This window comes from Miniopterus natalensis, chromosome 2 (genome assembly GCF_054644295.1).
Source record: "Miniopterus natalensis isolate mMinNat1 chromosome 2, mMinNat1.hap1, whole genome shotgun sequence".
Taxonomy (NCBI): Eukaryota; Metazoa; Chordata; class Mammalia; order Chiroptera; family Miniopteridae; genus Miniopterus; species Miniopterus natalensis.
Window position 1 is genome coordinate 178,465,768 of NC_142082.1, and position 140,214 is coordinate 178,605,981.

Consider the following 140,214-nt stretch of genomic DNA (forward strand, 5'->3'; position numbering starts at 1 on the left):
GAACTCAACCCCATGGTTCAGTCACTATGGGACATCTGCTAAGTAAGGGGTACAGCATCACATCATAATACAATAAATAAACTTGTGCCTGGCTGGGCGTGGCTCAGCGGTTGAGCATTGACCTAGAATCCAGGAGATCGAGGTTCGATTTCTGGTCAGGGCACATGCCCGGGTTGCAGGAGGCAGCTGATCAATGACACTCTCATCATTAATGTTTCTATCTCTCTCTCTCTCCCCCTCCTTTCCTCTCTCTGAAATCAATAAAGATATGTTTTAAAAATAAATAAATAAACAAACAAACAAACTTGTGAGGCTTAATAGTCAGACAGGTGAGGAGGGCTGGGGAGGTCCTAGGTGAAGCACAGGGTATCCCGATGATAATAATAGCCACCACTGCAAATGGAATCATAGAAAGCGCAAGTATGCAAGAAATGTAACTTATTTTGCCATCACTGAATTTAATTCCTGTCTTAAGCTTCATTCTGTTGGGTGGCAGAAACTAAACCTCACTTGGTTTCTGGCCTACTCTCCTACTGGGTAGTACCCATATTCACCAGAGCTTAAATAATGTCAAAGCACAGGTATAAAGAACAGAATCTGCTCTTCAGACATGTAACCACGTGGCATCTTCAGAGAGTCTGCACGGCTGTGTGTCCTTGTCCCAGCAGCAAAGCCTCAGGGTCTCTAGCAGCTAAATTCTACTTGGAGCCTTCAGAAAACCTGCTGGGAATGACTAAGGTTTATAGTGACTTCTGTGATACAATTGGGGTCCAGAAAAGTTATTCTCTGCTCCCCAGGAAACTTATGAGACTCACCTAGTAATCTCTACCTGAAAAACACCTAGATACATTTCTACTGAATTTCACAAGCCAAATGGGGCTCAGAAGAATCATGGGGTGTTTTCATTTTCCCAAGGCTTTTGCAGGAAAAGGGGCACATGTTCCCTCTGTTATCAGATACCAACATTAATTGGAAAATTCTGTCATCTCTCCCTTATTTTTCCCTGGAAAGAAAGGACAAGCAGAGAGCTCTTTCTAAGGAGTAAGCATCCAAGCTCCAATTTTCACTGACTATTCTTTCTCTCTTTCTTAATTCCAGAAGATTTGTATCTCCTCCTTGGGGGAAATTTTGAAAGCAAAATGCATTCTTGAGTAGGGTAGAGATTTTATGTGGTGAGTTAATCAAAGCTTCAATTTTTAAAAACTTTGTTCTAAACTTCATCTCTATACGAAATTCAATTTTTTATTTTAGAGCCACATATCCGATAAGAACAGTGAACCCCAAGCAGGATAAATACAAATAAATCCTCACCTAAGCACATCATAGTCAAACTGCTGAAAAGATAAAGAGAATATCTATAGAGGATCAAGAGAAAAATGCTACATCATGTATGGAAGAGACAATAATAAGAATGACGGCTGATGTCTCAGTGGAAACAAAGGTGGACAGAAAGCAATGGAACAGCATCTTTGAAGTGCTGGGGGCGGGGGGAGGGCAAGCTGTCAACCAAGATGTTTATATCCAATGAAAATATCCTTCAAAAGTGAAAGTGGGAAACATTTTCAGACAGATCAAAAAAGCTAAGAGAATTTTTCTCTAGCAGACTTTCACTATAAGAAATGCTCTACTAAGTTCTTCAAGCTAACGGGGAATAAAATCAGATGGAAGCATAAGTCTGTGGGAAGAAATAGAGAAATAAGATGATAATGATAAATATGAGGGTAAATATATATGTCATTTTGGTTATCTTTGTTTTATATATGATATATTTTTTTAAAGATTATTGAAAGCAAAATAAATACAATTTATTGTGGGGTTTAGAACATATATAGAAAGATAATATGTAACAACAAAAGTATGCAAGGCAAGAAGGGGGTAAAAGGAAAGCCATTGTTTCAAGTTTCTTGCATTGTGAAAGAGTATAATGTTATTTGAAGTATAGTGACAAGATATACATATTGTAATCTCTAGAACAATCACTAAAGAAACACAAAATACAGCTAAAAATAATAAAAGAGATTCAATTGAATGCTAAAAATTACTTGACTCACCCAAAAAACAGTCAAGAAAGGAGGAACAGAGTAACAAAGAATAGATGAGACAAAGAAAAAGCATATACCAAGATGGAAGATCAATACTTTCACTAAATGCCAATGGACTAAGAATTGCAATTCTAAACCAGAAAGTTTTGAGTAAATTTGTTAAAAGACCTAACTGCATGGTATCTGTAACAAAAACACTTTCAGTATCAAAACTGACAGATTAAAAGTAAAAGAAAAAAAAAAAATTTTTTTAAAACAAAGCCCATAAACACTAAGCACAGAAAGCTGGTATATGTGTATTAATATCAGACAAAGTGAAAAAAAAGTACAGAAGAGAAATTTCTTGAAAAACGTAACTTACCAAAACCAACTCAAGAAGACATGGAAAGTCCAAATAACATATCTGTCAAAGAAATTGAATTCTTAGTCAATAACCTTCCCAGAGGATGATTCCAGGTCAAGATGGTTTAACTAATGAATTATAACACTTAAAAAATAAATTAAACCAATTTTACATAAACTCTGTCATCAGCTTCAGCTCTCCAAGAAATAGGCTTTGAGATAGAGTTTTAGTGAAGTGGTTCGTTGGAGGATGTTCTTGGGAACAACACCTACAACGAAGCAAAGGAAGAGAGATTGAGAAGGAGAAGTTGAACAAGGATGGAATTGCAACAGAGGCTGCAGCCTCCTTAAAGTTGTCCCAAACAGAGGAGGGGCCCAGACCCTTTATAGTCCTGCATCAACCTAGTCATTGGGTGTAGACCAGGCAAGGGGGCTGCATCAGTCCAAGGGCAATTTCTGGGCAGGAATCATCAGCAGGCACCATCCCCAGAAGCCAGAAAATGAATCCTTCATTTCTGAAAAGGGGTATCTGGACTGATGGGGGTACCACAGGGTCTATTACAAACTTTTTCAGAAAGTTGGAAAAGAAGAAACATTTTGCAACTCAGTCTGAGGCCAGCAGAAATTCAATAACAAAAACTGAAAAATATATGACAAGAAAGAGAATTACAGGCCAATAGGCCCCTTGAGCATAAATGCAAGATTCTTTAATAAAAGGTTAGCTACTTGAATTGGCACTATAGTAAAAGGATAATACATCATGACCAAGCGCTGTTTATTCCAGGCATTTGAAATTGATTTAATATAAAAAAGAAAGCAATGCCATTCACCCTGCTAGAAGAATAAAAAATGAAAATCACATAATCATCGCAAAAGATGCACAAAAGGCATTTGACAAAACTCAATCCCCATTCATAATTTTTTAAATCCCCAGAAAAATAGAAATAGAAAGGAGCTTCTTCAATCTAATAAAGGGCATCTGTGAAAAATCTACAGCTAACATCCCACTTAATAGGGAAACATTCACTGTTTTCTCCCCAAGATCAGAAACAAGTCCAGAGTGTCTACTCTTGCTACTCCCATTTAGCGTTGGGGGGACTTCATTGTGCTGGAAGTCCTATCCAGTGCAATAAAGCAATAAAAGGAAATAAAAAGCACAAAGATTGGAAAGGAAGCATAAAGTTATCTTTATACACAAATAAAATTATTGTTTATATAGAAAACTCCAAGGAATCTACAAAAAAAACACTAATAAAACCAATGAATGGAACAAGTTCACAGGATACAGACTGGTACATAAAAATTAATTGTATTTCTATGTACTAAAAAGGAACAACTGGCATATTAAATTTTTTTAAAACAACCTAATTAAAAACAGCATCAAAAATTAATTACCAAAGAAAGAATCTAACAAAAGATGTGCAAGACCTCTCTATTAAAAATTAAAGATCTAAATAAATGAAGAGACACCATGTCCATTCTCTTAAATTTATTTATAATTCAATGCAATCTTAATTAAAACCCCAGCAGGCTTCTTTGAAGAAACTGCTATGCTGATTCTAAAATATATGGGCATGTAAAAGACCTAAGATGGATAGAAAAGTCTTGAAAAAGAACAAAGTGAAGGACTTTCAGTACACGATTCCAAGGTTTACCAAGACATCATGGCATCAGTGTAAGGCAAAGGTAGAGGGAACTTAAAGAATGAAGAGAAATAAGAGATGATCAGGATTACCAGGCATATTTTTTAAACAGAATTATAGAAATAAAAATATAATTAAAATTTAAAACTCAGTGGATGAATTAAATTAGAAACAGCTAAAGAGATGATCAGTGAAACAGAAAACAGACTTGAAGGAAATGTCCCAAAATGCCCATGAGATAGAAATGGAGGTAAGAAAAACAAAAAGGAACAGTGAAGAGTAATAGAGAATAGAGTGAAAATGTTGAACATATGTCTAGTTAGAATTCAAAGTGAGAGAATAGAGTAAATGATGAGGAGGCTATATTTGAAGAGATAAAAAGAAAAAGGCGAAGATTTTACCAAAACTGATGAAAGAAATAAAACTAAAAATTCAAGAAAGCCCCAAGCAGGATAATTTTTTAAAAATCTCTCTCTTGATATATCAAAGGCAAACTTCAGAATACTGAAGATCCTAGAATGTAGGCTCCATGACAGGAGGGAGCACCACCCACATAATAACCATCAACAAATACTTTTGCAGTGAATGAACTAAACAGGAAATGTTAAAAGAAGTCAGAGAAAACGGGTCTATTACCTACAAAGAACTATTTAGATTGACAACTGTCTTTGTAGCAACAATAGAAACCGCACAGAAGCGAATTAATATTTTCAGAGTGCTGAAAGTAACTGCCAACCTAGAAATCTGTACCAAGAAAAAAAAACAAAAAACTATACTTAAATAAATAAAGGTAAATTAAAGGCATTTGTGGAGGGAGCAAGGCAATCAAGACAGTGTGGTATCAGTGTAAGGCAAGGATAGAGGGAACTTAAAGAAGGACAGAGAAATAAGAGAGAGAGAAAGGGGGAGAGAGAGAGAAAGGGAAACTATGAACCAACAAATTTTCACAAAGTAAACTTTCAAAGGATGTACTTCACAAGAAAAGAAAACGGTTCCAGAAGAAGGTTTCAGATGCAAGAAGACACAGGAACAAATAAATGGTAAATATATGGGTAAATCTAAACAAAAACTGATTTTATTAAACACATTAATGTCTACTATATCATATATTTTTTAAATGTATACACACTTTTAACCCATTCTTAATTCCAATGGGTCAACTCTGAAAAGAAAGAAACAGCAACTAAGCTATCAGCTATGAAAGTGCATATACATTATTTGAAACACCCTGTGGGTGTAGTAAAGGAAGAGTCGAAAATGTCAGACCCATTTGATGGAAGGGGCCAGGGGAGGAAGAGTTCAATCTCGGTCGCCGTGGGCACACTGCCTTCTTCTTCGGTCCCCGGCCTCCCCACGCGTAGAGCAAGGGCCGACTCTGATTCTCTGCGAGCTGGCACGTGGGCCCAGCAGCTGCAATGGTGGGTGATGCTCTACTGTGCATGTTGATTGATTTAAATGGATGCCCCTGAGGTGCTCCGGGGCCGTCTGAGCAGAGGAAAAATTCAATTACAGCCACTGCAGCTTTGGTCTTGGGTGTCATTTCTTCATTGGTCCAGAAGTTTCAGAAAGGCTACCAGGTGCCATACGCTAAGCCGGAGACCCTGAGATAAGAGACAGAGCTCCTAGCCTGGAAGAGCACCCCCGTCCGCAGCCCCCAAACTCTGGGATGAAGCCTCCCCTCCAGATGCTCAAAGTCTTGCCCAGGGGACAGAAGCATAAAGAACCAGGGAGGCTGACGGGAGCGCGCTGCCTGGGAACCCGCGGGAGGGCGTGATGGGCTCTGGCGCCGCAGCTTCCAAACAGATGGTTTGTTGATCACCGGGAAACCGTGAAGATGATTTTGTTCTCGAAAACAAGTAAATCTTCCAACCTTGTTGTGTGGGGAGAAAGCATCAGAGGGGTTCGAATGCCATTGAAATGTAATCAGGGCTCCTAAGCACACTGGTTTTTTCATTGCCTGTGAAAACACAAGCTTTCGTCAAAAAATAAATATATAGCTAAATGCCACTGTCACCCTTGAGAAGTGGCCTGGAGGCAGAAAGGACAATAGAGAGGGCATTTGTCTTTTCTGTCCTACCCAAGTCATAGCACAGCTGTGGGTGTTTATTTCCCGTGTCTAAAGCACCTGTGACGGTTCCTGCCCTGCTTTTTCCCATGACTGCCGGTTATTAACAACACGCTGGACCCCCCACTAGAACGTCCAGGGGCACTTATCACCTCCATTCACAAGGACAGGCCGTTATTATTTCACTGTGACAAGTTCACACCATCCATTCTTTTGAACCGTGTCCTCTCCTGGCCTAGGCAACTCTGCAGCCACAATTAAGGATGTAGGTGTCTGAAGAGGGACAAGTGTCCTTAGCACTTGCCACTCGGTTGGCAGGTGCTCGAGAAGAAGTTGTCACGTGTGGATGGAGTTGCCTAAATTAAAACCTTACCTCCCAGCCTCCGTTGCCCTCTCCTGCCTCAGTGCCCTCCTGCTTCCCACCCCATCCCCCACGCCCACAGAGCTGAGCACGCACGCAGATCCACACGGGAGTCCCGAATTAGCTCAACCTGCCTCCCAGCTGCTGGATGAGCCTAATTAGACCAAATTAATAATTTATTCAAGCAAAATGAGACATGCCAAGAACCTCCAGGGAGGCTGTAAAGTGATAATGCTGCCTTATTAGAGAAATGTGTCAACACCCCATGCAGACACTTCCATTCCGGGACAGAGCAGGAGGCAAACATGTTTGACGTAATTCACCTTCTGAGGCCAGCGCCTGGGTCCTCCCACCTGCACTCTCCAGGCCTGGCTTCTCTGGTCCCAGGTGGGACACTCCTGTCCCCCCTCCTCCTCCCTCCCGCCCCTTCCTTCCCCCTGACAGATCATTAACCTAAACTCTCAGGATCAGTCTCCCCCACCAGAAAGGAAAGCCAATGACAAGCTAATATTTCCATGTCACACACTGAGTAATTCCTACATAAAAATTAACAGGCACTTGACAAAGTCATAATTACTAACTAATGATGCATTACGCAGTTTCCATCATTAGTCATGTCATTGATATTTCCTTCCGACCACAGAGCCGGTGGGGCCACCTTTATTTATAGCGGAGAAGTGGCTGGCCTGTGTCTAGGCTGTGAAGGGAGAGCGTCTGGGAAGCTTTCCTTCTAACACCCACCGAGGGCCAGCTCACACCCTCCCGGGGCCAGTCCCCCTGGAGCTGCTTCCTCTCTTCAGAGCAACACGAACACACTGATCAATCCAATCAATGGGCACGAGAGTCCATCCGAGGACACTGAATTTCTCACGTGTCCCAGCCGTCGGAGGCATGTCACCCAAGATGTGGAAGTTGGAGACGTTGACAGACCTTTGCAAGCAGCCTCCCTCGCTCACCATGCTCACAGCAACCCTCCTGGGAGTTGTACCTGTTAATCCATTCCACAGATGAGAGGGCTGAGGCCTGGAGAGGCGAACCGATGTGCGAAGCGCACAGCGAGCGTGCAACACTGGGGTGCAAATGCACATGCTCTGATTAAAAGCCTGGGAGGCCCTGGCCCGGCTGCTTAGTGATTGGAGCTTCGTCCCATGCGCCGAAAGATGGCAGGTTCAATTCCCGGTTGGGTTACATAACCTAGGTTTCGGGTTCAGTCCCCTGGTTGGGGTGTGAGCGGGAGGCAACCGATTGATGTTTCTGTCTCACAGAGATGTTTCTCTTTCTCTCCCCCTTCCTCTCTCTGTAAAAGCAATAAAGACATATACTTGGGTGAAGATTAAAAAAAAAAGCCTGAGAGGCTTCGGCGTCTGGTGGGGTCAGACAGCAGGTTCAAACATTGGCTCACACTATAGGATGCTGAGAAGATTAAATAAATTCCTACCCTTATGTGACGAATCATATTACCATGTGTTACATTATATTACCTTCCAGTGTCCTTAGAGTGCCCTGCACTTTACCTGCGACAACTCCTGTCACCCTTACTCATAGGTCCAGATATCACACCTGACTCTCCTACCAAAGCAGAAAGCCCCTGAGAGCAAGACGTCCACCCAAACCCCCCAATCCAGTGAGGATCATGACACACTCCCTCCCATCACCGGGGTCTCCACGAAGGTCACCTCCTTGAAGAGGCCTCTCCTGACCGCCCCCTCTAAAATAGCCCGTCCCACGATGCTCTCCTCCGCAGGCTGCACGGATTCCCTTCTGAGTTTCCTGTCACTCTATAAGCTTTCACTGTAGATTACACTTTTGTCAGTTTATCATCTGTCTCCTCTCGAGAATGGAAACTAATGGACTCCCTCGGAGCAGAGGCCTTGTTTCTTGGGCTCTCCATCGAAGGAACAGTGCCCGGCCCAGTGCAGCATCCAGTAACCATGGCGAGTGAGCAAAGAGTGCGGGCGAACAGAACGTGTCGTCACTAACAAAACAGCCTCTGCCCTGTGGAGATAAGTAAGGCAGAGCCTCTGCTCCCAGCGAGTGGACCAGATGCACAAAACAGAGTGAGTGCCCTGCACATAACTGTTTGTTTAGTTAATCACTTAATTACTAGTGCACTGCATTGGGGGAGAGGGGAGCCCTCTGGGCCACAGAAGCCACACTTAACTCTATCCCCTCTCCGTGGTCATTAAGCATTTACCCTCATTGAAGCTAAGAGGTCATTTAAGTCATAATTTTAGCTTCCTGTAACTCTGGATAAATAAAATTTTTAAAAAGGCAATGTTGCCCAGCTGGGCGTGGCTCAGCGGTTGAGCATCGACCTAGGATCCAGGAGATCACGATTCGATTCCCAGTCAGGGCACATGCCCAGGTTGCGGGCTCGGCCCCTAGTCAGGGGCATGCAGGAGGCAGCCGATCAATGACTCTCTCATCATTGATGTTTCTCTCTCTCTCTCCCTCTCCCTTCCTCTCTCTGAAATCATTAAAGATATATTTAAGAAAAAAAAAAAAAAAGGCAACCTTACCTAAGATCTTTTACTTCAAAGATTGCAGGGGGAAGAGGTGGGAGTGCAGGGAGGGAGGCAGAGGGGTACTGTGGATTATAGTTGTCAAGGGTAGATTTGAAATCATGTATAAAGTGTCACATGGAAATGGGCCTTGAGGTGGAGCCCGACGCTCCTTCATGAGGCCGTCTCTCTTCTCCCACCCATGAGAGGCGTTCTCCCTCCTCTCCCCCATCCCACCTCTGAGCAGTGCGCAGGCACATTTTGGAGGGGCCAAAAATTAAATCAAAATTACATTTCTCTGGCCGTCTCTTGGATGAGTGGAACAGTTCACTCTCATTAGCGCCTGGAGGCTCAGGGGGCCAGGGCGGGTTAATAATAATAATACTATGTATTCATAGACCACTGTTCAGCAAGAAGGGCCTGCAAACATTATCTCGCAGCAGCCTATATTATTAACTGGGAACTGAGCTTTCAGCCCTCAGACATAGACTGGAATGAGGCCCCCGAGGCTACCGAGAACTGAAAGCAGCTTCAAAAAGTTTCTTGATCAAAGGGTTAGCGCTCTGTATGAGCAGCCAGCATGTCCCTGGCCTCACAATCCTGCACAGGCCCGTCCTCCTGTCTGAAGGTCTCAGTGCCTTCACCTCTAAGATGGAGCTCAACAAGGGGAAGGCAGAGAGGCTCTATCAGTCAGGGGTGCTTTCTGCTGCCAGTCACAAAGCAGCAGACTAACATAAAAATACAAGGGGCTGCCAGAATCAATTCAGTATCTCAGTGATGCCAGGGTTGTGTCCCTGCAATTCCCTCATGGTTATAAAGCAGCTGCTACAGCTCCAGGCATTGCGCCCACATTCCAGGTGGGATGAAAGGCAGAGAGAGTCAAGACAACTCTATCTATCCCTTTTACCAGTAAAGCAAAAGCTTTCCAGGAGCCCTGCCCCCACACCCAGCAGATGTTCACTTACATTTCATTGGCTAATACCCATATCTGTAGATTAATCATCAAGGGACAAAATGTTCAGAGGGGGAGCTAATAGTGCAGTACAGTGAAAAGAGCACTGTTGAGTCAGACAATCGGGTTCTTCCGTCATCTGGGTCTAAGGTCTTGGTTTCCTCACCTGTAAAATGCGGAGCATTGAACCAGATGACCTCTAGCTCTGACACTGAGTCAGTTTATGATGTCTACAAAAACGCCCAGCACGGACACAGAAAGAGAACAGGCTGTGATCCATGGCTCCTTGCTCCACTCTGAAGTTGTCAGCCCTGAGCAGTGGAGGCTGAGAGCCTAGAATGACATGACAAAAAATTCAGGCCATGGGGAAATCAGAGGGACTGGGGGGTGGAGTGTCAGGACTCCTGGGTTCCCTTTCATTGTTCATCCTGCTCATTCCCCAAGGGTTTGGGTGCATCCAGTGTGGAGTCTTCCAATCTAAAGTCATGTAACCTGCAGTAATAAAAATGTCCAACAGTGAATGAAACTTCACTGCTCACCAGACATTATGCTAAGAGCTTCACCTGGGTTATCTTAGCAAATCATAACAATCTCATGATATAAGTGTTATCAATACCCCCACTTGATAGATGAGTAAACTGAGGCTCAAGGCATGTCCTTGCCCAACTTCACACAGCTAGGAGGTGGAGGACCTGGGGTTCTTGCCAGGAGCCTAGCTCTTAACACAGCATGAGCTTTCCCCTCTACCCATTCACTATCTTGCTCTCTCTGAAATCAATAAAAGATATATTAAAAAAAAAAAAAAAGATATTTGGGAATCCATGTTTAAAAAAAAAAAGCAGCAGCGTCCATCCTAAAGTGAGGCCTCTCACGAAGCTGCTAGCGAAGGGAAGGGCATTCGATTTGTGACGCCCAGCAGGCATCCCACCGCCCTCTTTCCCCAGCTCTCTCAACGGCTCCCAGGAACCCCACCCCAAAACTCCTCTTTCCCTCCCCCAAAACTCCTCTTTCCCTCCCTCCAGGCCTCCGGGAGCTCTTCCCCAGCCGCAGCCCACTTCACTCTTGCGCCCCTCCCGCCTCCCGGCTCTTACCTCAGCCCTGCACGAGGCCCAGGAGTCGGCTGGACCAAGGCAGAAGCCCCTGGGCAGCCGGGGGCCCAGCGACAGGTGCTAACCTACCTCCTGTCCCGGGCACAAACCACAGGCTCAAAGGGCTTTTCCCACCAGCGCTGCCTCTCAGAGCACCTGGTAAAAGGACACATGAGGGAGAAAATACTCCTAACCTGCTCAACACCCATGGTGCCTTTTCCAGGTGCAAAAAGCAGTTCCCTTTAGCCCTGGCCGGTGTGGCTCAGTGGTGGGAGCATCGGCCCGTGCACCAAAGGGTCACAGGTTCGATTCCCGGTCAAGGGCATGCACCTGGGTTGCAGGTTCATTCCCCAACCTGGCCTGGGTGGGTGCGCGAGGCAACCAGTCGATGTGTCTCTCACACGGATGTTTCTCTCTCTCTGTCTGTCTCTCTCTCTCTCCCCCCTCCCTCCCTTCCAGTCTCTCTAAAAATCAATGGAGAAAAATGATCCTCGGGTAAGGATTAATGACAACAACAAAAAAGCAGTTCCCTTTAGATTTTCTGATCCTCACAGCAAGCCTGTCAGGTGACTGTCACACTCGCCCCCAATTTACAGGCAAGGTCATAACGAATCCGCGAAATAGAGTGGTTTTCCCAAGGACAGAGCCGGAGGGAGACCTAGATCAGCTCCGGCACATAGCTGTTGCATCGCCGAATGCCTGCTGGGATGCACGCATGTGGGTGGATGGGTGGGTGGGCGAATGACTCCAAAAGCCACACATGTTTCACCGCATCACATTGTCCCCAAACAAATGCTACTTCAGAAAACTTCCCCAAAGGTCTCTGAATTTCCTTCTCAGGTCACCGATCCCCTTGCCGAGATGGGGACCTGAATGGAAGGTGATTTCCTGACAGGAATTCCGGAGTCCGTTTGACAGTGGCCCTGGACTCACCCTGTAGTCCCATAGTCAGGTCCAGCCTGGGCCCCAGTCCCCAGGGCCCTCCTCTCCCCACAACCAAGGCCACTATTAGCAGCTCTGCCCCTGCTGTGGCCTCAGCCCCACTCACATCAGACACAGAGTGAGCACGAAGCCTCAGTGGGATAGATTTAAGCACTTGATACCCAAAGCGGGGTCCCCAGACGCACAACATCAGCATCCCCTGGGAACCTGTTAGAAATGCAGATTCCTATGAAAGCCTCTTTCCCCAAACACTGACATTGGATTTGATCACATGACTTGCCTTGGCCAGTGGACTGTGAATGAATATGAAATGGTTGGAGGCTCTAAATGTGCCTACTTACTTTACTTGGCTTCTTGTGCTCCATCACGGCCCTGAGAGGAGCATGTCTTGGGTAGATGCTGGTCCCAGGCATGTAGAATATACCTGAACCTGGGCCCAAGCCCAGAAGATCCCCCCAAGGACCACAGCTAGCCCACAGGCCCATGCCAGAGAAGCAAATGCTTGTTGCTGCATGCCGGTAAGTTGTGGGAATGTTTGTTACTCGGCCTATTTCAGCAGACACCTGACCGATACAGGAATTAACTGATGTAGGAAGTATTCACTGCACAACAGGCACTGTGCCAGGTGCTTAGCATGTGTCTTCTTATTTAATCCTCACAGTAAGCCTGTGAGGTAGATATTATTATGCCATTTCACAGATAAGGCAAGTGGAGCTCATAGAGGTGATTTTCCCACATTAACATTACAGGTAGTCACAAGACCAGATTTTGATATTTACTGACTCATTGCATTATGATACACAGTCCTCTTATGACACTTGTACATTTTTTAGCTAGAAAAAAATATATTTAAAGGGTCCCCAGCCCTAATCTTTGGAGGGCTGTTCTCATCAGATCCATTCTGGTGCATTTCGGGGGAGGGAGCTCAGTGGGGGCCGTAACTGTCAGCCAGAGGGAGAGAAAGTTCCTTCTAGCTCCTGCCAGGCTGCAGGGAGGCCTGAGGTGCAGGTTCGATGTGTGGAAAAGGTCATGCATACCACCCATTGACATTCAGTGCTGTTCCAGGCAGGTCCCAAAGGTGGCCTGTCGAGGTGCCACTCTTCCCCTCCCCCTTGTTAATAAAACATCAGTGTTATTCAGGTGGCAAAGTGCCCAGCTGGGTTCAGGGGATGAACCATGACTGACTGGTCCCAGCTAGTCACACGATCTTACTTCCCTTTGCTAGGTACTAGGGCCAGGTACAGCCCCTTGACCCAGTTCTGGAAATGGTGCTCAGGGGAGATCTACAGGTATTTCTGGAAAAGCCATTTCTCCCTCACAAGAGAGAGACACCCTCTCCCTTATGCTGGGTCATTGGAGCGAAGATGATAGTCGAAGCTGAGGCAACCCTATCTCAGTCACGACAGGAGACACCGCCCAGCTCACTGAGAGCTGGGTCCACGATGACATCGCTGAGTTGTTGAAACAGCCCAGCAACTGCTTAATTTCCTGTTACGCAAACAATTCATCTTCTTATGCTTTCTGCCACCATCAGTGGGGTTTTCTGCTGCTGAGCAGCAAACACTGTTTTAGTTAATCTACTGCTGCATAAAACCTCCACAGGCTCAGCTCTGGAACAATGCACGTCTCTTATCTCCCGTTCCCGGGGGCCAGGAATCGGGGCACAGCTTAGCCGGGTCTTAGGCCCCCCGGCCCTGTTGAGAGGCTGCAGTCGGGGTATCTGCCAGGCCTGGGGGCTCATCGGAAAGGACTCTGGAAGTGACAGGGTTTGGTTCCCAGCCACGTGGGCCGCTCCTTGGGGCAGCTTACAAGGTGGCAGCTGCTCCATTGAAGCCAGAGAGAGAATCTGAGAGCGAGACAGAAGTCAGAATTGTCCACACTCCATTCACAAAAGCCACATCCCCTCACCCTTGCCATATGCGATTGGTGACAAGCAAGTCAGGTCCCACCCACTCACCTGAAGGAATTAGACAAAGGCATGGCTGCAGGGAGGTGGCTATTGCGAGAGCCTTCCTAAGGCCTGCGCGCAACACCCTTGATACATCTATGGGTCAAATTCAGATTAAAACCCTCCCCGCGCACCCGGCCTGGATCCTGAGTCAAACAACCCAACTCCTGCAATATACTTTAGAGGCACTTGGGAAATTTTGAATATAAACTACATATTAGATGATATGAAGAAAACAGTGTTGGTTTCATTATGAGTGCTAATAGCATTGTGATTATGTAAGAAAATGACCATTTTTTTTTAAGACATGCGTGATAAAGTAGGTTGGGATGAAACGTCGTGATACCTGAGGTTTGCTTTCAAGTGTTTCAGCTGAGAAAAGGAAAAGAGCAGGCAGAACAAATGTGGCAAAAAGCTGGTAATTCTGGAATCTGAGTGATGAATACATGAGACTTCATTGCACAACATCTCGACTTCTGAATATGTTCAAATTTTTTATAATGATTTTTTTTAAAACTCTGGCTATACTTCTACGACCTCCATGAAGCCAAGGATTCCACATTAAACATACGGGATTGAGCAAAACTGTGCTGAGAACACAAGGGCGGCTCTGAGCTGATGACGGGGTTGTCCTTGAAGGGCTGTCCCCGCCTCCCTCTCCGTCACTGTCCTACGCAGACGCCCTAACTCTGCCGCCCAGACCACACCTCGTTCCCGAGGGACCGCACTCCTTCAAGGCCCCACCCCAAGCCTCTGCATTTCTGAATCTTTGCCTGGGGGACACCTTCCTCAGTGCCATCTATCTATCTGGTCTACCTCCAAAATGCAATTCAAGTGTCCAGTCCTAGGGAGGATGTCCCTGACTCCGTCTGCTAAGTAGAGTGGACTCTCCCTCTCTGGAGCTCCCGCTGTGCCTTCCACAGATGATTATTATAGTATGTGTCACAATATATTACAGTGATTTATCTTCAGGTCTGAATCCCCCAGCAGGCTAAGAGCTTCTTGAGGGGGAAAAAAGAAGATTTCTCGTTCACTCATTCATTTCAGTATCCACAGGAATTAACCCAAAGCTTGGTACATGGTAAGTGCTAAATAAATGTTTGTTGAATAAATAAATGATTGAATGCAAAAATCTAGTGCCTTGCAACGATATCTATACACCCAATTTCAATCTATTGATTGGCTGAGATGAATGACTCTTGGAAAAGCTTCAGCTTGCCCTCCCCCACCATCTGAGTCTTCCTTGGTCTAAATATGGGATCACTGCACACCCCAATACAGAAGAGACTCCAGGACACTGAAATTAAGACAAACTACCAAGTGCAATTCCAGAGTGTAGCTCAGAAATAAGCATCAAAATCAATTCCTAAAGAGACATTTCAGGAAAAAACCGGGGCTATGTGATAGGAAGGCAGATTTGGGCTCACCATCAAGGAGAATTTTCTTCCAGGCCTCTGGACCTAGTTTGTTCGTCAGTTTATTTTGTTCGTTAGACTCCACATATGAGTGACATCATGTGATATTTGTCTTTCTCCGACTGGCTTATTTCACTTAGAGTAATCATTTCCAGGTTCATCCCTGCTGTCTCAAAGGGTAAGAGATCCTTCTTTTTTATAGCTGCATAGTATTGCATGGTGTAAATGTACCGCCGCTTTTTTTATCCACTCATTAACAATAAAAATAAATTTAAAAAAAAATAATTTTCTTTAAATGTTAGAGATGTACAATAGTGGAACAGGCTGCCTCATAGAATCAAGAGTTCCCCATTCACCCAAAAGGTAAGTTATTTACTGAGCACCCACTAGTGGATCCAGATATTGGGTTCGTACAAGACACAATATAGAAAAGTAACTATCCCCTGGGGAGGACATGCTGGATAAGCCCAGGCAAAGTCCAGGCGATTCCAAGAACACTGCAGATGGAGTCCTCTCCATCTAGACTCCAAGTCATAGGAATGTAGACTTGAACCTTTGCTCACCCTCCTTCCTCTGCGCTGAGGCCCCTTTCCTGGCTGAGGGGCACCAAACCTCCAAACAAGCACCACCTTCCATCAAAGCGTCGGCCCTCCTCCCGCTGGCCTGCCCAGCAGCCAGTAATCACGACAGCAGCCAAGAACATCAGGCAGTCTGCCTTGCGTTTGTCATTCAACCCTCCCGGAGGCACTGCTATCCCCATTTCACAGATAAGGAAACTGAGGTTAAGCATCTTGCCCAAGTAGGTGGCAGGGCCCCAATTCCAACCCCGGCGGCCTGACCCCGGAGCCTGCGACCTTGCCACCCCCGAAGTTGTTTGGTCTCCCCCCACCGGACTCGGAGCTCTGGGGGGCCGGGACCTTGTCTGATCTGTTGATCCGTCTCGGCATCTCCGTGCTTTCAAGGCCGAGCTCAGCGCCTGGTGCACCTCGGGCCTCACGGAGGCTTGGGGAATGAATGAACGAATGGATGAATGGGTGCCTCCACCTCACACTGGCAGCCACCTGTCACAGTGACCGGGAAACCTGCAGTCCCTCCGACTGTGGTTATTAGCAAAGAATCTCAGGGTGGGAAGACGAAAGTTACAGCGTGTGCCGTCTGTCCACACAGCCTCCCTCTGTCTCCGTACACGCCCGTCCGAGTGAACAGATCACTCATGCTGAGATTTACTGAAAAGGCATTTAATTCAGCTCACACGTCCGCCGACCAAGCCTATTACTTGCAGTAATCTAGTCCATGCATTACCATTCTGATTTCCAGAGCAGAGAGGCGGTGGTGGCTTGGTAGGATTTTTATTTTTTTTTCCTGCCTCTCACCAGTTGAGTTACTGTCTGCTTTTGTGGAATAAATTGCTATAAATTGAGTTACCAGCTCTCTAAAATGGGGGGATATATGCTATACGGGCAGCTGACAGCATTATGGAAATACACAAAGTGTGTGTCCAAGTTTATGCGAATGGTGATGAGTTGTGATGGATGGTGGGAGAATGGGGGGCGACGGTGGTGGCCTCAGGCAGAGAGACACGTGCTGTGTGCTCTTCCTCCCGCTGGGCCCAGTGTCCTGGAAGGTAGAGGTGGATCCCTAGGAAGAGTAAAGCTGTGAGGATGGGCAAGGGGCTGATCCCTGGGAAAACCAGCTTGGGAACTAAAATAAAAGCAGCCCGGTAGGAAGGGTACTGGGGACGCTGCTGGTGCCCCCCCCCCCCCTTGCTCCCTCACTTGGCTCTTATCTGTTCTGTGTGCCCACCTCCCAGCTTCCAGGTGCTTTGCTTCTAAAGGTTGCACCTGCAAACTCTCTTTGGGAGCCAGGCTTGCACTACTGGAGTGGCTTTGCAGCTTTGCAGACCCAGGGAGGGAGGAAGCCGCTCTTAGCCAAAGACTATAGAGCTTGCTCAGAGTGGGGACGAGCTCTGAAGACTAACATAAACCCCAGAGCTTCCCATGGAATCAGACTGATGCTGAGGCTTCACCCAAAGTCGCACATTTACTAGGCTTCTTTCCCTTCTCTGTCCCCCTTTCCCAATTTCTCACTACCCGAGGAGATGACATAGCAGAACCGGGATTGGCTACCCAAAGCCATTTGCACCCCCTTCCCCTGCCTTTTCTACTGTAGAGTCTGGAAAGTGAAATACTCACTTACTTAGATCCCCTGAAGCCAGGGGGAGTCACATGACATGGTTTTCGCCAGTAAGATGCAGACGAAAGACCCTAGAGAGGGGTTCCCTTCCCAAGTAAAAAGACAAAGGCTCTCAATGAGAAGGAGTGATGGCCTGGAATGTGGATGTGATGCTTGGAGAAGCAGCAGCTATCTTGTGACGGGGGGACCAAGGCCAACACTGAGGATGGTGGAACAGAAAAGTAGGAGGAGCCAGGGCCCCTGACGACATCCTTGGGCTTCTGTCCCAGTCCTGACCTCCCTGCCCCAGACTACCACTTGCACATGATAAGTACATTCTTTGCCTTTTTAAGCCCCCGTAGCAGAGTTTTGTGGCGCTCAATCCTGGCTGACTTGAATGATGCAGGTGCTGGGGTGGCCGCCCCCCTAAATGCTCCCTGGCTGACTTCTAGGGCAGCCTCTGCGTCTCTTTGCCCCAGAGCTTCCTAGGGGCCCCTCACCAGGAGAGCTGGCCGGAGAGCAGAGACTCACACCCCAGCAGCAGCCCTAGCCCACGACTGGCGAGCGTTGGTGCATAAATACCTGGTTCCCTACAGCAAGACTGTCGGAGCAACGAGAGGAAATTCAGAAACGGTGTCCAAGAAGTGACCAGAGGGCTGTTAACTGAGCCTTCAACTCTCCCCTGGCTGGCCCTGGAAACCGGGGCGGAGTGGGAGGACGAGTGGAGGCAGAGGAGGAGGACCAGCGGGGAGGGGGCAGAGTCCTTCCCGGTGCCGGAGCCGCAGCTGAGGCTGGCTGGCCCTCCCCGCTCCCCCGCCCACTGTATTCGCCCAGGTTATCCTTGGTTCCTCGGACACTGACTCATACGAGGACTCCAGACCTCCCCCTAAGGGCGTGAGCAGAACCAAGGAAGCCCTGGCCACATGCAGGCATGGGCTGGAGGGGGCCCCGAAAGAGAGAAATAAGAAATCAGGTGACAGGTGGCAGAGTAGAAGGGACAGAGGACAGGGACAGGAGCTAGAGTAAATATTAGCTGGAAGGAGCCTCAGGGATGACAGACCTTGAAGCTGAAACTTTTTTGGCTTTTACAGCAACACCTCCTCTGACCACACTCGACGGGAGAAAGTTCTTCTAAGCTGGGCCGGCAGCAGCCTCTGCTGGACACGAGGAGGAAAGCCTCGAAGAGCCCAGGATCCGACACCCGCCCGCCTGCCCATCCTAAGGCCAGGCAGGTCCGCTTGGCCATCAGCTTCCAGGAAAGTCCTCACCAGCCTGTGGCCCACCCTCCCAACCCCAGAGCTGTATAATCGTCATTAGAGGCTCAGGGATCTGCGTCTAGATGTACAGTTACTCGTGGTTTGATTTGAGGCAAGGAACTACCCTTCTGAGCCTGTTTCCTTTTCTGTAAGTAAGATGTATCTTAAAAGCATCTACTTCAGAGGCCAGTTCTAAGGATTTCCTGCGGTGACTCACAGGGACTCACAGGGAAGCGCTTTACACAAAGGGCCTTTCCATATGTAAGTTACTTTCAAGGCAAATGTGCTGCTGTTGACGTTTTTCTGTGTGAAACAACTTTCGGAAGAAATCACTATGCACTCAAGGCCCCAAGTACACTGTGCAGGGTAGAGGGTGTGTGAATGTACCCATAGGCTTCTCGGCAGACCCCCGAAGAGTGAGAAGGGAGTTCAGTCGCCTGCAGAGCACCCCCCCCCCCCAGCATTGCCCTGTCTCATGGGCCATCGCCGGCTTTTTAAAAAGTCAGGGTGAATGAGTGACTGGAGACCATCCCTACACAGGTGCGAGACCGGTGGAGCTAAGCGAGCTTTTTGTGTGTGTGTTTTTCCTTCTGTCCATATGTTGACATAATTTCAGAATTAGAAAAGGGTGTAAAGAATAGGGCAAAGACTCCTCAGGGAGGTGCCCTTCGCCCGAATTCCCACATGTGCACACGCACCTCCTGTGCTTCCCCCTCGGCCCTTCCCTCTCCGGAGGGGAGTGCGCGGCGTCTTCTGGGCCATGTGGGGTAAGCTGCAGGCGTGATGTCCTTTGCCCAAACCTCCAGTGCGTATTTCCTAAAAACGAGGCCATTCTCTTGCGTAACCACAGTGCAGTTATCACAATCAGGCAATTATCCTACATACATACCCTACTGCATGGACCTTAGAGCTCACCAATTGTCCCTATAATGTCATCTATATAAAGAAAATCCGGGACCACGCACTGTATTCAGTTGTGTCTTTTTGGAAATCTGCCAGCAGTTCTCCAGCGTGTGTGTGTGTGTGTGTGTGTGTGTGTGTGTGTATTTGCATGCACGTGCATGCATGCACACTCACCATGTCCACCCACACTCATGACATTTTAAAAGACGTTTTAAAGAGCAGTCTTTGGCTGACAACGAAATTGAGAGGGAGGTACAGAGATTTCCCAGACAACCACTGGCACTGACAATTTTTAAGGGCACAGGCCAGTCGTGCTGTAGAACGGCCCTCACTGGGGATTTGTCGGACGTTTTCTCATCGTTACATTCAGGTTATGCGTCTTTGGTAAAAATACCAAAAATGTCTAGCACCATCGCTTTACTGTGTGACCTTGGACATAACACTTAACCTTCCTGAATGTTACTCTCGTCATCTGAAAAATCAATAGGGTGAGACCAGGGAGGTACCAAAAGGAGAATATAATGTGTGGGATAATCTCAAACTACCAAGCAAATGACTGGTGCCCGTGGGCAGGCCCTTCAGTTTGCTGGGTGGCACGGAAAATAGCCAAATGCGTCCACCACACTGATTTCCCTTACACTGGGCTTTCCCAGGAGATCGCAGCTTTGAGGATATTTGGAAAGAGTAAAACCAAGAGGTTATTAAGTTATTTTGGGAGGTCTGGGTGAAAGAGGTGGCACTGTTTCTATCACCTAGGATCAACCTTAATTATTCGTCTCCTAGACAGGAGGGAAGGAGAGGAGGGAGGCAGAAGTCCCCAAATCAGACACGCAACAGAACTCAGGAAGCCAAGGATACAAAAAATACAGAAGTCCACTCAACCGCTTTGAAAAGCAACTTGGCAATATCTGATCAATGTAAACAAAGATATGCCCTCAAATACAGTGTTTCCCCTCCTGGGAGTCTTCTCAAAGAAAGTCTCACACAGTTGCACAGGGAACTTCAACGCGATTCCTATAAGCTACTGCTTATAGTAACTTTTTAATGGATACAATTTAAATGCCCATAGTGATAAAAATGAATAAGTAAAATTAGGTACATTGCCACAATAGAATAATATAGGGCTGTGAAAATAAATTACCTGGATGTACATAGCAAAGACACAATGGTGTGTTTCACAGCTTGTTTCTGATGTTGGTGTTTTATGCCTTTTTTCTTCCTGATCAACTAGAGACTTATTTTTATTGATCTCCTCCAAGAACGGCCTTTTTAAAATAAAGCTTTTATTTGGAATAACTTTAGACTTACAAAGATAGTAAAGAAAGTTCTCATGTACCCCTCACACAGTTTGAGTTTCCTCTAATGTTTATTATCTCACATTACTGTTGTTTGTCAAATCTAAGAAACCAACATTAGTAAATTACTATAAACTAAACTCTAGACTTTGTATTTCACCCTGCAGACACCTAACAAATAAGGGAAGGACAACTCTATACACATCTGTAGGTTTATACTCTTGGTTTGGTCTCGTTTTATATTTGACAAATTAAAAATTGTATGTATTTAAGGTGTTCAACATGTTTTGAAATATAGACATATATACTTACACATATTGTGAAATGATCAAATATACATATTTATCGCTTCCCATAAGTACCCATAGGTAAAGGGAAGATCAATAGCTTCCCTTTCCCTCACTCCCCAGCCTCTGGTAACCCACCCATTCCACTGTTACTGTAAGTTTGAGGGTTTTATTTTGTTTGTGGGCTTTTTTAGATTCCACATATGACACCACGCAAGTCTGCTTTCCATGTCTGGTTTCTTTCACTTAGCATAATGTCCTCCAGGTTCATTTCCTTCCTTTATACGATTGAATGATATTCCATTGTAATATGTCTTTTTTTCTTTATCCATTCACCTGTCAACAGACACTTAGGTGGCTTCCATGTCTTGACTTGTGAATTACGCTGCAATGAACAAGCGGAGGCAGATATCTCAAGATACTGATTTTTTTCTTTAGATATATGCCCGGAGGTTGGTTGCTGGGTCATATGGTCGTTTTATTTTTAACCTTTTGAGGAACCTCCATACTGTTCTCCGGGGCTGCACCGGTCTGCATTCCCGCCACAGTGCGCAGGGGCTCCCTTCTCTCACCCTCGCCAACACTGGCTCCCTGCTGACTTTTTGACGATAGCTGTTCTGAGGTGATACCTCACCATGGTTTGGGGTTTGCATTTTCCTGATGATCAGGGAGGCTGAACGCCTTTTCTTGTACCCGGTGATCATCCGTGTATGTTCTTTGGGAAAACGTCTATTGAAAAATGTCCTTTGCCCATTTTTTAATCAGGTTGTGTTAGTGCTACTGAGTTGTACAAGTTCTTTATGTATTTTGGATATTAACCCCTTATTAGGCATGTGGTTCCCAGGTATTTTCTCCAACTCAGTCAGTGGCCTTTTCATTTCCTTTGCTGTGCTGAAGGTCTGAGTTTGATGTAGTCCCACTTGTTCATTTTTGCTTTTGTTGCCTGAGCTTTTGGTGTCATATCCCCCCCCCCCCAAAAAAAAGCCTTTCCAAGGCCAATGTCAAGGAACTTTCCCCTATGTTTTCTTCTAGTTTTATTGTCTCAAGTCTTACAGTTAAGCCTTTAATAAATTTTTAGCTGATTTTTGTGTATGATGCAAGAGGAGGGGAAGGCACATTCTTGGGGTTCCAAGGTCCCTTCTTTGCCCCAATTTTCAATGTCTCCTTACATTTCTTTTACATAGAATGTCAAGAGTGTTTAGTTGTACTCAGCAGGAGGCGGAGGGACGCTTATCTCCTCCATCTTCCCAGAACCCGATGACTTCTTGAGTTTCTTTTATCTTTCACATCTCTGCCGAACAGGCTTAATCTTTCCTCCGCCTTCCTGACCACGTGGAATGTAACCGCTGGTTTTAACGTCCCTGCCTGCTAATTCTATCATCTGTCTTTTCTGTGTCTGTTTATATTGATTAATTTTTCTCCTCATTATGGGTCATATTTTCTTGCTTCTTTACGTGCCTGGTAATTTTTCTTTTTTTTTTTTTTTGATTGATCCTAGAGAGAGAAGGGGGGGGAGAGACATCTATGTGAGAGAGAAATATCGATAGATTGCATCCCACATGCACCCAGCTGGCACTGACCCCGTCACCTGTGTATGTGCCCCGACCAGGAGTCCCACCAGCCACCTTCTGGTGTCTGGGACGAGGCCAGGGCATGGCACTTTAGCGCATGCCCATGTGGTGAGTGTTACCGCCTGGGCACTGGATACTTTGTATTCCTATAGACAGTCTTGCACTTGGACACAATTAAGCTACCTGGAAACAGTTCGATCTTCCAGGGTTTGTGTTGAAGCTGTGTAGGTGGGACAGAGCAACCTTTACTCTAGGGCCGATGCTCCCCTCTACCGAGCGCTCTAGCAAACATCCCATGGATCACAGGGTTCCCCCTCCGGCTGACGGGACCCGAACCATCTCAGCGCTGCAGGAGCTACAGAGCTTGTGCCCGCTAACTCTCTGCAGTTCTTCCCAGGCTGAGCTAGTTTCTTTGCACATGGCTGAGCACTGAAGGGGGGCTCTCCGTGGAGGGCCGGAGCGTCCTGGCCACCCTCACCTCCAGATCCCCAGCTCCAGCCCCTCGCCTCAAGGAGACCCCCTGGTCCCACCTGGCTTACCCTCACCTACACGGCTGCTGAAGCTCCAGGCAGTGAGCAGACAACCAGAGGGCACGCCTTGCTGTTCTCCCGCATCTCAGAGGGCACTGTCCTGCGCTACCTGGTGTCCAGTGTCTCCAAACCCTTGTTTCATAGATGTTGTCTAGATTTTTTTAAATAGTTTCAGGCAGCAGGAAAACTCTGGTCCCTATTATTCCAACGTGGCTAGAAGCAAAGACTCCCAAATGTGTACTATTAAGTGAGACACACAAGTTGCTAGCAAAGGACACACATGGTCCCACAGCACTTACCTAGCCTTGGGTAACACAGCCAGTGCAGTGCCATACCACATAGCACCCTACATTCTCGGGGAGAGCAATAGCCAACACAGACAGCACCTTCCAGGGGCCAGGCACTGCTGGGTAAGTGCTTTTATTACCTCATTTCCACTCTGAGAAGAGAGGCACTAGGGCCCAGAGATGTCTAGTAACTTGCTCAAGGTCACACAGTTAGAAAGAAACAGAGTTAAACTTTAACGCCCTTAGGCTACACTGCCTGTCATGAATACATGTGATCAAAACTGGGACAGAAAGGACACACCAATTTCATTTCCTCTGAGACAAGAGAGAGGAAGATGAACCATGGATGCCGGGAACAGGGAGGGGGCTTCAACTGTGTTCATGTTTTCTTTCCTAAAAAATAAAAACTAAATTCAAAAGCCGAAGCCATTAGAAGTAGAATAATGTTAACATTAGTTCAGTGTGGGAGGTGGGGATATAGATGTTTGTATTTTGAAATATATTACAATTTAAAAGTATTTTCCTGTAGGGGGGGAGAACTAGAGTCACCACCATAGGCTCTGAACGTCCAGCAGGAGAGAGAGGCAGGCAGGTCAGAAAAAGGCGAGGGCTGGCCCCGGCCCTTCCAGACCAAGTACAAACTCTCCATGTGGCCTAACCTCCCCCACCACTCCCAGGCCCTGACCCCCAGGCCGGAGGCGCCACTGTGTGTCATTCAGAGGATGTGATGCAGCCCTGAGCCTCCTGTCACCTGGGTTCTCCCACCAGGAATGCTCTCCAGTCCTGTCCCTCTTCACCCCACCCCCGAGAAAGGGCCAGCTCCTAGGCTTCCTCTTTTCTGAAGCCTGGGGACCAGGGAGCTCCTCTGGGCTCCAAACAGCAGAGGAGTACCCAGCCAGATTACCCACAAGAGGTAGGGGAGATTCTTGGCTCATGCAATAAAGCACAGAAGGGTCAGGGGACGGCTTGATCCAGGCACTGAGCATCTTTGGGCCCCTCTCAGTGTCTTTCCTATTTTCTCAGACAAGCTCCTCCCCACGAGGGAGGCATGACTATGGGCTGCTCCAGGTTCATATGCACACAGCTTGGATGAGAGACACGAAGGACCTCTTGCTTCCATCTGAAATTTTAAAACAGCCCCAAGAAAGCTCAGACAGAAGTATCATGATGACCACGGCTGGAGTCATGTGCCCACTTCTGAATCTGGGCAGTTGTGTCTGCACAGGAGATGCGAGATGGGCCGAGCAAACCAAACCCATACACTATCTATAGCTCTCCCAAACAGTTTCCATCTCTGTCTCCTGAGTCCCAAGAAAAATGATCTGTCCCGTCTTCACTCAACAACATCTAATCAAAAGGAGTCATTGGATACCTACCATGCGCCTTGAGGGACAAAGGCAACTTAGATCCTGTCCTTGAGAAATAGGGAAGTGAGGTATGTAAAGGAGCTGTTGCAATGCAACGTGGGCAGTCAGTAACTGAAGCATGTTCTCCACTGTGTGGGAACCCCAGAGGGTGACTTGGAGAGGGGGCATGCGAGCTACATCTTGAAGAATAAATAGGAGCTCTCTGGGTGCAGAGTTAGCAGAAGTGAGGGAATGTGGGGACCACTGCTGACAAGGAAATGTGTGCACAATGGCATGTTTGCGTGACGGGGCACTGCAAGCTTAGGGGACAGTGAGAAGGTCACCGTATCAGGGATGTGAAGAGTTGAGGCTGGAGAGGAATCTGAGGCAGAGTAAGAATTCTTGCCTTTCCACAGTAAAGGGTTTGCCCTTCACGGTACAGCCAGCATGGAGCTGTTAAAAGTTCATTAGCTGGGGCATAACCTCGTCCTGGCTGTGCTTTGTTCTGAAAGCTCTGGGGGATGCACTTGGAAGTGGAGAGGGGGCCCTAGAGGACCCGAATCAGTTAGAAAGCTATTGTGATAACCCAGTGAGAGATGTCATCTACTGTGGAACATGTTCCTTTTCCATTTGTACCATGGTTTTTATGGACTTGTTTTACATTTCCCACAAAACACACACACACACCCCTAAGCTCCTCAAAAGCAGGAACAGAGGGTTACTGCTTAGATTCCTCTGGTGACAGGGAGCTCACTATCTGACAAGTAGCCAAATACAAAACTGCTCTAGAAAAATAAATTCATCTTCATATTTGCTAGATGGGCTACATACAGAAACCCAGGTATAGCGACTCACTGGGGCAGGAAGTCCTGGATTCCTAGCAAGGAGCAAAACTGTGAAAACAAGAGCCTTGTCGCCAGGGTAACCTGTCCTCCCCCAGCATATTGCTGGTCATGTGGTTTAGACCCCCTGAGCGTTTCCTCCCTAAAGATAACATCTAGGCCTCAGTTGTATTTCAGCTCCAGGGCCCAGAAAAGTGGCAAAACCAAGACAAGTGGTGCCATGGCTGCCTCAGGACCAGATACACTGACTGATGACCCCCTGCCCTGGTACCTACCAATCAGTGGAGACCAGGACCCTGAAAGAGCACACCTGGAAAGCTGATGAATATTCTATTGAGACCCTCCCCTGAGACCTCCCTTATGATCCCCCCCCCCCAAAGAAAAAGAAAAATACACTCAGGACAAAGGATTCAGCTTGCATGCCCCACCTGGGGAGCCTGCCAGCGCTATTTCCATACCCTTTCTTCCCTCTGAGAGGACCCAGACTTGTAACAAGGGGAGCAATGGGCAGGGGCAACTCCTCCGGGGGTTACCCCCTGAACCTGTCTCCAAGGCCTTCTCTGTGACTTCTCAGCGAGCCAGAGCACCACCCCAGCCTAGGTGCTCCGGTTGCTTCTTGTAGGCTTTCCCTTGTCTCACTGTCCCCAGTATATTTTTGCTGCCATCACGGACCCAATACCCTTTGACTCAGTGCTGCATAGCCCTTCCCTTTGGATATCCCCCGCACCCCATCCCCCTTTCCTTAAATAAACTCCACTTTTCTTTACCCGCCATCTGAGATGCCTATTTAGCCTGCCCCGGCACCACCTACCTAACCTTTCCACATTGAACCAAGATCTGCACACTCTAGTTTCTACCCACTGGTCCGAATTCTCCAGGGGAAATCAGAAACCCAACCTGTCTCCTGTGTGTGACCTCTCTGCATTTCTCTAAAGACTGTTTAAGATGCATCCTTCCACCCCACCCCAAACACGTCAAACACCCAAATGTCGAGGCTCACTCCGCTGCTGCTAACGTGCATGGGCCTAGATTTTGCAAAGAGGGGCATTACTGCTTCCAAACGCCTTGAAGGAAATAGCAGTCTTTCGGAAAAAGCGCTGCATGGAGGCTCGGGGTAAGATCCTGCCTCCCTCTCAAGCACCTGTGTACCCGGTGGCGAGTCGCTCAACCTCCCGGAGCCTGTTTCTCGGCTGCGAAGCGGGAGCAAACCGCGCGAGCAGCACGCGGCGCGGCTGCAGCAGACACTCGCCGCGCGCTGGTCCCGGCTCCGCGGGCCGCCGCGCCCCGTCGATGCGCTCGGCGCTCGGCCCGCGGGTTCCCCTCGCGCGCCGGAGTCTGCGCTCTGGGCTCGACTGAGGCTCCCTGGCCGCTCGCGCTTCTCTCCGGCTCCAAGATGGCGGCGGTCGGCGGCGCGGAGGCGGGATCCGGGCGAGCCGAGTGAAGGTAGCGGCGAGCGGAGCCCCCACGAGGCCGGGCCGGGCCCCCACCCCGAGGCGGCAGCGGCCCCGCCCCGCCGCCCCCCGCCGCCCGGGGCCCGCGACACCGCTCCGGGAGCGTCCGGGGCCCGTCGCGGCCTAGCCCGGGGGCCGAGCCGGGGACTGGAGTAGCGGCCGCAGTCCGCCCCCGGGAAGGGGCTGGAGCGGGCCGAAGCCGGAGGGCGGGCGGGAGCTGTTCAAACGGGGAAGGCGGGAAAGCTGCGGGGCCGGGAGGGGGCGTGCGGCCGCCCCGGGGGCCCGCGGGCCGGGCCGCCCCTCCCCCTGCCCGGCCGTCTCCGCCCTCGGGGGCGCGGGGAGGGCGCCGGGGACGCGGGAGCCCGCGTCGGGGACGCCGCGCGGCCGGGGACCCGGGATGCGGGGTCCCCGGGGCTGTCAGGGCGAGAGGGCCCCGGGGCCGGGGCGGCGGGAGGGCTGGGCCCTCGGCGGCGGGCGAGGCTGCGGGGCGCTTTCTTCCTCCCCGCAGAGCTTTGTTCAACTAGCTGTTGCTGCAGAACCGCCGCGAGCACCCCATTGGTTTGCCGTGGGGACCCCGAAGGTGGTGGTCCCGGGAGCGCTCGGTATAAATAACCGGGAGTCGCGCGTGCTCGCTGCGCGCGGTTTGAAGCCGCGCTCCCGGGGCGCCCGTCTCCCGGGGGCCCGCGCCCCCCACAGCGCTTACCTGGGGGTGCGCGTCCCTCGGCGCCGGCAGGAGAGCGGAGGGCCCGCCCGCCCCCCGCTGATGGGCGCCCCGCGGCCGGTTGTGTTCCCGCAACAGCAGCATCAATACACACAGCCGATCGCCGAGCGGAGGCTGCCGACCGCGGGGGGCCGGCCGGCGGCGAGCGCGGGGCGGGGGGCCGCGCGCCCGGAGCTGGCGGGGCCGTGAGTGCTGCACGGGTGGGTCCTCGGGACGGGAGCGGCCGGGATCGCGAGTCGCTCCGCGCAGAGACTGGAGGGAACCTCGACCAAAAGGGGAAGACGTCGCCTGCTCGTCCCCTAGAAGTCGCGACAAAACGCTCGGAGGCCGCAGCAGCCGGACGGGCGTCCTCGCCCCGCACTGGTCCGCGAGGAAGGGAACGCAGCCCGGGACACGCGCTCATCCCGCACGGGACCTGGATGGACCTGGATTTCGGGACTTCGGCCGCCGCCCGGTCTCAGGGCCCGACTCAATATTCACCCACGTTCCGGGACCAAGAGGCTTGGAAGAGGCTTGGTGGTGACTGCTGCTCAGATTTCCTGGGGCGGGGGGAATCACCTTCTGAAACTACCACCCCCAGTATTTATAGTTTGGAGTTTCAAAAGGACAAAGAACTACGGAGGACCCTGGTGTCGCCCTAATTGCCTTGGCCATCCGGAAGGCTGCGCCCCAGCGCGGCGAGTGCTCACCTGCGCGAAGAAGAGCGGCGCTGCCTCCCGTTTTTATGTCCTGCAAAGTCCCTGAAGGGCCGTTCAGCAGTTTGCACGTTTCCTAAGGACACGTTTTTTATGATGGCGTATTTCTTACTTCCATAAACAACAATAAATAATGAACTTTCACTTGAGATGTCGCTTCTTAGCACACCGAGAGGAACGAGAGTTGTAAACTTATGCCTGCCTCTTGAAGTCGACAACATTTAATTTTATAAACTCCCAAACTGTAGAAGTCGGGAGAATGGGTTTTAACATCTGTTTTACGTTTGCCAACACTTAGTGTCAGTTTTCATTAATCCTCACGATCTGCTGCCTAACCCTGAACTCACCATGGATAACATTCAAGACCCGGAAGGAGGCTCGGAGGGATCTGACCGTGTATATCTGTGTGTGTCGCCCTGGCTCTGCCTTTCTTCCACACTGTTGCTTGAGACTTCTTCATCTGGTTTCTTCTTTCTTCTGTAGCGTCAGCGACCAAAACTAACCCGTAGGCTGCAATAATACCCTGATTTTAAAGTACCTGGAAATTCAGGGTCCATCAGTTCCCTGGCTATGTGACATAGCCCATCGTGTTTAGTTTTTTAAGCTCCTGGCTGTCCCAATCTCTTAGTGAATTGGACTTGCCTTCAGGCCTCGTTCATTTTTTTTTTTTTTTTTGGCAGATTATTTGATCCTATAATTTATAAAGTGCTGTTCATTGTTTTTTATGGAAATTTAAATAGTAGCAGGCCTAATTCTAATACATATTGTGCCTTTGAGGATCAGCTCTGAATTTCATGTTCCCTTTCACAAGTTCTTAAATTCACTGGTGGTTTTTCCAGGCAGACTTATGAGACCATGAGCACTCTTTCAAAGTCCAGTAAGTGGCCATTATTTTCGCTCTCATAAGGTCTTTAGAGGTACTTACTCCTATTTCGACAGTTGCTCAACTCTGTTTCACGTTAGTTTTGATGTTACCAGGGAAGACCTGGTTATAAGGTTCAGGACCTGCCTCTGCTTCATACAGAGGTGCATTTTGTTGACGACAACAGATGGTGGCCATATTAATGATGTAGAATAGTTAAGATTTTTTTCCCCCATTTCTCACACATTCTTTGCCAAAATTCGTTTGGCAGGGGAAACATTTAACTTGAAGACTCAGGTTGGAGTATCTCTTGGCATTATCGGCCTATGAAAACTAATGGAATCTATATATTTTTCTAATAAACTCAGTATTTTAGTGCCAATGAGGTAATAGCTATTTTCAAATGAATGGATATGATTCCCTATGACATCTCCCCGCCCCTCATCCCTTTTAGAGTTAGTACCACTTGGGTGGAAAGGGGAGGACAGTAATGTCTATTCGAGAACATTTAATGCTTAATGTTAAACATGAAAAACTGGCTACGTTATGTATCTTGCCTCCTTATATTTGTACATGAGACCTGACTTTATATCCCCTTCATTTCCTTTGAAAAGACCTTTGAACAAGCAGTTTTTCGTTTGTCTTTAAAATAATTAAGTTCATTTTATTTCTTTTCTTCCCTCCAGCTTCTCTTACCTTGACCAAGTCCATTCTTCATTCTACTTCTTAGAGAAGTAAAGAAATGCTTTTTTTTTTATGTTTCTTAATCTTTCTTGTCAGTCATTCTGGGTAATACTTTTTTTCTTTCTACTTTCAGATTAGGCATATCTGTGCATTGTATTTTATCTGACTTGTGCGATAAAGTCTTTCATTTATTTTAAATGTAACTCTTATGAAAGTTTTCTTTGCTAATTAAATTCATCTTTTATTTTACAAAAGTTACATATTTCAGAATGAGCCATACCTACATGAAGGGATTGGCAATGTCTCATTCAAGTGTCCTTCAGCATTTCTAAATTCCATTATAGTAATGAAATTTAAACAAATGACCAATCATATCAACTTTTAAGCTTTTAAGCAGTTCTCTAACTGGATGAGAACATTTTCAATGTATTTAGTATATAATTTTTTAATTTCCTGCAAAGACTTCCTGCAGGAATTGTGACATTGCCTGTCCTTAAAAGTATTTGAAGAACCTTAGCGTGTGGCTCACAGCTTATCATCTTCAAACTCAAAACGGACATGTAAACTTGAATGTGAAAAAAAAATTAACAAATTCAAGACAATACATAGAGCATGTATATTACAGTAATTCTTCAAATTAGTGAAAATCTTAATAATCATAAATATTTCCTCACCAGTGGACAAATGATCATTTTCCTCATTTTCACCTGACCTTTAAAGGGCTTGATAGCGTCGAAAGCTGTCAGAAGGCCAACTATTTAAGAAGTGTACCCACTTTTACACTTCTGTGATTTGAGCAAATTCATATAACCCAACAAAATGCATGCAAAAAAGATGCTTCAGAGATCTTTAGTATCCCTATAATGTCATTATTATGCGATAGAGTTCAGCCTGCTACCCGTCCAGACGGTAGGACTTTGTGGTCTCGAAGGTGTGTAACCTCTTCCTCTGCATCCTGCTTCATCTGCGTCTGTAACCATGGTTGAACCTATCCCTCTGACTTTATGTCGGTTTTACTCTGTCTCAGTGTTGTCAGTCCTGTTGGCATTTCAGAAAGTCTCATTAATTTTGAAGTAATTTTTATGTGGGAGGTATTTTATATACTTCCCCGAACAACAACTTTAATTCATGAATCAAATTAAGCCAAGTGCACTTCCTGCAGTTTCAACCCCAATATATTTACGAACAGAATGAGGAGGTGACAAGACACTCCTTTATTTCTTGCTGCCCTTCCAGTCTGCCCTTGGATCACTGCGCATTTCCGTCTGGAAGGTTGCATCTCCACAGTGATTTCGCATTACAGGAAGGTTTTCCTTCTTTGTTTCTCAGACCTGGTCCTGTAGACGAGAAGGAGCCTGGACACAGTGACACTTTCTCAAAGGCCCTGCAGGACCGCCATGGCTTATGATGACGCCGTGAAGAAAGAAGGTATGACCCCTTAATCCAAGAAGCGTTTCAAAGGGGGTGTCCTCTTCAATCCTTGCAGCCCATGGACATAGAGACCAGGACTGGCCATCACAGCCTGGACTCCCAAGTGGTGACCCAGAGCACTGTTAAGTCTCCACGTCATCCCCAGACTGGGCCCATGGAAACGAGCACCAAGACAGGGTTCCAACACAAGAGTCTGAAATGCAGTAGTCTATTGGGGCGATCCCCTGCAGCACTCGTGGTCCTTGCCAGCTCCAGTGTGCAGGAGCCTGGGGATAGGAATCTCACATTGGACTCCCACAGAGCAGCACAGCACGTGACTCCTTACTCTTGTCAGCCTTACCTCTGCAAGTCTGCCCACCTGCCAAATCACAGCTGAGAACCATGTCCGCGGATGCACATGGGGCCTTTGTGTAGCATAGAAGCGTTGCTTCTTCAGGTTTGGTTCTTGTGTTTGCAGGCAAGTCATCAGGAAGTATTCTGGTGCCCGTGGACCTAGCCTTGTGTTCCAGTGGACTTGCTGAAACAGCATTTTACTTTGGAAATGGAGGGGCTGTTGGGTTACAGGTGTGGGGATTTTGTTGTTACTTGACTTTCTCATTTCATTTCCTTTCCCACATGAACCTGTGCTTCTCAGATTGCTTTGATGGTGATCACAGCTTTGAGGACATAGGACTAGCGGCCGGCCGAAGCCAACGAGAAAAGAAACGTTCTTACAAAGACTTTCTGAGGGAAGAGGAAGAAATTGCCGCTCAGGTCAGGAATTCTTCCAAGAAGAAGCTAAAGGTAAATTCTAAGCATTTGATTAGGGAACTTTTAAACAACCACATATCATATTTCCTAATATTCGAAGAAAGAAGCTTCTTTTAAAAGCTTTTAAAAAGAAAAATAAATATCATTCCTGTCTATTTCATCATTTCCTGTTTTACTTTGTTTTCCAAAATCAGAAATCATCAAAAAACAAGATTGGTCCCAAGCCGCTGTTCCTCCTCATCTTACTCATTGGTCAATTCTTCTTCCTCTTTAATCCCAGGACAGCGAACTTTACTTCTTGGGGACGGACACGCACAAGAAGAAGAGGAAGCACTCCGATGATTACTACTATGGAGGTAAGGGTGGGAAAGGGCCGCAGGTGGGATAAGCTCATCGCTGGTTCTTGGAGTCGGGGTAGGGGAAAGGGATCCAGATGTTGCTGACTCAGTGGCCTATTTAACAGGACAGTGGTTCTTGTTCTGAGTGCCGATAAACCAGTGTGAAGGAGGAAAGAGGTGGAGGGCTGGTATTTTGGAGGAATCAGCATAGAAGAACAGTCTTCATTTGTGATACACCAGGTACCAGGTTCCTTCTCTCCCCAATCATCCACTTACTCGTGCCCAGTGTTATCTAGCATCCCTTCGCCATATGTAGTCCCAGGCCCTCTGGCCTACACCTATGGGTTAATTCTCAGTCCAGTGCACATCCAGTCACAGCGGCTTTTCTTAGCTGTACTATGCACATAGCTGACACAACTAACTCTTCACTAGAATGGGTTTGTCCTGAACAGAAACAAGCAATACTCTGTCTGCAGTGAATCTCAATTGTATCTCTAGTTGACCCTTGAACAACATGGGTGTTTGGGGCACCGAGCCCTGCACATTTAAAAATCCACATATAACTCTGACTTCCCAAAAACTTAACTACTCATAGCCTGTTACTGACCAGAAGCCTTACCAATAACATAAACAGCCAACACATATTTTGTATGTTATATGTATTATATACTTTATTCTTACAATAAAGTAAGCTAGGGAAAAGACAGTGTTATTAAGAAAATCATAAGCAAGAGAAAATACATTTATAGTATTTATTGGAAAAAAAAAATCTGCTATAAGTGGATCCATGCAGTTCACACCCATATTGTTCAAGGGTCAACTGTACTTGTAATCCCACAGCTATAGTCCATTCTCCTGGGTATGCTCTCTGGTTGCTTATGAAGACTCAGTGAAGAAAAACAGCTGTAGTGGCGAGAACTGTCTCCAGGGTCAGAGGCAGAGTCTGCCAGGCCAAGAAGCACATGGGCATCCTCTCTGAATGTTAGCAGTCAGTTGAAGGGCGTCCCCTTAAGTCACTCCTGTTAGCTTCTTCCTCATATTAGTTGGGTGTTTGGGGCAAGAAGGGCAACTTGTTGGAAGTTGCTTTGTCACATGAACACTGCTTCTCTTGATTATTTCTAGATATTTCGTCTTTGGAATCGTCACAGAAGAAAAAGAAAAGGTCCAGCCCGCAAGCTGCTGATACAGCTATGGACCTACTGAAAGCTATCACTTCTCCATTGGCAGCAAGCTCCAAGCCCCCCAAAAAGATGGGGGAAAAGTCCTCTGGTTCTTCAGGCCATTCAGAGAGTAAAAAGGACCACCACAGGAAAAAAGTGAGTGGAAGCAGTGGCGAACTGTCCCTAGAGGATGGCGGTTCCCACAAATCCAAAAAAATGAAACCGCTCTACGTGAACACTGAGACGCTGACCCTTCGGGAGCCTGATGGCTTAAAGATGAAACTTATTCTCTCACCAAAGGAGAAGGGAAGCAGCTCGGTTGATGAGGAGTCTTTTCAGTACCCCTCTCAGCAAGCGGCTGCAAAAAAGTCCTCTAAGAAGTCGGCTCGGGATGAGCAAGGTGCTTTACTCCTAGGACACGAGCTACAGAGCTTTCTGAAAACAGCCCGGAAGAAGCACAGGTCGTCCTCAGACCCACATTCGTCCCCTGGCCCTGAAGGCTGTGGGCCAGATGCCCCCCAGCTCCCAGAGGCCCACAGTGCTAACCTGGATCTGTCGGGGCTCGAACCCATCCTGGTGGAATCAGACTCGTCCTCCGCAGGGGAGCTGGAGGCTGGCGAGTTGGTGATAGATGACTCTTACCGGGAGGTCAAGAAGAAGAAGAAGTCCAAGAAGAGCAAGAAGAAGAAGGACAAGGAGAGGCACAGGGAGAGGCGCCACTCCAAGTCCCGTAGGAGTTCAGGACCCGCCCCGGTGGGGGACGCCCCGGCGACACCTGGCCCTCCGCCCAGCAGCCCCTACCCTGGAGCAGCGGCTCTGCCGCCCAGCCTCCACACAGACGGCCATAGTGAGAAAAAAAAGAAAAGAGAGGAGAAGGAGAAAGAGAGAGAAAGAGGAGAAAAGGTAAACCGTGTTTCTGGGTGTGGTGGGGCCCGGAGAAGGCGTGGCCTGGCCGGCGCGGCACAGCTGGGTGGTACGTCGCCCGCTGCACCGAGGGGCCGCTGGTTCCATTCCAGCCAGGGCACGCACCCAGGTTGTGGCTGGATCCCAGGTCGGCGGCTGATCAGTGTTTCTCTCCGCCTCTCCCCCTCTCCCTGCCTGGCGCTCTAAAATCAATTTGAAAAAAGCATATCCTTGGGGGAGGGTTTAAAGGAGAGCAGCGGAGAGAGAGGCAGTTATCCTTTGATAACAGTAAGTGGACTTGGAATTAAGCAGCTGGGAGAGCCATTGGGAATGTAGCAAGGTAAATCCCTTGGAATGACACAAAGTATAAAATAGTACCAGTGCCCAGCCGGTCTGGTACAAAGTAGCAGTCTCATTGTTCGTGGGCTTCCTGGTAGAGGTGTTGCCCGCTGTGCAGCAGAGGCAGGGCGGCCGAGAAAGCTGGAAGGACATGGATGCCGGCGGACGGGCGCCGGGAGGCGGCGAGGTGTTGAGCAGGTGGCTGCCCTTCTAGCTGCCCGATGACTCTTTCCACCTGGTGCCGTGGGCACCTCACACCCCAAACCTGCATCTCCTCCCTTATCTCCTCCTGCCTTCCCCATTTCCTACCAGTCAGCCCAAACTCCAAACTCCGTGCTTGCATACACTGCGTGGGGACTGAACTCTCTCCATACATTCTTACCCCATTGCTCCGCTCATCTTTTTCAGTGCCCTTCCCCTTCTCGCATGTTGAAACTGTGCCTTCCCTTCAAGACTTAATCAAATGCTGCCTCTTCTCAGACCTCCTGACTCTCCATGAGAATTAACTTCTTTTTTAAAATTTATTTGCTGATTTGAGAGAGAAACATCAGTTTGTTGTTCCACTTATTTATGCATTCATTGGGTGCTTCTTCCATGTGCCCTGCCCGGAGATTGAGCCGACAGCCTTGGCGTGTTGAGACGATGCTCTAACCAACTGAGCTACCCAGCCAGGACCAGAATTAACTTCTGAACTCTCATAACACCTTGCTGTCTCTCTCTCATTGCACTTAACTGTCTTCCTCATTGGAGTTATCTTTGTACATATTCCATTCCCCCTATTAAAGGCTATAAGCCTCTTACAGGCGTTTTAACTCCTTAGGGGCTGTTTTAGCCACCTTAACAGTGTCTCCAGTTCCTCTATGTCCTTGGTAAGCATTTTGTGATATATGTTAAATGAGTGAATATACCAATGAAAACATTGTAAAAGCAGGTCGGGAGCAAATTGTAGAAATTTTAAATTCCAAAATAAAGGATTTGGCAGCAGGCACTTTGGGGTTATGAGCAGGGTTTAGATGTGCTGTAAATGATCATTTAAGAATAAAATGATGGACCTGCACCAGGTGGTTTAGACTGAGACAGACAGCCCAGAAGCTTATTCTAGTCCAGGGTCAGTCATAAAAGCCTGATAGAAACAAGCTGAAGAGACAAGTTCAGGAGAGACTCTGAAGGAGAAACTGACATGATGTGGCAGCTGGGCTTGGAGCTGGGAAGCCAGAAACAAAAGTGAGCACAAAGATGTCCCTTAAGGTTTTGAACCTGGGTACCTTGGAAAATAAAATTATAACCTCCTCAAGGCTAGGGACTTATTTATAATTCCCCCATGTGGCTAGCAGTTGCTAGTGAAAACAGAGTTATAGTTTAGGGCGAAAGCCGTATTATGCATCAGTATTTGATTGTGTAAGTATTGGTCATAATTTGAGTGTAGTCATTCATCCAACAAATATTTATGGTAACATACTGTGCTTTTTAAATTTCCTATGAAGCTTTAAACAAATATCCTTTCCTGGACTTTGTTTCAGAAAAAAAAGAACTTCCTAAAAGTCCACCTAGAGATAGAAAGGAATGTTTCAGGAATTGTGTTCCCTCAGCTACAGTGAGCAGAGGCTGGAGAGCCAACTGGTAGAAATGCTGAAGGCCTCTGTGTACCCTTTCTACCTCAGCTTCTGTGACCGGGAGTGCCATAAAAATAGGATACAAGAAGAGTGGCCGGTTCTGGAGAAGAAGACAAGTTAGGTTTAGAGTTTAAGGTACAAGCATCAAGAGGTCCAGCCTAAGTGGTTAAGGTAGTGAGCTGTGGAGCCAGACCACTTGGGTTCAAATCCTGCCTCTGCCACTGACCAGCTCTGTGCTGTTTGCAAGTTGCGCAGCTTCTCCGTCTGTGAGCTGGAGGTGGTAATAGACCTACCCAGTAGGGCCCTTAGGATGGAATGAGGTAATACCTGTAAATGCATTTAGGGCTCCAGTGTGGCAAGGCCCTCTGGGCGCCACAGCAAACTCAGAGGGTACCATTACTTTAAATATGTTAAACTTTCAAAAGAAGCAGCAGTACTTGACATCTGTCAGATACATTATGAATGACTAGCTCAAGGTAATTCGCAGTTTCAGCATCTGATTGTGTGCATTCCTTTTAGTAAAGCTGGGTTTTTGTGATTGCTCTGATCAAAAGCAGGTTCCACGTGAAAACCCACATAGGCACCATGAACCCACAAAGTTTGGAATCTTTGGCTCTGCACAGTGCTCAGCACATTAGTGAACATTTCATAAATGTTAGTTGTAACCATCTCACTAGAATTTCCAGAGAGCAATGGAAATGCGAGACCTAGAGTTCAGTAGAACAGTTGAAACCCGGGTCAGAAGTTGGGTGTCTGTGCAGTAAGTGAAATATGTGAGTGGGTGAAAGGGAATTGAGCCCAGAGGGGGCAGTGTCTCGACAATAGATGGTCTCATGCCAAGAGGCCGAGTTGTTAAGTGCAGTGGGGGAGAACAGAAGCCAGCCTGGCGGAGTCAAGGAGTGGCGAGAAGCAGAAGCAGCAGGGGCGGGACCGATACAAAGAAGGGAAGTCAGACTATCTCTTTGTGAAAGGTAATCTTTTCAGCGTTGTGTTTGTTTGGGAAGTGGTTTTGTTTGCTTGCTTGTTTATTGTTGAATCCTGCTTTTTAAGGAGGAACAGAGAAATCACATGGTAATATCTTTTTTTTTTTGAGCACAGCCATTTTTAATTAGAGGGAAAATTTCATATATACCAAGTAAGAAAAATTCTAAAACAATCAAATTTTAAGATTAAGCAGGCACACATTTTTGGTGTCAAAAACAAGAAAAGCTTCCCTCTAAACATGACTTTTCTACAAAGCTAATAGCAGAAAAGTCAAAAAGCATAATCTTACTTTCCTGAATGCATTAAGTACAGAAAAGTGATTTTACATTCACTATTTACTGACATATTCAGCTAAACTCGCTGGGCAGCCTTGGGCATTCCTTGTGTTATTTATCCATGCTGTTCTTTAATAGATGACTTCCTCTGGTGCCATTTATATTGATCTGTTTGCTTATTTGTACTGTTTTCCATTTATTCAAGAAATGCAAATGGCTGATGAAACCATAAAACATTGTTCACTGATTGTAACTAATGAATAAAAGAGCTCACTGCAAATGTGAGCAGGGTTATTTTCTGCAAGATTCATCACATGGTAATATCTTGATGATTCCCCTTAAAGTTCATCCCATTGGAGTGGATGTTTTTGTATACATAGGAGGAGCAGGACATGGTAACATTTCAAAGATGCCTTAATTTTGGTTTTACTAAATCAACAAAAGCCTATCCACTACCACTCAAAATAATATCTCTGAAGTTGACATTTCAGAGGCATTCCCATCAGTCATCTGTTTCCAGAATGTTCACATTTCCTGTAAGGAAACTAAGGCTCTCCAGGTAGCCTAGTGCCCGGCACAGCCAGGCATTGTTTCCAGTCTGCTAATAAGCTAAATTCTGAGCTGTACCTGGACTTGTGATGGTATCATATACATTCTCCCTATGATAAGGCTGAAGTTGAACAACAGCAATAAGTGGTATAAACTATTAACTACCATCTATTGAGTGCCTGCTGTGTGCCGGGCTCTCCTAGGCATTTTACATGCATAGCAGTCCTGACTGATAGGTACCATTAGCTCCATTTGGCGGAGGAGGAAGCTGAAAAGAAAAGACATGGAGCCAGAATTTTGGCATAGAGGTTAATTTCTTTAACCCCAAGCCTGTACTCTTTGCACTCTACCGCATGCATTTCTAAAGCTTTAAAAGATGGCCACCCAGTGCCAATAATACATCTTTGACAAGGCTAAAAGCAGGTTCTAGGTCAGAGGAAACCAATATAGTGTGCTGCTGTCTGAGATTAGTCCTAATACATATAGATGTTTTTAAATTAAAGAGGCAGAGTAGAATGAAATATAATGAAAGCTTGGACTTGAATTCAGCAGACTTAGATTCTTGTTCTGCCACTTACTAGCTTTGTTCTCTTGAGATTGCTTCCTCACTTCAAATGAGGTTATGGGACTAAATTAGGTGATACATGTAGCACACTTAGCACAAGGCACGGCTCATTGAATAGCTGTTGCAATTACTGTTGCTTTCATCCTGAATTCTTCAAAAGCATAAAATGAAAACATCTTTTTAAAAAAACTTTTTTTCAACCACTCATTTCATATTAGACTAAGCAAGGAAACTACGCTTTTATGGTTTGGTGGGGTTTTTTTGCTTTGCTTTTTAATATAACACCCACCTTTAGGAAGCAAACTGTGCACTTATCTCACCTATTTGGAAAACAGTTAAGAACCAGAGAAAATGGCGTCTCTAAGGAGCAAAAGCAGATGTTATAAAGCGAGTTTCCTGCAGCTCCTGGGAGTGCTTCAGGGGCGCTGGGGGAAGGAACATTGGCCAGAGACGCGTCACGTGACCTCTGGGCCTGTTCTTTCTGGAATAGCAAACTAGTGCTCAGCTACTTCACCCACGAGGGTGTGAAAACGATGAGGTAATACAAATGAATGCACACTGGCCTTTCCACGCGCACAACTCTGTCTTTCTTACCCTTCGGGACGCCTTTATTCTGCGCGTGCGTTAGTCACGCCAGGCACTTGCCAGGGGCTGTGGGCAAGATGAATAGCATGGTGTCAGCCTTGGGTGGCAGAAGGGAGGCTGCAAAGTGTTCAGTGTGATGAGCCTCAGCAGAGGCAGAACCTGGAGGTGTCATCTGAACAAAATCTTGAGGCTGAAGAGGAGCTAAGAAAGAGGACAGGCCTAAGTAAGAATTAGTAAATTACAATAATAATAGCTATATTTATAGAGCTTTTACTCTACAGTGTTCTCAGCACTACACTAAGCTTTTTATCTAAGGTATGTCAGTGAATTTTCACAAGAACCCAAAGTGTAGGCATTCTCTCCATTTCACAGAACAAGCTCAAAGAAGTGAAATTACCTGCCCAAGGACACACACCTGTTTAGTGGTGGAGCAGGAATTTGAACCCATGTTTTTCTGATGACAGGATCTATTCTCTTTCCACTGTACAGAAAGTATGTAAATTACATTCAGCGGTGTATTATGAGAGCGAGCAGAAGTATAGAGTATATTTTAGAAAGATTTCCTTTCAGAATGGTTAAAATTAAAGCTTTGGTTTGAAAACCTTACTTTGTCGCCCTCTCCTTTAGCCAGATCAGATTTAGGGGTCTCAGTCCAGTTTGTTCACAAGAGCATCAGAGGTTGTCATGGTTATGAGTATGGGCTCCAAAGCCAGACTGTCTGAGTTCAGGTGCTGGCCCTGCCACACCCTGGAAATGTGACTGTGGATCTCAGTTTCCTTACCTTTAAAATGGCAGTAATGATGGCACTACCTAATAGGATTGTTATAAGGCTTAAATTAATTTCTACAGGTAAGCTTTTATAATAATGTCTCCTGCACAGTATTAATATTAATGAAGAGATCGGATCCTGTTATCAGCAGAGGAATGCCAAGTTTTATTTTTAAGATTCCTAAGTTATGTTTTCGCTTAACCCCCAGATAGATTATCCTTTAAAACTAGAGTCATGGGTGGGCTTGGAAAGGGATTTTTATCAGATTCTCAGAGAGTTGTAAGACCCCCAAAGAGTTAAGTAAGCAGGACTGCTTTATAAAGAGCATTAAGAAGTTGCTCTTTGAAAGATCTTGATACTATGACAGATGTCATCAAACACCTAAAAGGATGTTCTGGCTGTAAAATTACAACTTTGTGAGTCACACTTAGTGGACTTGTCGCAAGTCATTTGCTACAGTTAATACTAATGTATCCAAGTTTTCAAAATATTAAACATTTTTATTAAATAAAAGGGGAGTCCATGCTGTCCCAGATGTAACCACTGTGGTTCACTTGCAATACTTTCACTTGCATGAGAAAGTCTAGAGTAGAAATACTAGTTTTGCATTTAGAATCACATGGAAATGTTTTGTATGTGTAGAGATCATCCATTGTTTGTGTATTTCTAACTAATTCAGAAAAATTCCTGTGCCCTGGAAAAATTTTAACCATTCAGTTTGAATTTCAAACTTCAGGTGCATATACTGAAGTTGCATCTTGTGCAATGGTTAGGTTCTAAGGTCAGCACATAAGGTGAAAACTGTTAGTCACGGTTCCCCGTGAAAATGCCCTGGGAAGGCTCCACAATGAAGGCCAACAAGTCCTGAGTCCAACAGAATGTCAGCCCAGTGCAGCTAGATTTTCCTGTCTTCCGCACCAGATGAAGTCACTGGCGTATTTTCAGGAGCCATAATTTTATTATTTTTAATGTTAGCTACAAACAGAATCACACTTGATGAGCAGTGAGTCCTTCACCCTGAGAGCGACATACAGGAACTATCTGGGGAAGCAGGTTTATCCTCTGTCACACTCCAAGAAATAGGTTCTTAGAGTGGAACCACCCGGACTAATCAATTCGTAGTGAGTGTGCCCACATATTCTCTCTCTCAGCTAAACACAGAGCCGAGGTGAACTTTGTGTAATGCCGCTCCACTGTCTTGTTCCAATGCTTAAAGCATTTGTGCTTTAAATTGCGCCCAGAACTCTACCTCTCTAAACAGGACTGTCTTTACCAACAGAAGAGCAAGGATAGGACCTTTACTGTTTAAATGAAATGTTTGAAGTAAGGCCCTGCTGTTTTCTTTGTCTGGTTTAGGTCAAGTCATTTCACTCTATCTTCCCCACCGCATTTCTATGTGAAAAAAGTTTGTTTTGGCTCTTTGGGTGCCACAAGTTCTATTTTGAAAAAGATGGAACAGAGAAGAACTCGTAGTAGTGTTCTACTGTAGCCTAACAAATTACTGCAAGCTTGGCAGTTTAAAACAGCATTTATTTGTTATCTCATAATTCTGTAGATCCGAAGTCCAGACAGGGCTCAGCGGGGCTCTCTGCTCAGGCTCTCACAAGACTGAGCGCACGGCCCTCCTCCAGGTTCTCACCTGAGGCCAGAGGTTCTCTCCCAGGTTGGTGGCAGCTCCTTCAGGCTGGTGGCAACATTTAGTTTCTTGCGGTTGTAGAATTCACGGCAGCTTGTTTTCTTCAAGTTCAAGGCCAGCAGAGGAATGTCTGCTGTTGCATCTTGTTTCTTTAAGGGCTCACCTACTAAGATCAAGCCCACATTAGACAGTCTTCTGTATGCCTGACTCACACTTAACTCACTGGGGACCTTAATTCCATCTGCAGAATTTTCTTTTGCCTTGTACCGTAAAATAATCGAGGCAGTCAGTACCCCATCACCCTCACCCGTCTCACCCACACTCAAGGGGAGGGCATTGGACAGGGCTTGTAAACCGGGGGCAGAAACCTTGGGAGCCGTCTTGGATTTCTGCCTGTCACGTAAATAATACCACTGAGTGCCTACTGAATGCCCAACCGTTTGATTAATTCCCACCTTTGAGTGAAAATGGTGTTACCTAAGTCTGACCTGTAGGGAAGCTCAGGCTCAGGGAAAGGAGGTAGCTTGTGTAACAAGTGAAGCGTGTGATGAGGACAGGAACCTCCATGTGCTGGCCCCAGAGCCCCGGCTCCCCGTTGCGCCGCACCGGCTCTGATCAGGCCCGCGCTTCCCCCTCCTTTCCAATGCGCTTGCTTTACTCCAGCCTCGCTGTCTTGGCTGTCGGCCACACCACCCGTCCCTGGCACCACCGCAGCAGCCCCCCGAGTGGTCGCCCCACCTTCACTCTTGCCCTTCTCCAGTCTCCACGGTCCTGACGTGCAGCTTGGCCGGGTCGCTTCCTGCCTCAGACACTTGAATCCTGGAATCGCTGCTTTTGGTCCGAGTCCATACTCTAATGCGTAGGTCACAAGGCATCGACCTGGGACGGACGGCTCTGCCTGCAGCTCTGACACTGCCTCTCCTCTGCGTGATGAGTGTTCCCACGTGCCGTGCCCTCTGCCGAGGACACACCTGAGCGTTCTTCGTCTGGCTAACTCTGCCCCCCTCCGGGTCTGGATTGAGTGTCACTTCCTCCAGAGGCGACTCCCTGGTTAGGCCAGGTGCTCCTGTTACGTGTTCCTGTGGCACCCGGTACTTTCCCTGTGATATCATCATGTTTTATTTTCGTGACATGTTGATCTGCCTGTGTCCGATTCTTGGCTATATTCCCAGTGTCTGGCAGGAGGTGGGCACTCTAATGAATATGTATTAATAAATGAATGGCAGAGCGCTTTGGTAGGTTACTTGTTTGTGTTACCTTTGAAATCTTTCTTTTTCCTTCTTTGTCATTGAAATACCTTTAATATCACGTATCAGAACAGCCACTTCTCATATGTTCTATTCAGGATCAAATAATTGGTATAAGGTAAAGCTGGGAACAGACGGTGGGCCTTTAAACTCTCAACTTCATGTGTTTTCCATGGTTTTGTGCTGCTTAACTGCCTTAGAATGTGAGCTCATCTTCGTAGCTGCTCACTATACCCAGTACAGGTACTCAGTAAATGCTAGTTTATTTTCTATGTAATTGAGTGAAGTCCTTTATAAGAGTTAATAGAGGAACCCTTCAGTAAGTGGGTTTGGATCTAATAGATTGGCCAGGAGTTGTGGCTAATTTTGTAGTTTTAATTATATGTTACAGCTGTAGATAGCCTGTGGAATAGGGAGCATTAAACCTTTTACAGGAGTATATCATGTTTGAGAAAGCATTGTTAAAACTCCTTCCAAGTTTAATAACATGACCAAATGAGCTATGAACTCTCTCAAGCACATACTTTCTCTCAATATTTTGTAGTGAAATTGATTCTACAGTTGAGAAAAATGTGACTATGTAGAGACTTTCACAAGTTACTCTTTTACCACGTACCCCAGTAAATGTCAGGCCTATGAATAAGCTGTTTTAAAAGATTAGTTTACAATTTTTGAAGCTGAATTTGTAACAAACATGCCGCAATTTTTGTATCCAAAGAAGTGCTGTCTCATTCAGAGCACTCACTTTGGAAGTTATCAGGAATGTTTCCATTTCTCAGAATGGTTTCAGAATTTCTTTTGTTGTTGTTTTAATCTTTCAGTTATAGTTGGCATATGATATTATATTAGTTTTAGGTGTACAACATAGTGAAATATATATAACTTACGAGCTGATCCCCCTGCTAAGTCTAGGACCCACCTGACACCATACATAGTTACTACAATATTATTGACTATACTCCGTATGCAGTATTTTACATCCATGACTGTTTTTATAACTAGTAATTTGTACTTCTTAATCCCTTCCCCTTTTTCACCCATCCTCCAACCCCCCCTCCCATTTGTCACCCATCAAAGATCAGAATTCCTTTTGGAATTAAAGTCAGAGCCATCACACAAGCTTTCTTATTGTCATCAGTCTTCAACAGCCTTGGAGGGTAGTTATTTTATGAAAACAGCATTAAGAACTAAGGTGAGCCAAGTGTGTACTCCGGTTTAAAACAATATGCAACTCTGAAGTCAAGAGACAGGTCTGTGTGGTTTATTAGTTTGGTTTTGGTTATAAAATCTGACACTTAAGGCAAGCAGAAGTTCCCAGTAACTTTTAAAGCGCCAAACATTCGTGTCATCATAACTGCAAGACCAGAAAGGAGTCTTGGGAGAAGATAGAGGACTGGTCAGCATATCTTGATGCTTACAGATGAGGTTTTGAAGGAAAGCGTCCTGAACACATCTCACTTTACTGGATAAAGATTATAAAGGGATAACATTTTCTTTTTAAATAGTAACTTCTTCTGTAAGGAAGCCACGTGTTTTCCTTCTTTGGCCCATAATGCGTAGCCCAGGCTGCCTCGGTTGTTGTCATCCTGGTGTTACCACTTAGCTTCCTTGTAGGACCCAAGGAAGTCACTGTTTTCTGAGTTTCCTTTTTCTCGCCCTTGAATGAAAGGTTTGGACAGGTGCTACCTAATGTATCTGTTCAGGTAGGAAAACTTAGCTTTTTTCCCTCGATCTTTGGGTAATTATAAAATGGAATGCATAGTAATATGTAATATAATCTTTTGTTTTAAATGTCCCTTGTTGAACTGGCTTTTTCTCAAAAATCATGCTTTGCTCTTGGAAGTGTCATAATACAGTGAAGAACAGACATGGGTCCAGTAGCAGAAATCAGTTTGTGGGAGTGAAAGAGGTTCGTCTTAGGTTGACCAAAGAATTGTCTTCGTTTATTTATTTACCTTGCCTTGGACCCTAAGAATGAGAACATACTAGTAAACTACACGTGACAGTAAAAGCAGGCTCGGGGAAATGATAAGACGATCGGTCGAACACAGAGGAACGGAAAGAACATAGATTTGGTTCTTGGCTTTCAACGTTTAAAGGGAAGTTACATGGTGATGGTTTCAAAAATGAGAAAAGCGACATCCCAGGAGAGGTAAAGAGTTTTCTTAGCACCTAGTTCTGAAAGAATGCCGAGCATGGGGTCGTCTGCAGGGAGAAGGGGCTTTGAGTGATCGTGGCCCGGCTGCAGCGGTCGGAAGGATCTACAGAGGAGTTGGCGTGTGTTTTTCACCTTTGAAAAGTGAAACTGGTAGTCACCCCTGAGTGGGAAGTAACATGAATTAAATTAGTCACCCGGCTTGGGAGAGCTTTCCTTGATGAACAAGTGTGTGTCTGTCCTGTTTTGTGACCGTCGAGTCAGGGTTACTCAGCTTGTGGTCTAATGCATCTCACCCTCTTCTGTTCCTACGTGCACCAGCCAAAAAAGAAGAACATGTCGGCCTACCAGGTGTTCTGTAAGGAGTACCGCGTGAGCATCGTGGCTGACCACCCGGGCATAGGTGAGCGCACTCCCCCGTTGGCGTGTACTTCCCGCGTGCGAAAGGGACCCGGGTCTCACTCGTTCCCTCAGTTCTGCGAATCCCGTTAGATGCTGTCTTAGCTCACCCAGCTGGGAAAGGGATAAGCTTTCTATTTCTAGCTCTTAAATCAATAAAGTGGAAAACTGAGTAAAATTAAACATTATGCAGCTCAGCACATAAACGTGCAGTTGCTCATTTCCAAGGTTCTGCGGGTGACCTTTTCCTTAACCTGCCCTTGGACGTGCGGGTGTAGATGATGTGTTGCTCACGGTTGTCTGTATGTTAGAAATTAGTGAGGTGAGAAGAACCCTACACCACGGACCTTGGGCGAGGCGCTCTCCCTCTGTGAAGCTCGTCTGCCTGAGGGGTACACCAGCTTCTGGTCGTGTCGCCGCGGTGTCGGGGGCGCGATGCGCGGAAGGGATGAGGGTGCCCTGCCGAGCCTACGGGGCAGCGTGCTCCTCTGGGCCCGCTCCTCGGCGGCTGGGGGAAATTCCTCTTTGGTAGTGAGCGCTCAGACATTCAGTAGAAATCTAACATCTTTTTCAAACCCTGCGCCACATACTTTCTTTAACCTAAATTGATAGTCCCTGTGTGGTGGGATTAAGGAATAGACCCCTAGGGAGTGGAGGCGTGCGGATTCCAGCCTGTCTCACAACTCCGTCCCTACAGAAAGGAGTCGGGAAAACTGGTGGAGTTTGGTTTGGCTTTTCTGAAACAATCTTGGGCTATTTAAATCTGATTTTCAGAACCTTTTTCCAGTTCTGCCCTCATCAGTCTTCTGTTTTGTTGATCATTAAACCTTTATTTTATTGAGTATCTTACTCTTTTACGCCAGATTTTGGAGAACTCAGTAGAAGACTGGCTGAGGTGTGGAAGCAGTTGCCAGAAAAGGACAAGCTGGTAAGTGCGCTTTCCTCCAGCCCCACCACCTGTGCCTTCCACAGCGTGGTCCCCACACCGCCAGAGAGCGCCGACAGTGAGAACCCCACGCACCCGTGGGGACGGTGCTGGAGGCGTGAGCGCTGGTTGGCTTACGCTCGGTAAGAATGTAGCTGCAAGGAGGCTGCCTTTTCTCGCGTCTTTGAGTTTTTTGCAGCAGCAGCAGCCTTACATTTGAGCCAAAAGGTGGCCTAACTTGGGCAGTGATTAACGTGTTAAAGGAAAAAGTCCCTTTACTACAAACACCTACTAGTCAGCCATGGTCTGAGAAGTGAGGAAAGCCTTCTGCTTAATGGTTGCTGCAGATAACAAAATCCCGCTTACTAGGTAGACAGGCCCCAGGCCATCATCCCCATCCGCCACTACCCAATAAAACCCCTACTGTGAAGCTGAGCCGGTGGTAACTAGTCAGGTCTAAGTCACAGTCACTTTCCAGTTGGATCATAGGAGGGTGGTCTAGGAATTGGAATTACTCTCCTGCTTTAAAGCACAGCTCATCTGCGTGAAACAACTAAAGTATTTTTCACGCAGGTAGTTTATCTTTAGTTTCTGTTTTTCATGTCAATGTTATCCTGCTATTGATGTTGCCAACCAGAAGGTCAGAAGAAATATTTAAACCACATGGGCATCATACCAAGCCAGGTGTTTCCTCCCTGATTTTCCATTTTGATCTTAGACCTAAACTCGATGCCATCAGCACTGAGGAGTGTTTGTAGTCCTCTGCTGAGGTCGGACGCCACCACTGTCTGAAGGCTGCTCAGTGACCCTCACCTTGGAAGTTAGCATAACCCTCTGTCTGCCCCCAGCACGGTTCCCTTCCTTCTCTTCATTCTGCTCTCTCAGGACTGCTTTTCCTTTTCCTTCTTTTTCCTTTTTAACTGATTTTGTTTTGTCCTGATCTGATTGCAGATTTGGAAGCAAAAAGCTCAGTATCTGCAACACAAACAGAACAAAGCAGAAGCTACAACTGTGAAAAGAAAAGCATCCAGCTCAGAAGGCTCCGTGAAAGTAAAAGGTAGTGGCCACACCCCTCTCCTGCTTTGCTCTCCCCTAGAGCACTGTAAATGTTGCTGCCTAACTGGGAAATTGAGCGAGCAGCCTACATTAGAAGCAGACCTTGAGCCCAGCCATGTGTGGTTCAGCAGTTGAGCATTGACCTAGGATCCAGGCGATCGGGCTTCGATTCCCGGTCAGGGCACATGCCCTGGTTGCGAGCTCGATCCCCAGTAGGGCGTGCAGGAGGCAGCCAATCAGTGATTCTCTCTCTGGCCCTTTATTATTCTCTCTCTCTCTCCCTCTCCTTTCCCCTCTCTCAAATCAATAAAGATATATTAAATAAAAAAAGAAGCAGGCTTGATACCCAGGTATTATTACTGAGCATTATAAGTTGAAAAAGGCATTTAGAAATGTAAATCAGAAGTCAGCAGACTTTTTCAGTAAAGGGCCAGAGAGTAAATATTTCAGGCCTTGCAGGCCCATGTGCTTTTTCTGTCACATATTCTTTGTTTTTTCTACAACCATTTAAAAATGTAGAGTTATTCTTTCCTCATAGGCCGTACAAAAACAGGTCACGGGCCAGATTTGGCCCACAGCCCATAGTTTTGCTAATGCCTGGCATAGCTCATAAATGGAAAATGAAGAGGGACACTTTTGTGGTGTTCAAGGCCGTAGAAAGCTTGGCCCCTCTAGTTCATCTCTGTTGTCAGCTTCCTCTACAGGAGTACTGTCACCCCAAAAGAAGTCTCCGCCCACCACCATGCTGTTACCAGCCTCACCGGCCAAAGCCCCTGAGACAGAGCCCATTGATGTTGCCGCTCATCTACAGCTGTTGGGAGAGTCCCTGAGCCTCATCGGGCACCGCCTGCAGGAAACAGAGGTGAGCCCAGGTGTCAGCAGCGTGACTCCAGTGTCTGGTGTAATCTGAAGCCATTCTCTCATTCCACATATATGCGTTGAGCAGCTGCTTTATGTTAGATTATGCCAGTGTTTAGGATGCAGTGATGAAGGCGACATATGGTAATAGAAGCATCTAGAGATTTGGAATAGAAGTTTACACTACTACCATCCTATTGAAACAGCAGCACAGAAAGAAAATAGAATACCTGTAACTTTTTTCCCAGCTTTATTAAGATATAATTAACATATAACCGTGTAACTTACTATTTTTAAATGCCATGGAAAAACTGAGTGTAAATCCCATGAAAGTTTTGATCACTTGTGCTTCTAAGATAGTTCGAGTTTTTCTGCACGTTTCCACCAAGGGCTTCACCAGACAGGTCAGACTGACAGAGGATTAAGAGTGCCTCTACTCTTTTGAAAATAGGTAGCAAACTGGGAAATCAAGGCTGCCAGGCTGTTCGTTACTCTCCTGGGCGTGGGCTATGCAGCAGTGCCCTTTAGGCCTGTCCTTGTCAGCGTCAGTCACGTGACCTACACAGCTGTCAGCTCCCTCTCTATTCCGTCTTCAGTTTCTAATCGTGTTGCCCCCTTGGCTAACTCAGTAGCATATATTTCAGTTTCCACTGGGTTCTAATGGGACCTTTCAGCCGAGAAATCAGTCTCAGCTACTAAAGCCATTTTAAGCTGAAAAATCAGTGGAGGAATATAAAACCATTCACTTGCTTCTGTGTGGAAGCTGAAATATTGTTCAACAAATAAAATGCCAGTGTCCACAAGAGATGAAGTTGTTTCCAAGTTCTTCGACTAGTATCAAAAATGTGGCAGTTCTGACAGTTTAGAAGTTACAACAATCTTCTGGTCTAGATATGTCAAAACAACTAGCGTCCTTTCATGCAGGCTGATGCTTGAATGGACATAGATATTTCCAGATTAAAATATTCTGAAATCTTTGGTTAGTTTTCGTATTTAGACATTGTTATGTTTCCTAAAAAGTTGGAATTTAAAATAATTTGCTTGCCCTAGCTGGTTTGGCTCAGTGGTTGGAGCATTGGCGCTTGGACTGAAGTGTCCTGGGTTCAGTTCCTGCCAAGGGCACATACCTCCGTTGCAGGCTCGGTCCCTGGCCCTGGCCAGGGCCTGTGCAGGAGACAACCAATTGATGTGTCTCTCTCACTTCGATGTCTCTCTCTCCACCCCCCCCCCACCCTCTCTGAATAGCAATGTAAAAAATATCCTTGGGTAAGGATTAAAAAAGAAAAAATTATTAGTTTTATGCGCCATCCATATTCCATATTTTTTCTCATATTTCCATTTTGTTTAACAAGTATTTATTGAGTGCAAGGCATTATTCCAGAACCTTAGGGGAGTGGAAAATCTGAATAGCTTGCTTGTTATTTCCTATCATGAGGAAACTTAGTTTAGTTGGAAAGAGAGAATAGATACATAATTAGCAGATTATAAGAAGCCAGCTTTTGTGAGCAATTACTGAGTTATATATGCGTAGTGACCAAACAGGGAAATTTTGCAGAATCTCTAGTCTGCTTTTTCTTATGTAAGTCTTATTGAGATATAATTCACATACCATAAAGTTCACTTTTTTTTAATGTAGAATTTAGCCTGGCCAGTGTGGTTCAGTTGATTCCTGGTCGGGGCACATGCCTAGGTTACAGGCTTGATCCCCAGTAGGGGGAGTGCAGGAGGCAGCCAATTGATGTTCTATCCCTCTCCCTTCCTCTCTCTCTAAAATCAATAAAAATTAAAATGTAGAATTCAGTGCATTTTAGTATATTCACAGAAGTGTGGACCCATTTCTACTGTCTAACTCCAGAGCATCTTCATTATCCTCAAAAGAAACCCATACCATTAGCAGTCTTTCCCATTTTGCCCTCTACTCCACTTTTTCCAAGACTAACATTTGCGTAGATCCTCACAATATTGCCATTTTCATGCACCACTTATACTACTACTATTTACTCTATATTTTACTTAAGTAAATCTGTTCATGCTTTCACACTGATATCCTCAATAAGTGTGATACTCTTTTTTTCCCTAATATCCATCAAAATGGATGTCTGTCAAAATAACTAATGTTCACCTGTAACAGGTCAAAGGAGTCCCAGTAAGAACCCCACTCCCACTTTAACCAGTTCTTTTAGCTCTTTTATATGTTTGAGTCCACATAAGGTTTTATTTGAAAAGGGGTTTTACTGCTAAGATGATGGAAACTGGAATATCCAATGCATAAGGTGAGGAAGACTGAACAGTACGGCTACGGCCCAAATGACAGGGCAGTCTGAGGTGTCTGTCCCTTGCTGTTCAGGAGCTGCGGGGAGTTTCTGAGTAGGGAGGGGTGTGATCAGAGCTTTCATTTGGTTTTCTCTGAGAGTAGCTTCTGTTTAGATTGTGAGGGAAAAGAGACCAGAACTGGGGAGAAGCTGTAACAATAGTCTAGTTTAGATATGACAAAGGTTTGGATTAATCCAATGAGTGTTTTTTGAGAGCTTACTGTGTGGGCAGCACCTGTAGTTATTAGGAGGCTAAAAAAAGGAATAGGACATGGTTCCTGCCCTCAAGTTGCTTATAAGCCAGTAGGAGGGTCAGACATAAAATATTAGCTATAATTACCTGTAAGGCAGAAGTAAATGGGATAATATTACTAATTTGCTAATATTTTTAAACAATTACTCAGCCAGCTTTGGTTCAGAGTGTTCTATAGGGATTCTTTCATCTAATTCACACTGCAGCTTTGTGAGGCAGAATTTTTGTTCCTCTGATTTTACAGAAGAAAAAGAAAACAGACCTGTGGAAGTGGGAGAGAGGAGACATTGGACAAGGAGGGTGAGGGGAAGGGAGAGTCAGTGGTGGTGAGGCCTTGACACTAGGCAGCTGTATGAATGGTGGTGACTTCAGTAGGGAAGGGTGCTAGGAGGGAGGGGTATGTTATTTCTCATTATAGCACGTTGAGATTGAGAAATATCCAAAATGAGAGACCTCAAAGGCAGCCAGAAATGCAGTTTTGGAGATAAAGGTGTTGGTAATAGTTACTGATACTTTTGAGCACATACCATGTACCAGGCACCATGCCAAGTACTTTCTATCTGTTGTCTCACCTAATCCCCTCTGCTACAGATGCTGTTAGTGGTCTATTTTACGGGCAGCCTAGGAAGCAACTTGCCCGGTACAGAAACAGCGAGTGGACTAGCCAGCTGCGGGCCCCAGCAGGCCTGACCCAGAGCTCAGTCTCTGAAGGACCCTGCTCTGCGGCCTCCAAGGGGATGTAGCCTCACAGCACTGCTAGCTGAAGCAGACTGTACAAGAGCCGGGCAGTGGCATTTGCAGCTGGCAATCTCATTTCTCATCTCTTTGAGTCACAGAAATATAGACAGTATGAATTGTATAAGATTAAAATTTGAAAGGAAACATGTTCTTTTTGAGAGTGAACAGATCAACCCAGAGAAGTAATATTATCAGCTATCAAAAGCCACATACATGGAGAAGTATGTGCATGTTTATATTGATGTTAATGTGCAGGGCTATAGAATTCTCACAGCTGTTGCATCTGAGCTGTACTTGTGGCCTTCGTAAGAAAAATACTTTAGCATACCTGATCTCCACAAATCTTCCCAGCAGCTCTCCAGAGTGGGTGAGGCACTTTTTACTATTCCTAAGTGTAGGCATTTTTTTTACTGTTCATGACTAACCCAAGGTCGCATAGATGGGCAAGGACTGTATCAAAGAAACCTGGGACTGTGTTGCAAAAGTTTTCTTCTTAAACAACTTACGGTTATCAAAGCAGATGCCTTCCTTTCCTGCTTAGTTCCCGAGAACTGCCAAGACTTAAAGAATGGGGTGACGTCAGCCGCAGTAGGGAGGGCCCTCCAGGAGTGTGATTCCAGTTAAACCGACGCCCCTTGCTGCTCTCCCTTTCAGGGCATGGTGGCTGTGTCCGGCAGCTTGTCAGTGCTCCTGGATTCCATCATCTGCGCGCTCGGCCCCTTGGCATGTCTGACCACACAGCTGCCGGAACTGAATGGCTGTCCCAAGCAGGTCTTGGTGAGTTTCCCTTGTAGCTTTGGAGCCAGAGCCATTGGGAGCCAGAGGCGCCCTGTCTTACAGAGCTGTCAGGCACAGGCTCCTAAGGCCGCCTGACATCTAGCGTGTAGGCTCCCTGCACGTGTGGGCCCAGGAACGTGATACTGTGTAACACGTTGAATGCATGCCATGCTTTCCGTGCAGCTGAAACATGCCGTCCCCTGAAACAGTCCTGTGGAGGGAAGCGTCGTGGCCCTTGGGGTGCCTCAATGCCTGTGCCTTCCTTTGTTCTTCTGCACACTCAGAAAGTGCAGGCGTCCTGCCTCTTTTTCCCTGGGATGAGTGGGAGAGGCCGGCAGAAAAACCCCAAGTGTAACAGACAATACGATGACTCTTAGCTGTACCCATTTTATCAGACTCTGGTTTTTCTTTCTCCTCTCCCCCCGAAGGAAGAAATGTGTGTCAGGGAGCTAAGGTTTCATACTCTGCAGCTGAACCTTTTCCCCTTGTTTTGCAGTCAAACACACTAGACAACATTGCTTACATCATGCCTGGACTGTGACAGCAGAGATCCTGGGACGCAACCTTGTCCTACCCCATTGCTGGTTTGTGTATATATGACCGCTCCAGACTCCTTCACTGGCCACTGGGTGTAGGTTTTAAATTTTTATATACATATACATAAATATATATATATATATATAATGTACAATATATACATAGGACTGTAACTTCGCTTTTAATAATTTTATGAAATGGCAAAGGTTTAGCCAAGAGGAAACCTTGGCATGAATATGGGCTTGGGATTCTTTTTCTCCTGTGGTGGATAAATCTGCCTTAAAAATCAATGTAACTTGGGGGCTGGGGGCTTGTTCTGGGTGCCAAGTGCATCTCTTTATGGACAGCTAAAATGTGATTTTTTTCCCAAGCTCAGTTGTACCTCCAGACCCATCACTGACCATTTGCCTTACCTGTCTTACAGTCCGAAATGTAACAGGAAAGATTATAGGAAGATGCCAGTTGACTGAAAGCGCAAAAGCCTTTCAACGTAAAGTGTCTTAGGTGGGAGGTGATAAAATCATTCCCATCTGAGAGTTATTGCAATGGCTTAGGTGAACCTAATAGGGGGTTCATTCCAGTTCCTGCTATACAGGTGTCCATGTCTCAAAATTTATTGTAATCATTGGCAGCCTCAGTAGGGGCCAAGGAGTTCTGTGAGCCCTGGCAGCATAAAACACCTTGAAGAGGGTAAAGCTGTCAATGCCACCGGTTGAACTGCATACATTGTGAGCTGACCCAGAATCTTTGGCCTGCAGAACGAAGAGCTGGTATCTTCCAATGGCAGCATTCGCTTAGCCACCAAGTCCTCACAGGTTCTGCTTAGTTGCTTGGTGGCTGTGGAAGATGAACTTTGCCCAGCGGGATTCTTGGGTTCATCTTATTGGCTCCCCTGGTGGGCAAATACTGTGTTCTGCATTCCACACATAAGTGAATTGCAAAAAAAGTAGTTAATTCTCTTATTTATGTGCGCGTGTGAACGTGTTTTAATTATGTGTATTTAACTCTTTAAAGTCTCTTAGATTTTAATTTATCCTGTAAATTTCTGTATATATAATTTAATAACAAAAGCCTCCACCAGCAAGAGCATGTGGAAGATACAGATGTTATTTCTTCCTCCCTTCCTTCCTCTGATCTCCTCTGAAAACTCCAAATCACCTGCATTTGAGGTATTGTGCCTCAAAAAGGAATCATTATGTCAGGATTCTAGTTCTTTATAATTCAATAATGTCAAGAAAGTTAAATAAAAAGGACTGTTTCCATTCCCAGCTGCCCTTATTTCCAAAGAACCATACTTTTGCTTCCTAGTTCCAAAGAAGACAGTTGAGCACTTCAGGGTTGTTCTTAAATGTGTGAGATTCCCTGCCAAACACCAGCTCTGAGGTAACTGCTTTCTGCCCCGGGCTAGACGGAGCTCTGCGGCATCAAAGTAGAGGTCTGAGGATGGTGCAGGCGGCCTGCATCCTGTTTAACGCCTTCCCTTCTCCCCGCCAGTGTGGCCGCTGGCTGTGTTTCTTAAGGTATCCTGGCTGCTGAATGCCTTTCTCAGCTCAGAGCAGTTTTGAGATTTAATTGGGGAAACAGAAGGAAACAGGAATGTTTGGGAACCAAAATCAAGAACAGAAATCCTGTTTTGATTTCGTGTGTTAGAACCGGTACCGTGCCTCATCTGTACCCAGGGAAGTTTCCTGTTGACAGGGTATAAAGGAGGGGCCTTGAAGACGTGGCTTAGTACCGAAAGAAGGCAGTCCTACCATTGTCATTTGTATACATTAATGAAATCCTGATGAGGACCTGCTTTTTGTTTGTTTTCCTTTAAAATCCAATCCTATTGTATTTGTATTTAAAATTTGTACACATTTGTATAATAACCTGTACCTTGTGGAATTTGGTACTATTAGAGGAAAAACTTTGGATTCAGACCTTCTTGCAGTTTTTATATCATTGTTTTATTTTGTTTTTAAAATAAATCCTATAGCGGTTTGATCCAAATTCCATTGCCGTTGTATAAAGAAATAAAATTTTGTACTTATATTATTAAAAATCACATTTTTAATATTTATAGTCCAGTCTCAGCTATCATTTCCCTGCTGCCAACGACAGTTGCTCTGAAACTATAAAACCTGTTTTTCACACTATATCCTACCATAATTTTATTTTTTTTAAAAATCCATCTGTAGTAGAGGTCAAACTTCTGATCTTAGCCAATTTCCTATTGTACATCTTGCTCTGTTTCTGTTAAATTCTACAGTGTAGTCTCTCAGGTTCTCTTGCAAATTACAAACCGAGTGATTCTGATAAGTGTAACTCTGTTCATTGACAAATAAAATTGTATGTACATTACTGTGTACCCCTAACTCAAGAAAATGTGAGCCTTGTGTAAGGTTCACATCTGAATCATGTGTAAATATATTTCACGCTGTTTCAGTACTGCCCTGACTTAGTGATACTGGATCAGTCACTTAATCTTTATAGGCATCCAAAGTCCCATCTGTAAAATAGTGTTAATGTCACTTCTCTGTCTCTAAGCCAGCAGCCAACCAGGCTGACATGAATGTTTAGTAATATTGTCAACATTTAATATATGGAGATTTGACCTTTCAAGGTGTAAAAATGTCAGTGTCAACACAAGGTGTTAGTAGTCATAAAGAGTGAAATACTATGTTTGAAAGGCTTTTTATTGAGAGGCAGCAAGAAAGACACTGCCACATTGCTGAATGACTATTAAAGTAATTTGCATATTTTGTCTCACTTAATCATCCCAAAAGCCTTATATTACTATTCCCCTTTACAAATGAGGAGGCAGATGCAGAAAAGTACTTTTCCTAAGGTTATACAGTTAGTAAGTGGCAAAGCCAGAATAAGCATGCTGGTACAGCCAATCCCAAAGCCACTTTCAAAGTTAAATTGTGTATGTAATTCATCAGAATCCTTCTACACTATTATCTGCAGTATTGAGCAAATGTGATTGTAGGAAAACCTCTTGAGACCTTTTCATTGTTCAAGTGTCCTTTTGTCCTAGCTGGATTTTATGATACAGGCTTCACTTTTCTTGTCATACTATTGTCTTTAAACTTTGGAGGCAAAGTATCTTAAATTTTTTTTAATATCTTTATTGATTTCAGAGAGAGGGAGAGGGGGAGAGAGAGAAACATCAGTGATGGGAGAGTCGACATTGATTGGCTGCCTCCTGCATGCCCCCAACTGAGGATCTAGCCCGCAACCTGGGCATGTGCCCTGACGAGGAATCAAACCGCGATCTGGATCCTAGGTCAACGCTCAACCGCTGAGCCACGCCCAGGCGGGCAAAGTATCTTGATTTTTGTCTAGCAGTACTTAAAGTATATAGTAGATTGCAATACGTTCATGCAATATTAAGGGACCTAAACATTTTCACCTTCAGAAAGGGATTTGATATTACTAGTGCTAAAACACTTAAAAAGAAAAAAACAGACTTTTTACTAATTGAGTTTGTTTTTGTTAGCAAACACATATAAAACATAGTTTTAATCAGTTTTGTACAGCACTTAATATTTGCCACATGTTCCTATCTATTGTGTTGACAAAATCCACACACTTCCATTTCTAATTGAAAAGCTATGTAGTCCAGCCAGTGTGGCTCAGTGGTTGAACACTGACCTATGAACCAGGAGATCACAGTTCGATTCCTGGTCAAGGCACACGCCCAGGGTTTGGCTCAATCCCCAGTAGGGGGCGCACAGGAGACAGATCAATGCCTCTCATCAATGATGTTTCTATCTCTCCCTCTCCCTTTCTCTGAAATCAATAAAAATATATATTTTTTAAAAGGCTATGTAGTATCCTGTTTACATGGAGTTAATATAATTCCATTCCCTGTTTGGGGGATATGTGGTTGTTTCTGCTTTACTATGAAGGATAAACCTTATGGCTGTTTTATTCTTGGCAGCAAAGCCAAGATCTTATGCCCATAATCACTTTAAACCAGAGTGATGCAAGAAGGCAAGAACTTCTGGTAAATCCCATACAAACGATTGGAAGAATCCAAAGGAAGTTCTTGCTAAATATACTCCATACAACCAAGCAATATTCTCTTTTTTTTCTTTTTTAATATATCTTTATTGATTTCAGAGAGAGGAAGGGAGAGGGAGAGACAGAAACATCAATGATGAGAGTCATTGATCGGCTGCCTCCTGCACGCCCCCTACTGGGGGTTGAGCCCGAAGCCCAGGCATATGCCCTGACTCGGAATCGAACCCCGATCTCTTGGATCCTAGGTTGACGCTCAACCACTGAGCCATGCCAGCTGAGCCCAAGCAATATTCTTAAATGGAGAAAAATATGGATGGTACGTGACATGAAGTTCACCTAATGTACATCCTCCCCTTATATTCTAAAAACCATTATTGAAAAGTAGATTGATTTACATTTTCATGTTAGTTGTGTTGGTGAACAGTGGTGAGCAAAATAGACATAGTATCACAGCCCTCATGGAGCATCTAGACTAGTAGGGGAAGGGCATTTATTAAGTCTCAGTGCACTATTAAAACACTTCAAAGCACAGCAGTCATGACTTCTGTAAAGTTTTTATATTGTAAAGATGTCAGCCCTTAAAACAGGTTGACACACAGAAGTGATAAGTTCATATTAGGTTTTCCATCCTAAATTTGTGCAAAGTCAATTTACTAGCCTTTCAGATTTAAGAATCGCAACTTGATCAATAAATACTAAAGCCCCAAACTACCAAAGCACTGGTTATTGTATCTTTTGGAGTCTTTAGAAGAAGAAAAAATAACCCACGGATCAGGTATCTGATGTAGGTGACACATCTGAAACACGGCCCAGACAGGAAGGTTGAAAAAGATAGAATTACAAAGCTGGGAAAGGCCTTTGAAAGCCTTAATTCTTAACTGGGGGTCAACAGCTGTAGTTCAGGGACCCAGAAACTCCCCGAAGTTATACTGTATCTCTTGCCTTTTCTCTTCAGAAAGGCTCGTGGCTTCAAATTCTCAAAGGAGCCTGTGGCCTAAAAAAAGAAAAGGTGAGAGCCTTTGAACGAAGTCCAGCATCCAGAGAAAATGGGAAGCTGTTTGAAACACACAGTAATTTACTCAGTGGCAGAGATGGGTCCGGCACCACGCGCGACACCTGCGTGCCCTCTGCCGCCTGAGCGCCAGCACGTCCCGAGCTGGATTCCTTGAACTGGCCCTGTCGGGAGCGCAGACTCGGGCTCTTCTCTCCCCTCGGAGGTAAGCGCTGCAAGCAGGACTCGAACTTGCAGCTGGGAGCCCTCGACCTCAGGCAGAGGAGCCCATCAGGGCAGCGAGACAACAGGCCAAGAGGCCGTCTGCCCGCGGTGGGTATGCAGTCACAGGGAGGTGCCAAGGGCTGACATTTAAAAGCAGCTGTAGCCCGAGCCTGCTCGGTAACCTGACCCAAGTCGCTTCTCTGGTCCCAGACCCGGTTTTCCAGGTGAGTGACGAGAGCGTCGGGCCACGCCCCTAAACCCTTAAATAGACCTTGAGGGCGTGGCTTAGAGAGCCCCACGCCCCCCGGCCCCCTACCGCCCTACGTCGTGCGTGACGTCCGTCGACGGCAAGTCAGCCTCAGTGAGGTCACTGCCCTCGCGCGCCGAGTGCCGACCCTCTCGTCAGGGGTGGGGCCTGTGGTCAAGTTCCAGACTCCCTCCGCTCCGCCCCGCCGGCGCCTGCTCGCGGACCATCCGGCGCGTCACGTGACGGGTCGGCGGCGCCGGCGGTTGCTGTCAGCTGATATCACGGGTTGGTGGCAGCGGCAGCCGTGGCGATGGACTTTCTCCTGGGGAACCCGTTCAGCTCTCCGGTGGGACAGCGCATCGGTGAGTCCCCGGAGTCTCGCCCAGCCCTGTCGCAGGGCTCCGCGCCCGGCTTTAGCCCACTCGGGGCGGCCGACGTCCCCAGCCGCTCACCCGAGGGAGGCAGGGAGGGGAACGAGGCTAGCGCGTTTCTCCCGGGTCTGGCCCCGCCCAGTGTCCCGCCCATCTTGATTGACAAAAACCGCGGCCCATTAGGGGAGCTCGGCTTGTGATGGATCCCTACGGCAGCCAATAGGTAAAGAGAGGGGGCGGGCCGGCTCACGGCTCAGCCAATGGGCGGCAGCTGGGGTCGCGAATCCGGGGAGAAAGTTTGGAGGGTTAAAGGGACTACGTGGTTCCGCAGTCGTTGGGTCCCTGGACGTTTTCGTGGTCTCCTCCCCGTCCCGGCTCGCGCCGCCTGGGCTCTTGCCCTCTCTTTCCTGGCTCGCCGTGTTCTCCAGACACAGATACCCGAGAAGAGCTAGAAGTCCATTCTCCCAGGACCGGAGACTAGGGCTTGGCGCCCGGGCGGCGACTTGTGGGGAGGGGGGTGGGGGCGGCTGGCAGCCCCGCCACCTCCGCCTGGGCCCCGGCCGAACGAGGCGGCCAACCTTGGAGACCGAGGTCTCGGGACGCACCCGCCTTGGCGGCCCTCGCCCCCGGGCATCAGCCCGAAACGTAGGGTCGCCGACGCCCCGAGCTGGAAGTGACCTTCGAAACCACCTGATCGCGCCTCCCTCCTTCCTCAGGAGATGGACAGCCGAGCACTCCGGCCGAGGCGCGGGCTTCCTCAGAGCCAGGCCTCCTGACTCTCTTAACTCCCTGTTGACCAGAGACCTCCCGGTTCTGTGACGTTGCCGCTCTGTGCCTAGGTTTCCTCGCCTGTAGTTAGAGGGTGAAAATGGCCCCTATCTCCGTGGGGTTGTCGTGAAGACTGAACTCGTTAATAAATGCAAAATACTTAAAACAGGGCCTGGCACACTGCCAATGCGATATAAAAGAGAGGTAATATTTATTACATGTTACTGAGGTGCCACCTGGTGAGGCTCGGGGCTCCCTAGGAATGTCTGGACAGTAGGTTGGGACAGTGGGTGGGCCCGCAGGCCGGCGCCCAAACAGCTACCCCTTATCCAGAAGCAGCCTTGGCTGTGCCTCTTTGATGAGGAAACCACAGGCAGTTCCTTGAAATTCTCTCCTTGTCTTCTTTATGGTTTTTAGCCTGAAGTCCAGACGGACGGGGACAATTCCGCCTTTTAGACAAGACATTCTTTCCATTCTTAGTGTCTTGGAAGCCAAACCTAACTTCAGTTTGTCGACCGGCTCTGTGTTGTAATCGCCGCTGTGACTGTTAGTGGCTCTTGGGCAGTTTTGTAATCAAATCTCTCCAAGAGGGCTGTGGCAGTTGAGGATCTGCACACCAGGGAGCTCCTGGACCAGAGAGGGGGACCTGCTCTCAGAACCATCACCTCCACCACCACCCCCTTTCACGCACAGCACACACACCCCAGTGAGTCATTGTTTTGGAGCTGAAAGGAGAAGGCAGCTCTCCTTTCATCTTTATTTCACCAGCTCCAGATACCACTGCTTTCATCACATGCCAAGTTTGAGACTTACACACACAAAAAAAACAGCTGTCCAAGTCAGCCACATATTCCTGAGGCTTTCTAGAAAAGCGGAAAAGCTCACCTGACTCTGGGCCTTACATGGTCAAAGAAAACAGCTTCTCTTCCTACCCTGAAAGGTTGCCTGCCTTGGGCAAGAAATACTCTGTCCAAAGGAAGCTACTAAATCATAATACCTTAGAGCACAATCCAGGTTTTGCTGCCGGGTCCTTATCCTGAGACTTAACCCAGGGTTCTTGTCTAAAGCCCTTGGAGGTCTTATGAAAACACCTCAGGCGGGGGCCCCACCCCCAGAATTTCCTACTCTACAGGTCTGGGGTGGAGCCCTAGAATTGTTATTTGTAGCAAGTTCCCAGGGGATGCTGATGCCACTGGATTGGAAACCACATATTGAAAACCTCTCTTCAGCCCATTGCCTTCATTTTACACGGGAGTCTGAGGCCCAGACAGGGAAAGCTGGAAAGTGTGACTCGCCTAGGACCCCAGTGACGATAGGAAAGCTGAAATGAATTCCCCAGAGCCATCAAGATTTGAACCAAAGCAGAAGAGGCTGTAAAAGTAAAATTAAATGAATATCTGCCATTTGAGTTAACGCCCTCTGTATTCCTTATTTTTTCTTTTAGATAAAGAGGCAGGAATACCACCAATGGCTGTGGTTATTGATGACCTAGTTTTAGCTGCTTGTATTTCTGTAAACTGCAGAAGTAACAATCACTTCTCAAGCCTGCTGACTCCATCCCTATTGAGAGTAGAGCCCCATAGAATCAGCGGCGTCCATTAGCACAGTGGGTTCTAATGGTGTTCATTAGGGGTGCCATTCACAGAGTGCCGGTGCTGCTCCCTCAGCCTGCTCCTGTGTGCACCCTTCAAAGCCCCAGCGTCATCACCCCATCCCTGAGGTCTTCTCTGACCCCTTCAGGTCCAGCTATTGCTTCTGTGCTCTCTAGTCACCCCAGCTCCTCAGGCTCCCTCACTGCCTGCCTTTGGGCTGTGAGCTTCCGCTGCCGCCTTGGTGGAATGGTTATGCCAGCATCTACCTCTCAGGGTGATTGTGAGAATGAAGTGAGATACTCCCTGGAGAGTGCCTGGCACATTGCCAGTGTGTATGAAACAGTAGTTCTTGCTGTCACCGTCATCATTTGTATTATTTCCACCATCATCACACTAATAGGGCACTGTCCCATTATGTCAGTAGTTGTGCGTGTGTCTCCCCAGCTAGACTCGACTTCTTGAGAGCAGGGCCTGCACTTATTTATCCGGACCCAGTGTGTTGCCTGGCCCCAAGTAGGCGGGAAGAAAGGAGAAAAGGAAGGTAACAGTTTGTGGGCAAATATCGCGTGCCAAGTGCCATGCTAGTCTCCTAGGTATGACTCTTCACAGCGACCCTATGAGATAATGGCTCTCTTTTTCCTTTTCACCAAGAGTAAGTCTGAGGGATGGTATCACTGCCCAAGATCTCACAGCTTCAGTGTCAGAGTCCAGATGCAGGTTTCTCCAACACAGAGCCCCACTCCTCTCTTGCACCCTCACCACGCTGCCTCTGGCCGACTGATGCTTAGTCCCACTCGCCAAGAACCACAATTACTGTTCTACCCACAGACTGACTTTTCTGGCTATGACGCACATGCGTCTGGTACATTGCCAGGCCACACACCCTTACCTGTGACTAGGAGATCATATCTTCCCAGGGACAGCAGACTGTGGCTGCAAGCATCCCAGAAAACTAGTACTGGGAAGTGTTGACACAGTTGTTTTCTTCCAAGGATTTACCTTTCAGGGTATTATCTGAGGACACATCTCACTGGCCATGTTTTATAGACAGATGTCAGAAGGCAACCCACCAATTCATTGTCCATTTCTGGCTGTCAGCTTACCCCTAGCTCTTTGAGCCAGAGACCCAACTGACTCATGAAAGAAAGCTGCAAACCAGCAGACTGTAAATATGGGCAGCCCTGGGGACCATCCCCCAGTAGTCATGGTGGGGGTAGCTGGATGTGACAGGAGAAGATGTCAGAGCCTAAGGCTGAGCCCTGGGGTGGAGGAGAGATGGGGAGAAGGCAGGGAGAGCTGCCCTTGGAGCCACAAAAGTCGAGCCACAGGAAGGGATCATGGACAAGAGACCACAGGTGTCCGCTGGGGAGAGAACACTTCGGGCCTTATGGGGCGCCACTTTGGGAGTGATGAGCTGGAAACCAAACTGAACATCCAAGCAATGTTGCTGAGGGGCCACCAGGCTGGGAGGCAGGAACCTGGGGCCCAGCTCCAACTCTGCTGCTGTCACACTCCCTCTGCATCACCATGCCCTTATCTGTAGCAGTACCAACCTCCGTGTACTTCCCAGAGGACCGGTGAGGAACAACTGGGGACAGGCTAGGACAGGGAAGGATTGATGCTAGAGGCCAGAGAGAAACTGATGGCGATTTTGGAGGGATGATAGAACTGATTCCACAAGGCTCAGAGGGTAGAGTGTGATGTGACAGCGGAAGGAATTCAGTGCCAGCACAGATAAGTGTCCCTGACACCTTTCAGAGCTGGAAATGGCTTCCTTGTTTGGTAGTGAGCTCCCCACCACTGGAGGTGTGAAAGCAGAGGTCAGAGGGGAGGGAGGCTGTAAAGAGGATTCCTGCATTGGCTGGCGGGATGGACTAGACCAGTATCTGCCTGCCAACTTTTCTGTAAAGGGCCAGATAGTAAATACTTCTGGTTTTGTGGGCCATATGGCCCCTGTTGCAACTAGTCAACTCTGCCATTTTATCACAGAGGCAGAAGCAGCCATGTATGTCAGTGAATGAGCGTGACTATGCTCCAGTCAAACCTTATTTATGGACACTGAAATTTTAATTTCATGTAATTTTCACGTCATGAAAAATTATTCTTTTTGGATTTTTTTGAACCATTTAAAGGTGTAAAAACCATTCTTAGCCTTGTGGGCCCTACAAAAAAACACTGGATTTGACACATGGGTTGATTGTTGTAACTTCTGGCCAGAGGCAGAATGATGGAGGGCAGTGTCTTCAAAGTGGGGTCCCAGAGTGCCCACATCAGGGATGATCGAGGGCACTCTAGTCCTGCTCCCCCTGAGTCAGAATCTCTACCACTTCCCACAGGTGCCCCACCTTAAAGCTCTGGTTCCTTGATCTCTAGGTGCTAGAGCCAGGTTAAAGCCCAAGTCTCTCTTGAGGATCATGGGGAATGGTGTCGGGAAAGGGCTTTGTGTCTGCTGGCCACATACTACACAGAGTAAGGTGTCCCGGATGAGCTCTTGAGTCGGACCAGGTGACCTGAGTCCTGTTTCATCCTGCACTGGCTTTGCTCCCTGGGGCAAGTTACTTCCGAACCTCTCTGTGCTTCAGTTCCTGTCTGCGGACTAAGGGTAATAATAGCACCTGTCCGTAGGGGTTGTCGTGTTGTCACGCTGTGAAGCATTTGGCACGATGCCTGCCAGACAGTAAGTGTCCGTAATTGTTAGCCATTGTGATTTTTCACTGGTGGATCGTCATTGCTGGGGCACGGTCAGAGTTAGTGGCAGAGCCTGAGTGCCAACCCAGGGCCCTGAGTCTCGTGCAGCCTCTGTGTTGGTCTTGGCGTCACTGGGAATGAGCAGTCACCGGCTGGGTGGCAGCCACATTCACAGGTCAGGTTTCAGGGTGTGGGGGAGAACCGATTCTCACTTGGGAATTAGAGCCTTTGACTGCCCCTGTGGATGGAGCCAGTGAATAGGTTTTGTTCCCTCACTGAGCCCAAAGAAATAAGAGTAAAGTTCTGGATTTCCGCTCTTTTGGTTTTAGAAAAAACACAAAAAGCCTCAGTGTCTTCTAATTAGCTTGGGGCCATCACCCATGAGAAGCAGGGGGATTCAGGACCAGTTAACTCTTTACCTCCTTTCCCAGGGGGTGTCGATCTAAGGTAGCGGTCTCCAGGCTTCTGTCCTTCAGGCACCACCTTATGGCTTGTATCTGCCCTGTGCCACCTTTGGTTTTATTTTCATGGTGTTTTCCTTTTGTTGGCTCTCCTTTTTAAATTTGGTCTCATCCTGTGTAATTATTTCCATGAAATCATTACTTTGATGAGCTAGTTCATGTTTTTTTTCCTACTCTACATTCAATTAAATATGTAACTTTAAAAATGTCATTAAATTTCCCCATGAGCCCATCTAACACGGTCCTGGGGAGCACATTTTGGATGCGAGCAGTCCGATAGGGTCAGAACTTGGACTTCTACGTCAGAAAACCGGGGTTCAAATGCCAGGTCCACCCCCTCCCAGCTGTGTCCCCCAGGCAAGTGACAAAACCTCCGGGGGACTTATGCCTTGATGGACCTGGGAAACATGGCAGTTGATGGAGCATTGAAAAGTGCCATGGAGAGCCAAGCTGCTATGCAGGCCCCGATGGCAGATGCTGGGCATTGTTCCTGGTGGGGAAGGTAGAGCAGGGAAGGAAGGAACCTGGAGAAGGAGGGGACAGAGGAGCCAGCCAGACCACATGAGGCTGAGACCCTGAGACTGGGAGAATTGAAGGTTGGACAGAGTTGTCCCCTGTTGGATTGGAACTTGTTTGCACTGATTAGTGTAAACCCCTGGGTGGTTCACTTTATGTGTCTACTTGGCTGCGCCCATGGGACCCAGATATTTGGTCAAACTTTATTTCTAGATGTTTCTGTGAAGGTATTATAGATGAGATTAATACTGAGTAAAGCAAATTACCCTCTATAGTGTGGGTAGGCTTCAGCTAGTCAGTTGAAAGCCTTAATAGGAGAAAGACTGGCCTCCTCCAAAAAGGGAATTCTGTCAGCAGACAACCTTTGGACCTGAGCTGCATCTGTCCCCTGGGTCTCCAGCCTGCTGCCTACCTGTAGATTTTGAACACGCCAAACCTCTATGATCACATGAGCCAATCCCTAAAATAAATCGAGAGAGAGAGAGATCAGTAATATCTCTCACACTCACAGGTTGGGGGAGGAAAAAAGAATGTCATATAAAAAATTTTTTTAAAAGAATGTCATATACACCTTGACCAGCCACTTCAAGCCTCTACTTTCATGGCCTTTCTCCCTCTTACCTGGGTAGGTTTTTAAAACCCTCCTTCACCTGCGCTGGCTGGTTTGGCTCAGTTGGTTGGCATCATCCAGTGTCCCGAAGGGTTGCGTGTTCCATTCCAGGTCAGAGCGCATGACCGGGTTGCAGGCTGGATCGCCAGTGGGGGTGTGCAGGGGGCAGCTAACAGATGTTGCGCTCTCGAGTCGTCGTTTCTTTCTCGTTTTCCCTTCCTATCTCTCCAAAAATCCATTTTTTTAAAAATCTTTTTTAAAAAACCCTCCTTTACCTAACTGAAATATTCTTCAGTTATATGGGTGCTATAGCTGTTATATCAGCTTTAACATTGTGGGCTGCCTTCTGTAGAGTATTTTAGGGTTCCTCTTGTGGTCTGTGGTTACAGAATGGCAGGGGAGAGGCAGCCAGGGTTTTGAAGAAAGACTGCTCAGCAACTTAGGAAACTGGTGCAACTCTCAAAGCTAGGTCTGGAACAGACTGTTCATTTGAAGAGTTAACTTCAAGACAGTTTGCTGGCCGGGTGCTAGGAGAATTTATAGTCGATAATGTTTGTTTGGGTGCTTCTTTGTGCTAGGTAGTATACCAAGCACTTAAAGTGCATTCTTTCATTCACTCTCACACAACCCTGCAGGTGAGTGCTTTAGGTAGTCCCATTCCGCATGGGAGGAAGTGAGGCCCAGAGAATTAACTCTCGGTCACACCCCTGGTGAATGCTCAGGTAAGGACTTGAACTAAGATTTGTCTGTGGCCAGACCCCACACTCCTAACTTTTCTACCTCATTGCTTCCCTGTAGAATTGAAGGGGACCTGCTGGATTTCCTTTGAGTGAAAATGTCTGGGTCCATCTAAAATGGATCTGTTCATGATGATTCTTTCTGTATTTCTCCCCCACCCCCCACCTTTTGCATATTTTTTTCATCCTGGTGCTTGTCCTCCAGGAGCAAGAAGCACAGGTGAAGGCACCAGCTGCCTCTGTTGTCAGCAGAGCAAAATCTTCCCCAGGAGCTGCCCAAGAGAACTCCACTTATGTCTCAGGGGCCAGAACTGGGTCACAGGGCCACTTCTAGCTGTAGGAGAGACTAGAAAAGCTAAATACTATGGGCCAGTGGAAAGTATTCACAACAGACTCTTGGAGTCAGCTCCGTGCAGTGGAGTTAATAAATATCTAATGTAGTTCCAGGTGCCTTAGTACAAATACCATTCCAGCAGGAGAAGGTAAGCAAGTTCCCACACTGCACTTCCAGATGGATGGGGCCAGCTGGCCTACGTCCCCACGAGATGGTCAGAATGATGAAGGTTCTAGAGAACACGTCCAGGGTAGAGTTTTCACGGGAACCGAGGATATTAGCATGGGGGACAGATAAGGAGGGGCATGGTACTTTCTGAAAATATTCACAGGATGGCCAGTTTGAAGAAAGATTGGGGTTTCTACACATCCGCTACTAAGGAATCAATGGGGGCCAAAGGATGGGGCTATTTCATTTAAATTAAAGTATTATAAACGTTTCTTGTCCTGATGAATATGACCTCATCCTTCAATCAGTCATTCAGCAAATATTTACTGCAGGTTTGTCACACGCTCAGTCCGGTCTAGTGTAGAGAATTTGGCGATTCATGAGCTACAATTTCTACCCTTGAGCTCACAGCCTAGTGGGAGAGACAAAGAAATCAGTACTGTAGAGTTTTGTTTTTGTTTTTTTAAATATATCTTTATTGATTTCAGAGAGAGGAAGGGAGAGGGAGAGAGAGAGAGAGAGAGAAACATCAATGATGAGAGTCATTGATCAGCTGCTTCCTGCACGCCCCCCACTGGAGATCAAGCCTGCAACCTGGGCATGTGCCCTGACCAGGAATTAAACCACCATCTCCTGGATTATAGGTCGATGCTCAACCCCTCAGCCATGCCAGCTGAGCTGTAGAGTTATTTTAACAGCTCCACTAAACAGAGCTTATAGCTGTGGTCTGTGCTAAATGCTGCTGGCCCAATGAGTGAAGGCTCAGGCCCTCTGGGGGGTCTGGGCAGGCTCCACAGGGAGACCTGACCTTGGGCTGGGCTTAGGAGCTTGAGTTGAGGTGGGGAGGTGGGGAGGAACACATTCCTGGAAGGAGCACGGAAGCCTGAAAGAGTAGGGTGGATGGGCAGAAGGCCAGGGCTGGTGAGAAGAGGAAGTGGGCAGAAGGGCTGGGCCAGGTCTCCACCCAGCATCTCACTGATGAAGCACCTGTGAAGCCCAGGGCAGCTCTGGTTCCATGGGAAGCCAGGGCAGCCGAGCTCAGTGCACCGCGAGGACTGTCAGGGGACCCAGCAGCCACAGGCCAAGCCCGCCACCGTGCACTTTGCTTACCTAGCAAGAAGTCTGAAGGCCGGTGGTTTCAGGGTTAGTGTGACAGCTCTGTGATGTCTTTAAACACCCAGCTCCTTCTCTGTCCTTAGCAGGTTGTTTTTTGGTTCTGAGCTTGTCACCTGCCAGGCTCAAGTTCCAGGCACCATGCCCTCATCTAGCCACGCGAAAGAAAGGATAGAGAAGGGGAGAAAAGGCTTTCCCCACCATGGGCTGTGCCCGTGTCCCAGAAGGGACCTCCCGCACTGCTGCCCAGCAGATGTCCCCTGACTCCCTAGGGACCATAAACGGGTCGCTTGCCCACGTCTGGACCAGGCACTGTAAAGGGAATGGGATCACTGCTCCAGCCATGTGAGAAGGAAGGGACTGCTGTTGGGTGCGCCCAGAAGGCAGCTGCCCCTGTGGGGCGTGGTGTGGTTCCGTGCCTGAGTCCCTCTTTCCTGCATGAGGTGGTTCTGTCCCAAACCATAGGCATATTTCCCTCTGCCTCGGCAGCCACTCACTTCTCCCCTGGCTGCCTCGCTCCCTCCTGGGACCTGCAGCCAAGCTCAGGTCACTTCTCCCCAGGCCCTGAGACTGCCCCTCTAGCCCTTCTCCCCTCCCCTCCCCTTCCCCTTCCCCTCCTGTCATGATGATTCATCATTGAGTCATTCACTCCGGCAGTGCCTCTCCTCTGAGGAGCACCTCTCCTCCACCGTCCCAGCCTGGTGACTCTGCTTTGTGCTCAGCTCTGAGGACAGCACCGCCTCACCACACCTTCCCGGCTCCCCCTGCAGGTGTCCACTCCTCCTCGCAGCTGTACGGGACCCTGAACTGACTTCCATCATCTCGCTTATCCATTTTGCACTGAAAATGTTTGTCCAGCTGTTACCCTGACCACTAGGACCTCCTCAAGGGCAGAGACTGTTCATCTTTGTTTCTCCATCACCTAGCACAGAACTGGACAAACAATAGCAGCTCAGAGAGTATCGTGGGAGGGCAGAGGGGTGAACAGATGGGCGGGAAGAAGGCATGCAGAAGGCAGACGCCAGAGTGGGTGGGCTAAGGGGACACTAGGGATGGAGGCAGATGGTAGGTGGGGAGGTAAACAGAGAGGTATTACTTACAGCAAATTCCAAACGTCATATCGCTTCATTCATAAATATTTCAGTGTGTCTCTAAAAGTTATGGAATAGGATTATTTTAAAACAAACAAGCCATAACTACAATACCATTATACACTTTTTAAAATCGTACTGTTTTTTTTAATACCTGAAAACAGTAACGACTAGATGGAAGTCTTCACGAAGAGTCACTCTGTGGTTCCTTTGAGTGATATGAGTAAGGTGACTTCTACAGTGGAAAGATGGCATTCAATAAATGTGGTCTAAAGAGGAAATGACTGCAGGTACTCGCCGGGACCAGTCATAGGAGGCTCTCAGAAGAGGGCCTGTGGGAGCCACCTAGAGCTGATTCAGCATGTAACTGTTTTCTTTACCATGATCAACTAACTCCTATTCTGTCCCCAGCCCCTGCATCAGTGAACTGGTGGGACTAGGTCTGCTTTCAGCATTGGCGTTTAAGGCATTCCCTTACTGTTTGCAAACCATATTTCACTGAATCTAAGACACCATGGAGTGTAAAAAGAAAAAGCTGCCAATTTTGAGCTCTGATAGGTCATTATTTATAAGAAATATCCCAATATCAAGGGGTTCAGGAGAGGAAAAGGGGAGCTTAGGATCAGTGAAACAGTCAGTGCTCTGCAGGGTGGGGTGGGGAGGGCACTCAGCATTGACCTGGAGCAGTGAGGCCACCTGGAGGCTCAGTGAACCCTTCCACAAACATTGAATGAACCTCTACTCTCTGTCCCACCAGAGAGTAGGGCCGGTGAGATAGAGATGTCCCCAGGAGCTCAGAGCCCACCCGAGGCAGAAGAGACATCCTCAAGGGGCAGAACAGAGTGAGAGTGCACGAGTTTGGGGCCACACAGGCCTGGCTTTGCCCCTCATTGCCTCCCGGGACTGGGCATCAGCTGCCCCATATATGGTGGGCGGGGACTGTGGGGAGATGGCACAAGAGGAGGTCTGCCAAGCATCCTGCACAGGCTGAAATTCAGTGAATGCTGGTTGTCTTGTCTGTGTCATTCATAATGTTACCATCACAGTGCAGGGTGACAGGTGACATAGTCTCCCCAGTTGGCGGCAACGCTGAGGAGCTAACACTGGGGTAAAGCCTTAGAAGAGCAGGGGTCAGCCAACACATTTCCTCCTCTTTGTGGCACATCTGCATCTCACACCCCTGTGCTGTCTCGGCACCTGGTCTGTTCTGTTGCAGCATTTTTGCCTTTTGCAAAGTCAGTGGTGGCCTCCTGCTGGACTGTAAACCTCCTGAGGGCAGCACCTGGTCTGTTTTGCTTACCATGTCCCCCCAGGGCCTAACGACAAGTTTTGAGTGTGTTTGAGAGGCACATAAGTAAAGGCAAGTCACTGGTGTCCCTGTGCCCTCAGTTTATGCATCCTCCGTGTAAGGGCTGTGGTGAGGGTGACGGACGTTGTATGAAGTGCCTGGTGCACACTGAGTGCCCAGTGAGTGTGCTGCTGGTGGGTGTCATCCTTATTGTTGTCAGGTTATCTGTGAACCGATGCCTGACTGAGTGGAAGACAGACATTCCAGGCAGAGGCGTGAAAGAACATGACCTGCGGAGTGGGAAGAACACAGCTAATTGTGGCCGAGGTCAGCCCCAATGTCCCTCTCAGCCCCTGAAGGGTTCAGGTTTTGACCCTCAGGCTGTGAGGGGGAGGGAGGCCCTGAACAAATTTTACATCAGAAAAAAGTACTGCTTGGATTTATGTTTGAAGAGTGTAGAGGTGATGGCCCAGGTCTGGGGGAGGTGACAGGCCCTGACCCAGAGCTATCCCAGTGACGATGGGGTGGGGGGCAACTCTGACATACGTTAAGCAGCTGGAACCCACAGAAGTTGGGCACCGTTTGAACACCAGGTGGGAGAAGGTTCTAGGCTGCTCCCCACCGGCTGACCTGGGGAGTAGGAAGTCAGTATGACTTGTATCCTTGCCATTGACCGCGGTCCACTGGGCACCCGCAGAAATGACCTCCTCCAGAGCAGCAGAAAGAGCAGGGCTCTCCCCAGGATGAGCAGGCTGGGACTAGGGTCCTGAGGCTGGCAAGTCTTTGGTGGCTGCTCTTTCCTGCTCTCAGCCCAAGTCATGGTCATGGTACTTAGCAGTTGCTGGTCACCACTCTTTCCCTGACATTGGCTGAAAAGTCTCAATGTCCGTGAAGCCTGCAGTCTTATCTTGGTTTGACAAATGAGAAAATGGACACTTAGAGGGCTTGGGTCCTTGCCCATGGTTTCCGAGTGAAGGGGCAGGGCCAGACTTGTCGCTCTCCAAAACCTGTGCCACTGCCTCACCTGACTGTGCTTGCCACCGTGCCAGGCAGGCTCTCTGGGGCCCTCTGGGGGAGGTGGTGTCTGCACCAGGCCCAACCTGAAGAGGACAGGCTGCTGAGCAGACAAACAGGCGCCACGTGATTTAAACCTGCAGGCCATCCAGCCCTAGACAACAGTGTGGCCTGTGGCAGGTGGAGATTTGCAGGGCCTGGCTTCCTCAGGATCCAAGACAGGAGCAGAATTGCTCCTGGGGCCTCTGAAGGTTGCTGCCAACAGCTCAGAGGTCGGGAAGTCAGCGTTCTCTTGGAAGTGGTGGCCATTGTCAGTGTTCTTATAAGAACCCTTCTTAAGATAGCAAGCGAGTTACTTTTGTGGTTAAGCAGAGAAACAAAACAGACATCCCCGGATTCCTGTAGGTTTACATTTCTGCCCTTAAGGGACACACCTACCCCATGGGATTTTTATGAAGGAAGTCTCCCCAATCCTGCAGTCCACTCCCAGACCTGAAGGAAGGAAGGAAGTTGGCAAGTGACGGATGGGCCGGGCCCATGCGATCTAGGCACACCTTTCGTCTGCTGGGATTGTTCAGAGGAGCCTGTCTCTCTCCTCTTCCTCTCCCCCTTCCTGTTTAGCCTCACTGAAACTCCCCTTTTTCTCCCTCACCCCCCCAAAAACCACTCCATCCTCTGAATGGCTCCACCCACTGCTTGCACTAAGGACTAAAGAATCCGCCAGCTGTGCTGAGACTCGTGCTTCAGGTCCCTCTGCACCCACCTTGATTACTTGGGATGACATTCCTGACTACAGATGTCCCAGCTGCCCCCTCAACAGCCTACGTGCCTTTCCAAAATGACCATAATCCCTTCTAAGCCTGTGCTCTCTCCCCCGGAAGAGAGGTGTCTATCATGTTCAGGGGTCACTGGGGGGTTGTAAGGGGATGGGATAGAGGAACTACTATGAGGCTTGCTGATGGCGCCAGGGGTCAGGGAGAAGGGGGGGGGGAGCAAATGGCCTGCACAATCCTGAGAGCCCTCTGAGAAAGCAGAGCTCCCTGACTCCTGACGAGGGATGGGGCCCATGGCATCAGTGGCTACTCCTCCCTTACCACTGCCACAGCTCCGCACCCCCGTTTCCTCGTTAGTCAGAATAAGGCAATAATGTGCCCCTTCTGTGTCTGTGAGGACTTTATGGGAATGGCTGACAGTACTGGGTATGGGCAGCACATGACTTGGGAAGTTAGAATGTTGCTGTTGTAGAAGGGCCTGGAGGCCTGGCCGAGGGCTAGGGGGCCTTTGAAGGATTTGGGGCACAGAAGGGCACAATCACTTTCAAGCTTCAGAAAGTTTAGTCTGGGCAGGAGGGAGAATGGATGGGAGGAGCTGAGGCAATGGTCGGAGAGGCAGAAGATAGTGGCCGGCTGGGGCAGGGGGAGAAAGGCATGGGCAGAAGGGAATGGGGAGGCTGGAGAGAGTCAGGAGCTGGATGTACTGTTAGAGGTAGTCCTGGAGTCAGGGATGACTAGTCCTTCTGGCCCATGTGACCAGGGGTCACTGAGACATGGCTTCTGAAGAGGGACAGGTTCTGCATGGTGATTAGCCTCTGCCCCCTAAACCCTCCAGAGTGGCATCCCCCTCTGCTCAGAGAGTGCTTGTCCAGCTCTCTTTGGTTCTTCCCATGTAGCTAAGGAAGTGTGAGTTTCCAAGGGTGGAGAGTGTGACACAAAGAAGCCACACTTAGAACATAATTGTAGGGTGAATGGGTCCATCTTTCAACTTTTTAAAGGGAGCCCTTTCTTATCCCCTTTCCCAGCCATAATCCAGGGGATAAAGCAACCCGCCCTGCCACTGGGTCCCTACCTGGTTGCCTCAGCTGCCTGGCATGTGTCCTGGGCCATCCTGGCATCCATTCAGCCACAGGACCCAAGGTCAAACCCATGGTGGAATGAAGTCAGGCCAGTTTCAAAACCAAGGTCACAGAAGCCACAGTTATGGGGAGCTGACTGTGTTGGCCCAGCCCAGGGATTGCCCTACAGGATGGTCTGCCTCTCTGGCTGGAACAGAGCCCTCCCCAGTCACATGGAGCCCGGCCCCCCCTGTCCTGACAGGCCTGGGCTCAGAGCCTTGGCCCCTTTGGGTGCCATTGGGTTGGGACCATGTCCATCTGGTCCACCATTGCATCCCCAGCGCCTGGAGCAGGCCTGACATATCAGTAGCTGTACAGCCTGTGAGGGTGCTGCTCAGCCTCCCTGAGCCTTGTCTGTCCCTGTGGACAGGGTGACAAGTGCCTCCCTTGCAGTGCCTCACATCATGTTCCATGTGTCCGGTCCGCCAAGCACTCTTGGTAGATGATGGCTGGCTGATAGTGCTGCCAACAGGCACATGAGGCCCACGGGCATGTGAGCACTTGCACCTGCAGCCAGGGTCTGGGAGCCAGGGAGACAGCCGTGGTGGAGGGGGACTTGCATAGTGCCCTGTGTCAGGACACCAAAGGTCTCACTGTCCGAACCTTAAAATGCTAATGAAGTCCTGTCATGTCACATACCTATGTGACATGGTCAAGTGCATGTATGTGCCTGACACACAAGCCAGGAGTAATGTGCATGATGGGATGTGGCCTGAAAAAGCAGTGTGCACGATTGTCTTTGCACACTAGGGGGGATCTTATGTGAAAACCGCTCTTTGTGAGAATGGAATCTAGAGGGGGCAGAGGTCGGAAAACAGGCCACATGTTTGAGTGGAGGGGCAGCACTTCGCTTTTTATTTTATTTTTTTAAATATGTTTTTATTGATTTCAGAGAGGAAGGGAGAGGGGGAAAGAGAGGCACAAACATCAATGATGAGAATTATTGATTGGCTGCCTCCTGCATGCCCCTGACTGGGGATCAAGCCCGAAATCGAGGCTTGTGCCCTCACCAGAAATTGAACTGCGATCTCCTGGATCATAGGTCGATGCTTAACCACTGAGCCACACCAGCCGGGCAGCGCTTCGATTTTTAAAGAACATGTGTGAGTGTCCTCACATTGTCGGTTCCAGCGCTCGTCATCCACCTGCCACCTCTCACACGACAGTGGAGGTAAAGGTGCCCAGCCTGGACCATGCACCAAGCAGATCTTCAGTGAATGGCCATGACCTCGGCCTTGACAGGCTTTGAGCAGCCCATAGCTAATTCTTGGCCTGGAAATCTTACCCTGAGAATCAGCACAACCTGAGCTGGATTGAGAGGATGGTTGCACAGCATTGTGAATGCACTAAATGCCACTGAATTGTATATTTTTTTTTTATAATTGTAATTTTTTTTTTAATTTTTATTGAATTTATAGGAATGACATTGGTTAATAAAATTATATAGGTTTCAAGTGTACAATTCTATAATATAGCATCTGTGTATTGTGTTGTGTGTTCACCACCCAATGAACTGTACACTTTAAAATGGTTAATTTTATATTGTGACTTTCACCTCGATTTTTAAAAAAAGAACTTCCACCCCCGCTTACTGAGGCCTGTTTTGTGCCAAGTGCCTTGCCAATGGCTTGTTTGCATCACCGCTCAGGGCAGTTCTGAGGGTGGCTCAGTGTCCGCCCAGCCTGCAGACCACCTTGCTCAAAGGGGAAGGCCAGGGCCAGGCCAGCTGTTGCCAACAGAGCCTGGATTTTCCTGCATAGGTAAAGAATGTCTCCGGGAGATTTAAGAGGAAACTGGTTGTGGTGGGTCCTCTGGGAAGTGGGGGCAGGGGAGGCAGACAAATTTACTCTCTGCTCCTTGCTACTTTGGGACGTTCTGAACCATGTGAATGATTACCAAGTCAAAAGTACTTTATTTACAACAGCAAAGCAAACACTCTATATTGCCCTGCCTGTGTGGCTCAGTTGGTTGAGCATCGTCCCATGCACCAAAAGGTTGCCCATTTGATTCCCCGTCAGGGCGCTTGCCCAGGTTTTAGGCTCCATCCCCAGTGGGGGGCGTGCAGGAGGCAGTCATTCGATACTTTGCTCACATCGATATTTCTCTCTCTCTCCCTCTCCCTTCTTCTCTCTCTAAAATCAATAAAAGTATACTTTAAAAAAAACACACAAAACACTCTCTTGCCATGTCAAAAACAAGCACTCTGAAGCCAGCCCTGCTGGATTCATGTTCCTGTTCATCCATTCGGTACTCTGAGCCACAGTTTCACAGTGGTCACAGGACAGTGGAACTCCCAGTCCAGTGTGGCTTCTAATAAGAACTAAGTGACAAAATGGGACAATGTAGGTAATATAGTTTACACAGCGCCTGGCCCCTCTTGGGTACCAGAAAGCATCCATTGTCCTCTCTCTTCTCCCATCTCTTCCTGCCCTGCCCCCATCACCACACCCCCACACCCCACTATTTGAGTTTGTCATCTGGGACCCTGGACACCTTTGTGACTTGTGGTTTCCTTTCCTCAGAGAAAGCTACAGATGGCTCCCTGCAGAGCGAGGACTGGGCCCTCAACATGGAGATCTGCGACATCATCAACGAGACGGAAGAAGGGTAAGTTGGGGCACAGGTGAGACAGCCAGCTACAGTGCAGCATTGACCTTGCCATACCCTGCCTCCTGCCAGAGCCCCCCACCCCAGTCCCACCACTTCTGTGCTCAAAGGTAGACCCTGCTTATGACCATCGGTGCCAGAAGGGGCTGCAGAGGTCATCTGAGCCCCACCCCAGGCAGGAACATGGCATTTTGGAACCACGATCCTGTCAACCAGCCCACATAGCCTCTCAGCAGCACCCTAGCTGAGCAGGTCTTCCTAAGACGTCACCTAGGCAGCACCTTCCTAGGACAAGGCCATTTGGCAACTCAGAATGAGGAGGCGGCCCCAAGTACCTTCCTGCGTTCTGTGCACTGGAACATGTGTTAGGGACGCCCAGCTTTCTCAGTGAGCAAGAGCAGACTTTCATTTCCTTCATGTGTGAAACCATCAGGGAGGGTCAGGGATCCCAGGGAGGGCAGTGAAAGTGAAGCAGAACCAAGTTAGCATTCGGGGAGCATTTTCAGTGCGTGGGCCACGGTGTCCTGCACAGTGCCAAGGAGCCTGCCAAGCTTCCACTTAGGGTGAGGGAGGCATAGCATCCTGGCTCCTGGTCTCTGACTCACCATCCCTGACCAGCTGAGGGCCTTGGGCAAGTCACTTCATCAAAGGTAAAACTCTTCATTCCTTCCAGCTGTAAGCCCAAGGCCCTGGAGGGAGCAGAGCAGAGCAGGGATGCTTCATATACTGTCCTCAGGAAAACTCCAGGAAGGGTGGGGAGGCGCGTGACTACCACCGTCTGCAGGAAGTGCAGCCAGGCCAGCCTGTGCTCTGGAAAATCAGCATCAGCAGTTGGAGCGGGATCTCGTTTCCCTCTCCATTTTTCACTGGGATGTCCAGTTGTCCCTCAAGGGGTCCTCTCAGCAGGCTGTGCTTTGTGTTAGAGGGCGGGCTGGGAGCAGGCAGTGGGCAGGAGCTTGAGCCCAATATAGGCTGTGGGCAATTGCATCACGCAGTCAAGGCCAATCAGGAGAGCTGCTGAGCACCTCCTAGTGTCCCCTGTGGTGCTCCATGGGCTTGCTGAGGAGCTAGGAGGGGACACTTGCATCTACGTCTGGGCAGATGTAGCACTGGGGACCCGGCAGTGAGCACAGCAGATGTGACTCTCACCTCACTGAGCTTATTATCTAACCTTTAGTCTCTTGTCCACTCCTCCATTGGGTTGTGGCCTCCTTGTCATCCACTTTGGGCTCCTAGCAGAGCTCTAGGCACACAGAAGGCCCACAGCAATGGCACACATGCCAGAACTTTCTGATCCCCATCTAGTCTTCACTCAGCTGAAATGCCGCCTCCTCAGAGAGGACTTCCCTGACCCCTTCCACACCTACTTGCTCTTACCCCAGGAACAGCTCATTTCCCACTCACACCAGGCTCCCTGGAGCGTGTGACCTTTGATAGTAGGGCCATGTGGTCCTCTGCACCAGTGTGTCCCCAGCACCCAGCATGGGGCCAGCACATGTGGGTACTTAATAAGACTTGAGGGAAAGGATGGACAGTAGAGTAACTGGCAGGATGGGGCATTAGGACTCTGCCTGCAGTCACAGGGTTTAAACTTCAGTCTGCAGAAGAGGCCCCTGGGGCTTGGTAAGCACCCAGATCCCCTCAGAGTTTGGTCCAGGGGGGTTGAGAGTAGAAGTCCAGGGTTCTACATTTTTAACAAACACTCACTCCTCCCCTCTAAGGTTCTGGTGCAGGGGATCCGGGGACCACACGTTGAGAATCCCTGCTACATACTATTCAAGATCTGCCCAGAGGATTTGGGTGGGGCACGTAGAGTGTGGTGTGATTAGAACCTGGACACACAGGACACAAGGACAGGACCCAGGGAAGGTGGCTCACTGGAGCCGTCCCGTTTCCCAGAGCCCCTGATCTCAGGCAAGCAGCCATCGTGTGGGATCAGGAGGCCCATGCCTCAGCCCGTCCTTCCTTTTGTCCCCCGCCCAGTCCCAAAGATGCCTTTCGAGCAATAAAGAAGAGAATCACGGGGAATAAGAACTTCCACGAGGTGATGCTGGCTCTCACGGTGAGTGCCCTGTCTGGCGTCTGGCCATGGGAGGTCCAAGGTCCACTGGGAATGGCCTCCTCCAGGCCCAGCAGGACTCCCAGCCACCGTGGGGCTCCTCTTCCAAGGTCTGGGAAGAAAAGGTCCATGGATAAAGCACTGTCCTGTCTACACTGCTGGCAGACAAACACACCTTTCCCCTAAGGTGGTCTCTCCAGCCTGCTGGCTGGTGAGCAGGTACACTGAGGCCCCCATCCCTCCAGAACCAGCCATGGAGAGCCTGGGCCAGAGGCAGAGGGCCTGCAGGTAAACCTACACCTCTCAGTGGCAAAGAGCCTGGCAGGCCCAGTGGGTGCTGATTGGCACTTAGATGCCCTGCCTGAAAAATGAACATAAAACAAATGCCAGTAGCTGAGGACAATCCTTCCCCACAACAGGACGAGCCAGGCATGAGTGGGCATCCTGGCTGTCAGGGCGGGCTTGGCTGGAGAGCAGGACAGAGCTCTGTGCCAGCCTCCCCCACAGCAGCAGCATGTCCAGGGGAATCTGGCTACTCTGAAAAGCAAAGGCAACTCCTGCCGGAAATGAGAGCAAGGAGGAGGAGGGAAGCTCACCACCTTTTCCTTGGGCTGCAGGGTCACTACTTGATTAAAAGTTCTCTTTAGTTTCCTCCTGGAGAGCCACCTCCCCTCCAGACTGTATTTAGCTCAGAAACAGCATCAGGACAGGATTCTGTGGGCACTGAGGCCACTTTGCAAGGGGCCTGTAGCCAGCACACCGCCCTCTGCCCTCCCCATCCCCACTCCCCAGTAAACCAGCCCAGATTCCAATCCCAGCAGCAGCAGCATCCCAGCTTCTCCATGTGCCTGGGTCTCGCCACAGGAAGCCCCTTTTTCTCTCAGGCTGCCCTCTGGGACATGAGCAGCACGAGGCTGGGGGCCCGCCCTGGGTGCTCCCCTCCTCTGACAGGTGCTCATGGGCACCTCCCGGCCTCCAGGTCTTAGAAACTTGTGTCAAGAACTGTGGGCACCGCTTCCATGTGCTGGTGGCCAGCCAGGACTTCGTGGAGGGCGTGCTGGTGAGGACCATCCTGCCCAAGAACAACCCACCCACCATCGTGCACGACAAGGTGCTCAACCTCATCCAGGTGAGTGTAGGCAGGTGGGTGGGCGGGATGGGCCGGGGAGAAAGGCTGCCCCAATCTGTTTCTCGTTTGGGGCTACCCAGCTGCCTTGGCTGTCTGCTGATTGGATGTTTCAAGTGTGGGGGGACTTAACTATAGGCCTTGCTGTGGAGGGGGCTGTCAGGGTGATGGCGTCAAAGGATCATCAGGTCAGGGACGAAATTGCTGTTCTCTGGGCAGTGGGTAGGTGAGCTTAAAAGGGCTTCAGTGAACAATGGTTACCAGCCATGTCCCCTTGTCCCCTCTCAGTCCTGGGCTGACGCATTCCGCAGCTCGCCCGATTTGACAGGTGTCGTCGCCGTCTACGAGGACCTGCGGAGGAAGGGTCTGGAGTTCCCAATGACCGACCTAGACATGCTGTCGCCCATCCACACGCCCCAGAGGGTGAGGAGACTCATGGGAGGAGCAGTAAATGGGGGAGGCGTGAGTAGTCACCAAAAGGGGTTTCTGCAGCTGCTTCCTGGGGCCCCTACAGGCCTCCCTGATGCAGTTGTTTGCCCTCTAGACCGTGTTCAGCTCGGAGACACCATCAGGACAGAATTCTGTGGGCACTGACGCCAGTCATCGGGGGGACCCCAGCCAGCACACAGCTTCGCTGACCACCCCAGCTGTACTCCCCAGCGACACACCCATAACGCCAACCCCTGAGCAGGTAAATGAGCCCAGGTTAGAGCCACAGGAGTCTGGGTGGAGGGCCTTGCCCTCTCACATGTCTGGGAAGACTCCCTGTCAGAATGAAAATGACTGTAGTGGAGCCTCTACTGGGTCCTCACAGCAGCCCCACAGGTGTATATTATTCTTCCTGTTTGGAAGATAAGGCTCAGAGAGAGAAATTCATTTGCCCAGAGCCACACAGGTCATCAGAGACAAAGCTGGCATTCAAGCTCAAGTCTGTTTGGCTCCAGGCAGGCTCTGTCCTGTACACCAGCCATTCTCCAAACTGTGTTCTTCATGGAGCTCCAGAGAGAGGAAGTGCCCCCAGGTGGCCCCTTACCCACAGCAGCTCCACTTTCCCTGTGTGGTTTGCTTAGGTGCTCGCATGAGATTTCATTCAAGCAGAGGTTCTGGCTAAAAACAGTTTTAAAACATCCACACAAACAGTAATTCTAAAAACCCCTTGCATTGCATCCTGCTGCTTCTCGAGAAGCCCCAGAAGCTTTGAGGCATGGTGCAAGATTCCAGGGGGTGTTCCTGGCTAGGTTTGCCCAGGGCCCTGTGAGTAGCTTTGAAAGATCACCCTCCTCAGACTGGGGGTCACATTGGCTTAGTCAGCCTGTCCCTCAGTTTCTTTCTTCTAAAACTGGAGGCGAAGTGGCCCTTCCGTTGGTCAGGGCAGCTTGTGGGGTGCTGAAGCTGCTCACCCTGCAAGGGACATACACAGCCAGACCAGCATTAGCTGGGTGCTTGGTCATCTGGCTGTGGAGTCAGGGCCTCACACTGTCACGGTGCTCCCTTTGTGGTGTTTTACAAACTTCAAACCTGTCATGTCAGCTAAGTGTAAGAGCTTAGCTACCAAAAGACACAGGTATATGATGGAACAGAAGTGAAACCTGACTGTCCACAGTGTGCCAGCTGGTCTCTGGGATAGTATCACCTTCGGTTTATAAACAAACTCACCGGACAGCCTTTCACGCTCCAACCTGTTCAAGGAGAAACTTCTGTACTTCAATGTCTTATAAAATCACCTCCAACCCTAGCCAGTTTGGCTCATTGGTTAGAGCATCGGCCCAAGGACTGAAGGGTTCCGGGTTCGATTCCAGCCAAGGACATGTACCTTGGTTGTAGGCTCGATCCTGACCCTGGTCAGGGCACATGCGAGAGGCAACCAATCTATGTGTCTCTCTCACATCGATGTTCCTATCTCTCTCTCTCTCTCCCTTCCACTATCTCTGAAAAGCATTGGAAAAAATATCCTTGAGTGGGGATTTAAAAAAAAAAAATCACCTCCCAGAGTTATAAATATTACTAGAAAAGTAGAAATGTTTTCCTAACTGGACAAATAATTAAAGGTACATAAAAACTGTAACATTTCCTGTGATCCAAAATATATCTCCTGGTTATGATTTTAAACCAGTTTGCCTGAAGTAGAGAAAACTGATTACGTCTAGTGTAGAAGGTCCCACTAAACAAAATTGGGTCATCTGTTTAATTTCGGAGCCCCTATTGTCTCCTGGGACATGTAGAGACTTTAGATACCCCGTGATGTAACTCACTGTTATAATTGGGTCCCATCTGACTTGGACTGCTGGGTTTGTGAGCAATAGTTTTTCCACTCACTTATACCAAGAGTGCTCATTAAAGAGGCCAAATGTATCAAACAGTTTTTGGGTTTGGAAGGTGTCAGTGAACTGTGGTGTATGTACCACCTGTGACTGTGCTCCATGTCCTTGTCTGCCAAGCCTGGGCAAGGATAGGAGTGTCGTTAGGTGGTGGTCAAATTTAATTAGTATAAGTTATACGACAGGCACTTAATTGGTGGTTGGTAAAGGACAGTTGCCGTCACAGGCATCGTGAGTTTACATAGTGATCGCAGATTCTGAAATCCACTAGGTCTCCCAATTTAGAATGTATGAGTGTTTCCCACGGTGTAAGCTGCTCAATACTAGACTCATGAGATGTCCATGACCAAAGGGTTCTTCAGCAAGATTAATTTTGGAACTTCCATGCTGATCCCCCCCAGCCCTCCAGTGTGCACAGTGCTCACAAGGAGACTCAGCACCTGCAGAGCCACAGCGTAGGACACCAGCTCTCTGCCACCTCACCCAAGTGAAGAGACTGCGGCTCGATTTACCATGACCCCCCCGAGCCAAGACCTCAGACCTTTGATCACTGAAAATCTGCTCACGTCCCTTTAACAAGTACATCTGAGTCTCATACTCAACATGAGGGTGGCACTGGGACTCATCCTCAGACAAGCCTGGGACACCAAAGTAGACTAGGAACAACAAACAGACCAGGAGCAAGGCAGAAAGCCCATCACCCTACGGGAGGAGAGAGGGTAAAGCCCATCACCCCAGGAGGGAAGCAGGCCTGCAGACTCTCCTCTGTCCTTGGGGGAACTGCCCTTTGGGGCCTCGTTAGCTGCCCTGGGGCTCAGGAGATCTGGAGCCTTCCAGCCATGCTCTGGTGCATCCATCCCCTGCTTCTTTCCTTTCGGCCTCTCCCTGTACCAGGCTTCTCAGTTCGGAGATGGTAACGGTCGGTAGAACCTCTGTGAGGGGGGCCTGTGGGGCTGGGGCAAGCCCACCCCAGCCTGTTAGTGCAGGGCTGTGGCCTGGGGGCTGAGAGAAGGTGCTGAAGGTCAGCACCTCTGAGCACCCAGGGTTGGTGGCACCAGGCTCTGTCCCTATGAGCAGCATTGGCTTCAGACCTCTGGCCTCTCTCACTGGGGCCAACGATGTGTTTCAGATTGCAAAGCTGCGCAGCGAGCTGGAGATGGTGAGTGGAAACGTGAGGGTGATGTCGGAGATGCTGACAGAGCTGGTGCCCACCCAGGCAGAGCCTGCAGACCTGGAGCTGCTACAGGTGAGTGCGCATCTGCCCCCCACCCACATTCCTTCCCCATCCACACTACAATATCCACGCTTACTCTGAACTCCTTGGTCACCATGGGAGATGTTAAAACCAGGGCTTTGGACTCCCATCAGATTGGAATTCAGAATAGCCCCTCTGCCTCAGTTTCCTCATCTGTAAGGTTGCTCCAGCAATAGCCGTCATGGTACAAGTTTGACATGAGAGTTAAATAAGGTGTGCCTGGTTCAGAGTAAGCTCCCAATATATGGTATTGAGAAAGAGCTGCTAGGTGAGATGCCTGCCTCTCAGACTCCATGCTTACCAGGCAGGCGTGAAAGAGCAGTGCCGACTTTGAGGTGAGAGAGCGGCTGGTCTCAGGAGCTGAGGCAGGTAGGAGCTATGGGTCTTCACTCTGTGTGTCATGAGATACTCCCACGGCCCCATCTCCAGCTGGTGAGGGAGGGGCACTAGAGCAGAAGGACCTAGGTGTGGCGAGAGGCACATTCCCCAGAGAGGTTAGTTCATAGAAGCACCAAGAAAGCTGGGGGACCCCAAGGCTCAGGAATCACCAGAACCCATGAGAAGATAGAGTGCTTGGTGTGATTGTCTCATTTTATGTCTGTCCCCCGCTAGGCCTCACACTCCTTGAGGGCAGGGCTGTGTTGTGTCTAGCCAAGCTGACCCCTGGTGTACATGCTCAGGGGTCCTCACCTTCACGGGGCAGGAGGAAAGTTGGAGGCTTGGAGTTGAAAGAACACATGAATATGAGGACTACGTGAGGGCTTATGAGAGAAGCTTGAGTGAGTTAGGAAGCAGCAGAGTTGCTATAGTGCAGTTAATTTTGTGTGTCCCAAGCCAGGGCCCCATGGGTGAGAGCGATTGCTAGAGCAGGCAGGCTAGGTGACACAGGGACAGCCCACATGCATCAAGCACTTCCCACATGCCAGGCTGTAATGTAGACGTTTGGTACACATCCACTTACTTAATCTTCTCCCTCTCCCATGAGGTAGGGACTCTTATCCCCATTTTTCAGGTCAGCAAACTGAGGCAGAGAGGTTGTGTGATGTGCCTAGGATCCCATGGCTGGTAAGCATTAGAACTGGGATTTGAACCTGGGGCCTGGCTCTAACCTGCTGCTCTTGAGAAGACAAGGTAGTAGAAACAAAGCCGTAAGTGTGCTTGGTCATGGGAGGAAGAGAGGGGAGACCCACTGGATGTTGGAAGTCATGCAAAAGGCAGATAGGGAAGTCCCAGGAGAAGAAGGCCTGACCTAGGAGTGGGTGGGTAACAGGGTCCAGAAAACCAAAATCAGTACTGGGGCAACGTCTAGTTTCCATGATGCCTCCAGGAGAAAAGGGCTGGTGTGTGGCCACAGGCACTGGAGCCCGATGATCGTCTGGACATCAACACCGTGACCCAGGCATCTGTCTGCCTGGTGGCGGGTACCTGAACGAAAAAGCATTCGGTCCTACAAATGAAATACTTATAATATGTGGCTTTCAATTTTTTTCTCTTCAAACGAGTTTAAATATATAACACTTACTGATTAAAAGTCAGCCAGTGAGCTCTGGCAGGTGTGACTAAGTGGTTAAAGCACTAAAGGGTCACAGGTTTGGTTCCTAGTCAAGGGCACATACCTTGGTTGCAGGTTCCAGCCCCAGCCCCAGTTGAGGTGCGTGCAGGAGCCATCCAATTGATGTGTCTCTCACATCGATGTTTCTCTCTCTCTCTCCTTTCCCACTCCCTTCTACTCTCTAAAAAATCAATGGAAAAAATATCCTCGAGTGAGGGTTAACAATTTAAAAAACGGAGCCGGTGTGGCTCAGTTCATTGGAGCATCGTCCCGTACACTGCGAGGTGGTGGCTCAATTCTCGGTCAGGGCACATGCCCAGGTTGCAGTTCCATCCCCCTCGGGGTGCGTACCGGAGGCAACAAAGTGATGTCTCTCCATCTCTCTCTCCCTCTTTCTCCTTCCCTCTCTTCCTCTCTCTCCCTTCCTCTCTGAAATCAGTAAAGAGCATATCCTCAGGCGAGGGGGGAAAGTCCGTCGGTGACACGGTGACTAAATGCAATGTGGGATCCTGGAGCAGAAAAGGGGCATAGTGGAAAAACTGGGGAAACCTGAATAAAGCCTATGGTTTAGCTGCTAGCATTGCACCAGCTTTGACAAATGCCAGACTAAGGAGAAGTTGGGTGGAGGGATACGGGAATTCTCTGTACTGCCTTGGCAACTTTTCTGTAAATCTAAAATCATTCCTAAATAAAAGTATTTAAAAAAATAAGTCAGTGAGAATCATGAGGCAAAAATTCAAAATTGGGGTTTGTGGATAATAGTTGGAGTCATCTAGTTCATTTTTTATGTTTTGGTTACAAAAAACCCCTTACACCCAGAGAAGTTGCAGTTTGTTCAGCTAGCCACCTGGCAGCCTCAGTTTTTCAACTAAGCAAAGAAGGCGGCAGGAACTTCCTCCTGGAGTCTGCACGGAGCCAGGTCTACCAGCAGCACCTTTAACATTTGGTTAAATGGTAGCCTTTAACATGTCGGTTAAATGTTAGCATTTAGCATTTGGTTGATTGTTGGCGTGGAACAGTCCGAAGTGAAATTCAAAGGCTTGCTTGTAGAACCCTGAAGCCGTTCTGTGGAGCTTGAAGTCCAGTCTGGAAACCACTTCCTTCTCCAAGGTCCCCCCAGAGGCCAGAGCCCATCCATTCAGTTGGCCTTGCTCTGGGTCCAGTGACCGTGATTGTCTTCCTTGCTTCCTCGGCAGGAGCTCAACCGGACGTGCCGAGCCATGCAGCAGCGGGTCCTGGAGCTCATCCCCCGCATCGCCAATGAGCAGCTGACGGAGGAGCTGCTCATAGTCAACGACAATCTCAACAACGTGTTCCTGCGCCATGAAAGGTAGCCCACCCCTCCCCCGGCATCTGGCCAGTTGCCCCACTCTTACCCCTCCCCTTCCACCCTGTACTCCTGGTCTCCCCACTCGGGCTGACCTTCTCTCATCTCCCTCTCAGACACCAGGCCGGCTACCCAATGTGTGAATCCTCAGCTGTCTTCTTCCAGCATGGGCATGCATGCCCGGCCTTCCACCCACCTCTCATCTCCTTGCCAGAGTTAGCCCTGCACTTGTGTCCCTGCATCCAGCCCCCGGAGAGGGCAGTGGTGGTGGCAGAGAGCCAGGGCAGGCCTGGCTCTGGGGCCTTGGACCATTTACTTGACTTAATTAGGGCTCTTTGACTGCAAGCTACACAAAGCATTTCGAGCTGACTTAAACAGAAGAGCTGATTAGATGAATAGCCTCTATTAAACTCATAGCTTTTAGAATCCAATGAAGAGTGAAACAGGAAGGCCTCCCAACAGAGCAGGAACAACAGGCAGATCCTAGGGCAACTCAGGGGTCTCTGGGGCAGAAACTCCTAGACCATGTCCCCAGGGCGTCACCAGCAATAAGTGGATCCAAATGCTTACTTACCTTGTATCATTCTATCTCCGAGAGAAACTCTGGCTCAGCTTTGCTGTGCCCACCAGTTGGGGAATGAGGGGACTGCTTGATGGCAGTCCCACCAGGACCACAGGAAATGGGGGGCAGAGCAGTTCCCCAGCGAAGCACTTGGGTGCTACTACAAAAGAACAGGAGTGGTGGGCCTGCAGAAGCGACAATCCCTACACTTCTCCATATCTGTAAAACGGGGCTCACGGTGGTCCCCGCCGTGGGTAAAAGAGTCCGCGCAGTGATGTCTGTAAAGCGCGGATTGGTCGGGGTGTCACCCTGGGTGCCGGTTTTTCCTGCCTCCTCCCCTCACTCATTTCATATCCTTGGCCATCAGCAGACACACTCCGCGTGATTCTAAGTCAGTTGAGAGTGGGTGGGGCTGCTACAGGCCACATCTGCTGGCCTCTCCTGCTCGTTGGCCCAGTGGAATAAAAGGATCCCCTGCCTGCCATTTTGGGGTGTAGGTTGTGAGGTGGCCCAAGGACCCAATCTGGGGGTGACAAACCCCTCTGCACCCACTGTCATCAGGCCTGGCGTTTGCCTGATGGTGCTTCCCGTTCATGGTCACTCATACTCAGTGTCTGCTTGATCCTCACATCTGGTAGGCAGGTCCCGCTGTCACCCCCTTTTTAATAGACAAGGAGACTGAAGTTCAGAAGTGATGTTTACCCACAGTCACACAGTGAACATGTGACAGGGCCAGGACTTGAATAGACTCCAGACCAAGGTCTTCTTGATGTCCCTTCCCCCATGCCTGGCCTGTCTGAGGGTGGGCCAGTGGGTCAGTGCAGTGTAAGGATGTGCCTTTTTTGCACCACCATGGAGAGTCACTGGCACACACAGATACGCTTCCACTGCCCCTCCCCCCCAATATTCTGGATAAGTACATCACTGAGCAAGTTCCACACGACAGCCTTACCTCTGCCGTTTGCCACGAATTCCCATTTCTCCTCTAGTCTATCCCTGTCCGTTTGTCTAACGCTGGTCATGACTGGAGTGACCAGATCATTGATAATACAAATTAGGACACCTTTGCAAGTGAAAGAGGCACTGTTAATAATTCCCTGGGGACATCAGGCATCACCCGGTCTGTCTGGGACAAACAAGATGTGTCGTCACCCTGACTGACCCACTGCGTTGATGCTGAGTCCACAGTGAGCTGTGCGTGGGCTGTGCTCAGGGGCCTCTCTCAGCCTGTTTCCCTAACTCGGCTCTTTCTGTCTTGTAGGTTTGAGCGGTTCCGGACAGGCCAGACCACCAAGGTAAGCAGCTTCTTTCCTGTGCCTAGACCATGCCCTTGTTTACAGGGAGAAGGGCTTTGCTCACCTCCACCTGTCCCTCTTATACTGGACAGGACATCCATCTTATCTAGGCTCCTAGAAAGTTCCCCTTCTAACTTTTTATGCTACTGTCCCTTTAAGGCTCTGCCACCAGCTAATGCCCAAGAGTTTTCGCACCCTCCCAGAGGGAGCAGCAGAGCTAGAGGCCATGGGGAGAAAGAAAAACTCCTAAAGCATAGCTATCAGGGCCCTGGTGACAGCTCCTCAGGCAGGCACCAGTGCTTCAAGCAGAGGGGAGTGAGGCTACGGATGGGGGATGATGGTGGCATCTCCCTTCCCCCCAGGCCCCAAGTGAGGCTGACACGGCAGCAGCTGACCTCATTGACATGGGCCCTGACCCGGCAGCCACTGGTGGCCTCTCGTCCCAGCTGGCAGGAATGAGTGAGTATGGGGCACCCCTGCAGTTCTGGGGGTGCTGTCCAGTTGGAGCTGGAGCACCAACAGCAGAACGTCAGCCTAGACTCCATTTCACGGGGTCCCAGTTTGAATCTTGCCACAAGGTTGAACATCCAGAACAAAACACGTGGGCCTCTTTCTCACAGCCCTTCACGACAGCTGAGCCCTGTCAGGTCTCAGAAGTCCCATTGTTCTGAGATTGCCCCTAGACTCTAAATTCTCCTTGGCCTAAGTCACCTGGGTGAGCATGGGCAGTCACTGGAATGTCCTGTGTCCCTCTTTTCTCCTCGGTAATGGGCAGGAATGGGCCCTTCCTCACAGACAGTCATAAGGACTGAATGAGCTCGGGCATGAACCAGGCTTGGGCCAGGCCCAGAGTGCACTCTAGGCACGTGTTAGCAATCAAATTGTTGGCATATCACTGTGATTGGTTTTAATAATACTGACTGACTGCTTCATGCCCCACCCTAGGAAATCGTTCCGAGTGAGGAGGTGACTGTGCCCATGGTCCCTCAGCCAGCAGGTGGCCAGATCTATTCATACATCCTGCCCCATGTCCCCCCACTCTGTGCTGCTTATCAAGAATCAGCCCTGGGCTGGGCAGGGAGCAGCTTGGCCACAGTGCATACACAGACATCTGGGCGGAATCTAACATGGCCCTTCTGTCCCCGCAGACCTGGGTTCCAGCAGTGTGAGAGCTGGCCTGCAGTCTCTGGAGACCTCTGGCCGGCTGGAAGACGAGTTTGACATGTTTGCACTGACACGGGGCAGCTCGCTGGCTGACCAACGGAAAGAGTGAGTGGCTGGCTCACCCTGAGCCCCTGCAGTTTGGGCCGCTTTCTATCAGAAGAGATTCTCTCCAGGTCTCTGAACCTGTTTGTTGGTGGGCACACCCTGTCAAAAAGCGCACAGCCCCCTGCTTGTCCCCCTCAGGATGGCAGAGTTCCTTCCCCCTAAGTCAGTCCTGCATGATGCAGAGCCTTGGGCCAGGTGGCAGACTGAGTACCCCACAGGCAGAGCTGGATGGGAAGGACCACCTATAGGTTGATGACCAGCCGTGTGCCAGAATCATATAATCCGATCAAGTGAGGAAACCGAGGCATCGTGAGGCTGCGTCACTTGCCTCAGGTCAGGCAGCTAATTGGCTTCCTATGCTGGGAACCCAGGTCTGTCTGGTTCGAGAACAGTGTCTCCAACCCGACTTGGGTCCCCACTGCACTATACACAGTGCACCAAGCCCTCTGGGGCAGGCAGGAGGTTCCTGATAATACCTCAGGGGCTTGTCCAGTCATTTCTGTCATTCCACAGTCCCTATCACCCCACTCAGGTCTGCCCATTCAGCACGAGAGCTGGGGTCCTGTCCTTTCATGGGAACTGTCCATTTCCAGGGAGGCGCTTTCAGCAGTCAGGGCACATGGCCAGCCCCTTGCCTCAGCTTCCCATGATGGATTCCGTTTAGGCGTGTCAGGGAAGCAGTGTGCTGAGGCTAGTCATCAGTCCCATGCTTATAACCCCAAGTCAGAGCTGAGCTAGCCAGAACAGAGAGTTGAGGAAAGCTCTGGATTAAGGAACCTTCCCAGTGGACCCCTTAGCTCCCTAGTGGTCATTCTGGTGTCTTTGGAAACTGCCTATGGGCCTCCAAAAGGCCCAGAGCTACCCTCTCCACACTGGCAAATTCAGGTGTGGCCTGCCTGGGCCCATGGGTTGCCCACAGTCCTGCCCACTGACCATACCCAGCTCTGGGAAAAGGAGAGCTCATGAGCCACGAGCCACATCATTATTCAGGCAGAATCTATAGTCTCAGGCCTAGGTGCTCTGGGACCAGTGGCTCACGGTTGCCATGGAGTTAGAGGTACTGTGAGGCTGCTGCACAGACAGAAGCTAATGAGTCCAGTGGAACTTAACAGCCAGGAGGGTGGTTTGCCCCAGTAGGCCCCAGCAGGCAGCACAGTGGCCATGCCAGAGAGCCCCTGGCCCAGCTCGCCAGCCTGGCTGAGGTTTGCTGTTACTGGAGTGAGGCCCTGAGGGACAGAGAAAAGCACACCAGAGCATCCTCTCCAAGGCCTGCAGTCTCAGGAAGAGATGTGCACACGGACCACTGCCATGCAGCGTGAAGTGCTGTCCTGGAGGGGTGCGCCAGGTACTGCAGCCTGGACAGCAGAGTAGGGGGGCCAAGATGGCCATTTCAGGTCGTGGGAAGAGCATGTGCAGAGGCTCAAAGCCAGGAGAGAGCATGAGACACCAGGGGTAGGGCAGGTGGTCTAAAACAGCATCATGTACCTTCTCAGGTCCTGGGTTCTGCAGGCCCCAGGATTGGTTTCCTCCACAGCAGAAAGTGCCCTGTAGGGGACAGGAATGTGCCCTAGCTTGGAGTTCCTCTTTCCTTTGTTCTCCTGCCTGGCTCCCTCCCTTCTGCTCCAGCTGGGTCTTTAACCCTGGTCACCTGCTTGCCTTTGGACTCCTCACCTTGCCCTTCCCCTGGGATTCTTGAATCCTCCTCCCAGGCCTGTTCTTTCTACCTGGTAGCTGGCCCACGCCTCCCTCCAAACTGTGCTGGCTCTGCCTCCGCTTGCTGGGAAGCCAGCACTTTGTCAGCCCTTCTGTTTCTGTTCCAGCCTCTCACCTGACCAGGCCCTTCCACTCGGGGCACCAAGGAGAGTGGTGGGGCATCTGGGCAAGCCAGGTCAGCGGCACCTTAGCCAGGCTTTGCCAGAAGCAGGGAGGCTCTTCCTCCACTTCTTCCACATCATTGTTCTGGGGACACAGTCCACTTGCTCCCCATGCTGCTGTGTCACCCTAAGTGGCCCCAGGTCCAGCCCCTGGCCAGCAGCCTCACTGGGGACCATCTGAGGAGCAGCCCCACCTCCTGCGCTGGCCATGGGACCACACCTGGCCCAGGTCTGCAGCCTGTCTGGCCCGTGAGGTTGTCCTCCAGCGGGTATGCTAGGCCCTCCACTGCTACAGGAATGGCCTCTAGGGATGGCCGAGGGGTGTGTGTGTGTGAGAGAGAGAGAGGGAGAGGGAGAGGGAGGTGATGGGAGTAGTTAGGATGGAACAACAGTTCTTTGGAGAGAAGGGAAGCTTTGGTTTCTGTGTGTTCCTAGGGCCAGACGTGCCTTATTCTGCTTTGTCCTCGAGGCACCTGCCTGTCTTAGGCACGGGGACAGCAGCATGATTCCTCTGCACCCTGAGTGAGCAGCCTCCCTGGGCCAGGATGCATTGTGCAATCTTTGGCATCACTTACTCCTCACCTCCGCTGGAAGCCCAGATTTAGCCAGGGGCACTAAGGGCGTGAGCACACCACCCGCCACCCCAACTCTCACCTTGGCTCCAGCAAGGCCTGCAGATGGTCCCCAGCCCCCTTGCTGTGAACGAGAGCTGTGCAGCCGGGGGATGCACTGGCTCGTGACCGCGCTGCTTTGGCTGACTGCCGTCCTGTGGGAGGCAGTGGACAGCAGTGTTCTTCAGATTGGCTACATGGGAATTTGAGGAGCTTATTCAAGAGGCCCCTTTAAGTACCAGCCTGCCCCATTCCCAGGAGAGTGAATGGGCATTGCAGGAGTTCAACGAAACAGGGTTCCAATTCCCAAAGCCTGGGGCTGGTACAGCCCTGACTTCTGCAGAGTGTGGGTGCTCCCCTATCCCACACCCTGCCCACACCTGGAGGAAGATCCCTCATCCCTCCCTGTGTAGGGATTTCCCTTTGCACCTGGGACTCAGGCTCACTTCTTTGCCTCAGTGCTGGACAGACCCAGTGCTGAGGTCTCACCTCCTCTCTGCTGGTGGTTCAGAGCGAGAACAGGGGTTCTTTTGAAGCATCAGGGCTGCCTCCCCTGGATATCATCCCCTCTGCAGCAGTCAGGGGAGACACCCAAGCCCCCTCCATAGCCTAGGTTTTTCCTCCTACTCTTGGTTTATTCTCTTACTCCCCCTGAAACTTCACCTCAAACCCACCAAATACCTCCTTCCCTGCCCTCCTCTCCCTGGGAGCTGTAGTGCCAGCCCCTGTCCCTCCCCCAGCCACTGCCCAGCTGGCTGGCATCCCCAGAGGATGGTTAGAAACACCCTCCACCTGCTGCCAGACTGGAGGACTGGGGGAAGGGGCGTTCATGGAGAGCCAGCACCAGAAGGCACCTCTTGGTGGCAGAGGGGAATCCCCCCCCATTCAAACACAGCCTTACACAGAACCACTACTTGTAAAATTATCAAATGGGAGCTGCTCAAAAAGGGTCTGGAGATAGGGAATTCTCCATGAGCATGGGGTCATTGGCCCTATTCCTCAGCCCTGGAATTGGGCCAAATCTGGTGACAGCCATTGGTGATCTTGTTCTGTCATTACCCAGCAACACCCACCCTCCCCCAGCCACGCCGCCTGCCATGCAATCATACCCCTGGTTCCAGTTCCCAGGGCAGGAAGTGGGGTCCTTTCCACCACCCCAGGCAGGCCTGCAGGTCGAAACCCTTCCTTGAGCCAGCCCTGCCCAGGCCCAACCCAGGTCTACACCGAATGTGAGTCCAGCTCATCCCTGCCCGTCCCCTTCCATCGTCACATCAGCTAGCACGCCTGGCGCAGCAAGGGCAGCACCTAATGGCCATGGTGGCCCCTGTGTTTCAGGGTAAAATACGAAGACCCCCAAGCTACGGATGGCCTAGCTGGAGCCCTGGACGCCCGGCAGCAGAGCACGGGAGTGGTGAGCAGAGGGCCCAGAAGGAAACAGGGAGTGCTTGCCCCCTGGGTCCCCCATGTGCCGGGCACTGGCATGGCCTGCCCTCCACCCTCTCCTCCTGTGCTGCTCCTATTGGCCCTTTGTAGCCAGTGTGAGTACATATTCCCATTTCACAGCTGAGAAGACTTAGGGGTAAAGTCATCTGCCCAGGTTCACACAGCGAGGAGGGTTAGAACAAAGGCTCAGACCTGAGTGAGATGGCGCTGGAGTCTAGCAGCCTGGGTCCCCACCCTCACCAGCTGTGTGCTTAGGCAGGTGACTACCCTTCCTGGCCCTCCCTTTCTTCCTGTGTGCTGAAGCTTACTGTTGTGCCCACATGGTTTATAATCGGATGCGTGAGGGTGTGTATTTAAGGTGCTTGGCACAGACTGAGAGCTCAGTCAGAACTCTGCCTCAGAGCCTCTTTAGAGACCTGTTACTTGCAGAAGTGTGGGCAGAAAGGGACCAGAGAACAAGAGCTGCAGCGCCAGCCATGCCCCTCACAGCCTTGCATTTCCTCCTAGCTCCCTGCCTGCCTTCCCACCCTACAGCCCCAGGGAGCCACCCCGGGCATTTTTTTTTTTTTAAATATGTCTTTATTGATTTCAGAGAAAGGGAGAGGGAGAGAGGGAGAAACATCAATGATGAGAGAGTCATTGATCAGCTGTCTCCTGTATGCCCCCTACTGGGGAGCGAGCCTGCAACCCGGGCATATGCCCTGACCAGGAATCAAACCAGGATCTCCTGGATCATAGGTCATTGCTCAGCCGCTGAGCCATGCTGGCTGGGCTGGGCATCCTCTTAGTTCCATTTAATTGCTGGCTATGTGTTGAATGACAGTCAGGGCCAGCACTGAGCATACTCTTTGGGTGACCCCACTCCTTGGCCACAACTCCAAGCACACTTCTCATACCTTTGAGTGTGTTTCTGGGCACCATCCAGACACAGAGAATTCTGCCCCAGTAAGTGGACAGAGTTGTTCCTTGGGAGGTGGTTGGAAACTGCAGGACCCGGGGGTTGGAGGGGCAGGAGCAGTGACGTGACCAGCAGAGGAGAGGGTTGGTGACACGGGGTTTCTGAGGCTGGGGTGGGGCTGGCTAGTAGGAGACAAAGCCTGAGCAGCAGCAGGGACCAAAGATCTTCAGGGCACCTGGGAGGACTGTGGGTTTATTCTGCATGAGGAGGAAGCTGTGGACGGTCTTGAGCAGAGGGGGACATCCACCTGACTTCCATTTTAGAAGGACCGAGTGGAAGCTGGGAGAGCAGTGAGGAGGCTGTGAAAGCCTCCCAGGCCATGGGATGTGGGGGGGAGGTAGAGTCCCGGCTAATTCCCAGAGACATACCAGCATCTCAGGAGGCATTCCCAAGTCAGGACAGGGCAAGACCTGGAGCACTGGAGGCAGAGCCAGCGGGGTAATCAGGTGCCCCCGTGTGCATTGTTACCTGTCACCCCCAGAGCCTCCCTTCATTTTTCTTTGTAAGCAGTTCGTCGAGCCTGCACTCTGTGCCAAGCTTTCTACATCCCCCTTACCAACTCACCACACAGACCTTTAAGGTTTGTTGTTAATTCTTTTCACCCAAGAGAAAACAGTCCCAGAGAGAGGTTAAGTGATACCACAGCTGTAACATCCTTCGCATGGCCCTGGCCCAGAGTGAAGGATTTCATCTTAGTACTGCTGTGTGGTTTTTCACTTAGGAGAACACCAGGGTTCAGAAGTAGGATGTAGCTTGCCCTGGGTCACACACCTGTTGGTCTGTCTAACTCCGAAGCCAGTGCGGTAACAAGGACCCCAGAGGGCCTGTGAAACTCCAAGGAGCAGAGAACGCGCCCCTGCTCAGCCCTCCATTTCCAAGGCCCGTCATTCTGGCTCTAGGAATCCAAATGAATCCGGACTCTCTGGAAGCCGGCCAGAAGCACTTCCTCTCGAGCCACCTGGCCTCTCATGGGCAGGGACTGACTCCACAGCCCAGCGGGCAGCAATCCCAGCCAACTCTTCCTGTTCCAGATGAGGGAGCTGCAGCCCAGAGACAGGTGTCACCTGCCCAGGGGCACACAGCAAACATGGGGGCACCCCAAGAACTAGAACCCAGGCCTCCTACTCCTGTACCACCTCACAGCCGCGGGGAGAAAAGACACACAAAAACTGATAAATGATAGCTCGTTCATCTCCGATAATTTGAGAGACTTGAGCCACTTCCACCAGATCTGAGTATGACTTGCTTAAAACCATGTCAGTAAGCCCCTGCTCCAAGGTGCTTGAGTCTCGCAGGTGGTAAGGCTTTCACTGAACGGTCAGAACGTGATTCCAGGCAGCCAGGTACAGAATGGAATCCAGGGCCAGCTCTGTGGCAGCCAGTGTCTGCCCCTTGTGCACACGCCCTGTGACGTGTGGAGGTGTTTGCCAGGCTCCATATGGAGTCTGCCCAGGGTAGGGAGGCAGGACTCTTGTCTCCCTCGCCCACCAATCTTCTCTGGGGCACAAGGAACCTCTTGTTTGCATCAGTAAACATGAGGGGACTGAGTAAGCCAATGTTAAGCCTGAGATGCCCGTCAGAATCCTCTGAAAGCCAGCTGGCTAGTGGCTCCCTACTCAGCCATCCTGGGATTGCCCAGGCCCACCCTCCAGGTTCTTTGTGGAAAGCATGGAGAAGCATTGCCAGCCCATTCAGGGTTCTGGGGGCCCAGGGCTGTGTGGTTCACCCCACAGTGAGGCACCCTCTGCTGCTTCCTATCCTCTTTTACCTGCTCCTACACCCACCACATGCCTGCGTGAGCACGCACGGACATGCACACACACACACAGGCCTAAGGTGGTAGCAGATGTCCCCGCCTGCAGGGAGCATCCCTGTTGGAGAAGGCTGCCAGGCCACCAGTGTCCCTGGGCCTGTCCTTCCCACCTCCCTCAGCATGACCCTTTCTCACCAGATGGGAGGTGGCAGTGAGAAGAGCCTCAGTGACTGGATGGTGAGACAAGGCATGGTGAGGAGGGCCACCTGGAGAGCTGGGGCTGTCACTTGCAGGGCTCCCACGTGTGTTATTGTTAGAGGGAGTCAGACCGTTAGACCCGGAGGAGAGCGAGGGGCACCAGGATTTCCTGGGCAGCCAAGGGCCTGCTGGGCCGAGCCCAGTAGTCCATATGGTCCTGCTCCCTCCAGTCCTGCTTCGCAGCCTCTTGGTGCCCACTTCTGGCTCCTGACTCAGAAGCAAGGCCCAGGCATCCCCTCTGGCAGCTGGGAGGTGACCGGGCTCACCTAGTTCTGAGCAGAGTCCCAGCAGAGAGCTGATTGGGAGAAGGAGCTGGTGTGGGCAGCCTAGAGCACAGGCTGCTGCTGCTGGGGCCGCTGGGAAAGCGGCTCCTTCTTTTCTGGGCTTCCTGCTACCCACTCAGGGCCTCAGGTGCTGGAGACAGAGCGTGGGGATCGAATTGTCTTGGTCGGAGACTCACTCTCCCCCTTTCCCAAAGTAGCTAACTGGCCGCTGGCGTTTCTTGAGCATCTGCTCTGCCAGGCCCTGTGCTAAGCTCTTTGCAGCCATCTCATTCAGTCCTCACAGCAAACCGGACGCTAGGTACTGTTGTTACCCACTGTGAAGATGACCGAAGTGAAGTTCAGAGAAGTGAAGTAACCTGCCCAAAGTCATGCTGTTTTATGGGACTGGGCCACACTGCAGTGTCTGACTCCAGATTCTGTCCGGAACTTCCAGTCGGATTCTTCCACTGAGGAAGCGTTCAGAGAAGGAAGCCCACGCCCCAGCCCAGCCTGCAGCCCCTGTGCGGAGCCTTTGTGGCAGAGCTGAAGTGAAATGTCCCTGTGCACAGCCTCAGCCCCTCTCAGTCCCCAGCCTAGCCTTTTCCGGTCATCTCGCACTTCCCTCCACTCCGGCCTTTCCACCGTGAACTGAGTCTGGATGTGCAGGGAGACAACCCGACAGCCCCTTGTCGTGTCCCCACCCCAACCCTGATGGCTGGCCCCTTCCCTGGGTGCCATGCCTTCTCCTGCCAAATGCCCCTGAGCACCTGTGCGCAGCTCCTCGCTGGGCCTATGCAGAAGCCCTCCCCCTGCAGGCTGAGCCCCACCCACATCCTTGGTGTCTGAACACTTGTCTATTTTCTCCTGGCCTTGTTCCAGCTCCCTGGAGCCCACTCCTTGGCCCCCGTTTAGCCCACTGGCCCTGCATCCCCCTTGCCACAGCCTGGCACCGTGGGCAGAATTGTGCGTCCAAGGCAGCTGGGCAGGAGCTGTCTTGGAGGGGATGCCAGAATGGGGCGGGACAGGTCTGACCCCATTTCATAAGTGAAGAGGCTCAGGTGTGTGTGACTGCCCCGGCCACCTAGCTGGTGGGGCTTGTGCCTTGTGGCCCCTCCCTGCCTCACTCTCCTCCCTGCCTTCCAGATCCCCATCACCCAGGCCTGCCTCATGGAGGACATTGAGCAGTGGCTGTCCACTGACGTGGTAAGTCAGGGCCCGCCCAGCCCAGAAGCAAAGGCTCGGACCCACTCCTTGCCCACCTTGCCCACGGAGCTCCTGTTTTTTCATGAAGTGGCTGGTCATGGGGGTGGGGAAACAGCGAGTGGGTGACAAGGGGAGCATTACTATGGGACACCTCAGCAGCTGGAAGTATCTCCTGCCAGCTGCCTGCCACATCCTAGGCACTTCCTGTTAGAGAAGGGCCTGTGAGGTCCCCAAGGGTGCCATTGAGGGCAGCCAAGGAGCCATGACAGCGCTGAGCTCTGCACCTGCAGAGGCTCAGGGAGACCTCGGCCACTCAGCCCATATCAGGAGACTGATAAGCAGCCGAGGGGTGCAGTGTTTAGGAGGAGGTGGGCAGGGGCCAAGAGCAAAGTGCCTGGGCACTTCCAGGCCCAGGGGCTGCCTCTGCAAGCCTCCAAGACCGTGTTGCTACCCGAGGTCAGGGGAGGGTCCATCGTTCTGTCCTGTGGCAGAGGCTTCCCCCTCCCCAGCTCCCGACCTGAGCATACCTGGCCTGTCTCCTGCCATGGGGGTGAGTCTGTCCACCCCTCTGGACACTGGAAGGAAAGGAAGTAGCATTCATTGAGGCCCCGCTGGCACCACGCCTTGGGCTCAGTACTCCGCCTGTAGTTTTCCCTCTTAGCTTTCCGACAGCCCTGTGACTTTCACCAAGCAGAACACCCAGGCTCGGAGAAGCCTTGTGACACCCAAGTCCAGTGACTGAGGAGGAGGTTCCGGTCCTTGGCCCGCAGCTTGCGCCTGGATCACTATTTCAGCAACCAGAGCCCTGCCACGCCCAGCCCCGTTCCACCTCACCTTGCCCAGCTAACCTCTGCCTTCTGCTTTCTCAGGGGAACAGTGTGGAGGAGCCCAAGGGTGTCACCAGTGAAGGTAAGAGGCCCTGGCCCTGCCCACCCACCCACATCCCCTATTCATGCCTGGGAGCCCACCCCCAGCCTCTCTCTCCCATTTCTCCAGAGTTTGACAAGTTCCTGGAAGAACGGGCCAAAGTGGCTGATCGGTTGCCCAGCCTCTCCAGTCCCTCAGCCGAGGGACCCCCAGGGCCCCGTCCTGGCAGCACCCCTCGAAAGAAGACCCAGGAGAAAGATGACGACATGCTGTTTGCCTTGTGAGCGGGGCTGGCACCCTGCAGCCCGAGCCCAGTTGCTGCCACCCTCCTGGCTGGGGCCTCTTCCCGTCCCTTGGTGTTAAGGCTGCTTTGGAGTGGCTTGTTACCCCCTTCTCTCCTCCTCGAGGCTGGGCCATGTTTGGGGTGTGGGAAGGCAGTAGGTGAATTGAGTGAACAAGTCAGTTCTTTGTTGGGACCCTGGCCACTGCTGCCTCCTTCCCCACCCCAGCCGACCACTCTGACTTTGCTGAGATCTGGATGGCCTGGAAGACAGGCTGCTGCTTGGTTGCCCCGGGTGACTCCTGCCCTGGGTGACCCACCCCTGGACCCACCCCCAGAGGAGCCCTCCAGAGCCCACACTGCCAGCCAGTCTGGCTGGAAGCTGGAAACAGAAACTTCTGTTGCAGCCTCTGGTCCCTTCCCTGGCCCTGGCCTCATGGAGCCTGGAAACTCTGCCCAGCTGTTGTGGGCAGGGTATGTGGCCCTCTGCTCAGCTGCACACTGTCCAGGTACGAAGCTGCACATGGTAGGGCTCCAGCGCCCCAGCCCCGGACTGCAGGGGACACCTCGGGCCATGCCTGGAGCACCTGCGGCCCCACAATCTCCTCCACTGCCTTCTCCCCCCACCCTTCTTCTTCCAGCCTGCTGGACATGGGCCCACCCACCTGTTGGCTGATCCTCTTGTACTGGGAGAGGTGCCTTTTCTGTCCCCAATTAAAGGTAGAAAACCACCCTGCTAGCAGCGTTCAGTCTCCAAGTGGGAAGCGACTTCTTGGTCTCATCAGGGGCAGGGACAACTTTGGCACTCGGGCCAAGGGTGGCACCTGCAGATGGTACAGGCAGAGCAGCAGGACTGAGCACCCAGCAATACCTGGCATCAGGTACAGACAGGTGCAGCCCCCTCTTGCCTCACACACAGGCTCAGCTATGATTTGCCTTCCAGGAGACCCTATTGCTATCCCTCTGAGTGACGTCCTACGTGCTCAGGGCACCTGCGCACTGCTGCCCCCCTCGGGCCTGCTCCTGCCCAGCAGCAGCAGCACATCAGTTAGAGTTGGGAGCTTGGTGTTGGTCCTGGGGAGGTGCTCCTGCAGGGAGGAGACCACCATGCTGTCTGAGCGCAGGTGCGAGGCACTAGATGAGGCAATATGTGGGCTCATGGAGCCATCACAACAGCCCTGGGCAAAGCAGTTACCAGCTCATCTCAGACGCTGAGGCTGTGACTCTATCATTTAAGCTGCCCAACTCGGCGCGTAGGTGCAGGTGTCTGTCATGTTCCGGGCAACTCCTTGTGCCCCAGTGCATGGTCCTCACTGTCAGGTGACAACACTGAGGCTGATGGGAGGTCTTGGCTCACAGCTGAAGGAGCTAGGTCAAGTCAGGCACAGGACGTCGGTTCTCATCTCACCCCTGGCAGCCGGAGGGCCCCGGGTCTTGGGTACCACCTTTTTGGGTCTGGAATTTCCGAGACTCACTGTGTGAGGCATGTTGGCACCTCCTGGCCCAGCCCTCAGTGGCAGAAGGGAGGGGGACTGGTGTGGGGCTGGGCGATTAACCTGCCTGAAAGGTCAACCCATAGAGAAGAGCAGAAGTCAGAATGTCGGGGTCCAGAGCAGCCAGGCTGGAGTGTGGCCTGGGTCCTCTCTGGGCAACCCCCAGCCCCCATCAGCAGTGGTCTGGTAGACCTGAGTTTGAGGTGTGGCCTGGAGCTGGGCACACAGGAGACCTGGACTAGCCAGCCCTCCAGGGGTAGTAGGGGCAGAGAAAGCAGCTTGGGGCAGGTACAGTGGGAGCCTGGGCTCGTCCTTCCCCTAAACAGAAGGAGGGGGCTCATTGTCTAGCCCGTTTCAAAGCTTCCAGATGAGCTAGGCCTGGAGGAAGGCAACGGCTGAATCTAAGTCACCCATATCCCCAACCTCAGCCACCTTCTTTTCTGTTGGGAGAGCAGCTCTCCCATTCTCCCCTGGGCAGCCAGCAGTTGGCCTGGTCTGACCAATTTTGGGGAGATGGTAGCACCTGGGCCCTTGCCCTCCCCCCATACCTCACTCAGCTGGCCCAAACTGGAGGGTTACCGCCTGTGTCCGCGTCGGCTGTGTGTTAGCCCAGCCACAGAAGGCTCTGGTCTTAACAAGGAAGGGTCTCCTGGCCGTGATCTGGCCTTGCTCTGTTACTGGGCGGGTGGCCCTGTGCTGAGGGGGTGGAGCTTGCCAGCCCTGCCCAGAGGCTGCTCTTACTCAAAATTGGGAAGAAGCCAAAGTTCATGCTCCGCTGTCGCTGGGCCCCTTCCCCTACGTCCACGTGGACACCAGCACCCCATCTTGCACTGCCTAGATCACACGGAGGTGGCCAGGTGCTGGGGACTTTGACTCTGGTCTAAATGTCCACTGGCTTTATCTTGCCGGGCCTGCCGCCTCTTCAGTCAGCGGTCATGACAGCAGATCGCATCGAGGCCCCTTCCTAGCCCACTTCTGGCTGACTGCCAGCAGCTCCACACTGGACCACCAGTGTCTGGAGCCCCAAGCTGAATTTTGTGCTTGACTCCATGTGTTGGAGGAAGGCCCCTAACGCACCTGGGTTCTGTGACCCTCTTTTTCATAATATGCACCTTTATCAGCTGGTCCCTGCATGGCTGCAGTCAGCAGCTCCTGGTGGTCAGAGAGAGCTCCCTGGCAATGATGGGTCAGTCACTCCCTCACTCGGGGCTGGCAGCCCCAGGAAACCAGCGTGACTTCAGGGCTAGTGGCCCTGTTCACGGCTAAAGTTGCCAGGTCATTTATTCTTTCCTGTGTATGGTATCCGCAGAGTGCCAACTGCACACCAGGCATGGGTCTAGGTGCCAAGAACACAGAGGTGAATGAGGCCAAGTGCCAGCCCTGTTGGGTCACATGGGAGGGAAGGGGACGATAAAGATATGTAAATTCAGAAAGTGCTGCTCTGAAATGAAGGGAAGGGAAACCCATGCAGAGAGACGGGAGCTGGGAGGTGAGGGAGGGGCCTCTGCTGGGGGCCCAGGGCTGGAGGGGTAAGGTGGGCCCAGTACAATCGAGCAGGAAGCCACCAGGGAGGCCACCGGACTTGCCCTGGAGGGGACAGCACTGGGCATCCCCTCCTTAGGGGTCCCTCTTCCAGAGAGAAGGCTGCTGGGGCTGAAGGCGGGCAAAGGAGCGCTGGCAGGAGCCGTTAGCCCTGGCCAGCCTGGGTATCCTGGCGCAGGCTGGCTGGGCTGATCACTCAACAGCTGCAGGAAGTGTCTCGGCCCCGCATGAAAAAGGGCCAGCTGCTGGCGGGGCCTGGGCTCTGGGCCCACAGAACAGGATTAATGAGGCACCAGCAGCTGCTGCTGGGCCCAGCTGCCTCCGAAGGTGGCACGTGTCCAGGGACATAGGGAGTTTGAGGGGAGCACAGCCGGAGGGTGCAGAAGGGGTACCTAGGAAGCAGCCCCTGGGGCCTGTGAGGAAGTGCTCACCAGAGCTGCCGGGAAGCCTCTGGGCAGAGCCTCCATGCCCTCCTGGCTCCCTGAGCCACCAGAACCCCACACAGGGCCTGGACACCCCCATTGTCAGCATCCAACCTCTCCAATTGTCATATAATAGCAAATCCTAGCGTGGCCACTTCTGAGCTATGTGACCTTAGGCAAATTAACCTTTCTGTGCCTCTTCGTTTTCTCACTTGTAAGAATTAACTGAAAGCACAGCACCTGTCAAGAAAATGCTCTAGACCACCAGTGTGCTCAGTGTCGACCCATGAACCAAAAGGTCACTGGTTCGATTCCCAGTCAGGGCACATGCCCAGGTTGTGGGCTCAGTGCCCAGTAGGGGGCGTGCAGGAGGCAGCTGATGGATGTTTCAGACTCTCATCGATGTTTCTATCCCCCTCTTTTCCTCTCTCTCTAAAATCAATAAAAACATTTTTTTAAAAAATGCTCCACATGTGTCGTGGACGGTACCCCTCCATCCAGCCCTGCCCCTCCGACTCCGGGTGCTCACTGCCTTCAGGACAGCCTCAACTGCCGTGACAGTGCCTTTGTGCCCCTCTCCTGGGCCTAGGCTGCTGCCCCTAACGGGGCCACGGGAGCAAGAAGGGTGCGCTTAGGTGTCCAGGATCATGCTCTGCAGACTCAGAGTGGGCACTTCTGGAAGCCCCCTCTCCGGAGGCGGCATATGTTCCAGGGCGACCACAAGATGGCAGCAGAGCCACGCGGGCCAGGTCCTACAGGGGCACACGGGTGGGTTCTCTTCCCCCAGTGCCCACCTGGGGAGGGGTGTGTCTGCCAGCCAGCTCCCGCACTTCCCCTCTCTGCCCTCGGTGCCACTGCACAGGAGCCTTTGTCCCCATACCCAAGCTCCATTCAGACTCTGCCCTCTGCCACCCTACACCACACACACTTTTCGGACAGGTGGGTCTTGCAGCCTGAGTGGGAAAGATCTGCCGGGAGGCTGCACGGGAACCCAGCCCTATTTACACCTCTCAACCCACAGGGTTCTGGGGAGGGTTCAATGAGATGAGCTGGGGGTCAGCAAATGGGAGCTCGGGGTGGGCACTACCCTGCCCTGTCCCCTGAGCGCCCCCTGGGCTGTGGGCACCTTCCACAGGGCACCCACCCACACATGCCCTCAGTACACACAGCATTCGGACCTGTATGTATTTCTAGTTCTCCCCACACTTGTAGGAAAGCAGAGTTCACGCCAACAGCTCCAATGTCAGCCCGACCCACGGATTCCTCCCAGCGCTGCCCTTCCTCGTGCAGCTCCTCCAGCAGGCAGGAACCCGGATCCTGCACTTACTGACTTCCCTGCTCGGCCCTGTCAGGAGCCAACCTCCCGCTGTCACCACTGCCCCACCCGCCGATGCCCTCCGCACCTTGTGTGGGTCCCCACGCGCCTGGGTGGACCACCAGAGCCCCGGCCAGACCCTGCTCACCCAGCAGAGGCCCCAGCACCCCACTCAGAGCACTGCCACCACCCCCACCCCCAGGCAGCACCTGCCCTGCCTGGTCCCGCCTAACGGCTTTGGGACAGGTGGCTCAGGACAGGAGTGGAAGAAGAAGTTTCATTTCACAGCTGATCACAGTGAGCTCTGAAGTGACGGCTGAGTTCCACTGCCCCACGAAGCAGCCAAACGTGTACAGGTCTGGTGCTTACCCTGCAAACGACCCTGCCCAGGCTTTGCATCAGAAAGCACCACGAAGCCCCTGCTCGGTGCGTTCATTACCTCGGCGGCCACCAGGGGTTGTCACAGACTGGGGCTTAACGGGCAGGAAGGTGCTGTCTCCCAGTTCCAGGGGCTAGAGGCCCAGGTGCCAGCAGGGTGGCTTGTCCTGGGCTTGCAGACTGCAGTCCTCCGAGTCTGTGTCCTAATCCCCAGTCAGATTGGATTAGGACCCAGCTCCCCCTAATGACCTCATTTAGCTTTAATCACCTCTTTAAAAGCCTTGTCTCCAAATACAGGCAGATTTTGAGGTCCTGAACACTAGGACTTCAACCAATGAAAGGGGGGAGGGGACACAGTCCATAATGGACAGATATACCAATTACTTCTGCGCCCTCTGGCCATTCCCCCAGGCACACCCGCTCTGCTCTGGGCACAGACCCAGGGCGGCACCACCACTGGCCCACCCCATTCCCCTGCCTCCTCTCCTGGTAGTGGTGTGAGGGTGGCCATCCTTGGGCCAACCTGGCCTTTGAAGCCCAAGAAGGACCAGCCTTTGGGGCCAAGGGCAGAGCAGAGTGGGGAGAGAGCGGAGAAAAGGCCACAGGTATGGGAGCCTGGGCTAGGGGCCAGCCTCCTGGTCCCCACCCGTTGTTTCTTAGAGCAGATCCAAGGCAGGGAGCTGGCAGGGTTCACTTCTGCCCTCCCCGGGGCAGGACCATGCTGCTCCCTGGGCCTGACTTGTCCCCTTGCCTCTGACTCAGGACTCTGTGTCCTTTCCCTGCGCCTGTCCTAGGCCAGCCTGCACTCTCTTGCCCCCACCAGCCAGGCTGGCTCCATGCTGAGGCTGCGCCTCCAGGCTTGGCTGACAGAGGGGAGGAGCCCACACCAACCAGGATCCCAAATCTCCAGTGGGTCCGAGTCATGTGGGCAGGACCACTGTGCTATCACAGACAGGGAAACAGAGGCCAAGGGAAGGAGGGGCTGCCTACCCACCCAGTACAGAGTGGCTCCTTGTTCCAGCCTGGCTAGCTTGGGGAGGAAGCAGCCCCACCGCACCCCAAGGACGCAGGGAGGGCAGTGCAGGGTCCCCTTTGTGGGGCCAGGGGCTGTGAGGGCCATCAGAGCATGAGCTGGGAGTCAGCGGACCCAGCCTCTGGCCCACACAGCCACTGACTTGCTGTTCGGTTGGGGGAAGCCCTTCCTCTCTCTGGGCCTGTTTCCCATCCATTACCGAGGGGAGTGAATTAAGTGATCCTGAGGCGTCTTCCCCACACGGCCATTCTGCCCACTTAGCCTCCAAATTCCACAGTCCTCCCTCCAGAAAAGAAAGAAATGAGAGGCAAGAAATACCAATAGCAGGGCCGGGACGTGGGGCCCCTGGCTCCTCCTACTCCAGGACCCACAGGTAGGGGAACACCTGCAGCGAAGGTGACCTGCGCAGTGTAAACGTAGGGGGTGGGGGTGGCTGTGGATTACCAGGCCCTGGTTGCCTCCTTGATAGGGCCCTGGATGTCCCTGGGGAGCCTGGCAGGCTCAGGAGGGAAGTGAAACCCAGCTGGAAACACCCTGTACTTGCCCCACCCCTCAGAAACGGGAAGCAGGTGGCCCCCTGAGGAGGACAAGGGGACAGTCTGTGCTCCCTGCCCTCAGATGACCAGGGGCTGGCACGCTGAGCTGCTGCTCCCAAGAGGGAAAGAAAAGGAGCCTCCGTTTTACGGAGGAGAGAAGTGAGGCTCAGAAAGGTTGGCTGACTAATCCAAGGTCACACAGCTGGGAAGTGGACGGCCTCACCAAGTTCTCTTTTCTGGGAAGAAAGGGTCCTTGTGTGTGTGTGTGAGTGTGTGTGTGTGTGTGTGTGTGTGTGTAATGGTTAGCACTCTGGACTCTGAAAGGGTCCTTAAGGGGGTTGGGGTGAAATGCATTTTATTCCAGGGCTGGGGCTATGTTTGAGGCTGCTTGGGGTCAGAAAAGTCATACTGTGTATGCGTACATGTGTATGTACACACACGTGTACACATGTGCACAGACAAATGCAAGTGTGGCCCCAAGTCTGGTGGGCTAGAGGGCACTGTTCAGTCAGAAGCTTCCTGGCCACCCAAAGGCAGGAAGCTGGCAAGGGCCGGCGGGGTAGGGTCCCTTCTCAGGCCCAGAGTGGTGCAGAGACTTGGCCAAAGCCACACAGCGAATCTGTGGCAGATTCCCAACTGGAAGCCAAGTCTTCCCCAGAACCTGCCTGGAGAAGGTGGCAATGCAGGGCGGCTGGCGGTCCCTCTGCAGACACCCCTCCCTGGCATCCTCCTCTTGCTCCGCCCCCAGCGGACGCTGTACCTCAGAGACCTGGTCCAGTTAAAACCCCCGCTCACCAAGGACCCTGTGCCATGGTTGTCCTGGGTACGTGGGTTTGGAAGTGGTTTGTTTTGTTTTTTTTGTCTATCTTGTGGTACATTGAGGAATTAATATTTTCCCTTTTGTGTATCGGAAGGAGACTGCCCAGTGTCGCACACCAAGGCAGTTTCTCATTCCAGCCAGAAGTGCTCTGGGCAGCCTGGCCCTTGGAACTAACTGCGCAGCCTGTGAGTCCAGCCCCGCTGCGCCCACCCACTGTTTGGGGCCGAACCCCAACCCAGAAGGGCAGGAGCTGAGGTCAACTGAGCTCACCTTGGCCAGAGCCTCCACCTTCACCTGCATCAAGCTCACCATTCCTGAGCCCTGGCTTCTGCACTGGTCCCAGGGATCAGGGCTCTGCTTCCTGCCGCCCCCCAACTCTGCAAACCCAGCCTTAGGGTGCGCTCCTTGGCTCTCAGATGGGCTACTTGTTTCACTCTCATCTGTCCCACATTCCCTGGCATTTGGGCATCTTAGCTTTTAGACCCCAACTTCCGGTGAGAAGCCCCTAACCCTTCCCTTTCTCATCCCTCCCCAGTTCCTCTCCCACCAGGGGTCACCCATCACCCCCAGCTGAAGATCAAGGGCAGACACCACTGAGCCCTCTCAGGTGTTGCAGTGGAGCTGGAGGCCCCAGGCCGGGGTGGTCAGAGGCCCTGGGGCTGAGAAGAGCCGGGTTGCTCTTGCCGCCCCCCCCCCCCCCATCGCTCCCTGTCCCTTCCCTCCCCTCCATTCACCACTGGTCCATCCACCATCCTGCCACTCATTCATCCAACACATAGGCCAATCAGCATCCTTTCTTCCGTCGCCCATCTATCCAGAGCCTGCACAGGTACCTGCCACACAGAGAACATCGAGGGCCCATCGCACAGCAGGGACCACAGTGGCACCAGCTGACAAGAGACAAGGTCTTTTCTGTCTCCCTGCTCGCACCACAGCCAAGAGGAGAGTGAAGGCGCAGGCCACCCCCACCCCACCCTGTCCAAGTCCCTCCAGCGAATCCCTGAAGTGCTGAGGGGAGGGAGGAGGTAGGAGTCAAGTCAGCTGTGAGGCTGAACTTTGAGGCTGGACTTGGTCGTGCTTCAAAGCGACAGGAGTGTTAGCAAAACCACCTGAGGTGTCACGGAGGCTGCACTGGTGGGCTGGGCTTGGCCCAGGCAGGGGGTGGAGAAAATGAAGGGTGTTGATGTCACAGTCAGGTTTGTAATAGAAACTTGGGATCTGTAAGCCTGGGGGGGGAGCTGGGAGAGCAGAATTGCTCTGCAGCTAAGAGGGAGATGGATCCTAGGTTCCAGTGGCACCTGGAGAGGGGAGGGCGGCTCAGAGACCCCAGAGAGGAGGGGCCAGAGAGGAGTCAGGGGAGGCTCGAGGCCAGGCCAGCGGTTTCCTGGAGAAGCAACTTTACGGCGGGAGAGGAGGGAGCAGTGTAGCCTGAGAAGGTTTGGAAGAACAGGCCTCTCTCAGATGCCCCGGGAAAGCGTCTTCTGTGTGGGGCCTAAGGTCACCCCCAGATCTTCAGTAAACACTCTGCTCACAAGCAGGGCAGGGTTTGTGCAAGTGGAGAAGGAAGGGCTGAGGTTTGGCATCTGAGTCAGCACAGGGCCCGCAGAGCCCTCTCAGGAAGAGGCCGGAGCCGCAGGGGAGGTGGCGGAACCCGCCGCGGGCCTCTGCTCGGCCAGCCGCAGCCCGAGGACTCTGAGCTTTCCCGGGACACCAGCTTAGGGGATTAGCCATCAACTCGAGCCTGGCTGGTTTTGCTCGGTGGCTAGAGCGTCGGCCCTCGGACCGAAGGGTCCCAGCCCGGATTCGATTCCGGCCAAGGGCACGCACCTCCGTTGCAGGCTCCATCCCTGGCCCAGTCCGGGTGTATGCGGGAGGCAACCAATCGATGGGTCTGTCTCACATCGATGTTCCTCCCGCTCTCTTTCTCTCTCTCTCTCCCCCCACCCCCACTGTCTCTGAAAAGCAATGGAAAAAATATCCTCGGGTGAAGATTACAAATAAATAAGCAATAAAAAGTAATAATAAAGCATCAACTCTGCCCTCCCCGCAATGTCTTCCTCACACAGGATCAGGATGCACTTCAAAAGGCGAATCTGGCGACGTCTTACAGGTCCACACACACTCCTAAAACCCTTCGCTTGCTCTCAGGTTAAAGACCCACTTGCTGGCCTGGCCTTCGAGGCTGTGGGGGTCTGGGCGCTGCCAGACTCTCGGGTCCTCTGCACTCCAGACACAGGGTCTTTCACACCCCAAGTTTCACACCTGATCCCAGGGCCTTTGTACCAGCTGCTCCCTCTAGAACTGCACCCCCACCCCAAGCCCCAGGCGACTCACCTCTCAGGCCGGTGACTCCTGATCTCCTGACCAGGTCACTCGTCTGCCTGGGATGCGCCTCCGGGACGGCCCGGGCGGAGAGGAATGGATGAGCACAGAGGCTTAGGGCCCGCGCCTCAACCAGTCTTCACGCGTGCCCTGGCCCCGGGCCCACTTTGCTCAATCCATTTATCATGAACAAACGGGGGTCTATCGTGGGGCGGGGTGGCTGTGGAGTAGACAACAACCGTGTTTGTCATAGTACCGGACACTGCACACTCACCAACTCACCCTCCTTGCAGAGATGGAGCGGGGCTAGCACACACTTCTGGAAGGTGATGGCAGGGGCCTCAGTGAGCTCGCCACACCCGTGGGCGGTGGGCTGAGGAGACTGGGGGCTGTGGGAGGTATAATGGAACCTCATTGCACAGCTGTGTTTTTGTTTGTTTGTTTTAAATATGTTGTTATTTATTTCAGAGAGAGGCAGGGAGACGGAGAGAAAGAAACATTAATGAGAGAGTCATTGATCAGCTGCCTCCTGCACACACGCCAGTGGGGATGGAGCCCACAACCCGGGCATGTGCCCTGACCAGGAATTGAACCAGTGCCCTCGTGGTTCATGGGTCGATGCTCAACCACTGAGCCACGCTGGCCGGGCAACAATTGGATTTTTTGGTAGAAACCCACAGGAATGTGGTCTCCTTGAAACTGGGCTCAGCTGCTAAGCTCCCGTGGGACTGGCCCACCATGACCCGCACCTAAAGAACTCAGCTGGTGGGGTGATAACAGCAGCACAGGATGTCACCGGTCCCTGAGCTCTCCGCACGCAGAATGTTTGTGAGGGTGCAGCCTTTGGCCTCCTGGGAATGTCGGGGGACATGGGGCAGCATGGGATGTACTAAAGGACAGAAGCAAGTATGACCATCTCTGAAATCCCATCGTGGATCAGTCCCACCCGAACCCCCAGGAACCACAGACCCGCCAAGCAACCAGAGGCCCAGACGCAGAGAAGGGAACAGGAGAGCCAGCTAACCCAGAGGCCCCGCGCTGGGGGCTCACCGGCCATGGCAAGCTTGCAGAGCCGTTTTTTTAAAAATTGAGTTTATTGCCAAAACTTGAAAAAATGTGAAATTTCTCATTTCTCTTTTAAAAATAAAAATAAAAGAGAATGTCTCACATGGCAGGAGTTGGCTGGAGCTGCCTCCTTTAGATGGGGCATGTGGGCCCGCCTGCCATAGTCCCGCCCTTAGTGTCTTCAGTCACTCGCCCTGCCTGTCAGCCCCTGGAGGCTCTGAGTTTGGGATTTGTGATCTAATCGAACATCCCTGCAGTCACAGAGGAGTTTGATGAGACGTGGAGGGCGAGCGACCTTCCCAGTAAGGAACTCACCTGGGACCAAGATGAGTAACTCACCTAACATCTCAGCAGGGCCACCCAGCACCCACTCCAGTCCTCCGAAGAACCCCCGAAGTGGCTCTGCTGACGGCAACAAGGTGGGGTCACCTGTGTGGGGAAGACGGTGGAGGCTGGCCAAGAAACCTGAGGAGCCGGCCAGTGAGCCAGCCACAGGCCCGCCCCCTCCAGGGCACACAGACAGCTGAGACGCGGTCCCCACGCCTCGCCACCATTCCTGTCACCCCTGGTCTAATCTTGACCAGCACTGGAGCCCTGGTTCTTGATCTGTGAAATGGGGGTCCTTGGGGTGGCGGGCAGAATTGAGGTCCCCCAGGAATGTTTAGGGAACAGCAGCTGGGTGTTTCGCTGGCCAGGTGTGTAGGAGGAAAGGCATTTGGGGAGGAGCGTGAAGTGCTGGCGAGGACTCCGAGGGGGAGGCGGCCAGGAGAGGGCTGGGAAAGAGCAGGGATGGTTAGGGGCCGCTGGTCAGGACAGTGAGGGACGAGCCCCTCCTCTCAGCGACTCCCAACAGCGGCATTGTTTGCTTTCTATTGAGATATAGCGACATATACCATCATATTAGCTAGGGCGTACAACATGAAGATTCGGGATATGTACAATACAGTACTCTGAAACTCCCACCACAACCAGTTAAATCCATCACTACGCATAGTTACAAATCTTTCTCTTGGGGTGAGAATTTTTTAAATATGTTTTTACTGATTTCAGAGAGAGGAAGGGAGAGGGAGAGAGAGAGAGAAACATCAATGATGAGAGAGTCATTGATCGGCTGCCTCCTGCACGCCTCCTGCTGGGGATCAAGCCCACAACCCGGGCATGTGCCCTGACTGGGAATCGAACTGCAGTCTCCTGGATCCTAGGTCGATGCTCAACCACTGAGCCACACTGGCAGGACAGGATGAGAATTTTTAAGATCTACTCTTAGCAACTCTCAACTATACAATACAATCTTGTTAACTGCAGTCACCATGGTGTGCCTTCCAGCCATGGGAAAGGGTGTTTCCTGTGCACACCCACCTCCACGGAGGGCTGGCAGGCAGAGGCACTGAGAGACCCAGGCAAGTGGCAATGCCACCACCTGGAGCACTGCCTACCCCGAGCCAGAGGAAAAGACATTTGGAGGGTGTCATACCAGCCAGGGACTGCTCAGACCTGAAATATGACAAATTCCTTCCAGTCGTGAGACACTGGCCTTTAATCACACAGCCTCCCTCTCCCCCCACGGGAGTCAGGAAGTACAATCGCACCCTTTACCAGGGAGGCAGGAGAACGGCCCCCTCCGAGGGGCTCCAGGGTCCACAGCGCAGCAGCAACTTCCTCCAACGCCTTCCCATGGCCCACAGCGAGGACAGCGCCTGGATTTGTGCAGCCCAGTGCCCCTGAGTCATGTGCCTGTGGAGAACCCTGTGACATCAGGCTTCAGGTCATGTCTTTTCTCTTGTGCGGGGCTCAAGTTCAAGCCACACGTCTGTCCCACCCGTCTGGACCTCTGCCTCTCTTCTGCTCACTCACTTCAGGGAGCAGGCAAGGAGACAGGTGGCAGGGCCAGGGCACTTTTACTTGTCAGTAACCGCAATTATAAAAACATACCCACAGTAATAATTACTTTTTATTGTGCAGCTACAACAAGCCAGGCACAATGCTAAATATTTGGCATGGATCATTTCATTTCATACAAGCCTAGAAGGAATGTACTATTATTATTCCCATTCTTCAGACAAGAAAGCTGAGGCCCAAAAACATTTAAAGCCTTGGCCAGGTCACGGGGCTTATTCCCAGTGGATTCAAAGCCAGGTCCTAGGGATGTGCTTAACGACCAGGCTTTAGAAGGAACAGCATCATGTATATTAATAGATCCCGTTTCCCTTCAGTCAGTGACCACTTCCCATTTGACAAAAAGGCACTTTTCCTGTCCTACATAATCAGTCCTGACAAAAGCAAATAAAATGTCTGGAACTGAAATGCATCTAAACTCTGCCACCAGCCAGCTGGGTGGGACTCAGTTTCCCTGTCTCCCGTAGGAGGCGATGTAACCTCGCCACACAGTATTCTTGCCAAAAATGTTTAGCCAGAGTCACCTAATCACGAGAAAAAAGACAAATCTAGAATATGGGACATTCTCAATGTAACTGCCCTGTGTCTTCAAAACAATTCTTCAAGAGTCTTTGTCGCAAAGGACACTGACGAGGCATGACAACCTTGACTGAATTGCGGTTGGGGGGGTCCTCTAAAGACCTGTTTTAGAGACTGCCGGGGAAAGTTGAAAGTGGGCTGATATTAAGGGACATGCAGAGTCAGCAATCACTTTCTTTAGTATTATAATGACAATGTGGACTGTGTCCTTGCTCCTACGGGTGAGGTGCCATGATGCCTGCAACGTGCTCTCAAATGAGTCTGGAAGCAAAAGAATACATGCGAAAAGGAGAGAGACAAGAGCAGCAAGTTATCAGCAGCTTGTGGCCTAAGCTGTGTGGTGCTCACTTCCACTTTTTGGTAGGTTTGACATTTTTAAGGGAGAAAGAGGGAAGTGGAAAGGAAAGAGTAGTTGGGTGAGCCTGACAGCTCAGAGCCCCTCGCGGTTTTAGTCTAAGACCCGCCCTGGCCGGTTTGGCTCAGTGGTTAGAGCGTCAGCCCGCAGACTGAAGGGTCCCAGGTTCAATTCCAGCCAAGGGCACGGACCTCAGTTGCAGGCTCCATCCCTGGCCCTGGTCGGGGTACGTGCGGGAGGCAACCAATCGATGTGTCTCTCTCACATGGATGTTTCTCTCTCTCTCTCCCTCTCTCTCCCCCTTCCACTCTATGAAAAGCAATGGAAAAAAGAGTCGAGGACCCTGTCCTAGTTATGGGAGGGTCATGACCAAGCGCCACAGACTGGGTGGCTGAAACGCTACAAATTCTTCCTTCACAGTCCTAAAGGTTGGCCGCCCCGGTGTCGGCAGATTTGGGGGCTTGCGGGGCCCCTCCCCGTGGCTCGCGGGCAGCTCTCAGCGCGTCCTCGCAGGCCTTTCCTCTGCGCTGTGCCCCGTGTCTCCGTGGGTTACTCTTCTTCCTATAAGGACACCAGTGACATTGGATCAGGGCCCACCCTCAGGGCCTCATTGTAAACATTTAAAAAAATGTGTTTCTATTAATTTTTTAGAGACAGAGGAAGGGAGAGGTAGAGAGAGAGAAACATTGATGACAGAGGAACATGGATTGACTGCCTCCTGCATGCTCCCTACTGGGGATACAACCAGATACCGGGCATGTGTCCTGACCAAGAATCGAACTGGTGACCACTTGGTGCACAGGACGACCCTCACCCACTGAGCCACACTGGCCGGGCTCAGGGTCTCATTTTAACTTCATCACCTCTCTAACAGCCCAATCTCCAAATACAGTCACATTCTGAGGCCCTCGCAGCTAGGGCTTCAATATGAATTGGGGAGGACACGTTTCTGCCCATAACAGACCTAAGGCTACCTCGAGCTTCACCTCAAACTCCACAGGGACACAAAGAGGCCTTGAGGTCTATCGGTTTCCCCTTCCCATGGGGCCCTGAGGCTGAGGCTCCAGCTAGGAGGGGGAGGACTCCAGGGAGAGCTGTTCCTCCACCTTCAGCACCACCTGCCTTCTTATCCCTACAGTGCCACCTCCCCCCAGCATCCTACTCTACCCCAGGCACACATGACACATACACCCAGCTGCCCCGACAGCTGCTCAGGGTCAAAGTCAAGTCGCACAACCTGTGACAGGGCTCCTCCCTACCTGGGTGCAGCGTGTTGGGCCTCTCCCTGGAGCCCTCAGGGCCTCCACTGCAGACAAACACAGCACTGACTCCTTCTTCCTCCTGCCTGCCACTCAAACGAAACTGCCCCCACCCCCAGCCCTGACGACAAAAGTTACATTTACTAGAGAAATCTAGGAAGTACTTAAAGTTATAAAAATTAATAAATTACTTTTACCTATAATTAAATAAAACACTCCAGAAGCCTTAAATATACGTACACACTTGACCCAGTAATTCTGCTCTTGGGCTTCTAGCCAAACCCATCGTCAAAAATACATGAAACATTTTTTGCCTGAGATGTTCCTTTGGTTGTTATTTACAACGAAGTATAACCCAGTGTGTGCCTCCCTGGCACCCCAAGTTCTTGAAGGAAACACCCTTTCCTTTAATTTTCAAATGCAAAGGTCCCAGCCCCCACCCCACCCACCAGGGCACCTCTCCTTTCGGGGAGGCCACTCCTCACTCTCACATCCTGCTTTGGAAACCTCTTTGTCTCTTTGGGAGCCCATTTCTTCATTCCCACTGACCCCCACCCGAGCCTTCTGTTCATGGCAGATTTTGACAGGGTTCGGGGGGGGCGGTCCATAAAATTTAACATTGGCCACCTCTGTCCACAACCCAGCAGCCATCTCTCACCCTGACCTCTCCGCTTCCTCACTCTAGACCCCAGCCTCCCAGCAGAGCTGTATTCTGACTTCCATGGGCCCAGGCACCTTTGTCTTTGAAGGCCCTTTCCTCCATGAAAAAAAAACTTCTTAAAATTACATTTGAGCCCAGCCTGTGTGGCTCAGTGGTTGAGTGTCGACCTATGAACCAGGAGGTCACGGCTCAATTCCCAGTCAGGGCACATGCCCTGGTTGCAGGAGGCCGTAGGTCAATGACTCTCTCTCATCACTGATATTTCTATATCTCTCTCCTTCTCCCTCCCTCTCTCTGAAATCAATAAAAACATATTTAAAAAAAGAATTACATTTGAGGACTATAGTAGTATAAAGAGGAATATACTCCAGGCTGGCTTCATTATTCTATATTTATTATTATTGCACTCTTTTTCCCCCCCTTCTGATTTTAAGAGAAATTTAAATTAAAGCACTTCTGTGGAGCCCTCGGCACAAAGCCTCCTTTGCGTCATGGAGAAGTCAGCTTACCTGTGATACCAGACACTAAAGGGGTCCAAGGCTGCCTGTCACTACTTGAGCCAAATTAAGCAGAGACAGGGTTGAATCATATATGAGCATTTATTCCAATAATGCTGGCAGTATGGGGAGAGCAGTTGGTCACCCTGGAAATTCTGGTCTCACGGCCCCCGGCCAGCTGGCTGATTCTGTGTGGGCGAGGGAAGAAGGCCATGTGCAGCTGCGAGCCTGGGGTGTAACAGGGAAAAGAGAAAGGGGCTGTCTGCAGTCTGGCCTTCAGGAGCTCAAAGTCCAATAACAAGGTAGCTAATCTTCTACGATGTTACAAACAGCTCAGTCCATTCCTGGGACTGGAGAATGGCCAGCGTTCCTGAGGCAAACTCCCCGAGGGGTCAGAGTCCGGGCACAGCAACCAAATCAAAGTGTGTCGGGCCCTTGGTCTGCTTTTAAAACGTATTTTTTTATTTATTTTAATTCTCAACCAAGGATATATTTTTTTCCATTGCTTTTCAGAGAGAGTGAAAGGGGGAGAGAGAGAAAGAAACATCAATATGAGAGAGACACATCAATTCATTGACTCCCGCATGTGCCCTACTGGGGCTGGGGATCGAGCCTGCAGCCGAGGTACATGCCCTTGGCTGGAATCAAACCTGGGACCCTGCAGTCGGCAGGCCGACGCTCTAACCACTGAGTAAACCAGCCAGGGCCACTGAGTGGCTTTTTGTGTGGCCTCTGAAATAGCGCTCACTTGCAAGGGCAAATAGTAGCGTTAAGCAAAAAGGAGAAAGAGCTCCAAAACTGACATTATAATGGCAGCCATAGAACTGGCATCGAGAAAAACTGAAAAGAAAGATTTATTTCTTAACCTGTATTCATGTGATTACTGTTCTTTACATGCAATCATGTTGTATATATATGGCTTTGTGAGTATGATACAATTTATCATTTTTTAATCCTACAAAGTATGCTAGGATATTAATGGTTGTCTCCAGGTGCGGGGTTATTAAACTCAAATGTTGGTAGGTGGCCATGCAGTAGTTCACAAGTGGTGAATAAAAATGGATTATTTAGAAGTTTTGTTTAGAAGTCAAGGATGAGACTAGGTCCATGGGACGTCACTAAGTGAAGGGGGCTTATCTTTCTCCCACAGTTTTAAGATGGGGAAACTGAGGCCCCAGAGTGTCTTAAACTGGGCAGAGAAACACTTGGTCCCATTATTCAATCCTGCCGACCCCCTCCCAGGACGCTACAGCAGTTCAGGCTCCTGGTGAGACTGTGAGTGGCAGTCACTTGCCCCAGGTCATTTGTTAAGGTCCTCAGTGAGTGTCTGCCGCTCCTGGGCTCACGTAAGCCTCCCAGCAGCCCTGCGCGGAGGTCAGAGAGGAGAAGAGGCGGGGGTCAGGGCGTAGAGAGGAGCGGAAGGTCCCTATCCCAGGGACCGCTTGGAGCTCGGGATCCTGCTGGGTCATCCTTTTCGCAGCCAGCAAGCGAGAAGCTGCGCCTTTCTTGCTGAGTCACGGTCAGCCTCGGCTTTTCGCTGAGTCACGGTCCCGAGGTCTGTTTTCGCTGAGTCATGGTTTCAGCTGCTCTTGGAACAAAGTCCTGGCAGCCCGGGCGAGCGGAGGCGGCGACTCCCTGGAGCCAGGCACGTACTGTCTGACCGCAAAGCCAAGCCTGCCCTCTCCCCCCTCTCCCCGCTCCCCTCTCCCCTCCCCCCCTCTCCCCTCTCCCCGCTCCCCTCTCCCCTCTTTCTTCTCCTGCCTCCCACCTCCCGCAGGTCCTCAGCCTGTCGTCCTCCCTGCCCCTGTTCTAGGAAACGATTATTTCTCACTAGCCTCCCACAGGCCAGGGGGCTTCATTAAATCGTAGAGCAGGGTGAGGTGGGCATTGGGATCCCAGTTAGAGGGGGGGATCTACTCAAACGCAGGGACTACGGCCAAACAGCCGGCCTGAACTTTCCCCAGACGACAGGATCGTGAAGCACTGGCTGCCGAGATCAAAGAAGCAAGAGCAGGAAATGCAGGGCAGGATCTGGGCTGGAACCCGTGGGCGACCCGCGAACGGCGAATGTAGGCTTATATGAGGAATGGGCATGGCGCCCACATTTCCTGATGTTGACGGCTGTGCGGGACTACTCTGCTAAAGAACGTGGGGGCAAAGGGACACGATGTCTGCAACTTACATATATATATATATATGTATCTAATGGAGAGAGTGAATGAGTGATCAAACAAATATGACAAAATACTAACTGGTGGATCTAGGTGACAATGTACAGGAATCCTCTGTACTTTTTATTCTTGCAGCTTCCCTGGTCATTTGAAATTATTTCAAAGAAGTTTACTTTTTAAGGAGAAAAAATATATAAAGATGAGGTATCTGAGATTCAAAACTCCCAGATGAGAGCAAGGTTTTCCAGATGTTAGTGACCCCACCCTACCCAGAACCATCCAGAAATTCCTAGATAAGAAAAGGCTCTGGCAGAATCCTGAAAGGGAACCGGGCTCCGTGCTCTGACCACACCTGACAGCCAAGGCTCACGGAGGCTTCTCTGTCAGGCCCTGTTCTGAGCTTCTTACAGATATAAACTGATTGAATCCTCAACACATCCCCTTGAGCTGATTTTATCAGATGAGAAGGGGGAAAAAAAGCTGAGACGGGTTAAAGTTCACACGGGTAAGTCATGGATACCAGATGTGCACACAGCTCTTTTGCTGAGTTCGTTGCTTCGGTCAGTCCACACTACTTGAAGTGTCTTGGTCTGGCTGAACCAGGTCCTGGGGCCACAGTCGGGCTCCACGTCGGCCAGGCCACCCTAACAATCTGAGCTCCAAACTGGGACTGCCCCCTGGCCTGGCCATACGTCTGCCGTCGCTGGACCTGCGCTAGTGGAGGCTGCACGGCGCTGGAGAAAGATGTTGCTTTTTCTACACCCCCTCTTGGCCTCAGGCTCAGGGGCTCTGGACAGCTGATTGTTGTGGAACATAAGTGTGTTTTAGAGGCGGATGCACCTGACCTTGAGTCCCAGGTGAGTTGTGTGACCATAGGCGGGGAATTTAACTCTGCTAAGCCTCGTTCATTAAATATGTAGGGACTGGCTGCCTTGTGCCAGGCTCTGGGCACAGGAAGGTGAACCCCACCTGGTCCTTGCTGCCCTCATGGGGCTCATCTTCCAGGTGGGAGCACCTGGGGCACAGGGAGCTCAGGGGAGGGCCCCCTAATGTGAAGGGGCAAACATCGGGAAAGTCTAGGCGGAGTCTGTTTCACAGCTTTATTAAGATATAGTTGAGCCCTGGCCAGTGTGACTCAGTTGATTGGAGCGTCATCCAGATGCTCCAAGGTTGCAGGTTCGATCCCTGGCCGGGGTGCATGCAGGAGCCAACCAATGAATGCGTGGAGGAGTGGAATGGCAGATCGATGTTTCTCTCTCTCTAAGGTCAATGAATGGAAAAATAAAATTTTTTAAAATTATGAAAAAAAGATATAATTGACATGCAAAAACTTTACCTATTTAAAGTGTGTAATTTGATGAGTTTGAGTAAGTACACCTGTGAAACCTTCTCCACAATCAAGATAAGGAACTTTTCACCACTCCCCAAAGTGTCCTCAGGGTCCTTTGTAATCCCCCAGCCCCCACCACCTTACAGGTAACCACTGGTCTGATTAGATGTTCTAGAATTTTATATAATTCTATGTACAGCTTATATATAATTTTATATTAATGTAAGTAGACAGTAAGCATCTTTTTTTTGGGGGGGGTCTAGCTTTTTTTACTCAGCATAATTATTTAGAGATTCATCCATGTGTGGATCACTGGTTTATATTCCTTTTTATTGCCGAGTATCCAGCGTAGGTTATACCACAACATGCTCATCCATTCACCTGCTGACAGACGTGGTTTGTTTACAGTTTGGGGCTATTACAGATCAAGCCACTGTGACCATTCAAGTACAAGTCTTGTGGGGACAGGTGCCTTCATTCCTTGTAGGTAAACAAACACCCACGAGTGGAGTGGCTGGGTTGTATGGCAGGTGTGCGTTTGCCTCGTGAGAAATGACCAAATGGTTTTCCAAAGTGGCTGTACTGTAGGGGAGGGAAAAACCCCTTTTCCCTCTGCCCTCCTGGGTTCTCCAGCCGGGCCCTAGAAATCAAACTGACGAAAGACAAGTTAACGAAATAGTTTATAAACGCGGGCAGCCACATACACATGGGAGAAACTCAGTGATGAGTAACTAAAAGGGGTGGTTAGAACTGGGGCGTATGTAGCACCTTAACAAAGGACAATGCAGGGAAGTGACGAGACAAAGAAGGGAGCCGGCTGTGGCAGGGGAAACACGGGAAACGGAAGGGAGAGAAGGGTTGATTGGGGAAGGTTTGTTCTGTGGACCCTCTGGGTGCCATCTCTGGGCTGATCAGCATCTCGAGTTGTCGCAGGTGATTAAGAGCCTAAGCCTGCTTCTGGGCAAATGAGGGGGAAGCTAGAGCCACGTTGGCATTGGCTGTTTCACAATTGTGGGCAGCATATTTGGGGGTGGCATGTGCTGACCCCCTACAGCATCATTTTATGTTTTCACCAGCTGTGAGGTTCCAGTTCCTCTATCTCAACAATAGGAATAGACAGTCTTTTTTTCCTAATTATTATTGATTTTTAGAGAGAGGAAGGGGGAGAGAGGGAGAGAGGGAGGAGAAGAGAGAAGCATCGATTGTTCCATCCGTGCATCCATTGGTTGATTCCTGTATGTGCCCTGACGGGATTGAACCTGAAACCTTGGTGTACTGGGACGGTGTTCTAACCAACTAAGCTGCCAGGCCAGGACAAGAGTCTTTTTAATGTTAGCCATTTGAACAGGTGTGTAGCGGTATCTCATTGTGGTTTTAATTTGCATTTTCCTAAAGACCTATGAACTTGAACATCTCTTCATGAGCTTAGTTATCCATATATGTGTCTTCTCTGGTGAATTATTGCTCAAAAACTTTTTACCCATTTTTTAATTCATTTACTTGCCACCTTATTATTGAATTATGCAAGTTCTTTACATAGTGTAGAGACAAGTCCTTTGTTGGACATGTTTGCAAATATTTTCTCCTAGTCTCTGGCTTGCCGCTTTTTTTCATAACACTGTCTTTTGAAGAGCAAAAAAAGGTGTTTGGTTTTTTTTTTTTATATATCTTTATTGATTTCAGAGAGGAAGGGAGAGGAAGAGAGAGAGAAACATCAATGCTGAGAGAGTCATTGATCAAGCCCACAACCCGGGCATGTGCCCTGACCAGGAATCGAACCCCGATCGCCTGGATCCTAGGTTGATGCTCAACCACTGAGCCATGCCCGGCCGGGCAAAAAAAAGGTGTTGTTTTTTTAATATGTGAAGTCCCATTGGTTGATTCCCCCCTCCATCATTTTATGCTTTTCGTGTTGTATTTGTGAAATCTTTGCCAAATCTAAGATCACTAAGCTTTTCCTTTATGATTTATTCTATAGAATAAACTTTATAGGTTTAGCTCTTTCATTGAGGTCCATAATCCTTTCCTAGGCTGGGTAATGAAAGATAACTAGCCTGGCAAAGGGGTGAGAGAGGGCATTCTAGGCAGGAGGAACCACCTGAGCAAAGGTCCAAGAGGGCTGTACCCCTCAATAGTTGTATTTCAGAGACTGGCACATATGGTGTAAAGGAGGGAGTGGGGTGAAATCCTCCTGCTGGTAAGGTGGTGAGGGCCCAGGGCAGAGGGCAAGATGTGCCAGGCTAAAGAGGTTGCACTTTATCCCAAGAGCAATGGGGAGCTACTGAAGGCTATTGGCCAGAGGTGTGGTGCAGTCACCTCGGTTGCCTTATCTGCAAAATTGCAGGCAAGAGGAGATAAAGAATGGAAAGGTGTTCCATCAGCCGGCTTCTTCTACACTTAATTGGCTCCCAGCCCTCCCAGGAGGCTCATGATCAGCACCCAGTATTAAATGTTAGTTAATCTTTCCTGGTGACTGTTTGTCTTACTTCTTTTGGGAGCTCTTTTATTAGGAATGTTCACTTCTGTCTGTTACATGTGTGGCGAACATTTTCTCTGTTTGTCGTGGGGTTTCAACCTTACTTACCACCCAGAAAGTCAGTGTTCAGTCTGGGAGGCTGTTTTCTGATTTGAGTTTGTCTGCCTTGGGCTCTCCAGGCTGCACTTCAACATTGGGGGCCTGTTCTGGCCACCATGGCCAGAACAATATACCTAAGGAACTAACAGTAAAGGTAGAACAAGATCCCTACTGTACGGGACAAGGCCCGACAAGCTAGCCCAATAATTACTGCCCCCCGCCCCAAGCTCCCATAGAAAGAACAAACCAGTCACACTCTGGCCAAGCATAACCCCATTACTCATTGTAAGACATTGTGTTTAAATCGTTCCTTTTGTGTTGCTCAAGGTCCCCCCTTGTTTCCTGTACCAAAAGCTGACAGCCTGACAAATTATTGGAAACCCCTTTACTGCAGTGCCTTTGTGGTTACTGAGCATAAAGTGAGGGGAGAACTGAGGGTCGCGGCTGCCGTTCGGCTCTTACATGGGTGAGACGCCGCAACTGTAGCCGCTGGCCAGCTAATAAAGGCTCCAGAATTCAAACACAAACTCTGGTGGTCGTCTGTCGCAGGTCCGCCCAAAGGCACTGTGTGCCGCATGGGTGGGGTCGGGAAACCCTGTGTAACCTTGTTTATTAGGGGTGCTCCCTGCTTGAAGATACTCAGGAGGAGGGGGGTCTCTCTATTCTCCTGGGAGACTATCCAGCTGAGTCAAGAGACTGCCCCGTGCGCCCCAGCCTTAGCTGGGGCCGCGCCTCTGCTTTTCCCTCTCAGAGCCTTGGAAGCCACAGGTCCGGCCCCTCCCTGCAGCCCCAGCCGCTTCTGTTTTCCACACAGCAGTCAGTGCCTGCGAAGTGCTGAGTCGAGATTTCCTCCGGCCCCACGTGCAGCTGCATTTCTGCTGTGTCACGGTTGGGAGGGGGGACTCTGGAGACAAAGAGGCGGATTCCGCTGAGTCACCAGCCGCTTCCTCCGCCCGCCTCTGGGCTGTGGGTGAAAGGGTAGCTTCAAGCGGGCGGGAGGAAGTGAAACTTCTAGAAAAGGGACAAAAGCCTCCTATTTATCACATTGTTTGCAAAGCCCCCTCCCGTACATCTCAAAACTGATTTGTCCAGCACTGAGCTGCTGAGCTTCCTTCCCCCCATTGGGCAATAAACTGCCAATTCTGTCTTCCCGGTTGGCTGAACGCAAAACTTTGGAGTTATCCGTGCCTGCAGTTCTCTCTCCCACCCCACACCCTATCCTGAAATTCTTGATGCCTCTGCCTTTAGCTTATGGCTATCCCAGGCCCCTTCTGACCCCATCCTGTCCGAGCCACCATCCTCTCTCCCCTGGATTAGTGCAGCAGGTAGCCGCCCGCCCTTGGCCTTCTTCAGTCCAGTCTCACCGTTGATCCCAGCAAAACTGAAGCAATATCCTATCACTCCTTTCTTCCAAGCCCTGCAGTCTCCCCTACTCACAGAAGGTCCTTGCCACAGCCTGCAGGACCTGTGGGCCCTGTCCCATCTCCCCCTGCTCTCTTCTCCCACCTGCCTTCTCCCTCTCTCTGCTCCAGCCACACTGACCTCCACACTACTGCCACATTTGTCTCACCTGGGGGGCCTTGATTTGTCCTTGATTTGGGGGGCCTTTTCCCTGCTGCCCAAAACAGTGCTCCTCTCACATCTCCCAGCCTGAGAGCCGCCCTGACCTGACTCTGATTTAACACCGCAGTCACGGAGTCCTCACACTCGCCATCTCTTTGACTTCTCCTGCCACGTCTCTTCTCCCTCTGCCAAGGAAGGTTCTGTACTTTTAAGGACTCATGTGATTGGCCCACCCAGAAAATCCAGGATGTCCTCCCTATTTTAAAATCTGTAACCTTGAATTCATCTGCAAAGTCTAATTAACTTACTCAGTGTTAATATAACATATTCATGGGTTCCAGGTATTAGCACATGGATAGCTCTGGGGCGGCCATGACTCTGCCCGCCACAAACTCCCACCTCCTGTTTGGGTGAAGTTATGCTTGGGAGAATGCTGGCTCAGAATAGACCTCAGTGTTTCTTTCCAGTTTCCCACCCACCTTTGTCTTCGGTGCCCCCTGTCCAGACATCCTTCATTAGGATCCTGAGCACACATGCTCTGTCAAGGTGGGCTTCTAGCCTCTTCAACTTTGTATCATCAGTGCTCATTAAAAAACCCCAAAAAACTGGCCCATTGCATCGTTATTTACAACAGCCAAGATCTGGAAACAGCCCAAGTGCCCATCAGTAGACGAGTAGATAACAAAACTGTGGTACATTTACACCGTGGAATACTATGCAGCTGTGAAAAAGAAGGAACTTTTATCCTTTCCAATAGCTCGGGTGGCCCTGGAGATGATTATGCTAAGCAAAATAAGCCAGTCAGAGAAAGACAAACACCATATGATTTCATTAATACTTGGAATCTAATGAACAAAATAGAACCAGAGGCATGGATCCATGGGATGGACTGACAGCAGTCAGAGGGGAGGCAGGTGGGGGGACTGGATAAAGGAAGGTGAAGGGATTAGCTAAAGAGCATCTATGTATAGCCCGTGGACACAGACAGTAATGTGGCTAAAAACACAAATTTATTCTCTGGAAGTCAGAAGTCCTAGGTTGGCAGGGCTGCATTCCTTCTGGAGTTCTAAGGAGAACCCGCTTCCTCGCCTTCTCTAGCTTCTGAGGCTGCCTGCTGTCCTTGGCTGGCGGCCCCTAGCTCCACCTTCAAAGCCAGCAGCAGAGCGTCTTCTAGTCTCTCTGTGTCCCCCCTCTGCTTCCCTTGTCACATCCCTTTCTGTATCTGTAACCCTGCAGCCTCCCTCTTGTAAGGATTTACAATGATTACATTGGGCTCACCTGGTTAATCCAGGATAATCTCCCCATCGCAAAATCTTTCATTTACTCACATCGGCAAAACCCCTTTCACCCCGGGAAGGTAACATAGTCACAGGTCCTGGGGATTAGGTTGTGGAATCCTTGGAGGGGCCCTTACCTAGCTGGTCACAGGAGGAGACCACTGGGGTCATTCCTGTTGCTCCAGGCCAGGGAAGGGGAAGTCAGGGAGCTGAGTTAGCAGGGGGAAGGCTGCCAGCTCAACAGTGGGGCAGGGGAGAGAGCGAGACCAGCTCGGAGGCCTCCTCTGCCCTGGGGTTGGGGGTGAGGGGTGTCTGCTCCAGCCACGCGGGCGGGGGGCGGCTTCCCGGTGCAGTGGGCAGCGAGCCTGGGCCGCAGCCAGGCGCCCTCGGTCGCTGAAGGCTCTCCTGCCGCCCGCCAGCCCCCACCGCCGAGGAGCCTTCCTCCCAGCTCTCCGAACCCTCAGCCCCCTGGGGCGCCTCAAGGCCCATCCCTGGGGCTGGGGGCTGGGGGCTGGGGGCTGGGGGCTGGCAGGGACCAAACCACACACGGCTGCCCAGATTTCCAGAACAGCTTTTTTTTTTCCACGTCCCGTTCGGGAAGGCTTTGTGTTCCGAGGCTCATGTGACCGCTCCCCCTCCGCCCCCGCCGCCGGGCCGCGGGCGGGGCGCTGCGGCGACGTCGCGCCAGAAAGTTGGGATCAGCTGTGGGGCGGCGGCCACGTGACCCGCCCCGGGGATAAATGGGCCGCGCGACCCGGCCGGGCGCCGTCACTTGCCCGCCGCCCTCTGCCCGCGTCCAGGCGCCGCAGCCTCCCGGAGCCAGCGCAGCGAGCCTTCCGCCCGCCAGATGGAGCGCCCGCAGCCCGGCAGGCAAGCGGGGGGCGCGGGGCGCGGGGCGTGGGGGGCGCGGGGGGCGCGGGACCTGCCTCCCGACCCGCCGGGCAGATGGAGCGCCCGCAGCCCGGCAGGCAAGCGGGGGGCGCGGGGCGCGGGGGGCGCGGGGGGCGCGGGACCTGCCTCCCGACCCGCCGGGCAGATGGAGCGCCCGCAGCCCGGCAGGCAAGCGGGGCGCGGGGGGCGCGGGACCTGCCTCCGGACCCGCCGGGCAGATGGAGCGCCCGCAGCCCGGCAGGCAAGCGGGGGGCGCGGGGCGCAGGGCGTGGGGGGCGCGGGACCTGCCTCCCGACCCGCCGGGCAGATGGAGCGCCCGCAGCCCGGCAGGCAAGCGGGGGGCGCGGGGCGCGGGGGGCGCGGGACCTGCCTCCGGACCCGCCGGGCAGATGGAGCGCCCGCAGCCCGGCAGGCAAGCGGGGGGCGCGGGGCGCAGGGCGTGGGGGGCGCGGGACCTGCCTCCCGACCCGCCGGGCAGATGGAGCGCCCGCAGCCCGGCAGGCAAGCGGGGGGCGCGGGGGGCGCGGGGCGCGGGACCTGCCTCCCGACCCGCCGGGCAGATGGAGCGCCCGCAGCCCGGCAGGCAAGCGGGGGGCGCGGGGCGCGGGACCTGCCTCCCGACCCGCCGGGCAGCCGCGAAGCCACCGTCCCCGAGCTTGGGCGTGAGGAGGGGCTGGGTGCCGATCCTGCCGGTACCACGTGCTGTTTAGAGGAAGGAAAGGTGACTTAGGTGCCTGGCTCCCTGGCTCGGGACGTGGGTGACCCATGGGAGTGTCGCTTTGGTGCACTTTTGAGGGCGCCTCGAGGTGCCCTCTGCGTTATCTAGGGTCCCTCCTAATCTAGGGTCCCTCCCCTCGCCCGAGCCTGGGGTGTGTGGTTCTTTCACCAGAGCCCTCTCGTGGCCAAGTCCACCTCTCGCCGGCTGTCAAGACATCCCTGTGGCTACTGTGTCCCCATTTTACAGATCAGGACAAGCAGCAGGCCCAGGTCGCTCAGCCAGCAGGTGTCAGAGCCGGGATTTGAACTTTGGTTATCTGGCCACGTCCCAGTGGGGCGCCTTCCCTTCTTCTGAGACTCTCTCCTTAGCACAGCTTTCCTCGGGCGTTTTAACCTAAATGCTTTTATAATGAGTATGTCATAGGGGGTCATGAGATTTGTCCCTGAAACCTCAACAAAATTAATTAAATCTTGGGTCTGAAAGCCCATCAAAGCAATTAGAGGTTGCGTATGAATGCTTACCCTGCCCTCCACTGCTGCTTCCTAGGCTGTGCTGCCTCCTGGCCTTATTAGAATAACTGGTGCCAGGATTTTCCCCTTGGTTTGGGGGACCAGAGTACAGTGTCTTTTAATGACTGAAGAGTGCTGATGGGCTTGCATATATCTATATTTTACAATTTTTTTATTGATTTTCGAGAGAGAAGAAGGGGTGGGGAGAGAAACATCAAACATCGATTTGTTGTTCCACTTATCGATGCATTCATTGGTTGATCCTTGTATGTGCCCTGACCAAGCATCGAACTCACAACCTTGGCTTATCCGGATGATGCTCTTACCAACTGAGCTACCCCGTCAGGGCAATGGCCCTGCATGTTAAGGCGTTAGGAACGTGGTCTGTATATTAGATGGGAAGCTGGACTTATTTCTGCGGAGAAGCTTAATTAAACCAAAATCTTTTGCAGGCCTGCGAGCCCTCCGAGGTTCAGCCTCTGGAAGAACCCTGCTCATAGCTGCCCCCTTATTCACCTTCTCTCCCCTCCTCCTGCAGCATGCCCCAGGATTTGTCAGAGGCCCTGAAGGAAGCCACCAAGGAGGTGCACACCCAGGCAGAGAATGCTGAGTTCATGAGGAACTTTCAGAAGGGCCAGGTGACTCGAGAAGGCTTTAAGGTATGTGGCCTGGTGGGACCAGCCCTGGTGGAGGGTGACAGGTGTAGGTGTCATACCCAAGTGGTTCAGTGAGGACTGGGGCCAGGGATGCTGAGGGAGCAGATGGGAATGTCTGAGAGAATCATTTCATAGATGATGACATTGAGGCTCAGAGAGGGTAGGTGACTTACCCAAGGTCACACAGCAAATTCGTAGGTGCCATCAACTGAGCAACTATTCCAAGCTGTGCGCTTTACACACTTGGTATCTGGTGCCTCAATCCTGAAAAGGAACATGAGATAGGGAAGGCTCAAAGAGGGTAGGTAACTAACAAGGTCGCACAGCCAGTGAGTAAATGGGAAAGGCCGTAGTCAAGCCAAGGCTGGTCTCATTTCAGAGCTTATGCGCCTGACTGACTTAATTCTGATCTGCCTCTGAGGGCAAGGGGGAGTAGGGGTTCCAGCCCCAGCTCAATCATTTCTTAACAGTAAGATGGTGGACACTTCCTCTGGCCTCCCTAAGGCAACTTTCCTTCGCCTGTGAAGTGAGATTTTCACAGCAGGCTTTTCTTAAGCACTCCCTTTAAGCTAGACACTGACTTTGCTCTTTCCCAGCATGGTTGTGAAATTCATGCAAATAGAAGGGAAGCACTTGACAAAGAACCAGACAAGTGCCTAGTGTTAAAAAAAATCAGCACGAGGGAGGGCTAGTGCAGGCTGGGGGGGGTGGGGTGGGGTGGGGAGCCTTATCCTGCCACTCCTGACACCCCTCCCTTTTGCAATCTGGGCCTACCCCACTTCCAGCCTGAGAGGTGCTCCAGGTGGTGGGTTCAGAGTGGGCCTCTAGGAGGTAGAATGGGCCCCTGCAGCCAGTCACCGGGACTTCAAAGGCCAGAGGCACCTGTGTGTCTCTTGTTAGCATTTTCACTTGGGCATTCCCTTGCTCCAGAGCCATGTTGGCTTCCTGGGAACGCCTGGGCTTGACTCCAGTTTCATTTCTTACTAGTTGCGGAACCTCAACATCTCACACCCTTTCTGAGCCTTAGTTTGCTTTTCTGTAAAATGGGGATAGCAACTCTGGTGGGTTTTTATGAGAATTAGGTTAGCCATGTGTTTACCCAGTGGTGTTGAAGGACTTGAGCTCAGAAAGTGTAGTCAAGTTTTTCTCGTGTGACGCCCTCTGGCCGCTGTGTGGGGAGGGTTGGAGGGGCTGGCAGGAGGTGGGAGCCCAGCCTGGGGGGGGATGAGGGCTGCTGTGAAGGCAGCAGCGAAGGCTGGATGGGGGTTCTTCAGTGAGGCTGCAGCCTGACCTGCTCGCTCTGGTGTTTTCAGCTGGTGATGGCCTCCCTGTTCCACATCTACAAGGCCCTGGAGGAAGAGATTGAGCGCAACAAGGAGAACCCAGTCTATGCCCCGGTGTATTTCCCTGAAGAACTGCACCGCAGGGCTGCCCTGGAGCAGGACTTGACCTTCTGGTACGGGCCCCGCTGGCAGGAGGTCATCCCCTACACCCAGGCCACCCGGCGCTATGTGCAGCAACTCCAAGAGGTGGGGCGCAGGGAGCCTGAGCTGCTGGTGGCCCACGCCTACACCCGCTACCTGGGGGACCTGTCTGGGGGTCAGGTCCTCAAGAAGATTGCGCAGAAGGCCTTGGACCTGCCTAGCTCCGGCGAGGGCCTGGCCTTCTTCACCTTCCCCAACATTGCCAGTGCCACCAAGTTCAAGCAGCTGTACCGTTCCCGCATGAACACTCTGGAGATGACCCCTGAGGTCAGGCAGAAGGTCATTGAAGAGGCCAAGACCTCGTTCCTGCTCAACATTCAGGTGAGGGTCGGCAGCCCAGGGTAGACACCGCCTCCGGTGGAGGCTAGCTGCTCCTCCAAGGGACATTTCTTTTTTATTGGGGAGTGGGGAAGGTGGGGGTGGGGCGGAGGGTCACGGGACACTGGAACCAGGGTTCCAGTTCTGCCACTTAGTAGCTGGGCGATCTTAGGTAAATCCCTAATTTCTCTGTACCTCAGTTTCCCCATCTGTAAAATGAGTATATTATTGTGCCTACCTCTTAGAGTCGTGAGGGTTGAATTTATACCAATAAAGTCCCCATAGCGGGGCATAGCATCACAGTTGTAGCACTCTGTGACAACGCTCTATGACAACACTCAAGCTGTGTGTGCACTTGTGTATGGCCACGTTGGCCCTGCAGCAGTTATAGGTGCCACAGATGTGGCCTCTGCTCTGGGGCCTCTCCGCCCAGCCAGGAAGGTGGGATACATCTTTCTCCAAGGGCCTCAAGTCCAGGGGCAAGTGGGCTTTGAGGAAGGCCTGGAAGGAGGAGTTCTTGGGCAGAGCTGGGGGGAGGGTGTTTGAGTGGGGGGTGAGGTTCCTTCTAACCTGGATGTTGTAGAATCCTGGTGCTCTCCCCGCACTTGGGGGTGCTATGGGGACTGGGCTTCTGGCTCACAGACTTCTGGTCCCTGCTCCCAGCACTAGTCACTGAGCAGCACCCCTCCCTTGAAGACCCCTAAACAACAAACCAAACCTGGTTGGTGGATCCTCCAATAAAATCCATGTCTCTCAGAGAGGCATCGAAGAAGGACAGGATTGGGAGCCAGAGCCCCGTTGGAGGGCTGGCCCTTGCCCCGTGACCCTTGGGTTAGCCTCGGTCTGGGCACTTAACCCTTAGGATCTGCGCTTCCTTGTCGCAAACCCCGGCTCACAAATACCATGGAACATGCTTTCCCAGGGGTTGCTCACAAAGAGGTGAGGAAAGCAGGCCGCAGACGGCTGCATAGACTCGGTCCCACTCATGAAACGGTGCTCTGCAGAGGGACAGAAGGGCATGAATGGTGACAGTGAGCCCTAACCCAGGAGGGCTGTTACTGGGGAGCATTTGGGGAAGAGCAGGCAGGCGAGTCCAATGCACTTGTAACATCTCTTAAGCTGGAGGAAAGGTACGCAGACAGTATTTTTCTTAGGGGTTTTGTTATGCCCTGAATATTTCATAACAAGATTGCGGATCCCCCGTCAGCTGGGCTAGCGCCATCCTTCACTGAGACAGGCGTGTGTGTCTTCTGTCTTTTAGCTGTTTGAGGAGTTGCAGGAGCTGCTGTCCAGGAAAGCTGAGGACCAGAGCCCCTCGCAGACTCCAGGGCTTCGCCGACGGGCTGGCAGCAGGACGCAAGGTGAGGGCTTCCTGGGAGCAGCAGCTCCTCTGGGCTCCGATGGAGGGGCGCGTGGCCCAGCTGTCTGGCTTCAGTATCTCTTGACTCCTCTGTCTTCTGAATGTTTTAAATGAGAAGTGTTGCGCAGGCCAAAGGGCATGAGGTCAGCCTTCAGTGGGAGACTCTGGGCAAGCCGTGTAACCTCTCCCTCCCTCAGTTTCCCCATCTCTGAAACCAAGGGCAGTTGAGTTACTTCTAGTTCATTGGCTCAGAAGTGGAGACTTGCACCCAGAGGACCCTCGGAAGTCGGGGGCCAAGCCTTCCTCCTTGATTTGGGTTCTTTTGGGGCCCTTTACTAATTCCTGAGCAGAGACCCCTGACATGAGACAGGGAATCTGGGACCATTTCTAGCTGTTACCCTGCCATGGGATGCCAGGAAGATGTGACCTCTGGGTCTTGTTGCGTGTTAGTCCCTCCCTCGTGTGCCTCAGAAAGGTACCAAGGCTGTGGCTGTGCTGAAGGAGTATCAGGGGAACTTCCAGAAAGACCAAAGTGGTCCACAGAGGGGACCCTCAAAGCCTGGCACCTGTGAGCAGGAATGTGGCTTTGGGAATGGGGGCGAGTGGGGAGGTGAAGCTCACTGCCTGCTTGGTACCACTCTAACATACCTGCCCTGTGGCTTTCCCACGTGTGCCAGGACCACGTGGACCCCTCTGTTGGTATGGTGCCTGGCAGCGTTGGAATATGGCCAGTACTGATGGGATTAGCTGCCTGGTGGGATGAGGTGACTTTGCCTTAATGCACCAGTTCTCAAAGTGTGGTCCCCTGGAGCACCCCTGGAGGGCATGGTCTCACAATGTGGGCTGGCTGAAAGGGGAAGAATAGACAGCTGGAGAAGTAGTAAGCTCCCTGTCTTTGGAGGTATTCAAGTAGTGGCTAGAGGGCCACCTGTTTGTGTTCTAGCAGAATTTTGGCCTTGAGCAGGACTATTAGAGACTGCTGACTCCTCTCTGCTGTGTCTTTCTGTAAAGTCAGACATTCTACCTCTGTCTACCTGCTGCTGACATTGACCCCCTTTCTCTTTCAGACTTAACTCCCCCGGAGACTCCCAGAGGGAAGTCCCAGTGCAGTGTCTCCTCCCAGACACCACTCATCCGATGGGTCCTCACACTCAGTTTTCTGGTGGCAACAGTTGCCATGGGGCTTTATGCTATGTGAATGCACATGTGTTGGCTCCTGGAGCCATGGACTCTGTCCAGTGGAGGGCCCTCTTTCTAGAGAGGGAAATCCCTTGGCTGGCTTCCTTCCCTTGGGCGGATGTCAGCTCCACCCCATCCCCTCCCCCCAATCCCTCTCTCTCTCTGGCAAGAAAGAGTCTGTGGCGCCTTCCCAACCCAAAGCCCGTCCAGCCAAGGACCTGAACTTCCAGAGTGGGACGTGGAGTCCTGCTGGGCCCTCAACACTCCCCTCACCCATTCCTGCAACAGAGCCAAGAAGATGTGGCCAGAAGTAGCAACCATTCTGAACCTCCAAGCACCTGGGTTCGCGGTCTCCTTGTTGATGTGCCATGACCGCTTCCCCAGGGGCCATGGCATTTTTCATATAAATGTGCCAAGATGTTGTGTCTTGTGTTTGTCTTGTTTTTGTTGGAACCACTTTTTGTTCTAGCTCAGCCCGTGGTATTTTGTTGTGTTCTGTTTTTATAGCAGGGTTGGGGTGGGCTTGGGGGGGGGGTGGGCGCTGGGGGAGGTATTTAACAGCACTGTGGCCTTGGTCTCTAACTTTTCGGTGAAATAATAAACTGCATTGCCTGATAGTAACTTGACATGTTTTCCTTGGGTTCTGTGAGCCTTGGGGAACTGACCTTTTCCTCTTTTTTCTTGAGTGGTGAGGGGAAGGGATGAAGGTGTGGGCTGGTTTGGATGTTTTCTGAGAATAGTGTTGGGGGGTGAGCTTTAAGCAGTTGGTGGGCGAGTCTTTGTGGTGAAATCGATGTTGTGAGACTCACCTTGACTAAGGATGGAGTCTCCCTGTTAGGCTGGAATGAGCAGGTTCTGGGATAAAACTTGAATCCTATAACGTGAGTCTTAGGGACCAGGGGGAGATCCCTGGGTTGAAGCCCCGGCTACTCTGCTTCATAGCTCTGCCCTTAAGGTTAGTTATTAACCTCTCTTGAGGGCTCAGTTCTGTTACCTGAAACATGAATACAGAGAGACCTACCTCACCTGCCTGTCTTGAGCAAATGAGATGCTTGTAAAAGGCAGCATTGTACATCCGCCCCTATTAGGAAACAAGGGTGGTCAGGGTTCTGTGTTCTTTTGCTAAGTGATTCTTGTACTTCAAGTCCCCTCACCTTTGTCATCTCGTTTAATTCTCACAGCAAATCTGTGAGGAGTGCTGCCATGCCCTGAGGGTTAGGAAGGATTTAAAGCAGGGCTGTCCAGCTCCATCCATAGCCCTAGTCTTTTCCTAAGTCACAAAAGCCACTGGAATGTTAAAAATGCAGCCTCCCAGTGTGGGACAGGGAGGGCCCTTTGCCAACGGTGTATTTGGGAGCACAGGGGACAAGGTGCTTCCTTAGACAACTAGTACGTGAGGACTGGGAGTCAGGAGGTCCTTTGTCCCTAGTCCTGGCTTCATCCTGAAGTCTGGAACCTTGGACAAGTCACTTCAAGTCTCCTTTGGTTTACTGGCAAAATGAGAACATTACACCTTCCTCCCACAGCGGATGGGAGGGTCCGGCAGTGTGCAAACACAGTCTGTGAACGGTGGCATCGTAATCTCCCCTGGGGAATCCTGTGCCACACCCTGGGAGGTTCTGATTTTGGAAACCTGGGGCTGGAGTCTGGAATCTTGTTTACAAGGAGCTGCGGGAGGAGATTCCAAAGTGCAACCAGGCCCAGTAGCCGCTGTTTGTTTAGGAGACTTCGCGTGCCAATGTTACAGAACAATAAGCTAGGAAAATTCCAGGACAAGCAGAATAGGGAAACTGAGACAGTTAAACAAGCAGTTTGTGTCCGCCTAGTAAATCCTATCTTTCCCCAAACCAAGGACACTGAAGAGAAATGGTTTGCACTTCTCCTCCCCAACCAGAGGCTAAATAGCTTAAATCGCCCCACTCCGGGAGGCAGACAGCAGGAATCCAATTAGTGCCATTTGCCAACCACACCCAAGGACGGACTAATTAAGAGGGAAAAAAAAAATCTCATTTTGGTCAGTGGGCATAAAGCTCATGAATATTCTAATGCTGCGCCGCTAAGGCCTCCCCTGAGCGCCCAGCCTTTGGAGCCCCTGAAAAGGAAGGTCCGGGGCTCTCCCCCAGGGAACACACCGGGGCCGCTCCCTTCCCCCCTCCGTCCCCCACAGGCAGGTGTCCCCGAGCCTCTAAGCCACCCCCTGAGACTTGCAACTAGGGGGAGCAATGGGCAGCTCCTGGGGAGGGGCTGACCCCTGGGCCTGTCCCCAAGGCCCCTCTCGCTGACCCGCCAGTGGGCCGGGCAGCCCAGCGCGTCCTCGTGTCACCCGCCTAAGCGCATTTCTGCAGCGGCCAATGAACTGCTGCTTTCTCCGCTGTCTCGGTCAAAATCTTTCCTTGGAGAAGACGAGAGCCCAGGACTTCTCGTCTGGCCGGGGACACGCAGAGTAGGGATCCCCGAAACCAGGCGTCCAGGTCTCGGGGCAGCGGCCGGGCTGGGCCGTCGGGGCGGGGAGGGCGGGGCCGGCGGGCAGCCGCGGGGTGGGCGGGGCCGGCGGGGTGGGCGGGGCCGGCGGGGTGGGCGGGGCCGGCGGGCATCCCGCGGGGACGGCCGTTCGGAGCGCGGCCGGGAACCCGCGCCGGCGCGTTGCGGGAACTAAGCGCCTCGCCGGGAGCGGGACGTGCGTGTCCGCTCCCACGTGAGCTATCGGTGAGAAAAGCCGGGTTCGGACTCATCCGGTGTAATTTTTAGACACTGTAATAACACGTTTTAAACACTCCCCGTAAATGTTCGCGCGAACGTGGCCAAGAGAGTAAAAAGTTCTTCCCAGTTCGTGCCGGGGGACGGGAGGGGAAAAGGGGGGCGCCTGTGCCGCCCTTGTCGCCGCCCGGGCCTGCGGCGGTTTTTGCCAGATCTTCCTATTTTCCAAGCTAGGTTGGGACTATGATCTGGAATTTTCACCAGTTTTAAGCGCGCCCCGATACTTTACAGGCTTCAATGAAAAAGATACCATTTGGGTCTATGGAAGCATCGAGTCCCAGATGCATTAAGAAGACCAGAGGTGACTGAGGTCTGACGACGCTCCACCTTTTGGAAGAGCGTGACCCGGGGGAGCAGGGGAGCAGGGGTGCAGGGGCCCCCCAGCCACTGGGGGGCGGCGGCTCGCACCAGGCAAGTGTGTACTGAGACCGCTCCCTTCCGAACCCTTGGTTCTATCACCCCGTGGCTCTGAAAGGGGTCACTTTCCCACGAGGCTCTTGAGAGCAGTGGACCGCAGAGCCCTCGGCACAGCGCCACCGCCCGCCGGCCCGAAGGCCCGCCCCTCCGCCATCTTTGCGCTCGGCCCGCCCCTCCCCGCCTGTCCCCTTTCAGAAATTTCGCGCCAAATTGCCTGACGCACAAAATGGAGCCCGGAAAAAGGCCCGGAAACCTGACGTCATGAGCCCCGAAGCCAATCCTCTTGGGATGCCTGCGCAGGAGGCGGGGCTAGAGGGCTCAGAACGGTCCAATCGCTGGCCCCGGAGCGCAGGCGAGCCAATGGGGACGCAGCGGCCGCGGCGCCCGAACGCTGCGTCTCGTTTTTCCCGCGAAACTCGGCGGCGGAGCTTGGGGGTGCTGGTCTCTCCGGGTCCGTGGGGTGCAGGCAGAGAGGTGAGGCCGGCGGGACTGGGGAGTGGGGACCCGGGAGCCCGCCCCACGGGGGTCGGCAGGCGTCTGCCTCTGGGGGCGCAGTAAGCGTGGGCGGGGGTTTGTCCTGGGAGGACCGAGGTCCGGCCCGGAGCCGGGAGGGGGAGCCAGGGTTCCCCCGCCCGCTGTGGGAGCCGGGACACCCTCGCCCCGCGTGCGGCTCGGAGGCCGCCGACGTCGGGGCGGAGGGGAGGCCGCGCGCCGCCCGCAGTCGGCTCCATCGCCTCGTCCCCGCGCCAGGTGCAGTCATGTCAGGCTTCGACGACCCCGGCGTTTTCTACAGCGACAGCTTTGGGGGGGACACCGCGGCCGATGAGGGCAAGGCCCGCAAATCGCAGCTGCAGAGGCGCTTCAAGGAGTTCCTGCGGCAGTACCGAGTGGGCACCGACCGCACCGGCTTCACCTTCAAATACAGGTGCGGGCTGGAGCGGGGCCGGAGGGGAGAGGCACCTGCGGACTCCCTGCTGGAGGGCTGGGCGCACGTCTCCATTCAGAGCCTTGGGGGGACTGGCAGGAGGTGAAGGAGCCTGTCCCGTTCTACGGATTCGGTCCCAGCGGTGCTTCCTCACTCCCAGCGCCGGATGGGATTTAGTTGTGCATATTTCATACCTGAAGTTGACTTTTGAGTACCCCAGCTAGAGCCACTTGGGCCCTTTGGTTCTTTTTCCAGTTCCCCTACCTGTGTTTTCTTACTGTCTTCCCATGTAAGGTCAGAGGTACTGCAGGAACTCAAGCGCTCTGGGTGCAGTAAGTGAAGATGGGAGTTACGATTTATTTCACTCGTTCATTTATTCCAGCGGTGTAACCTCTATTGATTGTGCACCTGCTGCATGCCAGGCACTGCTCCAGGTGCAGGGCTGCAGCACTGAAGGAGCAGGGCAGGGTCCCTGCGCCTGGTCGTTGTACAACCTGTGATATTGTACCAAGTCATCGCAGGCCCTTCCAATACAGAGAACATGAGTTTGCAGGTCCAGGCTCTGTTGGAGTGACTTCCAAGTAACAGTCTCTCTGGTCCTCAGTTTCTTTATCAGTAAAATGGGCATAGTGATTCCTGCCTCCATTTATTTATTCATGCACCAGCTGACATTGACCATTTCTGTGCCTGGCACTGTGCTAGTCACTGAGATACAAACATGAAAAGACCCATACTACTTGTAATAAAGAAGTAGGTGGGAGTGAGGCATAGAGACCAACAAATAATTACAAGGTGAGAGTCACCTCAAAGGAATGTAAAAGAGGAGTTAGGGGAGGCTTCCAGAGGAGCTGAAGTTCAAGGTGACCCCTGAGCTGACAGAAGAGTTGTGCATTCTACGTAGCAGTTGCATGAGCAGGGGTATGGGGTGGCCTGTTAGTGCAAGGGGCTCTCGGGCCAGGCTGGCTCCCGGGCATAAGGGGGAAGGGGACGAGGCCTGAGATGAGGCGCGGAGCAGGCTCTGTGTAGGTCTGTGGTCCCCAAGTGTATTTTGGGACAATAGTCCCAGGGGATGCTCTGTACAAAGAGTTAGTCTGGTGGTTGACAAGACAGACATGGTGTCTGCTGCCTTCTGTCTCCAAGTTCTGAGGTATGTCCTTATTAGTTTCCTGAGAGAGTTAAAGGCTCCAAGGAGTCCTGAAATGAAAGAACGGGTTTGCAGTGAGAGCCTCCCAGACTGACCTGTGTGCAGAATCCTGTCTGAGGGTCGACACATCCTTTCCATGGAGCTTTCTTTGGAGGATGCCTCTGCCAGCAGTGGGAGCCTCTGCAGGGTTAAGTACCGGAACCACCTAGAATTTGATGTGTGTTTGGGAAGAGAAGTGGTAGAGTAGCGTCGGCAATGGTGAGGGCACATTCAGGGTGCAGTTCACCTCAGCCAGTGTTGGTTTCCTCTCCTCTGCACCCTTCCCCACCTTCACCCTGCTACCTGCCCACTCCAGGGATGAACTCAAACGGCATTACAACCTGGGAGAGTACTGGATCGAGGTGGAGATGGAGGACCTTGCCAGCTTTGATGAAGACCTGGCCGACTTCTTGTATAAGCAGCCTACCGAGCATTTGCAGCTGGTGAGTGGGACCCTGTCCCCGCATCCCCTAGGGCTGGCCCTGCTCCAGGCACTAACAGCCCATTCCCTTCCTCCTCCAGCTGGAGGAAGCTGCCAAGGAGGTGGCCGATGAGGTGACTCGGCCACGGCCCACTGGTGAGGAGGTGCTCCAGGACATCCAGGTCATGCTCAAGTCGGACGCCAGCCCATCCAGCATTCGTAGCCTGAAGGTGGGTTTGCTTAGAGGCCAGGTGGAAGGTGGCAGTGGCAGCTGCATGGTGCAGAGGGGCTTCAGAGGCAGGCGCATCTGGTTGCCAGCTCTGTGATCCTGAACCGAATTAACTCATTGGATAAATGTTTACTGAGCTCCTCGTGTGGGCAAAGCAACCCCCAATCCTTTCCAACTCTGAAATTCTGGAGTGCCAGGATACCTGCAGCTTTGTACATTATTTTCCAAAAAACATGGTTTCTGGTGGTTTCAGTAGTTCCAGTATACTCCTGGGCCATGGCAGGCACTGTGACTCTGGCCTCAGTTACCAAAGGGGAGCTGGCCTCCTTTCTGTGTTTCTTCCCTCTCCATCTCCAGGCATTGGGGGGAAGGGCATCAACATGAACCTGTAACCTACCTGTCTGTCCCAGGAAAACCACTGGAATGGGAAAAAACGATGATGAAACTTTTCTTGTTTTTTGGTTTTTTATTATAAAATAGTAAACACAAAAAAGTAGGATAGTATAATAAATCCCATATACCTTCACCTATAAATTTAACAGTGGTTAACATTTTGCCTAATATGCTTTCTTTCTCTCTCATTATTGTTATTACTTTTTTTGGCTAAACTATTTTTAAAGTAAGTTACAGACATGGCTTTTTATTTCTAAATATTTCAGTCTGCATTAAAAGACAGATTTTCATGCATAATCTCAGGTATACCTGGCTCCCTTTAGCCAACCACTTTCCAATGGTTCTGTTGCAGTCAGACATGATGTCACACTTGGTAAAGATCCCCGGCATCATCATCTCAGCATCCGGGGTCCGCGCCAAGGCCACCCGCATCTCCATCCAGTGCCGCAGCTGCCGCAACACCCTCACCAACATCGCCATGCGCCCAGGCCTGGAGGGCTATGCCCTGCCCAGGAAGTGCAACACGTGAGTGGACCTTGAACGGCCTCCAGGGCTGTGAGGAGGCGACCTGAGTGGAGATGGGAAGGATGGGGACACTGCAGCAGGGAGGGGCCGGGGCAGGGGATGCCCAGTGGGGGAGGCACAGAGCTGACGCCCCGGGGCTCAGGGTTCTACACCGTATCCCTTTGCATTGGTGAGTTCTGTCTGCACCAGGATGCCTGGACAACCTGTGTGGGGAACACAGGGTCGGGAGGGAAAAGTTCAGAGCCGTCTATCTGGAGTCTTCTGAAGCAAACTGTGGCTTGCTGGGCCAGATCCGGAGGCCCCAGGAACACAGCCTATGACCACATTTGTACTGCAGAGGCAGAGTGTGTGACTTTTTGGTCCACAAAACTGAAAACCCTTATTGTCTGGGCCCTTACAGAAAATGTTTGCTGACCCCTGATCTAAAGGCTCTACCCTCTCTTCCTGGCTGCTCTTGGCCTCTGTGCTGGTTGCCCTCAGCTTCCGGACCTAAGTTACAGTGCCCCAGACAGGGCTCAGCCACCTTTCTTCTCCGCACTCACTCCCTAGGTGGTCTTGGACTTTAAATATCGTCCATGTGCAGAGGACACGGATGAGTATTTCACTGACCTTCAGTCTCAAGTACAGCCACCTGCCAGAGCTTCCTCTCCAAGGATGTCTAATGGGCAGTGCACATTTGAACTTGACCCATGTCTCACACTGAACTGATTCCGCCCCATCCCCACATCTGCCATTCTACAGCCCCTGTCTTCCTACCCCAACGTAGAGACACTACTATTTTAGGTATTCAGGCCCAAGTCCTTGGTCTCATAATGTTTCTTTCCATTTTGCATCCAAACAATCAGGAAGTCCTTTTGGCTCTGCCTTGAAGTTTGTATGTAGAGAATCTGACTGTTCCTACCACCTTTGGCACGTGCTTCCATGTTGTTTTCATTTTTTACCTGGAACTTTGCAGAAACCTGCTCCTGAATCCCGTGTCCTCCCTTGTCCCCCAGTCTATTCTCTAGCCAACAGCCAGGTGACCCTTATACTGCAGGTGATTCAGTCATTACTGTCTTACCAAAGTCAAGGCCCAGTGTGTCCCACATGGCCCTCATGGTCTGCTTCCAGCTCTGCCCAGCCTCCCTCCTCTCTCGTCCCAGCCTTGCTGCGTCCCTCCTGTTCCTGGACTATAAGTTGCAGGGCCCCTGAACTTGCTGTTTCCTCTGCCCAGCATATCCTTTCCTCCAGCCTCCACAGCCCATGGCCTCACTTCTTCATCTTTTCCCTTAGATGTCACCTCACAGAGGTGCCGCCCTGTCCTTTGTCTTACTCTTGGTGCACACATACTCAGTCCTTCTTTCTCCTGTCCGCCTGCTCAGGTGCCTGTGCTGCCTGTCACTCTGTTATGTATTTACTTGCCGGTTTGTTTTCAGTGTCCCCTGACTAGAACCCGAGCTCCATAAGAGCAGGGACTTTTTGTTCACTGCTGTGTCCTTGGCACCTAGAATAGTGCCCTGCACATAGGTGTTTTACTATAATATTGCTACAGTAGTTATGTGATTTCATTAGATAGGGGTATATAGAGGCTTAGACCCTGAGAATGGTCTCCAGGTGCCCATACCCTCAGGGATCCTGGGATTTGAGCGGAGTTTAGTGAGGTCATTGGCAGTCTGGCCCCTCTCTGCCTGTGGGGACACTGAGACCCTGTGAGGGGACTGGGAGTGTGACTTGTCTGTCTCCCAGCAAGTTCATGGAAGAGCCTGGCCTGGAGTAGGTCTCCTCACTCCTACTCCAGTATGCGGTCCCCCACAGAGCCACCCTTTTAGGGCCTTTCTGTGCCTTATCGTGGAGACCCTTGATTTGCTGCTGGCCATGCCTTGTTGCTGACTCCTAGGATGGGCTCTGGGTTCTCAGGATAGATCTGGTGACTCTGCTTTCTTCCCCCATCAGGGATCAGGCTGGGCGCCCCAGGTGCCCACTGGACCCGTATTTCATCATGCCTGACAAATGTAAGTGCGTGGACTTCCAGACTCTGAAGCTGCAGGAGCTGCCTGATGCAGTGCCTCACGGTGAGATGCCCAGGCACATGCAGCTCTACTGCGACAGGTGAGCTGGCTGGGTGTGGGCATCCACGAGGTCAGATGTCACTGGCTGTGTCCCTAAACTGGTGCTGGGTGTGGACTATCCAGCATGGTGGGTGAGGGAGGGGGAGAGGATGGCTGGTTAGGGGACTCTTGCCCTGTGCCTGGTACATCCTGTAGTTTCCTCTCATCTTCCCATCACCTGCAGGGGCATGTCAGTCCCCATTTTGCAGACTGAGGACATGTAACTGACTTAGTGCATGGAGGACCTTTGAGCCTGTGTTCTTCCTGGGAGAATCTCTCCAGCCCTCAGTGCTGGGAGGCTCCAGGTGACAGAGCTAGATAACTAGCAGCTGGGAGGGCCTCATCTCAGCCTGACACCCTGCTGCTGCCCCCGCCTTGCTGTTAAGATCCTTCCTTGGATTTTGTTGAGTAATTGGAAAGAGGAAGAGAGTGCCGAGCTGGGGCCTGGTCCCTCACGGTAACAGGGGCATAAGGCTTGGAGATGGTGACTAGGGTTCTTACCCGGGGCTGCACACCCTGGCATTCACAGGTGTTCTGTGTGTGTAAGCTTTTCTGGGGAGCAGACCTACAGGTTTCATTAGCTGCTTCAGTGGCAGTAGAATGTGTAGAAGTCAGACTCTTGAGCAAGTTGCATGAACTTGCTGAGCCGCAGTTGGGGATCAAGTGCGACAGTCCTTAATCTCTCATCAGGCTGCTGGGAGATTTAAACTGGGAAATGCATG

At 51.0% G+C, this 140,214-nt stretch overlaps 4 protein-coding genes across 8 annotated transcripts in view; all 4 read left to right on the forward strand.

The window, feature by feature from the left end:
• Positions 1 to 27,177: 27,177 nt before the first annotated feature.
• On the forward strand, positions 27,178 to 55,695 carry HMGXB4 (HMG-box containing 4). 4 transcript variants are annotated; one of them, XM_087814885.1, is made up of 11 exons: positions 27,178 to 27,231; positions 32,267 to 32,415; positions 32,577 to 32,738; positions 32,846 to 32,960; positions 33,843 to 34,783; positions 45,822 to 45,903; positions 46,763 to 46,827; positions 47,776 to 47,881; positions 48,573 to 48,742; positions 52,696 to 52,818; positions 53,315 to 55,695. In XM_087814885.1, exons 5-11 carry the CDS (start codon positions 33,911 to 33,913, stop codon positions 53,357 to 53,359), a joined length of 1,464 nt encoding a protein of 487 aa, XP_087671011.1. In that variant the 5' UTR covers positions 27,178 to 27,231; positions 32,267 to 32,415; positions 32,577 to 32,738; positions 32,846 to 32,960; positions 33,843 to 33,910; the 3' UTR covers positions 53,360 to 55,695. The 4 variants fall into 4 exon arrangements, with proteins under 4 accessions (XP_087671011.1, XP_087671010.1, XP_087671012.1 ...); XM_016222908.2 differs by lacking the exons at positions 27,178 to 27,231; positions 32,846 to 32,960 and adding exons at positions 28,169 to 29,059; positions 31,531 to 31,629 and having other exon boundaries at positions 32,663 to 32,738; XM_087814884.1 differs by lacking the exon at positions 32,846 to 32,960.
• A 3,232-nt stretch (positions 55,696 to 58,927) lies between these two features.
• TOM1 (target of myb1 membrane trafficking protein) lies at positions 58,928 to 101,346 on the forward strand. The gene is made up of 15 exons (XM_016222897.2): positions 58,928 to 59,191; positions 75,994 to 76,078; positions 78,062 to 78,140; positions 79,117 to 79,266; positions 79,552 to 79,686; positions 79,808 to 79,954; positions 82,711 to 82,827; positions 85,585 to 85,718; positions 87,539 to 87,572; positions 87,935 to 88,031; positions 88,721 to 88,841; positions 92,662 to 92,737; positions 97,145 to 97,204; positions 98,074 to 98,113; positions 98,201 to 101,346. The coding sequence occupies exons 1-15, from the start codon at positions 59,140 to 59,142 to the stop codon at positions 98,353 to 98,355; spliced, it is 1,482 nt and encodes a 493-aa protein (XP_016078383.1). The 5' UTR covers positions 58,928 to 59,139; the 3' UTR covers positions 98,356 to 101,346.
• Positions 101,347 to 126,095: 24,749 nt separating this feature from the next.
• Positions 126,096 to 131,176, forward strand: HMOX1 (heme oxygenase 1). The gene is made up of 4 exons (XM_016223471.2): positions 126,096 to 126,217; positions 127,528 to 128,019; positions 129,278 to 129,377; positions 130,444 to 131,176. The coding sequence occupies exons 1-4, from the start codon at positions 126,098 to 126,100 to the stop codon at positions 130,572 to 130,574; spliced, it is 843 nt and encodes a 280-aa protein (XP_016078957.1). The 5' UTR covers positions 126,096 to 126,097; the 3' UTR covers positions 130,575 to 131,176.
• Positions 131,177 to 134,122: 2,946 nt separating this feature from the next.
• MCM5 (minichromosome maintenance complex component 5) overlaps positions 134,123 to 140,214 on the forward strand; it is a 17,987-nt gene continuing 11,895 nt past the window's right edge. The window contains exons 1-6 of one of the 2 annotated variants that reach the window (XM_087814887.1): positions 134,123 to 134,203; positions 134,480 to 134,654; positions 136,154 to 136,280; positions 136,360 to 136,488; positions 137,233 to 137,405; positions 139,338 to 139,493. In XM_087814887.1, coding sequence (XP_087671013.1) covers positions 134,488 to 134,654; positions 136,154 to 136,280; positions 136,360 to 136,488; positions 137,233 to 137,405; positions 139,338 to 139,493 — 752 coding nt within the window. In that variant the 5' untranslated portion in view covers positions 134,123 to 134,203; positions 134,480 to 134,487. The remainder of the gene's footprint in view (positions 134,204 to 134,479; positions 134,655 to 136,153; positions 136,281 to 136,359; positions 136,489 to 137,232; positions 137,406 to 139,337; positions 139,494 to 140,214) is intronic. The other variant, XM_016222884.2, reaches the window with a different exon arrangement.

Coding starts and splice junctions, on each gene's coding strand:
- HMOX1 (XM_016223471.2), top strand. CDS start 126,098: ATGCCCCAGGATTTGTCAGAGGCCCTGAAGGAAGCCACCAAGGAGGTG. Junction 128,020..129,277: donor CGTTCCTGCTCAACATTCAG/GTGAGGGTCGGC, acceptor TCTGTCTTTTAG/CTGTTTGAGGAGTTGCAGGA. Junction 129,378..130,443: donor GGCTGGCAGCAGGACGCAAG/GTGAGGGCTTCC, acceptor TTTCTCTTTCAG/ACTTAACTCCCCCGGAGACT.
- HMGXB4 (XM_016222908.2), top strand. CDS start 31,599: ATGGCTTATGATGACGCCGTGAAGAAAGAAG. Junction 32,739..33,842: donor CGATGATTACTACTATGGAG/GTAAGGGTGGGA, acceptor GATTATTTCTAG/ATATTTCGTCTTTGGAATCG. Junction 46,828..47,775: donor TGCCAGAAAAGGACAAGCTG/GTAAGTGCGCTT, acceptor ATCTGATTGCAG/ATTTGGAAGCAAAAAGCTCA.
- TOM1 (XM_016222897.2), top strand. CDS start 59,140: ATGGACTTTCTCCTGGGGAACCCGTTCAGCTCTCCGGTGGGACAGCGC. Junction 92,738..97,144: donor GGCAGCAGAGCACGGGAGTG/GTGAGCAGAGGG, acceptor CCTGCCTTCCAG/ATCCCCATCACCCAGGCCTG. Junction 98,114..98,200: donor CAAGGGTGTCACCAGTGAAG/GTAAGAGGCCCT, acceptor CCATTTCTCCAG/AGTTTGACAAGTTCCTGGAA.